The sequence below is a fragment of the Macaca thibetana genome, chromosome 3 (genome assembly GCF_024542745.1).
Source record: "Macaca thibetana thibetana isolate TM-01 chromosome 3, ASM2454274v1, whole genome shotgun sequence".
NCBI classification, from domain to species: domain Eukaryota; kingdom Metazoa; phylum Chordata; class Mammalia; order Primates; family Cercopithecidae; genus Macaca; species Macaca thibetana.
In genome coordinates, this window is record NC_065580.1 from 154743722 (window position 1) to 154887174 (window position 143453).

General features: G+C 50.1%; 2 protein-coding genes across 5 annotated transcripts; one reads left to right on the top strand and one right to left on the bottom strand.

Moving 5' to 3' along the window:
• The first annotated feature begins 2466 nt into the window (after positions 1-2466).
• Positions 2467-6102, top strand: TFF3 (trefoil factor 3). Its single transcript, XM_050784879.1, has 3 exons — positions 2467-2695; positions 4512-4661; positions 5884-6102. The coding sequence occupies exons 1-3, from the start codon at positions 2467-2469 to the stop codon at positions 5895-5897; spliced, it is 393 nt and encodes a 130-aa protein (XP_050640836.1). The 3' UTR covers positions 5898-6102.
• Positions 6103-20722: 14620 nt separating this feature from the next.
• ABCG1 (ATP binding cassette subfamily G member 1) lies at positions 20723-97550 on the bottom strand. Of its 4 annotated transcripts, none has more exons than XM_050785681.1 (15): positions 97378-97550; positions 90799-91042; positions 46228-46345; positions 43936-44068; positions 40394-40444; positions 34776-34921; positions 32788-32911; positions 31386-31500; positions 29334-29482; positions 29060-29161; positions 27138-27306; positions 26162-26262; positions 25720-25878; positions 23432-23550; positions 20723-21803 (listed from the first exon to the last, which is right to left on the bottom strand). In XM_050785681.1, exons 1-15 carry the CDS (start codon positions 97417-97419, stop codon positions 21575-21577), a joined length of 2001 nt encoding a protein of 666 aa, XP_050641638.1. In that variant the 5' UTR covers positions 97420-97550; the 3' UTR covers positions 20723-21574. The 4 variants fall into 4 exon arrangements, with proteins under 4 accessions (XP_050641638.1, XP_050641636.1, XP_050641639.1 ...); XM_050785679.1 differs by having other exon boundaries at positions 29298-29482; XM_050785682.1 differs by lacking the exon at positions 97378-97550 and adding an exon at positions 96640-96859.
• Between the last annotated feature and the right edge of the window lie 45903 nt (positions 97551-143453).

A 143453-nucleotide genomic window follows, 5' to 3' on the forward strand; every position in this document is an offset into this window, starting at 1 on the left:
CCCTCTCCAGAGGCCCAGCCAAAATTCCCCGTCTCTGAGAAACCTGTGCATCTCCACTTGCCAGGACCCAGCTCTGGCCCCCTCGCCATAGCCATTGCTCCTACCAGGAATTCGCTCCTCTGACGTCGTGGCTGATCCAGCACACCCGGCAGGTGGTCAGTGTGTGTCCCAGGCACCTGGCTGGGCTGTGCAGCACCACTTCATGCTGTCCTGTGGGGTGAGCACCCTGCGACAGGTAGGGAAACTGAGGTATAGATGGGAAGTGGCTTGCCCGAGGTCAGGCAGTGCAGGACTTGGGACCCAGTCTCGGCTTCACCATCTTAACTCTGACATGATCCCGTCTCCCTTTGCGGGGAAGACTTTTCGAAGACAAGAATGTGTCACCTTTGTTATTCCTTCCCGAGCCCTAAACCCTGGGTGTGGGCAGTAGGGGCTCAGTCAACATTTACAGAGTTAATCCAAAGCAAATCCCAGAACGGTTCTCGGTGCTGGCCGCAGAGAAGAATCACAGGCGGCAGAACCACCCTTTGGGGCAGGGCCCAGGCATTGATATTCTCCCCACTCCTGGCAATTTTGAGTGCAGCAGGTGGAGACCACAGCACCTGCCAGATCATGGCCCGGAGGGACAGCAGTCTGCTCCTGGGGTGTTTGCACCCTCCTGGAACTCAGCCCTGCACCACGACCTGGCCTGGCCTCTGGGTATTATGAGCAGTGGGAAGGCAGAGAGCTCTCACCAGATCCCCCAGGATTTCCCCTACAATGACCTTTATAATAACATGAAAATCCTGCTGTCCATGGATGAACCTGGGTTCACTGTCTCCCAGAAAAAGTGAGTGCCCTGAAAACAAGGCAGACAATGCTCTTTCCTTCTTCCTCCTTCACTGGCCTCAGCAGGGGCGGCACACAAGAGGTGAGGGGCCCTCAAATCCATCCACAAAGGGCTTGCGGAACACAAGGCGGGGCCCGGGAGTCACACGGCGGGACACATCCTGGTGCCCAGCACATGCGCCTTCGGGCTCCCATGGGTCACTCAGGGAAGGGTAGTTTGTGGACGCACCCTTGGCAGTGCAGAGCCGCCCTGCACACACCACCAGGGACCCCAGTTGGAGGCTAAATCTGAGCGGCCAGGCGCTCCCATTTCTCGGGGTAATAAACCAAGTCCACCCTTCAGACAGAGGCTCCTGGAAGGGTCAGTGGGGGTCATCAAAATGCCTCCCTGGAAAAGAAACACGGAGAACACAAAATCTAGGAACCCGTTTTCCTGGAATGAGATTAGTCTCTTGCCCACAACCAGCCAGTGCACTGCAGGAGGTTAGGGGGTTAGGGGGTGCTGTGGATGCCAAGGGCGGAGGCTTAGGGTCCTGGGTTAAATGGACCTGCGTTAAATACTGGCTATACCAGGGATACTGGAATAACCTCCGACAGGCACCAGAAATGTTGAGTCTTAGTTTCTTCCTCTGGAAAATGGATATAATCATCGCTGTCTCATCTGATATGTTGTTATAAAACAATTCTTCAGATGTAGTCTTTAGTTTCTAAAAGAGCACACCGGGCAAAGGTGGAGAGTCAGTTCCTGTTTGTGTTAAGAATGTGGCCGGGTGCAGTGGCTCACGCCTGTAACCCTGACACTTTGGGAGGCCAAGGAAGGCAGATCACTTCACTCCAGGAGTTTGAGACCAGCCTGGCCAACGTGGCGACAGCCGGTCTCTAAAAAAATACAAAAAATGAGCTGGACACATGCCTGTGGCCCAGCTACTTAGGAGGCTGAGGTGGGAGGATCACTTGAGCCCCGCGGGGGCGGGGGTCTCAGTGAGTTGAGATTGCACCACTGCACTCCAGCCTGGGTAACAGAGCAAGAGCCTGTCTCCCCCCGCACCCCCCTCAAAAAAAGTGCTTAGATCCAGAGAGAAAATCTCTGGAAGGATACCTAAGAAAGTTCACAATAGATGCCTCTGAATAGGAGAGGCTGTTTTGTATTATTTGATTTTAAAAATCAATTACGTGTGCCATGTTTTTATTAACATATTTTCAATCAATTCATTTCATCCACTTATTAAAATGTAGTTAATAATTTTTAGGGGAGAAAGCAAAAAAGAAAGACAAGAAATCTCTGTGTTTCAGGAGTTGTGAGAGAGCTGTAGGGTCCTGACTCACTCAGAGTGCCGTCTCCAAGGCTGATCTGGGATGGAGCAGGCTGGGGCTCTCTTGTCGTGGGACCAGGGGTGTTCTGAGGGCTCCTGGCTGGGAGGCTGAGATGGACACCGTGCGCTGGTTCTGCAGCCCCACGTGGCTCCCACACCCTGCACCAGGCCAGGCTAGGAGGGTGATTAACACACATCTGCTCCCCAGCAGAGGACCCGTAACCAGAACTGGAATCCGCCCTCACCGCTTGCTGCCAAAACAGTGGAGGCTGAACTGACCTCTCCCCTTTGAGAGAGAAGAACTGTCTGGGAGCTTGACAAAGGCATGCGGGAGAGTCCGGGAACAGCCAGAGCCAGGAGGGAGAGCCCTCCCCAAGCAAACAATCCAGAGCGGCTGTGCAAACACCGGGGCATAAATGAGGCCTCCTGGACCATGAAGTGTGTCCTGAGCTGCATCCCGGAGCCCACGGTAGTCATGGCGGCCAGAGCTCTCTGTGTGCTGGGGCTGGTCCTGGCCTTGGTATCTTCCAGCTCTGCTGAGTACGTGGGCCTGTGTGAGTACCGCTCTGACTGCCCCGGTAGCAGGGTGGGCGGGAAGGAGAGGGATCCAGGATAAGGGAGGATTCTGCATTCATGTAATAATGGCCACCTGTCACATATACACTTTTTCCTGCGCTATCCTATGAAGTGGGTGTTTATTGTCCCTATTTCACAGACAAGGAAACCGAGGCTCAGAGAAAGTTAACAACTTATCTAAGGCAGCTCTGCCCAGTCTGTTGAAATCAGGCTTTGAGCCTGAGCCCATCCCCTATGACCCCGTAGCCATCTTTGCCGGAGATTTCTAAATTACAGTATAGGTCTTTATGCATTGTTTTCACATTTACAAAGAAAAAGGAAAGATGCGGGAGAAAAACCCTGACTTCAGAATACTTTCAATACCTACCGGCACAAGGTTCATTTAGCCATTGCATAGCAACCCTGCGGCGGGGGCGTGGCTGCTCCATTAACCCAAGTTTGAAGGAATGAGGGTACGGCTTTTATCCGGGTGTCTTCTGAGCAGGGTCAAAGGCAGGGGTTCCTGAACTCACAGCCCATTAGAATCACCTGGAGAGCTTTAAAAATCCTAATGCCTGGGGCACACCAGTTACCTCAGGGCATCTGCGGGTGAGCGCCAGGCCTCAGTTGTTTTCTTTCGAGACAGCCTCGCTTTGTTACTCAGGCTGGAGTGCAGTGGCACAATCTCGGCTCACTGCAACCTCCACCTCCCAGGTTCAAGCAATTCTTATTCCTCGGCTTCAAGCAGCTGGGATTACAGGCGTGCACCACCAGGCCCAGCTAATTTTTTGTATCTTTAGTAGAGACGGAGTTTCGCTATGTTGGCCAAGCTGGTCTTAAACTCCTGGCCTCAAGTGATCCTCCTGCCTTGACCTCCCAAAGTGCTGGAATTAGAGGCATAAGCCACCATGCCCAGCCAACGTCAGTCATTTCTAAAGCTCTGCAGCTGATTCCAGTGTGAGTGAAATTTGGACGCGGTGAGGATAAGCAATTACAGACTGGGAGCAATAGAAGGGAATTTAAGAGACCACATGATTTCTATTTTCCTAAGGAAATACCCAGTTCATTAATGAAACGAGGTGAACTTCTGCTGCACACACAGACATAGAGGCTTGCCTGAAAAATGAAAATATTGGGGACTGAAGGATGTCCAGGGAGGGTGGGACATGCTCAACAATTCGGGGAAGGGAGATGCAGAAAAAAATGAAAAGCAGGCAGCATGCGTTGCAACGATCTCTATGGCATGTGTGTCTCCCATCGCGTTTTTCATTTAAAACAAAGGGGCAAGGTTTTGTTGGTCAAACAGTGAAGGGGAACTTTGTTTCCGAGTTCAGGGGACCCTGGATTCCCCAGGGGTTCCTGCCAGCTGGAAGGGACCCAGGTCCGTATGTGACTTCCTGAGAAGGTGATAAGAGCGTGCCAAGGAGAGAGACACTTAGGCAAATGGCCCGAGTCCCCAAGTTTAGCATTTAACAGACTGCTTCTCTTTAAATATTCACAGGGAAAGCCCATCTTCCTAAAGGCAAGGGTTTCAGCTGTGGTTGAACTCAGGAGGTGGGAGCGGGAGGATGCAAATTTGCACAAGGAAAGCCCGTCCTCCTAGGAGTGAGGGTTTCAGCAGTGGTTGAACTCAGGAGGGGGCAGCAGGAGGATGCAAATATTCACAGGGAAAGCCCGTCTTCATTGGAGTGAGGGTTTCAGCGGTGGTTGAACTCGAGGTGGGAGCGGGAGGATGCAAGCTTGCAAAGTGAAGCAAACATACTCACCGCAGCCCAGTAAGGGCTCTGGCAGCTGACAGGGCTTTGTTTGGGACAGCTGCAAACCAGTGTGCCGTGCCGGCCAAGGACAGGGTGGACTGCGGCTACCCCCAGGTCACCCCCGAGCAGTGCAACAACCGGGGCTGCTGCTTTGACTCCAGCATCGTTGGAGTGCCTTGGTGCTTCAAACCCCTGCAGGAACAAGGAGGTAAGGCCTGAGTGACAGCATCATGGTCTGGGCCTGGCCCCATAAGGCCGGGGGTCTCAGGGCCTCCCTGTCCTTTCTGGGCTGGAGATGGAGGCACGAGGTCCCCGGGAAGCCACACACACCTGCACCAAGGCCTCAGAGCAGAGGCTTTAAGCCCAGGGCAGCCATGGCCAGGGGCTGTCCTCTTTTGTCTCCTTTGTGTAAAACATAAAAGCAATCATTTCAAAAAGGTGTTCAAAATGATGGCGTTATGTAGAGGAAACTAATTTAATAACTATTCTTGAGAGAAGTGGAAACACATAGGTGTGGAAAGCCAGGCTGACTTTCAGGCTGTTTTTGCAAACCGGTCCCCCACCAGAGTCTTGTCATTTGTGGCATCCCCTCCACAGATGGCAGGCAGTGCCAGCCCTGGGCGTTGGGCCTCGGTGCCACACCCCACTTCCCCCACTCTGCCCCCCACAAGGGCCATCTCCTCTCCCTCTCTCTGCCATGGTGGAGGGCAGGTGCAGGGCAACCACCCTGGGGGTTCCCTCCCCAAAGGCGGAGAGCCTGTGTGCTGTACAGGTAACAGATGGCCCTGCACACGGGTTTGCTGCCCTGGCTCCACCAGGCTCGGCTGCCCCACGTCATGGGTGGGGCGATCGGCTATTAGCCATCTGCCGTGTCCAAGTGCCAGCTCAGCCCCCACGAAGGCCGCACCTGCGTGAGGTACCTTCCTGGAAGCAGCATCCAGAGGGGCCTCTCTTGCCCTTTGTCCCAGGGTGAAACACGGGAGGCTGAGTCCTGCTGGCACTGGCTGCCTGATCAATGATAGACCCCTGCCCTGCCCAGGGCCTCCCTCCACCCTCCCCAGCAAGTCCAGGGTGGGGGTGGGGGTCCAGAGAAGGCCAGGAGAGAGAGGGGTCTGTCGACTGTCCACTGCCGCTCCTGTTCCTTCGGCTCCTCATCCTGGAACTACACTCTCCTCTCTGAGTGCCAGCCACGGCCCTGCCAAGGCCCATCTCACTTGTTATCTGCCTGGCCCCTGGGTCCCACTATCTCGCTTAGCAACCCGAGGTGGGAATCTTGGCTATTCCCCCATGTGGTGGGGACTCAACACTCCCCGGTGACTCAGGGGAGGAGGCAGCACTAGGCACTGGACTCGGAACCTGCCTTGACCTTGGGAAGCTGGGCAGCATGGGTGGAGAGAGACTGCTCACACAGGCCTTTGCTCTGTTTGCAGAATGCTCGTTCTGAGGCACCTCCAGCTGCCCCCGGCCAGGGGATGCGAAGCTCCGAGCACCCTTGCCCGGCCGTGATTGCTGCCGGGCGCTGTTCATCCCAGCTTTTCTGTCCATTTGCTCCCGGCAAGCGCTTCTGCTGAAAGTTCATGTCTGGAGCCTGATGTCTTAACGAATAAAGGTCCCATGATCCGCCCCAGGACAGTTCTTGGTGCCTGAGACTTTCCTCGGTTGTGCTTTATTTCTGCTGCGTCGTGGGAGATGGTGGGAGGGTGTCAGGAGAGGGTCTGCCCAGGCCTCAAGGGCAGGAACAGACTCCCTAAGGAGACACAGTGCATGCAAGGATATTCTGAATCCCAGACTGGCACCCACGTCACAGGAAAGCCTAGGAACACGTAGTGCCGCTTCCTCGGGAAAGCAGAAAAAATACATTTCAAGTAGAAGTTTTCAAAAATCACAAATGTCTTTCTTGGTGAAGACAGCAAGCCAATAAAATGATCTTCCAAAGTGGTCCTTTATTTCACACCCACTCTTGCTGCTATTCGATACTCATACTGGTCCTAGGTTCTTGTTTCTTTGTCCAGTAAATTAAACTGGCACTATTTTGTATTTGTTTGCTAATTAAGTTGAAACATCTGTGACACATTGGGTGGCCTTTTCTCTTTTTTTAAAAAAATGGATGCAGCTATAGGAATGAATGAGCTGGTGGCAGTGGGGATTCCATCTCATGTCCTCATGAAACCTTATCCACCTCTGGACCTGAGTGTGGTTCTCTCCCCACCGCACTGACCTGGGACATGGCAGCTCTCCACTCCCACCTAGACGGTTTTGGATGCACAAAGGCCCGTGAGTGCCTCTGGCTGGGCCTCCCGTGCTGCTCCCACTGCTGGGGCTCTCTTAGGGGCCAGATCCACAATTCCACTGCAGTGCAGTCACAGTGATGGGGTTCTTGTTCTGAGTTATTTCTTCCCATTCGAAAAGAGACAACTGCTCCTTTAAAACAGCAGCCTTTGTTTTTCAGCTTGCACTTGGGGCCTGGTCCCTAGAGGTCACAATATCCCAATAAGTGAGGTAGTACTGCCCTTGTCTTACAGATATGGAAAGAGATTTTCTTGAAGTAGCTTGTCCAAAAGTCCCTACGGAGAGGGGACACTGTCAGGATATCCTGGTCTCTGATCTCTGAATCTGAAGCCCTGGGTGTCCCTTCCAATACCCCAAAGCATCAGCTGCCCTCCCTGGAGTGAAACTTCCAGGACTATCCCAGACCTCAGAACACACGCCAAGCATGGCCTCCCCACTCCGGGGCTCTGCTACTGAGAGCTGCTCTGGCCTGGACGTCCTTCTGGGCAGGGCTCTGCATCCCTCTCCCTCACAGACCATGCCCAGTCTTTGAGGGCTAGAGGGGATGGAAAGGCTGGCCCCAGGCCCCCTGGCCTCAGCCTCAGGCCACCTTGCTGCTGGCTGGATGACCAGCTCCATTTTCCTACTACCCTGCCTGGTGCCCTCTCCCCAGGGACAGGGCTCTGCTGCCTCCTTGCCCGGGACCTCACTCATGGGCACCACCCACCTGCATTTCCAAAGAATTTCTTGACTTGCCCCACCTCTCCGTTCCCGGCATTGCCTTCTGCAGTCAACACCTCCCACACGGCCGTACCCCCTCCCAGACTCCTTCCTGCTGTGCCCCTGAGAGGGAGGGTTCCCCAAAATCTGAGCCAGGTGGGACCCTTCCTTCACCCACCACAGAGCTGCTCCCTGTCTCCAGCCCGAGCCTGTGCCCTCCTCAGACAGGACAATGTTTCATGCACATTCTAGACGCTTCACCATTGACTCCTGCTGTCCTTGTGGGGGGGATCAAGGTCGCTTCCATCAAGTGAAACAGCATCAGATGGAGAGATCTGCTGGCAGGACAGAGAACCCCCATAATTCAGCTGTGCAGGGCAGGCTCCAGTGAGGAAAGGAAAGGGGCTGAGGAGGGCTGGGGTCCTGGAATGAGCTGGACTGGACCCCCGTCCTTCTCCGTCTCCGGGGTCCTGCCTCCGTCTGTCTCTGCCTCTCCCTCGCTTCGGCTTCGGTTGCTATGGGGACCTTGGAAGCTCCCTGCCTTCCTCGGGGGCCCCAGGCAGGGTCTGGGGGCTCTCAGAACCCTGGGTGGGGTTTGTGCCATGAGAAAGAGCGCACCGCCCCTGACAGCACCCACCTGGGGGCTGTGACATTCTCATAAGAGATCACAGACACCAATGAGGGAGCGAGACCCAAAGCAGCCCACCCGCCCCCCAGCCCGACGGCAGAACGGAAACCTGGTCCAAACACAAAGTGACTAAACAGCGCCCACTGCTGACGGCTGGAGTCACTGCGGCTCGCCACCAATCACAGCTGTGCCCTGCCACTTCCAGATACAAATTAAGATACCCAGCCCCAGAATTACCCTGGGCTTCCTGTTGGTGAGGAGGATCTGGGCCCCAGGACACATGATCGAAGCCGAGGGTTCCCAGTGGAGGCTGCTGCCACGGGGATGTTTCAGAATCTGTGGGCGTGTTCATGGATCATATGAATGGGGCGGGAGGAGGGGGGGTTGAGTGAACACAGGCCAGACGTGGCAGGACCCTGTGATGTCCCCAGGTGTCCTGAACAGACCACTGCCTCCACCCGATGGACGTCCTAGCGTCCTGTTGGACACTCATGGTGGCTGCAAACCTATTCATGACGATTGAAGCCCAGAGACTACTTCTGTGTTACATCTTAACACGGTTGTTTTGGTTGTTGGTTGTTGTTTCAAATGGCTTGAACATACCTGAATTTTCCAGGAGTGTATGTCATGTAAATCAAGAAAAGACTGCGTTTGTTTGGTTTGCAGCGTTAGCCGAGTCGTTCATTTCAAGCATGTCAGAGCTGGGGCTGCCTGTGTTCGTGGGTGGCCCATCCAGGGGAATTCAAGCCCTGGTCTCCTTCATCCTGTCCTCTGGTGTGGACATGGGGAGCACGATGCACTGAACAGGAGTGTACTGAACATTACTCTCCTTTTATTTCTTATATTTTCATAGGGCCTCATGCATATTTAATTTCCATCACTGGCCATCAGTTGACCACAGCTGTCCAGAGCCCTAGTGGCTCAGTGCCACCTGCTGGGCCTTCCCACCTCCTGGTCTGGGCACATCTGAAACCGACATCTGTCAGCGGCTCAGGGTGAATTCAAATAATGAATTGTGACCCATAGGACCCAGGAACCATTTTTATGTCAAATACCTTCATCACTGACTTGGAAATGGTCCATGTTTCCAGAACCTTCCAGAATGAACACTTTGATTGCCAGAAGAAGCCAGAACATGACTGGGCTCCTTTGCTGCTGGCGTGTGCTGCTGTGGAAAGGGGAGAGAAAAACTGGACTTCTCCCCACACTGCAGCCATTACACCCCATGATGGTTTTCTGTGGCATATGCACACCTTCCCCCTCCTCTTGAGGTGGTGGTGAAGGGTGTGGCTGTGGCACTTTTCCACAGTTCCTCCGGAGTCTGCTGGAAAGTTCTACATTGTTCCATAATACATTGGATATTCACTTGTATTTATCACTGTATTCCAAGGATTCCTAAATTTCCAATGGTGAGGATTTTGGCTTCAAGCGGAGACACCCATGCAAGCTTCCATAAGCAGCAGACCTACTGGGGAACCCCTTAGGGAGGAAGAACAGGCTGAGAAGTTGCAGGCCTTGATGTGGGTCTGATGCCTCTGAACTGAGTGGGGGAAGGAGGGGAGGAAGAGCCTCCAGCAGGCTGATGGGGAGTCCCCAAAGTAGAGTGCCCCTCAAGGGACCCTGTGTCTGGTGGGAATGCCCTGGTTGGGAGCAGCCCCAGGGAAGTTGGCCTGGCGTGGATGCCATGCCGGACGCGGGGCTCTCGGTGACCTGGGTCCCTGCAGCAGGTCCTCTCTGAGGGACAGCTGAGTGGTAGGCGCATCTCCAGGCGGCCAAGAAGCCTGCCTGCTCACTACGTTTTTGCTCTGAGGCCCTGCAGTACCCTGGGCTGTGACACAGCTGTGGAGGTTGGAAATTCTCCCCTCAGTCCTCCTTCGTGGGGGCTCGAGAGGCACGTCATGTATTGGAAAGAGTTAGAGACCCCCGGGGCCTCAAAGTTCCTATCAGCAAAATGGGACAATTGCAATGGCTGTATCGGAGGGTTGCCGATGGCTGCGGAAGGAAGGTGTAGGCTGAGAAAGCTCATTCCTGTGTGAGCTCAGAGCCGCACTACTCGGTTGGCCATTGTTTTCTAGTGCATTTAGAGTTCATGCTCCCTTTCTTCCTTAGGTTCTATTATTTTGTTTTCAGCAACACTGAAGTGTGTTTTATGCTAAGTGAAAGAAGCCGATCACAAAAAGCCACATGTTGTGTGATTCCGTTTATATGAAACGTGCAGAAGAGGGAAACCCACAGACACAGACAGTGTTTCATCGTTGCTGGGTAGGGGTAGGGATGGGGAGTGGCGGCTCACAGGGAAGGGGTTTCCTTTTGGGGTGATGGAAATGATCTGGAGTGGCATATGGTACTGGCTGCACAATTTTGTGCAATATTAGATACTAAAAACAACCAAATCATACTTTACTAAAACCCACTGAGATGTGTCCTTTACAAAAGTCAATTCTGTGGCAAGCGAATAATATCTTGATTAAGCGCACATCTATACATGTGCTGATACCTCTGCTGATTTGCCCATTTAGACAAGGCCTGACTTTTTGCCCTGAGAATTGAGTTTATTTCCAAGGCCATACCGAGCACCTAGGTGTGGCTGGCATGTCTGATCTTCAATGGGTCCTGCCAGGTGGCTGCCAGGCGGCCTTGTTCCCTTCCAGGTGGCTCCCAGGCTCAAGGGTTCTCTCCACCATTCCAAGATCGCACTCAGGCACAGGAATCATTCGCTGCTTCTCCCTGTGCAGCTGTCTTTGCCCCTGTTGGCCTGAGCACTGCAGCCTTTCCCTCTTGGGTTTTGTGGGGTGCAGCCGACTCCCTCTGCTCCCCCATCCCACCGACCTGTCTCCCTGGCCTCTGTCCTCCACAGGGGCAGGTGGGCAGGCCTCCTGGAGGAAGCCCCTGACACCCACATTCATTCATTCACTGCTCTGAGCCTCCCACCCTAGCCCCAGCCCTCACCAACCAGAGGAATTGTCTCAGTCCTGGGGTGTGGTGAGATCCCATTTCCCTCTGACACCTACTCTCAACTATGGCAATCTGGCTATTTACAGATGGGGACATTAGGGAAAATGAGGTCCCAGAGCTCCCAAGGTCACAGAACTTATAGATTGCCTGGCTGTGGTCCCTGCTGTGACCATCCGGCCCCCTGGTTGTGGCTTCATTAGTATCTGCAGAGGAGAGCAGCAGGAAGCACAGACCGACAGCTGCTTGCACTGGGGAAAGGGCAGAGAAGGGAAATACAATAGTGGGGCGGGCGCGAGGGGATCTGTTGGTTCTTCAGGAAGAGTGCCCTGCCACAGGTTTGCCCGCGTCTGACTTCACCATCTCTCTGTAAAATGAAGTTGTTAACAAGTGGCACCCACTGCAATGCCAGCCACAGTGGTGGTGGGGGAAGATCGGCCCCCTCATGCGGGGGTGCAGTCAATTTGGCTGGCAACAGTACTGTGGCCTCCTTGTCCAAGAGGCTGCAGCCTTGGGAGGGTTCATGGCATGCCACGCACCTGACGTCCCCAAGAGTCATCTCTTTTTGTAAAACCCGGAGGCCCCAGGACTGGAGGAAGAATGTCGGTGCTGAGTAGGACGACCTGGGCATGGTGAGAGCGGGGGGTGCTCTGTGGGATTGCAGGCCCCACCATTTTTACATTTTGGATATCCTTCTGCTTGGGTTTCCAAAAAGGCTTCTACAGCTTGAATGGTGGGTTGTAAGGATATAAATAGAAGGATGTTTTCCAAATTTTCAGATTTACGAAGGCATGGCCTTTTGCAGAAATAATCTCAGGGTCCTTTGGAGGACTCCGGCTGCATAGATTCTGCAGCGCTCTGATAACCATGGGCCAGGCACTGTGTGGATTCTGGAGTGCTCCCGGTGTGGGGTGCTGCTCGCTGCATGGATTCTAGAGCGCTCTGAGGAGGCAATGCCTTGTGCTGCATGGATTCTGGAGCACTCCGGGTGTGGGGTGCTGCTCCCTGCACAGGTTCTAGAGCACTCTGACTAAGGGGTACTGCACGCTTCATGGATTCTGGAGCCCTCCGATGAGGGAGTGCCGCGTGCTTCACGGAGTCTGGTGCGCTCTGGATGTGGGGTGATGCTCTCTGCATGGATTCTGGAGTGTTCCGATGACGGGGTGCCGCGAGGCTGCATGGATGCTGGAGCGCTCTGACAAGGGGATGCGGCACAGTCGATAAGGAGTGGGGAACAGTGCGCCTCTGGTCTGCAGTGTCTGCAGTGATTCCGAGCCAGGGAAGGAGAGCTGTATGGAGTGTGGGCAGTGCCCAGTCCTTTCCCAGCAGTGGAGGGGATGGGTCAACAAATTGTTATCGGGCAGGGTGGCTCACGCCTGTAATCCCTGCACTTTGAGAGGCTGAGGCAGGCGGATCACGAGGTCAGGAGTTCGAGACCAGCCTGGCCAATATAATGAAACCCTGTCTCTACTGAAAATACAAAAGTTAGCTGAGAATGGTGGCATGTGCCTGTGGTCCCAGCTACTCAGGACGCCGAGGCAGAAGAGTCTCTTGAACCCGGGAGGTGGAGGTTGTGGTAAGCCAAGATAACGCCACTGCACTCCAGCCTGGGCAACAGAGCGAGACTCTGTCTCAAAAACAAAACAAAACAAAAACTGTTATCTGGTTGTCAACTTGAGTGACCTCATGGGGTGGGTGGGGGCGAGGTTATTGTGCTTGGTGGATGGGTTTGGGGCATGGGATGGCATCTAGGGATGGAGAAACCAGGGCAGGAAGGAGGGGAGTGTGGGGGACCGTGAGTACAGAGGCAGCTGTTGTGTTCAGTGGATCACCATGCAGGTGGGAGGGCAGAGTCTCCATGCCAGGTCACCAGGCAGCGACTTTTCGCACTGTCCTGTTCCTACCCACACATGTACACTTTCCTCCTTGCCTTCAAGTGGGGCCCAGTAGGGCCATGTCCCAGGTGATGGTCCCCGATGACACCTGGACTCAGGCCCCAACCCTGACTCACAGGGGCCTTGACAGCATATGGACCTCAAGGCCGAGCCCTGGAGATGCTGGCACATCATCTGGATCGATGTGTCTGGGAGGAGAAGTTTCCACTGGTCATGAGGGTCAGACCTGCCACATCACTTCCTGTACCATGTAGATCCTCCTGTGCAGTCTTAATTCCTAAATGCCTCTCCCTGAGGAAGGGAGAGCCATGGAGTGGCCAGGACCCCTGGCTCCCTAGCAGGATGGCCAGGGTCTCACTTCTGCGTGCCACTGTTCTTCATCTGTAACAGTGCAAACCTCTCACAGCCACCGACCAGCTCTGTGGCTTTGGGAAGTTGTGTAATCTCCCTGAGCCTTGGTGTTTTTAACCTGAAAAATGGGGCCAGTTGTGGCTCTCCAGCACTGATGATGACGGTTTGATGAGATTGCACATGGAAAGGTAGGGTACAGTGCCACTACGTGGTGCTCCATGGAATCTGGAGCTGCAGGCATCCTTACCGTCACTCTTATTTATCTTCCTCACTGGAATCCATCATGACACTGAAGAGAGAACTGCTCCATTGAGAGCAAGGGCGGGTAGGGGGAAAATGCTAGATGCTCTACCAGAACCGACTCCCCCAGCAGGTCTGAGAGCTGGGGCTGTTGAAAGCAAAAGGAAAGAGAACCAGAAATCTGAAAATAATGATGCTTTATTTGACTGACATCACATCATCATAAATGGCATCTAATTTCAGAAAACAAAGTTTAAGTCTGCAAAAAACGCATGTACAAATCTCAGGAGATAGGTCTACAGAAATAGACACGTGGCTCTTTGGTCTGTAAGGTGGAGTCAGGAAACTGACATTCTAGGGTCTGTCCAGGTTCAATGTTCCAGTGGTGTGAAACAACCAAGGAAACAGACACCCCAAAGAGCCGATGTTATTTTTGAATATATATATATATGTATACACATGTACATATGTAAATATGTTGCCTTCATCTGTAACAGTGCAAACCTCTCACAGCGTGCAAAGCAACAGTGTTTCCTACAGTCAAGTAACTAAATCAGTGTAAAGTTATCCACACAGCATTATAAAAACATTATATAATTACATAGCAGATATACAGATATATGCAGGCGTTTGCACGCTGATTAGAGTTACTTGCATTGACTTTTGCTTTAGAAGAAAAAACAAAGGAAAATCTTTAAATAGTTCTTCATCAAATAAAAGGTAACAATTCGTAACAGATTCAACTATGAACAGGTATTGCATCAATATGTCTACAAAGGGAAAATATACATATATAAAAACAAAGGCAAAGGGGTCAGCTACACGTATTAACTTACCAAACATACATGTTCTATTGAAAAACTGATCCCCATTCACACCCTGCAGGTGGGAGGACAAGACTATAAAAATGGGAAGCCCCCAATGTGTGGGTGTGGTGGTCTATTTTATTATCAATTTGGATGATAGGAGGTTTTGCTACTGTTTTTAGTTGGCCAATGACATAATAGTGAGATATTGATGATTAAGCTTGGGAAGCTGGTAGGTCACGGAAAAGAGACTCCAAGATGCACAGTGACAGACATGTAAAAATGCAAAGGTGTAAAAATGAAATCGCTGCCATGGTTACTATTACATTTTCAGACAAACCAAATTGTGTTACCACTCAGATTAGGTGGCACTCAGGGATCGCCAGGAGTCCATGAATATGGGGCTGTCAACCCTAAACCCACGTACTTCTTAACTTCCTAGCCTTCCCTTTCAAGGCCAGATGCATTTCAACCCACAGGAGGGGGCACATTAGGGCCCCCTAAGAGGGGAGATTTTTTGGGTAACTTCCCCAGAAACGGACACGTGTGCTTCTGCCTCAGCTGCAGCACTCTCATTGGGCAAACTGTTTTCTAGAGGCTCGTAGGCAAGTGCAGTGAGCAGTGAGGAGTCAGCTTAATTCTGAGTGCCGGCACTCAGAGCTTCAGAAGCCTCCTTAAAGGGAGATTTGTCTGGGGGACTAGAGGACTGGCTCCCCACACAGGCCACCAGGGAGGGTCCTGCCTCACTGCACGGGGGCTCGTCAGCTAGGCCTCAGCATCTCTGCCCCACTCACCGGCCCTCAAGGTAATGGACCACATGAGTCAGAGGTAACAGTAGGTGGCTTACACGTTTCCAGAGATCGGATCTCGGAACCTTAAGGACCGTAAAATAAAAAGCATTTCTTACTGTGTGCAGTGTCAGGGCCATGTTTAAAGTCATGTGCAAAGTTTAGGCCAAAGGCACCCAAAGTGATCATCCAGATTCTCTCGTATGTTTGTTCAGTGCAGACACACAGAGGATGGTGGTGCTTTATTGGCAGAAAACAGCTGAATGTAATAATTTTGAGTTTTGCTACTTTTTAGGCTTGTGACTTGAGCTCATGCCTTTCCCGAGATCTCGGGGGCTAGAAGACTGTCCCCAAAACCATGAACCCCAGTGAAACAAACACATATGTGCCCGTGGCTGTGTCCTCATCCTGGACCTGAAAGGCCGGTGGCCATGGGAATGGCTTTCTGGAAAAGGGGAGGGGCTTGGGCAAGCTTAGCCCACAGCTGTAGAGGAGACCTCAGCGCGTCCAGCACGCCCTCAAAATGCAGATTCTCCTCCAGCCGGCAGCCCCTGCCTGTTTGCGATGAATCAAGGTGCTTTTGTGCTTCTGTTCCTTTCTCTTCAGCTTTACAATGGTCATTCTACATGGAAAAGGCCTCAAATGGTGCCTCTATAAACAGTAACCCTTGCCAGGCTGGAATGTGGTAGCCAGTGGCATGGACCGTTTACTCCTTTTGATGCCAGGAGACTATTTCTGAGAACAGGGAAGCCTCAGGGTCCTAACCCCAGCCTCCGCTCACATGTGTGACATTCACATAAACCCCAGGCAAAGCAGGGTGGGCCTCGGGCACACTGGGGCAGGCCACACGTGTCTGTGTGAGGGGTGATTCCAGGTTGGTCTGTTCAGAGATAACACAAAAAACTGGGCTAAGGCTAAACCCTTCTGTTTCCTCAAGTATGGAAAAAGGAAACAGGCAGGATGTAGGATAGTTATTAGGAACTTTAGGCCAGCACAGCAGAAGGATGTGTGTGTGTGCCCGTCCCCACATTTCCTTCCTTGCCCAGGACACGTGGATTTTAAGGACAGCCTGAATTGAGCTTGTAAGTGAAAATTAGACTGTGCCATGGGGATGCAGGGTCTCCTATTTCTTCCCTGCTTCTGGTCCCAGGGAGGTTCCCCAAAAAGATCAGCCCCACACGTGGACATCAGAAGCCCCTGTCTTTGCAGGGGGCGGCGATTATCTTGGAGGAATCTTCCCGATGGGACAGGCCAAGCACAGTGGCTCGGAAAGGACCGTGACTTTAATGTTACTGGGATCCAGGGCAGCTGGGCAGTCCAGAGAGGCAGGGGTTACCGAAGGGGAAGCAAAGTGTGCATTGTGAGCTTATGTGCACGCCTGGGGCAGCCTCCGATTGTGCTTGGCCGCCATGAGAGGAGTGCAGGGGCCACTGTGGGTCGATTCTGCGACCTCACCCAGCCCAGCTCTCCACTCTGCATCCCAGAGGTGGGAGGGAAGCTGGATCTGAAAGCCCAGTTCTAAGCCACCGCTGTCCCAGGAAGTCCTCACTCTGAGGGTCACTGCCTGGCCGGAGCTCGGGGAGCCATGGGCTAATGCAGCACATGACACCGAGCAACTTGTAGGCCCTGCTCACCTCAGCTTCGGGACCAAAACCTCCAGAGGGGCTGCTTTTCCCACTAGCAGCCGGCTCTACAGAGCTAAGCCTGGGAAATGGGTTTCCAGCAAAGCGGAGTAAGGAAGACGTGATGTCGCCCTGCCCGAGCTACCACCCCAGAGCCCGGGTTGAGGGAGCCCCTGCAAGGGTGGAGAGGACCAAAGGGAAGGTGTGGCCCAGAGCCCTCCTGCTAGCCCTGCCACGAGCCTCCTCCAGCCATATTTCGAGGTCATGGCCAGTATCACGAGGCAGGAGGATATGGGTGAGGATTCTGGGAGAACAGGAAACACAAAACTTCAAGACAATTCAACATAAAATATGAACATCATTGAGAACAGGCTTATCTACAGCCAGGTCTTGGACCAGAACATAAGTGACAAATCGGTGCTCTTCCCAGAGGAACAACAAGTGCATTCCAGACACAGCCTAAGAATCCATCGACTTAGAAAAATGCAAGCCAATCACTTAAAGCATTTACCGAACACAGGTAAAAAGTTTTATATAAAATATTTTATTAGAGTCTTTATTCCTGAAAAGTATCTAACTTTGTATTTATACACTCTGCGCCTGCCCCCGCCCGCCCGGTCGGGTTGTCTTGTCTAACGTTCGTCACGTTCTAATTCAGCTGGCATTTGACTAAAGCCTTAATGGGTATTGACCACACTTTTCCCATCTGCACCACAGACCTGGAAGGAGAGAGATTTTCTTTTCTTCTTGAAGTAAAGGCTGATTGAGGATTCAGAAGCTGGTATTCTATGGAGATGAGGGAAATACCGTAGAATAATACTATCAGACACACGCCTGGAGCCAAGTCTGCACACCTGCATGTATGTGTGCATGTGCGTGTGTGTGCATGTATGTGTGTGTGCATGTGTGCACATGTGCTTGCATGTAGACACACACACACCATACACACACACGCACACATACACACCAGCCCCTCTGGAGCCTGAGCTAGTCCACAGGACTGTTGCAATAGGAGGAGCAGGCAAAGGCGAAGGACAGCCCCCTCTCCATGGAGAGGTACCTGTCACGGGCGCTCCGATGCAAGGCCACTGAAGGGCGTTAGGCTTGGGTTTCCCTCTCATCTCAGCCGTCTGTTTGGTGACAGAAGGAATCACTGAACAATCAGCCACTAAGCTAGTATTGCACTTTATGCCTTACAAAGCATCTCGGTATACATTCATACGCCGTGAACAGGAGGCAGTAAACAAAACGGGGACTTTGGGGTCCAAACGGGCTGGAATCCCAACTCTGCTCCTTCCGCGTTCTGGGGCCTCGGGGACGTCACGGAGCCTCTCCCCGCCTCCGTGTTCCATGTCTGCACCATGAGCAGGGCTAAGCCAAGTGGCCACGCGGGTCCCTCCCACCGCACTGGAGGGCAAAGCCACGTTGGAATCCCCTCCATCTCACTCCCAGGGCCTGGGACAGGACCAGGCGAGAGGGGTGGGTCAGTAAGGGTTTGAGGAGTGGGCAGGGGACGGGGGATTCTGAGGGCATTCAGCCCAATGCCTGGAAACAGCCACGAGGAAAGGTGCTCGGTGCACCAGGGTCGTGCCTTCTCTTCTCACTGCAACAACCAAGCCCAGTTTCTGCCCCATGGGTGTGGTCTGTCCCTGATGTCGGGCTGGGGAAATTACTTTTTGTGGGTTTCTAAGATAAGTTTTCACCTCAAAGCTCCATGTCCTATTTTCTGGTCCTGAAGGAGCCTCCCCCAGGTGATGTAATCCAATTCTAGCATCGACTGTGTAAAACTTTGCACAGTCACTCCCCTTCCTGGAGACAGCTTCCCACTTCACCCAAGCAGGGAGTTTCAGAGAATTCAATCTCCAGTGGATATTCAGCCAGAGGAGAAGAAAGAGAGGCACAAAATGACAAAACTTTTTGGATGGGGACAAAGGCAAAAGGCCTCAGCAGTTTCACTGAAACTTCCATTTTCACCTCTATTAACCACTGGGGCAGCTGCGAATCTTTTATCCAAGGTTTAATCCTTCCTTCTAATGGAAGAAACTCAATCAGAGATGAAAGGAATATCTGGGTCATTGCATTCAGGAATTACTGAAACAAATTAGACTTGGGGAGTTGGTCTGGGTTTAACGTTCACCATGTGAAAGACAGCACGTTGCCGTGCGCCTCTGAACCACAGCTAGTTAGAAAAGTAAATCAGTGAGTTGCTTGATGTTATCTTAGGTCATTGGAATAAGGCATTTTACCAAACTACCTTAACACAAAAAGCAGCGGGGAAATATCTGGAAAGCTAAACAATGCCATTTGAGTCAATGCTGCCAAAGGTTACGAGGAAAATGCCCAACCAGGGGCCCTTGCTGAACCTGGAAGAGGGAGGCTGGCTGCGCCCAGGACAGACGCATCCTCTCCTTCTTGGCGGTAGGCTTTCCTCCAGTCTACAGGGGAGGGCTGAGCAAAGCCATCCTGGAGCATCAACGGCAGAATCCTCACCTACTCCAGTTCACCCTTCAAAAAATAAACCCACGTGATCTCACATATCCATTCCCTTCTTGTAGCCTAACAGCCCTCACGGTTCCCAAGCCCTTCCCCCTAGAAGTATCTCCATCAAACTCCTACGGGAGTCATTCCCTCAGAGGGCTTAGGTGCTCTCCGAAACCAGATTTTAAATCTAGAGGCATCTCACTGTTTCCTCCTGAAACTGATGAGGTACAGCAAGCAGTCTCAGCAAAAGAGACCAAGCTGCTTCTGGGGCAGGGCTGTGGGTCCACGCAGCACAGACACACCTGTATTAGGGCCATGAACCCCCGACACTAATCCACAATGGGAAAGGCTCACCTGGAGGGAATGGGCGTTTTCAACACCGACCTCACTCAATGTAGTTCTGAGTCATGAGCAAGGACTTTTGCCTTTTTCCAATTCTGCATTTCACCCAGCTATTCCTAGGTGGGTCTTCCCTATGTGCGATGTCTTACAAGAAGATCTATTTTGAAATTAAATGAGGACTTTTTATAAAGGCTAAGTTTGACTCTGGTTAAAAACTTAATCTGGAAGGCAATGCCGTATTTGTATAGAACAAGCACACTTAAAATTACACTTTAATATCTATCTCAATTGTGTTTTACTAAAAAAGATCTAGCAGTAAAAAAGGAATCTCTAAGAATTTGCAAACTAAATCCATGTGTAAATAAAATTCAGACCCTTTTCGTTCTTTCAAAGTGGGAAATAAGAGCTTCGGGGACATCACCAAGGAATCCCACGCCCTTTGACCCCTTTGAGCTGGCATGGCCTTGGGCATGATGTACTGTAACTATTTACAGATGAGGAAAAATGTAGCTCAGAAAGGTTCACTGATTTGCCCACAAAAACACAGCCTTTCCATCGGAAGCCCGGATTCTTGGAGAATGATATTCTAGAAGGAGGAAACAACAGCATTTTCCTAAAGATGGACTTCTTTGGCCAGAATCACCTTCTCCGCGTGTAGTCAAACTGCCTCTGAGAGCTGACAAGCACACGGGCAGCCTTGTTATGAATTCAAAGGCCACTTGACCTCCAGATAGGCACCAGTTCCTGCCCTAGTGGGATTTGACCTATGTGATTCAGTCGTAAGAAAGAAGCGGTTTCCAATATGCAAAGTTTACACAAGCCTAACACTGAGGCGGTGATGTGGCTGTGAGATCACAAAAACCAGAGATGAAATCCCCCACCACTCGAAATGCGTTGTTTGATCAAGTTTCAAATGCCTCCACACACTGAAGTCTACTGACTTTGCCCTAAGCCCTTGGATTCTGATGCCATCTTGTTGGCCTCCTCCCCTCTTGCACAGTTAGCCCATCTTTCTCTGCTGGCTGCTCCTGCAGAGACAACCCTCAAAGGTCATGCCTGAATTTCCCTAAGCCCTGCTCTTTCAGGTTCAGTGGAGGTAGCTGAGATGATATAGAAGGAAAGGGATGCTGTTTGTTTGTTTAAATCAACCTAGGCAAAATTAAGGTAGTCAGAAAGTTAGGAAGAAACAAACAATATATTTTGCTTAAAATAAGAAGCACGTGGAAAATAAAAGACTTTGAAAGAGTTGGCCAATGTCTTCTTACAATGTTTTGTATAGCTTTTAAAAATTTCTGCATGGTTCGGTGGAGAGGGTGTCCACGTCTTCCCTCCACCTGGAACCTGCATTCAATACTTCACCAGTGCTGTCTGCGTATGAGACCAGCTACGTGATTCGGTTAAACCCCTTGCCTCTCTAAACAAAGTACGTGATTTACCCCGAATCATTCTTCAGCAAGTACTAAAAAGGTACAGTTTCTTCAAATGAATGCAATTGATCAACTTTTGGCTTGCAAAAATGAGTTCTCATTGGAAAAGAGACACACCTTAGAAAGATGAAACTATGAAAAACAACAGTCAAAAAATGGAATCGCTCCGTGCTCGGCCCCTCTGCCCCGAGACATCTGACTGTGCAGCCATCAGCCGAGAGGTTGCTTGCGGTTCCCCATCCAGGACCCACGGTGCCTGGTACTAAGGAGCAACTGGACTGAGGAAGCCTCTCGTCACCAGCTGTGTTGCAGTTTTAAATTCTGCCCCAGTTGTGGTATTTAAAATTCTGTATGTAAAAAAAAAAAAAAAACCACCGACCTTCCTACATCTTCCTAGTTAAAGCTAGAAAGGGGAATGGAGAGAACCCAACCCAGCTGGGCGGAGCGGCTGCACATGAGACACCCACAAACCCAACGCGGTTCTAGGGGTTGGATCAGAAGAGTCTCTGCATCATCGGTCGGGCACAGGCTTGCCTCCTCGATTCTAGACGTGCCCTCGGCCACAGTGTCTAATCTTCCTCTTTCCTGGCATTCGGGTGTTTTACCTCTCTGCCCGGATTTTGTACCTGAGGACAAAATAGGCAATGAGGCGCAGGGAGATGAAGAAAATCCCGAGTACGATGAAGTCCAGGTACAGCTTGGCGTTTTCCACGTCCAGCTCCCGCAGGATGGCCTCCGACTTCTGGAAGTGGCACGTCTCGTCAATGTCACAGTGCAGATCTTCTCGGTCTAAGCCATAGATGGAGAGGATGACCCCTTCGAACCCATACCTAAGAGGAAAGGCCGGGCATGAGGGAGGACGCTCTCCCAGCCAACCACGCCGTTGGCTGAAGGTCGATGTTGTTCACCCTCCCTGCGATTCCCAGCCTGGCTGTCCTCCCTTCCCAAAGGGCTGCCTTCCCCAGAATACTTCCTCACCGCCCACCATCTTCTTAAGATAAACACGGGCAACAGCTCCACTGTTTTTCTTCCAGTTTTGTTTCTTCCAGGGCCCCGAGCAAAAAACCAAGTTGAATGAACAGTACATATTCATTCACTGGTGAAATGTGCTGAGAAATCTTTTGTTCACTTCCGAGGTTACGTGCTTTCTATCGGTTGGAGGGAATCATGGGCTGGCCAACTTGCAAGGACTTGAGAACATTTATATGAAACATTCCTGCCCCCTCTCTCCCTCTGCTCCAGCCCCGCCCTGTCAGGACAAAAGCACTCATTTTCAGAAGAAAGACGTCGGTTTCTGATTTCGTGGTGTTGGAGCACACACAGATTGTTGAAACTCTGTACAAGGGCTTTGTTTTCATTCTGTTTTCTTGAACAATATACCTGAGTCTGAACTGACATTCTAGAAAAGAAGAGCTTGTTCCAAACTTTGGATCTTTGTGTCACGTGGAACTTCTGCAGCTCGGAAGATGGGTGCTGCCCCTGGTGGGGCCAGTGTGCCAACACCCCGCTCTGCAGAGGGCACGAAACCCTGTAGCTAAGGACCCGAGGCACTGGGCATTCTTGTTCCAAGATATTAGGATGTTTAAAAAGTTGTTTAAAAATGACTTGTTTCCCACCAGATTTCCTTCCTTCCTTCCTTGCTTGCTTCCTTCCTTCCTTCTTTCCTTCCTTCCTTCCTTCCTTTCTTCCCTCCCTCCCTCCCTCCCTCCTTCCTTCCTCCCTCCTTTTCTTTCTTTTCTTTTCTCTCTTTCTTTTCTCTTTCTTTCTTTCTCTTTCTTTGTCTTGCTCTGTCACCTAGGTGCAATGGCACAATGCCAGCTCACTGAAATCTCTGCCTCCCAGGTTCAAGAGATTCTCCCGCCTCAGCCTCCGGAGTAGCTGGAATTACAGTTGCGTGCCACCATGCCTAGTTAATTGTTTTGGGTTTTTAGTGGAGACAGGGTTTTGCCATGTTGGCCAGGCTGGTCTCGAACTCCTGACCTCAAGCTATCTGACTGCCTCGGCCTCCACTTTGGGAGGCCGAGACGGGCGGATCACGAGGTCAAAGTGCTGGGATTACAGACATGAGCCACCACACCCAGCCCCCACCAGATTTCTTATAAAGGTTTTACAATCAGCACTTGTTAGGAGCACTGTTCACTTCGGGGAGGAAGAACGTTTCTAAAAAATGGAAGCGCTTCCACCAAAGGCAGCTCTTGGAAACATCCAGAACACTTGGGCCTGCCATGGCCCTTGGGGTGCGAAGCGCTGGTTTGTGTGGCCTCCTTGTTTAGTGTGTGTGTGTGTTGGCGAGGAGCAGGTGGAACTAGCAGGAAGATGGAAGGAATGGATCCTCAGATGTGTGATCTGTACTCGGCCAGCAGCCCAGAGTGGCTTTTGTGAGCCCCTCACGCCTTTGGAGGAAGTTCTTCCCTCGTCACCCTCGGTCCCCACGCCATGTGTGCCCTGCGCCCGCTACCTGACATAGGAGATGTAGGACATCCACTGCAGGTATGTGGGGATGGTGTCGAAGCTGACGAAGAACCCCGAGAACAGGAGCACTGGGATGGCTGTCACCGGGCCCACGAAGGTGGCCACCTGGAGTTGGGAGCACATGGGACAGATGTAGCAGAACCTGTAGCATGGCCCCCTGCAGAGGAGGCTCGCCCACCCCAGCTTCCCCCGGGGCAGGGCCAGGGCACCTTCTGGGCATGGTAATGAGGGTCCTTAATGGGGCAGAAGGTGCAGCATCCCCGAGGTGTGGGGTCACCATCTCTGAGGATCCCCCAGCTGCCCTGCTGTGACGTGGCAGCCCCAGAGCCTCCTACAGCCCAGGATGAGCTGGGACCCAGTGGATGTGCCCAGGCCAGACAGATGGGGACACACCCTCCTCAACTGGCTGCTGCCTGCTCCTCCACAGCTGTTCCTGGGGGGCTAAGGCCAGTGCCTGGCCCGTGGCAGATGTGTGGTGGGCACCCCCGCAGTCGGGGCCCAGTGGAAGGACTGCAGCCTCCATAGGCAGGATGGATGCCTGCCTGTCGGCCCCTCTGGGAGAGCAGCCCAGAGATGGAACAAACCGCCGTGACTCAGGGTTCACAGTGAGCACAGGTCCAGCCAGGGCGCTGTGAGTGTATGGGGGGTAGGAGGTTGTGTGGAGTGTGTGTGGTGTGTGCAGTGTCTGCTGTGTGGTGTGTGGTGTCTGTAGTGTGTGGTGTGGTGTGTAGTGTGTAGTGTGTGTGTGTGGTGTGGTACGTGGTATGGACTCTGTGATGTGTGTATGTAGCATTTGTGTGTAGTGCGTAGTGTGGTGTGTCTGCAGTGTGCAGTGTGATGTGTGTGTAGTGTGTGGTGTGTAGTATGTAGTATGTAGTGTGTAGTGTGGTGTGTAGTGTGTGGTGTGTGTGTGGGGTGTGGTATGTGGTATGTACTCTGTGGTGTGTGTATGTAGTATTTGTGTGTAGTGCGTAGTGTGGTGTGTCTGCAGTGTGCAGTGTGATGTGTGTGTAGTGTGTGGTGTGTAGTATGTAGTATGTAGTGTGTAGTGTGGTGTGTCTGCAGTATGTAATGTGGTGTGTGTGTATTGTGTGGTGTGTACTGTGTGTGTAGTGTGTGGTGTGGTGTGTGTAGTGTGGTGTGTCTGCAGTGTGCAGTGTGATGTGTGTGTAGTGCGTGGTGTGTAGTATGTAGTATGGAGTGTGTAGTGTGGTGTGTCTGCAGTGTGCAGTGTGATGTGTGTGTAGTGCGTGGTGTGTAGTAGGTAGTATGTAGTGTGTAGTGTGGTGTGTCTGCAGTATGTAATGTGGTGTGTTTGTATTGTGTGGTGTGTACTGTGTGTGTAGTGTGTGGTGTGGTGTGTAGCGTGTCATGTCTGTGTGCATGTGTGCCATGTGTAACCGTGCAGACAGGGGCATCCCAGTCCTGCCCTGATTAGTGACCCCTGCAGAACCTGAGCGCCCTAGGCAGGAGGCCTGGGGGTGGCTGAGCAGGTGCGCTGGGGCTGGCCTTGGGGGACATGGGTTGCTGCAGCTGGTGTGGGCCCAGCACTTTCCTGCCGTGTCATCTTTGGTCCATGGCAACCTTGTGAGCCGGGCTCCGTGGCTATCCTCATCTAGGGTGAGGGCACCCGGGCCCTGGGGGCCAGGCAGCCAGCTCGTGGTGGACTGGAGGTGACCCGGGAATACACTGCACCCAGCATGGGACCTTGGGGGCCTCGAGAGCAGTGCTTTTGTCCAGAAGGACAGGCTCAGGCCGAGTGTCCCGAAGCCACAGAGGTAGAGAACCTGCAGGTGCACATGGGTGGCAGGTCGGGGGACAGGGTGGGCGATGGGAGAAGGAAGGGGCCCATGGAGAGGCCGAGGGTCCCTGCAGAGGCAGCGATGTGTAGGTGTTGAGAGCTTGCCTCCTGAGACAGCTGTGTGACCCCCTGACAAATCACTTTGCCTTCTGGGCCTCAGGGCCCCCCTGTGTAAAATGGGGCCAGCACAGCACCTAAGCGTGGCTGTGCTTGGGGCTACAGCTCAGATTTGGGAAAGGCTGGGAAGGGCGCCCAGCACACAGTCAGCACACGTGAGGCTGCCCGCTCTGTGCACTGTGGAAGCCAGCTGATCCTGACCCCCGACAATGCGGGCCCTTCCTGTGGAAACGACCCCATCTAGGAGGGTCAGGGCAGAAGTAGGGGGAGGGGTGGCAAAGCCCCCTAGCTCAGGCCAAGATGGTGCAGGGAAGCCCAGCCCTCATGGCCTCACTCAGCGCCTCCTGGGCTGGCACCTGCAGGGACGTGGAGGCGGCTCCGATCAGCAGGCCCAGGGACTGTGCCACCAGCGAGGTCATGGTGCCCAGCGCGGCAAACAGCACGAAGCGCACGGCGTCGGATGGCTGCGATGTCATCCAGTACACGATGCTGCAGTAGGCCACTGGGAACATGATCTGGAAACAAGTGCCCATCAGCCTCGGGCTCAGCCGCTTCTCACTACCGCAGGCCAACAGCAAAGCTCCTGGGCAGCCCGCCCTTCCCTGTAGCTCCCACCAGAGCTCCCGACGTCAGGTCCTTCCCCACTCCCCACAGCTCCTGCCAGAGCCCCCACCAGAGCTCCCGATGTCGGGCCACGCCACCCTGCATCCCTGGCAGGCCCTCTTACTCAATATAAAGGGTGTACAGGAGAACTCTTGCCCCCGTTTCCTATTCCAGCCCCTGCCCTGGCTAACACACCTGAAAGGGCACGTCCGCCATGGTCTTGGCTAGGTAGTAGGCCTTCAGGCTGTACCAGTAGTTCAGGTGTTCCCGAAGAAAGACTCCCATCTCCAGGGGAACTAGGAGATAGAAAAGCAAAAAAGAAGGGTCAGCGACCATGCACAGCGAGTCTGTTTAACATCCCAACCGGCGATCTTGAGCTGAGCGGCTCGTAACCCAGCTCTGGCCTAGGGCACTGAGAGACTGAACAAGCAGAGGACGTGTTTTGCTAGCCTGGAAAGCTCGCCACCCATGTGGATAACCTGAAGAGTCATCGGGTGGAGAATCAGGGTGGGGAGCGTGTCTGTGAACACAAAGCATCATCTTAGTGATGAATGCAAGGATTCGTGCCTGGCCTTACTCTTCCTGAGTCGGCCTCTTCTGAAACTCTGCATCAGCGTGGTCCCTTCCCGTGAGCAAGGCTGCAAGCTGCTCTTGGAAATCAGGGGCGGCTTGGGGAGGAGGTACCTAGGGAGGGGCTGTTTATGCTGAAGTTCAGGAGAAGCAGCAGCTGTGTTCACTGTCGCCCAAAGTGACCAAGGGCAGCCTCCTTGTGAACAAACTGGAATTGTGTGGAGATCCATCTAAGAGAGCTTCTCTGCTCCTGAAGTGGGCTGTGCAGAGCTATCTTAACAATTGAACTAGGTAACGCTTAAGTAGTAGACTTGGGGGGCTCCTAATCAGTGAATCTTTGAGAAATCCCCCTCCCATCAGCCTTCCCCCATGCTTAAAAGTCTTCCATTCGGGATTCACTCCTTTGGCTTAAGTATTGTATTTTCTTATCTAACAGCAAATACAATACAACTTGCATCTGTCAACAAAGAAGATGATATTTTAAAAAACAAAAACATTGTGTTTAGAAAACTCATCCGTTGGTCAAGGCATGACCTCAGGCCCCCCATGCTTGGGTAGGAATTGAAAATAAGGAAGAAAGGGTCTGTGGTCTGTCACTCACATGTCAGAACAGTGGGCATGAGGGCCGCGAACATGAGGAACAGCATGGAGAAGAAGAGGAAGCCGGAGTTGCTCAAGACCTTCTTGGCTTCGTTCCCGATCCCCAAGTACAGCAGGCCGATGAGGAGGCCGATCCCAATGTGCGAGGTGATGCGCAGGTGCGTCAGGACCTGGGGGCAGACCCGCGTCTTACCCGGTGCATGTGCAAAGCTGTCCTCAGCCCAGAGAACAACCCAGCTGCGGCCTTTGGAAGCATGGGACCCCGAACTCTGTGACAGCAGTTCTTAGACTTTATCCTCTCTTCTCCTCCAGAAAAACAAGCCAAACCCTAAAGCAACTCACATACACACACACACACACACATATGCACACATGTCAGGCTTTTGTTGTGTTAAAACAGACATAATTACTATCCTTTGTTAAAGATTTTAAAATGGAGAACAAACGGTCTACCCTCAGAAGAGAGGAAAGGTAAAAACAATGGTGAGGGAAAAGTGGCCATATCAGAGGCTCCAAGAACTCTGGCGTGGGCTGCGGTGAGCCCCTCTGTCTTTCAAATTGGGTCCCAGAAGCCATGCCAGGCATTCAGCCGCTCCTAAGCAGGTGGCCAGATTGTCCACTTCTCTGGTGGAACTATGGTTCCCGCGTATTCATCACCTCCTTCCCTATAAGGAATTGTCCAGCCCCCCACCCCAATCCTCATAATTCACAGTGCTTTCCTGAAGGAGAAATGGACTTGCCTACAGCCCTGGTTTCAGGCTTGGCCATGTGACTTGTTTAGGCCAATGGCATGTGAGTGCAAGTGACAATTTGCCACTTCCAACTGGAAGTTTTAAGGGCTGTCATTTGGTTTCTCTCTTGCACTTTTCCTTTGACATGTTGCAGAAAGGCATGTCCAGACAGGAGCTGTCGCAGGATGAGAAGACTTATGGGATAGAGCCATGACACAACCCACTGTTGCCACCCCTAACACAAGCAGGACACAAATATCAGTGGAGGGAGACACGTACATTATGGGAGTGTTTGTTACTGCAGCATTACAGTAAACGCTGACTATTGCAAATGGAAGAAAAGTAATTTGAAAGTTTAGTGGTATGGTTTGGGTCTGTGTCCCCACCCAAATCTCATGTCAAATTGTAATCCCCAATGTTGGAGATGGGGCCTGATTGGATCACGGGGGTGGAATTCTTTGGTTCTGTGCTTGTGACAGTGGGTGAATTATTGTGAGATCTGGATGTTTAAAAGTGTGTAGTGCTCCATTCCCCTTCCCAGGGGAATGCCTGCCCCTCCCCTGCCTTCCACCATGATTGAAAGTTTCCTGAGGCCTCCCGGGCTATGCTTCCTATACAGCCTGCAGAACAATGAGCCAATTAAACCTCTTTTCTTTATAAATTCCCGAGGCTCAGACCTGCCTGCGTTCCTTCCTTCCTGCCTGCCTGCCTTCCTTTCTCCCTCCCTTCCTCCCTTCCTCCCTTCCTCCCTCCTTCCCTCCCTCCCTCCCTTCCTTTCAGATGAGAGTCTGGCTCTGTCACCCAGGCTGGAGTGCAGTGGCGCGTTCTTGGTTCACTGCAACCTTTGCTCCCTGGGTTCAAGCAGTTCTTCTGCTTCAGCCTCCTGAGTAGCAGGGATTACAGGCATGCGCTACCAGGCCCAGCTAATTTTTGTATTTTTAGTAGAGATGGGGTTTCCCCACGTTGGCCAGGCTGGTCTGAACTCCTGGCCCCAAGTGATCCGCCTGCCTTGACCTTCCAAAGTGCTGGGGCTACAGCGTAAGCACTTTGTACAGGCGTAAGCCAGTACACCCGGCCTCAGACATTTCTTTACAGCAATGTGAGAATGAACAAACACATTCCGTCAGGATGAGTCTATGAGAAAATGACACACGACTTCCCTAGCCCTGGGAGAAGATTGGGGCAGCCTTACCGAGTCCCTCATGATGCTGAGGAAGGTCCTCTTGAAGAGGATGCAGAACTGCGTGAGGCAGCTGGCAGAGAAGCTATGGCAGCCTTCCATGGACGAGGAGTCCTGAGGACACACGCAAGAGGGCAACGGGTGAAAGCCAGTCAGAGCCGCTGCTCCTTCTTGCTCGGAAAGAGCTCTCATGCAGCGGTGCACAGTGCCACATGCAGCCTTCCCCAGGGGGCTTCAGGATTTGCATTACCTTTCTCAACCCCTTTAATCGTTTTGTCTGCTTTACCTCTTCAGAGGGCCGGTGCCAAAGAAAAGGGTTCACCTCGGCATCACCCCCGAGGTCTCTCTTGTGGTCGGAGTCACACATGCCCTCCCGAACCGCTCTCACCAGGCGACTGTTCTGATCGCCGTACTCGCCGGATGCAACCTCCATGACTGCAGGAGACACAGACGCCGGGTCAGCCCAGGTTCCAGGAAGGACGGCCCAATCACCCAGATGCGAAAGTCGTTATTCGAGTGGGAATGTTTTAAAGTGATTCCATAGATGCTGCCTGGTGGTGCTAATGGCATGATGTCAAAGTCATTTATCAACAAGCGTGCGGCTCTCAAACCCCCCAGCAAGGCCCTTTATCACGTCAGGAGACTGGAAACGCAAACACACACTGTGCTGTCGGTGGTCTGAGAAGTAATGAGCTCCTGCATCTACCGACTGCTCATCCAGCCGGTACTTACTGAATGCCTGCTCTGGGCCAGCCTCCAAGGTGGAGCTGGGGAGGGGAGCAGAACGAAGGGCTCCTCCTTGAGGGACACCTCCTTGAGGAGCCTGTGGTTTGGCAGGGTGTGATGAGAGCCACAGCAGTTCTACAAGATGGCAGAGAAGGACATGCCCATCGCCGTACGAGTGGCTGGCACCCTGGGGACTTGGAGGTCCTAGGACTCTCCACCTGCACCTCTCAGATCCCGGTGAGTGTCTCCTGCACAGGCTCTCCCCACCTGCTCCTTCCTCCCACATCCCAATCGTCACCTCCCCGCTCTGCCTGCGGACTTGCTCCCCTAAGGTCTGCCTCCACCTCGACTTCCTCTGCAGCCTGCAACTCCTTCCACACTCCCGCGGAGACTGGCCTCCTGCCCTCTGCCTACCTCTGCTTTCTCCCAACCCCTCTGCCCTCTCCTGCCTCCGTGTCCTCCTGTGCGACTCCTCGCCTCCCACTCCAGTAACGTTCTTGCTAAGGCCCAAAGCTCCTCAACGCCCTTCCGTTTTCCGCACTTCCCTCTGGCAGAGCCAGCTACTTGCTTCCTCCCAGCTGGTACGGGGGCCACCACACCCCCTAGATCAAGCCACAGACCAGGACACATTGGCCCTACCAGAAAGTCATCCTCAAGGGTTCTAAATGAGCCCACAGCACTGCCAGGCAACGTTTCCAGACCCCTCTGGTCACCCACACCCGCTACAGTGGGCCACACTCCCCCGCATCTCCCACTCTCTGGTCAGACGACACTGAGGAAATGGAATCCCCAGAACACCTTCATCTCTCCAGGATCTCTCTGCATCCCCATGTGCTGTGTTTCCTCTCCTTCCTGCCCGCCCTTCCCTCCGGGTTCTCACCTCCATGCAGGCTTCACACCTCTCCTCCCTGCCCCACTCAGCAGCATCCGTTACTGACCCGTTCCTGATCTGTTCCTCTCCCTTGTGAGCAAGCGTGAAGCCAGAACCACAGCCCTCCCAGGTCCTGTCCCCCCTTAAACCACACCCCCTGCACCTCTCTCCCTCTCTCCTCTCCATCACAGCCTACTCCTTGTGAGGGAGAGGCGCTTCCCGTGAACAGTGTCTCATGCAACACAATTTGGGAAATAGTGTGGTAGAAAATACGAGTCCTGGGAATTGCACGAATCAAGTATTTTAAAGAAAAATGACAGATTAAGGCTGATGGCTGGAAGGCGAAGGAGGAGGGAAGTCCGCCTGGACCGTCACCATGCAACCTTATTTGAAAAAGGGTCTTTGCAGAGGTAATTAGGATCTTGAGATGAATCATCCTGGACTTAGGGCGGGCCCTGAATCCAATGACTGCTGTCCTCAGGAGAGGAGGCGATTAGGACACAGAGAGAGGAGAGAGGCAGAGATGGGCTGGCCAGATGGTTTTACCTAGAGTCTAGAGGAAAGGGCACCTTTTTTTTTATTTGTTCTTTAACAGTTTTATCACTGGATGACACTTGAGCCATTTGTGGAATAGTCAAGTGGTTTCTGAGTTGGGGGCATCTGCACTTTTTACTAAAAGTGAAACCTACAGAGGAGGAAAATCCCCTTTCTGTCCCCCAAGCTGCTCAGGGCTCCGCTTACCAAAATCTGCTGGGTTGTGGTAGGTTGGGCAGTTCAGACCCAAATCCCTCAAATATGGCACAAGATTGCAGACTTTTCCCCGGTACACACATTGTCCTTGACTCAGGACGTAAAGCTGGAAAAAAGGAAGGAGAGAAAGGGATCAAGCCCTGCCTTCCACAGAAAGCAACCGGAGCTCTCCATCAGTCAATCAGCCACTCAATCAGTCAGCCCAACGCTCAGCCACTTCCTCTCCTGAGAGCTTTGCATCACCCCCAAGGGTCCTATTAACATGTGAAGGGAAAGCCGTGAAAAGCCAGGGAAGAATATCGACGGCCAGGGATGATCTGATTATATTGCTTGCTTTTTATTTTTCATGCTAACCCCCTGCTCAGAAAAAATTTTGGAGCTATACACATTTTATCCCTTTGTGACTATTTTTGCTCAGACTAATATCAAAACTTAAGTTGTTTTTTTGTTGATGTTGTTTTATTTTGTTTTGTTTTGATACAGGGTCTTGCTCTGTTGCCCAGGCTGGAGTGCAGTGGCACGATCTTGGCTCAGTGCAACCTCCACCTCCTGGGCTCGGGTGATCCTCCCACATCAGCCTCCCGAGTAGCTGGGACTGTAGGAATATGCCACCACACCTGGATAATTTTTGTACTTTTTTTTTCTTTTGTAGAGACAGGGTTTTACCATGTTGCTCAGGCTGTTCTTCAACTCCTGAGCTCAAGTGATCCGCCTACCTCAGCCTCCCAAAGTGCGGGGACTACAGGGAAGAGCCACCATGCCTGGCCAAAACCTGAGATTTATAAACCCAATGATACTGTGCAAATGCTGTAACCCGTTATTAATTCTGGAAAACAAGTGTCCCCCCCACCCTTTTTTTTTTTTTTTTTTTTTTTTTTTTTTTGAGACGGAGTCTCGCTCTGTCTCCCAGGCTGGAGTGCGGTGGCTGGATCTCAGCTCACTGCAAGCTCCGCCTCCCAGGTTTACACCATCTCCTGCCTCAGCCTCCTGAGTAGCTGGGACTACAGGCGCCCGCCACCTTGCCCGGCTAGTTTTTTTGTATTTTTTAGTAGAGACGGGGTTTCACCGTGTTAGCCAGGATGATCTCGATCTCCCCCCCCCGCTTTTTAACAGGGGAGGTGATGAAGTTCTACAATGCCGGTGACACGGTGACACCCAGGATCCCATGACCGACCACCAGGACCGAGAGAGGACCCTGCTCAGCAACTTCCACTCCCCACGCCCTTCGCTGCATGTGGTTCCACAAGTCTCACAAAACCTGGCACTTAAACGCTCTCAAAAATGAAGACGCCCCACGAGCTAACAGAAGGCCGAGGGTACCCAGGGTTTGCTGTCATTCGGGCTGACCTGAGTGCAGCGGTGATCTGGTGGGGAGGGCCCGGGGCCCGCGTACCTGGTCGAACAGCTCAAAGAGTTTGGCGCTGGGCTGGTGGATGGTGCAGATGATGGAGCGCCCCCCTTGAGCGAGCCCTTTCATCAGCGAGACCACCTGGAAGCAGGAGGCGCTGTCCAGGCCGCTGCAAGGCAAGGGGCATCGTGAGATGTCCATGGGCGGCAGGAACAAGCACTGCTCCAGGTCCCAGGGGCCCAGGGAGCTCCTGTCCCAGAGGACTTGGCATCAGGGGCCTGTAGCTGCTGCTGCCCTGTCCCAGGCCGGGGCAGCTCTTGCTGTTTGTTTTTTGCTGCTTAGTGTCGGGGCACCCAGTGGGGCTTTGCATGTCATATTTTATTCCTGGCAAGAATGGAGGGACCCCAGCGAGCCTTCCTGCCAGAGTTTAGGACTGGGGGGGTCCCCACTCATCTGGGTGGGGGTGGGGACTTCACAACTGTCCAGGCAGAAGAGAGGTGGGGGTCCCCACTCATCTAGACGGTGGGGGGACTTCACAACTGTCCAAGCAGGACAGAGGTTTGGGGGGTCCCCACTCATCTGGGCAGGGGGGGACTTCACAACTGTCCAGGCAGGACAGAGGTGGGGGGGCCCACTCATCTGGGGATCAGGAGAATTTCACAACTGTCCAGGCACGACAGAGGTGGGGGGGGTCCCCAATCATCTGGGCAGAGGGGACTTCACAACTGTCCAGGCACGACAGAGGTGGGGGGATCCCCAATCATCTGGGCAGAGGGGACTTCACAACTGTCCAGGAAGGCAGCTGTGCCTCAGGTGGTCTAGTGCTCCACAGTCACCACCCCCCCACTCCCCACCTCCCATCTATGGGGCTGGCGATGGGGGTGTCACCCCATAGAAGGCAGCCTTGGTGCAGCCCAGGTGGGCTTTACTCCGGCAGGTAATTCACTGTATAGAAGGGTCCTTGGGGGGACCTCTCTTCTCTCTTCTCTTTTCCTGGCTGCTCACATCTACTCCTGCTCCCATCCCCTCAACTCTGAAGTGACAGGCCCAGGGGACAGTGTGTGCTGGGCAGTCCCCGAGCCCGCCCGTCTCGGAGCATTCAGGGCATTCAGCTTGCAAGATGCTATTCAGGGGTTCACTGTGGTCTGTTTTCCTGAAGTATCTGACAGACACCGTGGGCTGCTGCTGTGCAGGCCCAAGAGAAGAAACAGGTGAGCCTCCCCTCCCGACCCCCAGAAGGTCACTGTCACGTTGCTGTCAAATCTAGCCGGACTTTGGAGAGGTGAGTGAGTGGCAGAAATGAGACAATGGAAAGTCTGGCTTAAGTCATTTCAGGAGCAGCCTCATTCCTGGCCGCCCATCCTCCCCGGGACAACTGAACAGGACACATGCAGGAGTCAGGCGAGCTCAGCCTATGGCCGGGGGCACCAGAGCCAGAACTCCAGAGCAGCAATTCCACAGCGGAGCCCCAAACGTAAAGGGCATCACCCAGGACAGGGGTCAGAGCGCCCGTGGGTATAGAGAGCTGGCGAGCAACCGAGGCAGGATTCTGTCCTGCAGGCATCTCTGAGCCTCTGATGTGCTAAACTGCAGGGCATTTCCAGAACACTCCTGAGGACAGACCGTTTCCCAGGGCGTCCCATGACCTTGGCCTTCACAGTGGCTGAGCCATGAGGAACTTGGTGTCATGGAAAAGACATGCATCGTGAAAGGATGTTCCCCGCTGCCCCGATGACGGGGGACCCCCCCGACCTCTGTCCTGCCTGGACAGTTGTGAAGTTCCTCCCAAAGCCATACCCCCAGGGTCAACACATGCCGTGCAGGCCCGAGCACAGGGGGGTCTCTGAGGGAGGGAGGGAGGGAGGGGGCGTAAGTCAGCTCTTCTACCCGGTGTTCCCAGATGGAAGGAGGAACCGCTGGGTGAGCTCACCCCCTCTGAGGCTACATCAGGATGTCAGGGTCACCTGGAAGAACTGCTGAATAGAGGGGATTGTTCCTGCCCCTGGACATCAGCCCAGATGCTCCTGACTTACCTGGTGGGCTCATCGAAGAACATGACTGGAGGGTTGTTCACCAGCTCCAGCGCAATGGCCAAGCGCTTGCGCTGACCACCTGACAGGCTCCCGGTCCGCGTGTTGGCACAAGACAGCAAGCCCAGCGCTGTCAGTATTTCCTTGACCTGGGGCAACAGAACCAGAGACATTGGGAGCTGCCCGCCAAAGCTCACCACCTCCACGGCCCACGCGGGAAGACCTGACGGCCGCCCTCAGCCTGCTGGACACACGGTGCCCGGTCCACATGGAGGCCGCGGAAGTCGAGCCCACCCCAGGCTGCCCAGTGCCAAGTGGGGCAGGTGCCATTTCCACATCAGCAGTCCTGATGAGGGACAGAGACTGCCCAGAGGCTCTGCACTGCCCAGAGGCTGTGCAACAGTGCTGGGGTCAGACACAAGAGCCTGCGTCCTCATCAGTCATATGGCCTCTGGCACTCTGGCAGGTGCCCAGGGCACGTTCCTCACTGCTAAGCCTAGCCCAGTGCCCCATACGGAGGAGGTGTCCAGTCAGTGGCTGATGAATGGACACATGAGAGGACGCACAATTTCTGGTGGTTTCTGCCCAGAACGAAGGGGAGGGTTGCTGTGACGGTTACTTGAAAGAGTGAATGCAGAGTGCGGGGGTCAGCATGGAGTCCGTTGGGGGGCCAACGTGGAGTGCGCGGGGGGGGGGCAGCGTGGAGTCCACAGTGGGGCAGGGTGGAGTCCACGGGGGGCAGCGTGAAGTCCGCAGGGGCTGTTCCCAGCTCTCCCGTCATCGCTGAGGTAGGCGTTAAGGGCAGGAACACAGTCACACATGCCAGGGCTCTCGGGAAGGGGGACAGAGTCACTTTTGTTCTTGTAAATAGGTTTGACTTGAAAACAAGGTCTCTGAGGTGCCGGGAAGGCAACAACACAGATCTGCAATGCCCCTCAAAGCAGTTATGACCTACGGTAGCCACACCACGGCGTGGGCTCCGGGAAGCAGGCTGCACGCCAAGACATAAGCAGGGCACTGTGCACGGAGCCCTCCCTGTCTGCTCCAGATTATTGATCCTGTATCGACCCAGGGAACACAAAGGTCAGCAGATTTCTGTGCCGGTTTGGTGTTGCTTTCAGCCCCGGCATCGTCTCAGAAGCAGGCCCTGGGTCAGCCACTGCCATCCCTGCCTCTCTACCCTGGGGACAGCCTGCCTGCAGCTCCCTCCAGCATTCACCCAGCCATTGTCCGCACCCCGCCAGGGCAGCCCTATGGTGGCCAGCCCCTGGCGGCCATAGCAAGCGGACCCTACTCCGGCAGCTCCTCTAGGGAGATGAAGTCATCCGAAGGGAGGAAGAACTCACAAGGAAGAAAATTTCCACTCTGAGCTTTTGAATTATTTATGCACGGTCAGTACAAAGTGCAGCTTTGGTGACAGAAAGAACCAGGGCACGGCTGCTGGACAGGCCGGGGCAGGTGGCAGTACAGGGTCAGCTGACCTGGGCTCCAGTCCTGTCCTGAACGTCCTTGCTGATGCCCTCACCCCAGCCCTGGTGCCTACCCTGGATGCCTGGCTCTGAGGGCCGCCAACCCAGAAACGGCTTCTGGGAGGCTGTCTGGAAAAGGCTGGTGTGTGGGGGGCATGCAAGGTGGGCAGGGCCCTCTTCCCGGCCGGCATCGACGGCTGGTCTTCCCGGATGAGGTCTCCAGGTCTTCTGGAACCATTGGGCGACGCTGCCGGCTGACTGAATGGCTCTGGTGCTTCCAGGCTCACTGTGGGGGCCCCACACATGCGGCACGTCTTCTCTCTCTCCACCCTCACGGAGGGGATGCTGGAAGCGGCGGCTGCCATGGGTGCCTTTCCCTCCGCACCCCTGCCCATGAGCTGGGCCCGCCCCACTTTCTCCAGTGTCCTCTCAGGAGTGATGCCACCCAGATGGGCTCTGTTTTAAAGACTAGTCAGAAAGAACTAACAATGATCTCAGTCATTTATACGTTTTTCCGTAACAAACCGACAAAAAAATTGCAAGGCTGCTTGTAGCTCCAGCCCTGCTGGGGTTTCCCAGTGGGCGCTCCAGGGAGGGTCTCGGCAGCCCAGGCTGCTCCTGGAGACCTCACTCCTGAGGAAGTGGCCTTGCTGGAGGGCTCTGGGGGATTGAGGCTGCTTTGCTGAGGATCAAGGAAGGCCGTGAACAACACAGCAAAATTCCACGACCTTCTAGAACATTCCCTTCCATTTTGTTTCCATGAGACACAGAGAACGTCGACCTAGGTGCACACTGGGGGTTGGAGGGAAGTGAGTGAAGCATGAAGTTGCTGCCGTGTTCTGAAGCAATCCTGATGGTGGGCCCGTCAGGGAGGTGTGTACCTGCACCATGGTGGGCCCGTCAGGGAGGCACCTGAACCATGGCTGAGGAACAGCTGGGTCTGCTGGTGAGAAGCATGTGCAGGATGCAGTGTGGCCTCCAGGTCCTGTGGGGAGGGCTCTCTGTGTTGTTCTATCCAGCCGAAGAGGAATCTGAGAACGGCACCAGGGGCTCACTCCTCAGGGATGATTCAGCCATGTGAGTTGATATTTTTGCCCTTATAAACCCAGTTGAAAATAGCTGGAGGCTCTTGTCCGGGCCGTGTCTTAGGCAGGGCCCAGGCACCACGAGGACACACGCCTATGGGTGCCATCTGCCTTTGGGCCTCGTGTAGCTACTCCTGGGAGGCGCCTCCATTCTCCACCGAGATGCCAGCTTGTTCTGGGTCTTCCGGCTCTGGCAGTCCAAGGGCCTGGCTTGCTGTGTCCTTGGCATGGAGCCTGCTGAGCAGCACTCACTGTGCACCCAGCCCTCGGGGAGGGCGACTTTTGCCAGCTATGCCAGAAGAGGCTGGTGGCTGTCACCTTATGCTGCAGGGAAGCAATCCCACAGCTCCTCCCATATGGATCACATGGGCTCCATCGAGCTCATTGACCTTAAAGAATCCATTCAATTCAGGTTGCACTGCCCCAAAAGGCAGGTGGGGCCTGGTTTCCTGTCCCTACGTTATAGGCGAAGATCGGCTCGGGGCACGGCAGGCAGCGGCCCAAGGCCATCCGGTGGGTTCCAGGAGGCCAGGGTGGAGGGCTCCCCTGTGTGCTCAGCTCTGCTTCACCCCAGGGCCTCTCCGTGTTAGCAAGTCTCCCCACCCTCTGCCTCCTGCGTCTGCTCCCCCTGCCTCCGGTGATCCCAGAGACCCTCTCCACCGTCTGCTCTGGCCTTGGGCCTTTGGTTTGGGTCAGCGAGACAGAATTCCCTCTCTCCAGCACCTCCCCCTCCAGAGCTCTTGGCTCCTCCTCCACACTGAGCATCAGTGACCACTTTCGCCGTCACTCCTTGGAGCCCCCACAGCCGCCCCTCAGCTTGCAGGCCAGCGTCTGGAAGGGCCTTCGGGACCGTGATGGAGGGCTATCCGAGGCAAAGAGATTGGATTGTGCTTCCGACACCCTGTGAAAGCAGGGAGGCCGGGGGGTGGGAAGGAGGGCCCCGAGAGGTGGTCCCAGGGGCACTGCTGTCCTCCAGGCTTCGGGAGGAGCAGCTTCCTGAGTCTCCGGATGGAAAAGCCTCTGCTTCGTGGGGCGCTGCACACTCTTGCCGGCCTCTCCTCTTGTCCTGCAGCTGATGGCAAGGAGGGCCCAGGACTGGGGGGTGGCAAAGCTGACCTCAGACAGGGAGAGTGGAGGTGGCCCTGGCTCAAGCCCAGGGCCCTGTTCTGTTGATTTGGGTTCATCTCCCATGGGAGACCGCCAAGACTCAACTGTGACACCTGCTTTTCTCCGTGTTCTTCTGTGTGCCTGGAACTAAGGCTTTCATTTGTTAACGTTCACTGCCGTCTCAGTCAGCATGAGCTGCTGTAACGAAATCTCCCACACCGGGCAGCTTCCACAACAGAAATTCCTGTCTCAATTCTGGAGGCCAAAGTCTGAGATTGAGGGCAGCAGGGCTGGTTCCTGAGGCCCCTCTCCTGGGCTGGCAGATGCCACCTCCTCCCTGTGTCCTCATGGGGTCATCCCTTGGTGTGTGTCTGGGTTCTCTTCTCCTCTTCTTACAAGGACACAGTCAGACTGGACTGAGGCCCACCCATATGACCCCATTTTAACTTCATTACCTCTGTAAAGACCCGATCTTCAAATACAGCCAATTCTGGGTTTCTGGGGTGTAGGCTTTAATGTATCATCTTTTTGGGGGGATTCAGGCCATAACACTCATCTTCCATAACTTGGTATAAGTAACACTCAGGCGTGGGAGGTGGTGTGTGTGTGGGGGGGTGTGTCTATGTTACACTGTTTAGAAAACACTGTCCAGAGAGGGCTCTCGCTTTTCAGCCTAGAAAATAAACTCACAAGGCTGGGTCTTCTGCCCCCATGAAGGGCCAGGAACACCTGTAATTTCCACATTTTCTCTCTTTTGGGCTCTGTTCATCCATTTTCTTCTCAATAGCAGAATAAAAGAATTCCACACAAAATGTTTTCTGTAGCAACAAAGAATTGTTTTCCTTCTCTCAGACACTGGGCTCTTTCTACCTGCACCGGGCATCTCACCCCCAAGCCCTGATGACATGGGCTGAATCCTGAGTTTCGAAGGGCACAGTTGCTGGGGGAGGAGGAGCATTAAGGTTATCCAGCTCTTTTTTCCATACCAAAGTGGTTTACATTTACTTAATATTAGCTATTACAGATGACAGGAGACAGGGAAAGGCTGGAAATAGAATTGCTGTGACTGTTTCTCAGCATGTTTGATTCTATCCCATCAATCACTGCATTTTATACCAGAACACAAAGGGCCATGTCGAGCCATTGGCACTAACCCAGCAAACCCCACTCTCAGCTGCCGGACTGTGGTCCTTTAAGGGTGTTAGGAGAGAAAGATAATCTTATAGAAGGGGGGTTTCCCCAAATTCCATCTCACGCTGAAAATCCCACCAGCACTCGCCACAGTGGAGAGCAGGACAGTGGCTTTCCTGTGGAGGGTGTGTGAGTCTAGGCTGCTCCTTCCTCCGTGTAGCTTTCTACTGCTCCCCCTGGCTCTGCCCACCTGCACCTATCCCTGCTCCCTGGGTTTAGGAAGCCAAAAAAAAAAAAAAAAAAATGGCTAAAGGGATTAGAAAGCCTTCACCATCCTGGAAACATATTTATTTTCTTTTTTAAGAGGCTGGTTAATAACACGTAAGAACTAAATTTCTTCTTGCAAGTGTAGGTGGGTGGAGAGTGGTTATTTTTAAACGAATGACTAACCATCTTCATTGTTACTGTCTTATAAAAAAATCTAATATCGATCATATTAAACACTAAAAGGGGCAGCACTCTTAGTCTAACCCTGAAGCTGGCATCTTCTGGCCCCATGAGTGCCAAGGTTGTTGTCCCTCACGTTACATTCTGACTCCTGCATCTGAGAATCAAAGCCATGAACGTGTGCACCAGATGTGCCTCTTTTGGCCTCTGGCTGCCACAGGCCATAGCATTCCCTGAAATGTCACCTGTCCCACATATGGAAGGCAAGGCAAAAACAAATCAACAAAGAAAAGCCAGTGCCAAAATGCCCCGGCAGGCACACTGTCCACATGCACTTCTTGCACTTTCTGGACCACTTGTGGGCCCCGAACAACCCACTTACCATCTCCCTTCTGCCTTCATCCTTCTCCTGAAGCTTCAGATGTGCCGACACCTGCAGGGGACACGGACAACAGTGTAAAAGCAGAACAGATGGCCACCGGCAGTGTGAGCCTCATGCCCACACTGCAGGCCACGGTACAGCTAGCCAAGATGCAGCTAGCCACAGTGCCACTAGCCACGGTGCAGCTACCCACAGTGCAGCTAGCCACAGTGCAGCTAGTCACAATGCCGCTAGCCACAGTGCAGCTAGTCACAATGCCGCTAGCCACAGTGCAGCTAGACACGGTGCTGCTAGCCACAGTGCCACTAGCCACGGTGCAACTAGCCACAGTGCAGCTAGCTGATCACCATGGAAAACCCAGGAGTTCTTGGCTTCCAATGCCCCCTGCTTTAATAATGGTAGGATCGCAGGAGAGCAGTCCATGTGCTATGCTTCCTGCTGTCTCAGTTGAATTCTCTGCTGTACCCAGGAGAGAAGTCAGATGTGGGCCATTCAGAGGTAAGACAGCCCCAGGCATCAGGGGCTTGGCGACCAGCCTGGGCAGAACCAGTGCTGCGAATTAGGAATTCCACAAACCGCCTGTTAAACTGCTGAGGCTTGAACTTATCCACAGGGAGAGTCTTTACAACACAGGAATTTACGAGGGCGACACACCAGGATGCCGCGTTTTGTTGTGTTTTTTGAGATCCCGTTTGCTAACACAGCACTGGGCTCCTGGCCCCGCTTGGGAAAACCTAGAGTAGATCGTCATTGTGCAGGACTGGCCTTGCTTCCACCCTCCTGCCTCCTGTGGTCATGGGCAAACATGCAGCCTCCGTTTCCTCACAGGCACAATAGTGAGGTGAAGCTCTGTCCACCCCATTAGCTAGCAAAGTTGCTGTGAGGATCAGAGGAGAGGGTGAGATGCAGCGTGGTGGAGGGGGCGGCGGGTGGCAAAGAGGTCTCAGGCCCCAGAGTTGGACCAGGTCAGGCCCACGGTCCTGGGCAGGGCCAGCTGCCTGCCATGTGCCACTGTCTGCCATTTCTCAGTCTGCCTGGTGGTGAGGGTGAAAAGCATAAAAATGCACAACTGTGTCTGATGTGGGATTGGGACTCCGCAACAGGTGGCCAACGTCTCCTCCGTGTGAGACAGGACCTTGAGTGGTAACACGTACCATAGCCTCAAAGTATTTCTCCAGGGCCTCATGAAATTCTCAGAATCAAAATCAAATTGAATTTGATTCTGAAAATAGATCATTTCACAGCAGGTTCAGTGGCGAAGTTGGGAGAAGACAGCGGGAGTCCCTAGTCGCATGTGCGGAGAATACAGCCATTGAGCTGGGGTCCCAGCGAAGAGTCTCGAGCACATGGCCATGGGGTTCACTCAAGAACTCACTGAGAAGCCAAACTCGGGCTACGCAAGATGCAGGAGCTGCTCAGGAATCAATAGAGTGTGCATGGAGCTTGCACTTAAGGCATACATGGAACAGTGAACATTAGGGTCAAGAAAAACTTCAAGGTTGCTTTGCAGCTGTTTGCCAACTCCTCAGAGATCCTCTGTGCCCCACCTGAACGTCCATTTGGAGGCCAGATCAACAGTCAGGGCTCCACGGGGCATACACCACCCAGGGAGGCTGGGCCCAGGGGAATGGCGTCCGCTTACCCACAGAACACACAAGACCAGGGAACGTGATTGGGAACAGTCCCACAGGTTCTCCTCTTCCTGTTTCCCCACAAAGAAGCTTAGGGAGCAGATCATGTGTCTGCAAATGTAACCTGCTTCTCTTTGCTGAGTTAAGAACCCCTTGGTATTGCCCTTCACATGACACGCTGGGCCGCTGCCACCCTCAGACACCATGGGGAGAAAGCTTTGCCCAACCCACGTCAGGGTCTCTCCAGGTGGAAAACGAAGGCGAACCCCCATCTACTGACCAAAGTACAGAGCAGACCAAGCTGAGGATGTCCCCCTAGGGTAGCAGGAGAGACATGAAGGCTGAGGACTCTTTTTTTGCAGCGAACAAGGAGGAAGCAGAAATGTAAACAGTCCCCCACACAAAGCCAGCCACGACTGGCAACTGGAGCTGCACGCTGATTTTCAATCTCCTCTTAATGGGACGATTCTTATGGCTGCCTCTGCTCACAATTAGGTCCATGCAGTATCAGTACAATGAGTTAGGCCTTAAAAAAAAAAAAAATGGTCCCCGCCGGGAGCGGTGGCTCATACCTGTAATCCCAGCACTATGGGAGGCCGAGGTGGGCAGATCACGAGGTCAGGAGTTTAAGACCAGCCTGGCCAACGTAGTGAAACCCCATCTCTACTAAAAATACAAAAATTAGCCGGGCATCGTGGTGGACGCCTGTAGTCCCAGCTACGTGGGAGGCTGAGGCAGGAGAATCACTTGAACCTGGGAGGTGGAGATTGCAGTGAGCCGAGATCGTGCTACTGCATTCCAGCCTGGGTGACAGAGTGAGACTCTGTCTCAAAAAAAAAGGGCCCTGGAAGCCCAGAGGCATGGCACTTGGCTGGGTCATGGTCTGTCCAAGGAGCACAACCAGCTATTCCAGAAACCCAGGCAGAGGATATCCACTGGACACTTCTGTGGCCCCAAGAGGGAAAAGTATTTTTAAACTTCCCCAGATAATGGACTTATCCACAGAAGACATAAGTGAAGACACTATGGGGAGGCTTACTAGGAGTGAAAAGAAACAGTGACCAAGTTGAACTGCTTAGGCACCAACTGTATGCCAGAATTCTACTCCACCTTCCCTGTATTTTTCCTTTCAATATTTACACCAACCCCTTACGGTCTTGCAGATGAGGACACTGAGGCTGTGAGGGTAAAGCAGGTGTACGGCAAGGAAGCCGAGTTGGCAATTAAAGGTGCGCCTTTGGAGGCAGACAGCTCTGGCCACGTGTGGCCATCAGCAGCCGTGTGACCCTGGGCTCCTGGCTTGACTGGGGGAAGCTCCATTTCCCATCCACTTTCTTGGGATGACCTATCTGGTGTGTGTAGAGCTATGCGCTCGGGGCCTGGGACCCAGGAGATGCTTGGCCATTGCTGGTTTCATTTTCCCACCTGGGAGGCAGGTGAGTCAGAGGAATAGACCCTTGGGGTCCTGAGCAAGGCATCAGGTGAGTGGGTGCTTGGGCCAAAGACACAGAACTCAAGGATGGCTGACAGGAAGGAGAATCCCAAGCTCTGGACTGCAGGGGAAATAGGATGGTGGCTGCCCTGGATAGGATCACCCAAGCCAGCCGGGTTAATAACCTTCTGAGAAACTTGACCCCAACCCTGCCAAACAAGGTCCAATGAACTCACAGTCTTGAGGGGTTTTGGGACGACGCTACCTGTCCCAGTAGCAAGTCTGGTGTTAGAACTCCACTAGAGGGAGGGTGCTGATCCCATGCAGGCTGTGTGGCAGAGCCCTTGGGTCCCTCGCAGCTGGGCACTTGGCCAGTGCTGTGTCTAATGTGGGGACTGGGGGCAGGTGGCAGGGGCGGAGCGGGGCGGGGCGGAGCGGGGCGGGCGGGGCGGGGCGGGGCGGGGCGGGGTGGAGCTCACCATCATGGCTTCCTGCACAGTGAGGTGTGGCAGCAGCATGTCATCCTGCATGATGTAGCAGGACACCTTCCGGAAGCAGCGCAGGTCCCGGGGCAGGCCATTGATGAGGACGGCCCCCTTCATGCCCGTCTCCCTGCAGAGCCAAGGACAGGAGAAGCCGTCAGCCGGGCTCCTGCTCCTCCTCCACCTCCCGGGGCAGGAGAGGGCAGCCAGAGAGCGGGGTTGCCTCCCAGCATCTTCCCAGCTGAACCACTGGCCACAGGGACCCCGAGCGGCAGAAAGGGACCGGACCTCGCTAGCACTGCAGCAATCAGGAGGAAGAAATTCCACAGAGAAAGCGCCCAGTGGGAAGAGAAAGCTGCACACAGGCCTCTGTGGGATGGCATGTTTATACTAGGGTTAACGGCAGCACTTTCTTGACCTACCAAACAAAGATACGCAGGGATGGTCCTATACACAGCCGTGAGGTCGGGATGTACAGGCCCCGGATTTGTGGGGGTTTGTACCATTGGCTTCTGAACAATTCTGTGTGTAGCTCAGGCTGCACCCAACTGACCAAAGGCCAGACCTCTGCAGACTTCAGGCCTGGGAAGGAGCACCAGCAGAGAGGGGCCTGGACTGGTTCAGCCGAGTGCATGGCCCTTCTTCACCAGGGAGAATTCTCTCTGCTGAGCAAGCTGAGCACCTCCCGGATGCTCCTGTGAGGCGGGCAGTGCCTCACCAGGCACACTCATTCACTAGCTGGTTCATCGGCTCACTGCAGACCTACTGTGCGCCTCTGCCACCTGCCGTCGTGGGAGCATCAGTGCAGCCTGGGAGCTGGTGCATGCCACAGGCAGGCTATACACTATGCTTCTGAGGATCCAGTCGTTCCAGCCCTACCTCCTAGATGTTATGGAGAATAAAACAGACGCAAATCTATGGAGACTAATGAAAGCGTGTCTAGCTTCCAACTTTACTCAGTTTGTTACTATGACTGTGGGTCTGCAGCTGGGTCCCCTCTCTCCTCCGGGCACAGGCTGGGGTCAACTTGCTTCCCCTGGATCCCCAGGTCTGAAGGCCCTGTCCTGAGTGTTCTCCACAGGTCCGGGATGCCAAGCACCCACACAGGCTGCAAAGAGCTGTGAGTGTATTGAGGAACTGAGAAACCGCCACGCCTGCAGGAATACTCACTCCCCTCTAGCCCTGCGTCACTCTGAGAATTCAGCTTTAATCTTTAGATGTGACTGTCACAGGCAGGAATTTGCCATAAGTGAGATTTTTTCGAATCCCAATTTCCGGCATTAAGGTGTAATTCAGAAGCTCTAAGGAAAAGGGTGATATTTGCCATTTTTCCAGTAAATGAAATTGTTACTATTATTACTATTTGCCAAAGTTAGTAAATAAAACCAATCAGACATGAAAACAACTGACTTTAATAGAGCATTTTCTAAACACTTCTAAAGATTCTAATCTAAGTTTTCTAATCATTCCCAAATGGATGACATTGGACACAATGGTCGCCGACCTTCTTTGTTGTTGTTGTTGTTGTTTGTGTGTTTTTGAGATGGAGTCTCGCTCTTGTCACCCAGGCTGGAGGGCAGTGGCACGATCTCGGCTCACTGCAACCTCTGCCTCCTGGGTTCAAGTGATTCTCCTGCCTCAGCCTCCTAAATAGCTGGCACCTGCCACCACGCCCAGCTACTTTTTCTGTATTTTTAGTAGAGATGGGATTTCATCATGTTGGCCAGGCTGGTCTTGAACTCCTGACCTCAGGTGATCCACCCACTTCGGCCTCCCAGAGTGCTGCCATTACAGGTGCGAGCCACCACACCCAGCTCAAACTTCTAAACAACTAAGACCACCACAAGCCTCAGCCAAACAGTTCTCATCCTCTTCCGAAAATGCCTTGTCTCTCTTCAACTTGCGTTCACTCCTGTTCTCTCTAAGTTCTCTGACCACCCTGACCTTGACCTTCCTACCTCTTCCTGTCCCTTTGGCTGGGCTGAGCTCATCCAGGGTGCTGCTGTGGCCACTGTGCCCAGGGACCCCTCTCTGAGTGTGGGTCTCCACCCATCACGTGGCCCTTGGCGAGTGCAACCTCTCAAGGTCACTCTCTCCCCTGGACCCAGTTTCCTTCACAGATTCCAGAGCTTTCTGATCCTAAATCCACCTTGTGCTCCGCTGGAGCCTGTGTGTACAGAGCGTTCAGAGGTCACTGCCATAGACCACAGCCTGCTCCAGGTGACGGAGCTGACGGAAGGAGCTCCACTATCCCCATTGCTGGCCTGACACCCGGGCAGGGCTGCTCACCTGTATCCAGCCAGGATGTTCATTAGCGTGGACTTCCCGGCCCCGGAAGGGCCCATAATGGCCACCAGCTCACCACTATTGAACTTCCCGGAAATTCCTTTCAGAAGGGTCTTGTATCCTGCAAAAAGCAGATCATATTCATATTCGTTTCATTTTGTTTTATCTCTAATGCAGTAAATATGCAGATGTTCAAGTACACACGACTGAGGCCGAAGGCAACCTTTGACATGCACGGTAGAAAAGGCTGCATTCCAGGGAAGAACATGAACTTCATGTCTTTTGAATTCCCTGGTCTATGTCTTCAGTTGCATTTCACGGGTTATAATAATGATGATAACCAGCACGTGTGTAATGCTTTAGCGCTTACAAAGCACTTTCCCACTCATCGTCTAGTCTGTAAGGAATCCACCATTCCTGTCTCAGAGTGAGGAAGCGATGTCCAGTGGGCCCAGGTGACTTGCCCAGGCCCTCGGCCAGTGTGAGCGGAAGCCAGCTCTGGGCTGCAGCGCTACCGGCTTGCTCCTCCCCCGATATGCTATGCACGTGTCTGCACTAATTAATAATTCACTGACTGCATCTACAAGTTATTTATGCTTTATATATTTATATAAGTATAAATTATGTATGTATGATTTATTTAGAAATAATCAACATATGATTAAATAATCAATATATTATTAATCCCTTAATTAATAATTAAGAAAGTTTGTCATTTTGCAGCCACACCAAACTGCTTTGGAATTTCTGCCAAGTCTCCATCTCAGAGCTTTATAAAAGGAGAAAAGCTACACATCCCAAGCAGAGCCACGTTAATTTTTTTCAGCTAGACTGTTTAAAAGTGCTGTAAATAATAAAACAAAAGCAACTGGAGGCACAGATAATGACTCCCAATCCAGGGGCACGTCTCAGTGTAGTACCAGATCAGAATCCACCGTTAAATGATCAAGAATCATGTGAATGCAACTTCAGCTCCCACGCATTTCAGGGCACCTAATGAGACGTGGGGTCCTTGACCCAATCCCATGTTTTCGACTTTCTCCCGGTCCCCAGCTGGGCACACAAGCCTGTATGTTTCCATGAGTCTGGCCCAGGGGAGTTTGCTTCCTGCTGTCTTCCTGTCTTTCGTAGATAGGACACCGGAAAATGCCAACCTGTCACCAGGTGCCGCCTTAATTTGGATGTGGAGTCCCTGAGGCCTTGTTTAGGGGAGTCGGAGAGCTGCGGAAGCCAGTCAGGAAGCTCGGGACTGCCACTCATTACAGAGAGGGCGGTTGTCGCCCCAGGGAGGGCCAGAGAGTCATCCCAGCGGGGGTAGGGGCACAGGAAGAAAGGGCGGGGGCTGGAGAGCAGCTCAGAACTGCAGGTGAACCAGCTTGTACAACAGGACCGTGAATAACAATGCTTACAAACACACAGCACTTGAGGCCTAAACAGATGAGCAGGGCTGGAGGAGGACCAGGAACCCAAAGAACAGCCCTTATGCTGAGCTACGGGTACCCCTCAGTGGACAGGCAGACGGAAGAGCTGGGGACCACAGAGATCCTTCCTCCATAGGAGCAAGCTCCCTGCACCACGGAGTACCCAGGCCCCTGGGGACTCACATGATATCACCGAGAAAGCACTATATGCTGGGTACCTGCTAATTACTGCCTCTTGTCTATTCAGGGTGGAAGTGAGGCTGCTCCCCAGCAAACCTCCCTTAGGCTGTGTCCTCTCAAAGTTACGAGCTGCCTGAAGACGCCCGGTCACTGAGCTCACCAGCAGCCATCGTCTGACCATGGCCATGCCTCAGGTTCTCAGAAGCCTCTCTCCCTCCGTCCAGGACAGGCAGGGCCCACGTCTCCTGCTGGGCACAGCCTCTGAGCTCTCACCTGTGACAGTGCCTGGGGCTGACCCGCAGGGCTGGAGTACTGGATGGTCACCCCGGCTGGAGGAAGCACACACAGGCTGCGATGACCCCCAGGACCCCAGGAACAGGACAGGGTGTGGAGGCGGGAGCATTCGACCCTCGCATGGGAAAAGCAGGACAGGTGGTCTCAGGCTGGTCTTGCTATTGAGAACCACCAGACTGGAATTGCAAGAATATACACCAAACAGAGAGTGCACACAACTGGGGCTGCAGGCGTCCTCTCCACCTGGTCCTCATGGGGTCCAGCAGTGGACCCAAGGCCCAATTCGGGGCTGTACTTCTCTAATATTAGAAACCTGTTTTTCTTTCTTTCTTTTTTTTTTAAAAGTCATGCATTTGGGATTGAAGAATCTTAAAAGTGGCTCTGGAAGCAAAGTCCAGTAAACATTAGTCTGCCCTGCTGTGGGACAGCCCGGGCGCAACAGCGACCCTGTGCAGGTCTAAAAGTGAGTCCCAAGCTGAGGGGCCCAAGAAACACCAGTTAGAGGCTTCCTGTCGTAGTTGGGTTTCCTGAGTATCCAGCACACACATACCCCTCTCTATTTATGTAAGGAAATCATCCTCCCCGCAGAGCCCTGCATTTGGTTCCTCTTATAGAAATATAAAGCAAAGATGGGACCATCCTGCCCCGCCTGCCCTACTTACCCACCCTGAGCTCTGCTCAGCCCACTTCTTGGCATAATGGACATGCGCCTGCCTCCCTGTCCCTGTGGGCTCTGGTTCACGGGGCGTGCGGTCTTCCACTGTTTTTCTGGCTGGGATAAACGCCCAGGATGACAAGTGTGGAGACTGCCAGAGCCAGGCCCACTGAAGGCCCATCAGCCCCGTGCAGGATGCCCAGGTTCAGTATTTGAAACAGCCAGATGCTAGCCCAGACCAGAGTTTAGACACAACCCAGACCAGACCAGAGCCGCAGACCAGAACAGCCAGACCAGAACTTAGAACCCAGACCAGACTCAGACAGAACTCAAATCAGACCCAGAGAGAATCCAGAGAGAACCCAGACCAGACCCAGACAGAACCCAGACCAGACCAGATAGAACCCAGACCAGATAGAACCTAGACCAGACCCAGACAGAACCCAGACCAGACCCAGACAGAACCCAGACCAGACCCAGACAGAACCCAGACAGAACCCAGACCAGACCCAGACAGAACCCAGACCAGACCCAGAGAGAACCCAGACCAGACCCAGACAGAACCCAGACCAGACCCAGATAGAACCCAGACCAGACCCAGACAGAACCCAGACAGAACCCAGACCAGACCCAGACAGAACCCAGACCAGACCCAGACAGAACCCAGACCAGACCCAGATAGAACCCAGACCAGACCCAGATAGAACCCAGACCAGACCAGATAGAACCCAGACCAGGTCTAGAGAGAACCCAGATTAGACCTAGACAGAACCCAGACAGAACCTAGGCCAGACTAGAGCCTCAGACCAGAAACTAAATGGAACTCAGATAAAAACCGCAGACCAGAACCCATGAGAGCGCTAGGCAGGGCAGGGCTGGCCTCTGTGAGCCTGGGTGGGAGGAGGGCTCCGCTCCCCATTTATTCCACTTTAATCAGTACCTGTTTCCTCCGCTTCCCTAGACTAACCCTAAAGTCTTTATCAATTGCTGGATTGTCTCTGAGCATTGCACGCTAAGAAGAAGTGATGCAGCTTAATCTCTTTTTTAAGGGAGATAAATTCATAGTTAATTAAGGCAAAAACAAGCCATAAGTTCAACCAGACTTCTCTGGGAAATGGAAAGAAATGGGAGGCGAGGGCCATCGAGAACCAGAGGAGAGAATGGGGTCTGAGCAGGGCCCCAGGCACCAGACACCTGCTCAGGAATTAATTCCCTAAGTGACACTGGCAGTCTACGTTTCTTCTTGGGACCCTAACATCAACGTCTTTGAAAACAGGGAACTGGACAAGATGGTTTCTAGTGTCTTAACTATCCTAGAAAGGAAGCAAATGCTCTATGAGCCTGTGAAAATCCTTGCTCCATAACACAAAATGTGGGAGCTTAGCAAGGGGCACAATTAGCAGTGCCCGGGGCTGTGGTCATCGCCCGAGGACAGAGATGGGAGGATGACAGAAGAGTGCTCCAGATAACGTGGTGACGGACTGTCCTTGGAGCCGCAGACCTACATGATCAGAGAGGAGCAAATCCCTTGGGATATTCCGAAGACAACCCACAGAGTCTATCTCTGCCGCTTTTACGGTTTGTTCGCTAAGATGATGCATACTTGGGAGAGACGGGGACAGAGCACGCTGGTCCTTCGGAGCTACTCACTATAAAAGGAGCAGTGGAAGCCCCGTGATCCCAGACCCTCCTAATCAGACTCACCATGGCTGAATTTCATATTGCAATTATTTTATTTTATTTTATTTTATTTACTATGTATTTATTTTAGTTTTTAGTTTTTTTGAGACAGAGTCTCACTCTGTCACCCAGGCTGGACTGTAGTGGTGCGATCTGAGCTCACTGCAAACTCCACCTCCTGGGTTCAAGCGATTCTCCTGCCTCAGCCTCCCAAGTAGCTGGGACTACAGAGTCTCACTCTGTGGAGTGTAGTGGTGCGATCTCAGCTCACTGCAAACTCCACCTCCTGGGTTCAAGCGATTCTCCTGCCTCAGCCTCCCAAGTAGCTGGGACCACAGGTGTCCGCCACCACGCCAGGCTAATTTTTTTTGTATTTTTAGTAGAGACAAGGTTTCACTGTGTTAGCCAGGATGGTCTCGATCTCCTGACCTTATGATCCGCCCACCTCGGCCTCCCAAAGTGCTAGGATTACAGACGTGAGCCACCGCACCCAAACTCATATTGCAATTCACAAGTCCACTGTCAAAGCAAAACCAAGAGCAAGCCCACTTACCCAGGCTGAAGAGAGAAGAACCCTGTCTAGGAAGGGGAGGCCTGCAGATGAATCTCTCAAGCCACGAGGGGCAAGCTATGGCAGCACGCTAAGGGGCTGCCTTGCTAAGGGGGTGGCCAGGGCTGGCAGGACACCACTGACTGAAGAGGTGGAGAAAAATGTCTCCAGGCCATCCCAGCCTGTGGTCCTGAGCCAGCTCACAGTCCGGTGTAGTGGACCAGAGGTGCACATCTGGAAAGCCTGAGAAGGCAACAGTGGTCAGGCCGCCCTGCGGTGTGTTAGAGCTGACCTCTTTCCAGGGCTCATCCTCTCACAGCCCTGGAAGTTGGAAGTCCTCACTGGAAGTGTCCTCAGGGCCGTGCTCCCACTGAAGGTGCTAGGGGAGGACCTCCCCTGCCTCTGCCAGCTGCTGGTGCTCCAGGTGTTCCTTGACGTGTGGCTGCCTCCCTTTGATCTCTCCTCTGTCTGCACGTGGGCCTCTCCCCTGTGTGTCTGTTACTCTGTGTCCAAATTCCCATCTTCTTATCCGGACAGCTGTCATATGGGATCAGGGATCCACCCTACTTCAGCATGACCTCATCTTAACTAATGCCATCTGCAGTGACTCTGTTTCAAGTAACGCCACATTCTTAGGGAGCAGAGGTTAGAACTTCAACATATCTATTGGGGGGACACAGCTCAACCCACAGCAGAGCACAATGCTAGAGAGAAAGCGCCACCCGGGGCTGTGGCACTGGATGCAGCCTCCAGGAGGAAACAGACCTGTGGGTGCCGGAATGAGGGCCGCGAGGGCCTGAGCACTCTGGACTCTGTTATCAGGGGTGCAACCCTGCCCAAGCACAGCTGCAGCTCCTAAGAACCCCTATGCGCACTTGGAAAGATGGTATGAAGCTGTCCCGTGTGGGGATGGGGGACCAGCACGAGCGAGCGTCAGCAAGCTGGCTCTGGTCCCAAGGAGCTCAGCCAAAGGGCCCAAGAGGTGGGCCCCCAAAGTCCCTCACACAGTGACTCCAGAAGACGGTGGCTCCATGGAGCTTGCTCAGACCTGACTGTACTCAAGGAGAGGGGTGTGAGCCCAGGCTGGCCGGGGAGCATGGCACCCTCCCACCTACTGTCTGCCACCTCAGGCAGAAACCATGAGAGCTAGTGGCCTCAAGGCCAGAGATGGAGTCCTGGTGTTGTCAAGGCTTCCCGAGACCCAACCCTCCCTGTGCACGTGCCCCCAGTCAAGACCCTGAGAGAGCTCCCCAGAGCACACCAACCAGCACCCCAAAGAGCGCTCCTCTATCCCACCTCTCCGGGTCTTCCCCCTTCCCCCATATGGCCTTCTGTCTCCCACCTCCTTCCCTCTCTCCTCTGTCTCCCTCTCTCTCCTCTCTGTCTCTCCCTCTCTCTCTCTTTCTCCCCACCTTCTCTCTCTCACCCTTCACCTTTCCTTTGCCAGCATCCTCTGAGAAGTAGAAACCTCACCTTCCCATCTCTAAACATTCAGCCCTAGCCCAGTGCAGATACTCAAGTGTCGCTGAATGGATGGATGAATGGATGAATGGATGAACAGTTGGATGGATGGATGGATGGATGAATGGATGAACAGTTGGATGGATGGATGGATGGATGGATGGATGGATGGATGGATGGATGGATGGATGGTTGGATGGTTGGATGGATGGATGGATGGATGGATGGATGGATGGATGGATGGGCAGATGAGTAGATGGATGGATGGATGGATGGATGAATGGATGGATAGATGGACAGACAGATGGATGAATAGATGAATGAATGGATAGCTGGATTGATAGATGGAAGGATGGAAGGATGGATGGATGGATAGATGGACAGACAGATGGATGAATAGATGAATGAATGGATAGCTGGATTGATAGATGGAAGGATGGAAGGATGGATGGATGGATGGATGGATGGATGGATGGATGGATGGATGAATGAATGGATAGATGGACAGACAGATGGATGAATAGATGAATGAATGGATAGATTGACAGATGGATGGATGGATGGATGGATGGACAGATGGATGGATAGATGAACAGATGTTTAAAAACCATGCAGATGAAGCATTTAGTAATGTTTAAAATTAAGTGGATACTAAAGAGTTTCCTGAGTTATCCCCTCCCTCAGAATGAGCCACTTTTAGCACATTAGAGATTCAGAGACAGCCTGTGCACACGTCCTGAATTCCAGTGATCATGAATATAAAGAGACAATGTTGGAATGAAGCTGCTCCTCCTAAAGGCCAGCTGGCCAACCCCAAACCAGGCACCCCAGATGAGCCGGGCATCCCACAGCCGCCATATGACGCACGTCGTCTTCTGCTTCTGGCTCTGTCACTGCCCTTGAGGCCCTGAGAATGTCAGTTCTGTGAGGATGTGAGCAAGACTAGCTTCTTGATTATCATGCCCCATGAGCCTAGAATGGAGCCTGCACAGTGGTTACTGGAAGGAAATGTTCATGGAGCTCACAAGACAGGAAGGGCTCTTGGCACAAGTGAACCTCGAGCAACATCCTGTCTCAGGCAACGCTGTGGCCTTGTTGTCTCTTCCTACACCTCCCTTCTGAGAGGACAGACCCCTTTGGGACCAGAGCCATCAGGCAATGTCCAGAGGCCACTGCAGGCCCAGCTGCCTGGCCCCTCCCCAGAGTGTAATGGCAGGATCAACCTACTTCAGGCATTTTTATGGGGTCACTGGCTCCCTCTGTCTTGTGTTACATAAGCACAAACCCCTCCCCAGTGGACAGGACAGAAATCATCAGGAAGCCCATAGACAATGGCCATGGAAACATGACTGCTGTGTTCACTTCTGAGTAATTATGTTTTGCTATAAACGTTGCTGAGGTGTAGAAAACACAGAGAAGTGTGCAGACCGTAAACACATAGCTTCATGTGCTTTTCCAGATCGAACACAACGGGGTCCCAGCCCCCAGATCAGAACCGGGACATGGCGGAGGGCTCCTAGGAGCTCCCTCACACCCCCTTCCTTTTGTTTCAGGGATAACTGCTTTTAAATCTAAAGTAAACCCCCAAAGGTGTTGATTTTTAAACAAAGAAATACAACTTTTCCAAAAGTAAACCCCCAAAGGTGTTGATTTTTAAACAAAGAAATACAACTTTTCCAAAACAAACAATAAAAAGGACTGTTTCCTCCCTTGGAAATGAAGGCAACATTCCTTTGCCCATGGAAAAATCAAGACACCTTTCTGAGATGGAGATTGCCCCCCAGTAATGCCATGAGCCCTGTTAGCTGCTGTGGCCGGCTTGACAGCCCGCCCCTGGGACAAGGTGATTCCGGCCTAGAAGGAATTTCAGGAAGGCACTGAATGTTTACATTTCCCACATTAGCTAACAGTGCTTCACAAAGATACCGATACCTGTCAACTGTGAAAACCTAGGAAGAGTCACGGGACACAGCAGCATCGCTGGGGGCTGGGAGACTTTTCCTCTGCAGAAATGTGCCCTTGAAGGAGGCACACGCAGGGCCAGCCCAGTCCCCGGGCAGAGGCCATGAGTCACAGAATGGGCCTTGCCAGGCCAAAGTTCACTGGGGTGGGCACGGTGCCAGCCTTGCTCCTGTCACTCTGCTTAGGCCTCACAGCAGCGAGTGCTGCATCCTTCTCCATCTTTTACAGGTGACATACAAGGGCTTGGAGAGGGTTAATGACCTGCCCAAGGCCATGCGGTAGGTCAGCAGAGGATCCAAGATTCCAACCCCTTCTGCCAAACCCGGAGGCGGCTCTTGCGCCTGGGGCCACGAGTGCCTTTGCCAGGCCCCGCAGAGCGGTTCCCGGCCCTTCCCCTCCTCTCTCCCTCCTCCTCCGAGTGGGCACGTTCCCATTGAATCAATAGGGTCAGCTCAATCCAGAATTGTGCATTTAGTCTGATATCGCAAGAAATATTGAACAGAGGATGAGAAGGAATTTCAGGCCTTTCCCCTCATAAAGAAGAAACCCCGTGGGTCACCTGAGGCTAAGAACACCGCTCAGGTGTGGGCAGGGTAGCTCGCAGCGCTGATGCAGTGAGACGCTCTGAAAGCTACGGCCATAAGAACTCCTATGCCCATTCAAAGAGATCTTCACTTGTGCAACTGACCTTTATCTTTCAATTTATGTTTCATTCCACAAAACATCCTCCGAAAAAAGGAAAATTCTTGCCAGGGCGTGGGAAAGTCTCCTGTCCTTCAGGGAGGACTCGAGCCCTGTTTACACGAAGGACTCCTTGCAGCCCCTGCTAGGAAGCATGCTTCCCCAAGCCAAATGCATGCTCCCCAGACCTTCGTGTGAGAAACACCTCTCCTGCCACCTGCCCAGCAACCAAGGGATCTGACCCCCTTGGGAACCATTAGGTCCCCAGTCCTGGTTACCTGCAGAAAATAATAAGCAAGTGACTGGCTCACTCAGGTTTCACTGAACGAGCTGCGGTTTGGAAAGGGGCCTGCTGCTTCTCGAGAGACCCTGGGGGAGATCGGTCATTGGGTTTTGTTTCCCAGCAGCACCGACAAAGGCGTGTTGTCCACCTGCCCTGGGCTGGGCTGGGAACAGGTGAAGTGGGCGCCCGCAGAGAATCAGGGCCTTGTTTTGTGGTTGTCCAAATGTCAAATGTCACTCTGATAGCTCAGCGTTCTGACCTCTCCGCGAGTTAAGTACGCCATAAACATAACTGTGGATAAACAGCAGGGACAAGAGGCCATCCTGTGTTTACGGAGCTCTGCAGCCGAGGTCGCAGCGTGTTTCGCCATCCTTGTCTTGTTCACTCACCCGCCAGCTTCCCGAGGGGACCGGGCCAGGGAGGACATTCTTCTTCCAAGCCAGGGTGAGGCAATGCGTCTCCTCACAAGCGGGCGGTCCCTGATATACAGAGGGACACTCGGGGTTTCAGTGGAGAGAGGGGGCGGGGAGCTGCCCAAGCTTCCCCCAGGCGCCCGTGGATTCTGTGCCCCTTCAGCCAGGCCAGGGAGTCTGCAATAGAGTTTCCTATCCTGCCCGTCTGTTTTCTCAGGAGTCATCCTCTCTCATGGGAGAAGACGCCATGCAGACAGTACTGTTCCCACCGGCCGCTCCTATCGCCCCACGTCCAGGAGGTCAGCTTTCCAACTGCAAACATCAAAACGCTGTCACCCTGGCCTGAGCACAGCAGGGGATCTGAAATCCCCTCACAAATGGCTCTGTTTAGTAAACATGCAGCCAGTGGGACTCCAGAGCTGCCTGGGTGGCAGGGCAGGGGGCAAGAGCACTCCTGTACTAGAAGAAGAAAGATGGCAGCAAACAGGAGAGAGGGAGGCGCACAGCTGTGGGGCTGTGGGGAAAAGTGGGTAGCTCATGGGGGAACAGAGGTGGGGTTTGCTTTCTGGGTCCTTGTTCAGTTTCTGGGATGCCTCTATTTTCTTTCCTTCCTGCTAAAGGATATTTTCCTCTCCTTGGCTCCTGGGCAGCAGCTGGGTGGGGCTGAGTGCAAAGACTGAGAGGGGAAGTGAGAAGTCCATCCTGCTCCACTGTGACCTCTAATGCCACCAGCTGGTGTGTGTTTGGTGGAGGGGGTCACTGGGGAGTTCGGGCCCTCTGACAGGGCTCCTCTCCTCCTTAAATAACATGGTTTCAGATACTCTGGTGAGCTCTTTTGAAAATCTTTTCAACTGCAAAAGAACCCAAACAAAATCCTGCAGAGGGAATGCTGGGAAGGAAGACTCAGCCACATTCAGGCTCCCCGTTTCCACAGGTGATGAGCCCCCGGCAGGAACAGCAGCGTCACAGTCTCAGCATCTCAGGACCCCTCCAGAGGGGCCCTGGCCCCAGCCTGGCCACCATTCAGCCCCGTGGTGGAAGCTGGGTCCTAGAAACACCCAGCGCCCAATGCCACCTGCTGGGTTGAAGTGAGCATCTACTCTGAATGCCTTTAGGGCCCTGTGGCCAGTTTCACTCGAGAAGCAACACAACGCATCCTCACCTTCCTCCGTGGGATCGCCAGGAAAACCCCAACCATAGGCCCTTCCTACCCCATGAGCCGCTGACAAGACTTTGCCACTGATAGAGACCACCCCCAGGTGATGGGGCCCTCCCTGGACTTGGGCTGACCACATGTAGGATGCTGCACTGCCCTGAAGAAGCCAGCAGGAAAGGGTAAGACCAGGCCAACACCACAGTCCAACCCACCACTGCTGAGCTTCAGGGCCGCTCAAGCCTGGGAGGAATATATGGGGGGTCTTCTTTCTCCTGCTGGGCCCCTTTGCCATAGGCCTCTCTCTCCCCTGCTGTCTTCCTTTCTTCCATCCAAAGGGAGGAGGCAATGGGCTAATGAGAAAACACCCCAACTCTGCCTCTTCCTAAACTATGAACTGCGGCAAGTGGCAAATCCGTGAGCTGCTTGCCCTCAGGTAAACACCCATCACCGAGTAACTGCATGGATTAAATGCACGTGCAAATGCCCACTGGGTTGCAAACACACGGCTCTAGCAATCCTGCCAGTTTTTATCAAATGAGTGGCACTTAGGAAATAAGGTAATGGCCAGCTCCTCAGAAGCAATGCCACTCGATTTGCCTCCGTAGTCTGAGGGCCCACGGGACGACTCCAGACAGGGAGCCTCAGTCAATGCACCTTGAGTGGACGGTTGGATGGGGGCATGATGACAAGGATTGAGCCCTCTAGGCCAGACATTGGACCCTTTTTCCCTAAAGAGCCGAATCGCAGATATTTTAGGTTTTGCAGGACACACCATCTGTCATAACCACTGAGCTCTCCAGTTTAGCAGACGCTAAAGCAGCCATGTGCATGTGCATGGCGGTGGCTACTGCAACGAAACTTCACTTACAAACTCAAGCAGAGCACAGATCTCGTCTCCAGGCTGTGTTTTGCTGACTCTGCCCCAGAACTCTGGAGCTGAGCCCAGCACCAGCGACATCTGGGAACGTGATGTCGTCTCTCTCACACCAAGTCATGTCTCCCAGGTAGGGGCATGTGCAAGGTGGAAGAAAACCCAGCTAAGGCTGGGGATGCACCCTGTGCTCTTGGGGGAAGACAGGGTATGAGAACAGGACAACTGAGGTGGGTCTGAGAGAAAGGCAAACTTGGATCACCACCAGGAACAAGGGAAAGGACTGATTATGCCCTCAAGGAGCTCTGAATCCTACGGTTCTCCAGAATTCTGGAGTGAACGATTCAAACTCCCCTCACATGAGAAGGTTGATTTGTCAGCTGATAAAGAAAGCTCTGGAGCAGCTCTCTCCCGGGTGCTCCTAGACACCCACTGTGCCCTCCTAATTAGGGAACAAAGCTGCTGCTGGGGTTACCACCCAGAGCTGCAGCCCTCAGAGCCACCTGCAGGGGGCAGCCCTCATCCCGAGTCTTAGAGCAGCTGCCAGCAGGCGCCCTGTTCCCCTGAGAGGCAGAAGAAGGCTGACCTTGGCTGTTCTCTAGTAGAATGCTCTAGAGGAGACTAATGGAGGGATGGATGGAGAGGGTGATGGAGTGGACGGATGGAGGGATGGATGGACGGATAGATGGAGGGATGGATGGAGAGGGTGATGGAGTGGACGGATGGAGGGATGGATGGACGGATAGATGGAGGGATGGATGGAGAGGCTGATGGAGTGGACGGATGGAGGGATGGATGGACGGATAGATGGAGGGATGGATGGAGAGGGTGATGGAGTGGACGGATGGAGGGATGGATGGACGGATAGATGGAGGGATGGATGGAGAGGCTGATGGAGTGGACGGATGGAGGGATGGATGGACGGATAGATGGAGGGATGGATGGAGAGGGTGATGGAGTGGACGGATGGAGGGATGGATGGACGGATAGATGGAGGGATGGATGGAGAGGCTGATGGAGTGGACGGATGGAGGGATGGATGGACGGATAGATGGAGGGATGGATGGAGAGGGTGATGGAATGGATGGATGGAGGGATGCAAGGAGGGATGGATGGAGTGGATGGAGATATGGGTGTTTCCAAACTTCAACCGGGTACACTAGGAACATGTTCAAGGCAACCACCAACTGCAAATCCCAGAGTGAGTTTCAGGAGTGCAGCACTGGGGACTCGGGGTGTGGTGAACTCTGAATGGAGAGAGGGATGCATTGAGGGATGGAGGGAGGGATGGAGGAAGATATGGAGGGAGGGATGGGGGGATATGGAAGGAGGGATGGAGGGAGGGGTGGAGGAAGGATAGAGGAAGATATGAAGGGAGGGATGGAGAGAGAAATAGATGGAGAGATAAAGGGAGGGATGGGGGATGGGTGGCGGGAAGAATTAATGGAGGAACAGATAGAGTGATGGTTGGAGAGGCTGATGGAGTAGATGGGGAAATGGGAGGAAGGATGGATGGAGTAAGTGGAGGGATGAGTGGAGGGATGGATGGAGAGGCTGATGGAGTGGATGGGGAAATAGGTGGAAGGATGGAGGGAGTGGATGAAGGGGTGAGTGGAGGGATGAGTGGAGGGGAGGATTAATGGAGGGATGGATGGAGGGAAGGATCTTCACGAAGCCTCGCTCTGTTCCTGAAGAACATCTTTTCTAGCACAGGCCTTACGGTGCAGGGAGATCTCCTGGGACTGTGCATGCAGTTCAGTGTCCAGTGTAAGCACATCTTCAAGTATGACATTCTTCTTTGCCACACATTTCAATACATACTGATTTCTGGAATATTTCATCCACTGTGGAAGGCGGTAAGCATCATGCAAATGTGTCCAAAGTAAGGAGGCTGGCTGGAGTCTGGAGCTCTCAGCATGGTCCTTCCCCAGGGTCACTGCCGTGCCCTACACAGCTGTCTCAGCAATATGCTTTAGGACAAGAACGCTTCAGGTGGAGGGGTGATGGCCCCCAGCATGTCCACTCCCACTGCCAAATGAGCTCCAAGTACATCCTGCTAACGCTGTTTGTATTCACCAGTCCTGTATCTTTATTATAGGACCAGGCAATGGGAAGAAAAACTCAGGCCAGATGCTGCAGAGGCTGCAGGTGCCATGGATATTCTACATAGACTCCAGCCCAGCTGGGTTCCCAAAAAGTTGTCTGCACATTGATTGACTGGAATCTCCTGGGGAGCTCTGAGAAACACTTCTGATGGAACGAGCCTGGGGCATGACCCAGGTGATTCCAATGGGCCCTGAAGTTTCCAAATGGGCTCTAGAGTTCTGCCTCTAATTAGCTGTGTGACCTTGGGCAAGTTCCTTGAGTTTTTAAAATGTGTTTTCTTCATCTGGTAATGGGCACGAATGAGTACTTAACCTTAAGGGCGTCTGTGAAGACCAAACAAGAGAATGTGTGTGAAATGTCTCATATTGAGCTCGGCCTATAGCAAGTGTTTAATAAACACTGGCTGCTGGAGTTGCAATTAGAGACAAAATATCACAACAAAAGGCATGCTGGAAAATGCAAGCAATGTGAGAATGATGGCAAGAGAGGTCTCTCTTCATTTCAAGGAGTGACAGCTGCGCGGACACAGCCACGTGAATTAAGAATCCTGACTGGGTCCTGGAGCCTGAGGAGGGCACGCACTCCCACCAAGGAGAGTGGACCTAAGGCTTAACATTGCAGACCCGGATCCTTAAGCTCGTGATCATTTCTGAAGAGCCAGAGCCTGTTCCTGTAATGCTCCCAGATCCCTCTGAATGCAAAGAAGCTGTCAGTCTCTGGGAGGAGCAGAAAGGGCTGCCTGGTGGGAACCCTGTCCCCAGCACGCTGAGAGCTGACCTGTGCCTGTAAAAACTGTGAAAACTGCTTTCTCTTCATGGGTCGGTGTCCCAGAGAATGCAGATGGGATATTTGTTGTGACATTATTTCTCATCACCCAGGCACACAGGTGACCTGGAGCCACAGCCATCTGTAGCCAGTACACCCAGTCAGGGTGTGGATACTCCGGGTACTCTGGATACTCTGGCAGGAAGGTGTGAGTAGGGACCAGGTGCAGACACCACAGTCTGGCCAAGAGAATGGTGGTACAGACCAGCCTCTCCTGACCATGCCCCGGAGCCCCATCAGAGAGGGCCCACCCTCTGTAGACTCGGCAGCCGCTGGAAGACCACTTCCTGGCGGGAGGGCAGGCAGGTAAGTGTTCTGCCTGTTACACTGCTAGCATCTTTCTTGTATGGGAAACCACTTTATGGGGCCTTTCAGGGTTAAGCCCTGTGCCTGTGTAATTAATCTGCCTAAATGATGGCAGCAGCCCTAAGAGGGAGGTTTATCACACGCAGGTTTCACAAGACGGGGAGGCTTGGGAAGGCTACAGGGCTCACCCAGAGACCCCTCGAAAGAAAGTGTGCACACCTGGATCCAAGTCAAGGCACCAGACTCCCAGTGGCTCCCCCCAATGGCTGCTACTGCTCTAGGGGCCCCCTGGCTCCAGCTGGATCACCCTGGGGACACAGAGATGGGCTAGAAAACAAAGTGGACATTTGTCTAATAACAAAAGTTCCCAAAGACTACACTATCAACCATAGCCCCATTCTCTGCAGAACTCACCAGTTAAGAAGGAGAAGGGCTCGGGGCGCTGTTCCCCGGGAGCCCGAGAGGCTTCAGCAGGAGAACTGGAGAGATGTTCATTGAAAGTAGGGCCACGTCCCCTCTAAACAGGTGGGGCGCTTGAGCATGGATTAAAGGGAAAGTCAACACACATAAAACCAGAAGAAACAATGAGTGTGGTCTCTGAGAGCTGCTCTGTGATTTCTGTAAAAACATCCCAGCCCCAAGTGGGGAAGAGAAGAGCTCACAGCTGAAATTCTCACTGGCATTTCCTCCTGCCTATTACAACTGAAGGGGCCCTCAGACAGTGCATCTGCCCCGTACACACAGTGTGCGCACACACACCATGATACACACCCACGCCATGCACACACCATGTGCACATAGGCACATGTGCATGCACACACACACACACATGGACACGTGTGCACTCACACTATGCACTCACACATACACATCCACCCATACACACACATGTACATCACGTGCACACACACCATGCATGCACAATCATATGCTGACACGGACACACCATGTACACACATCCTGTGTGCACGCACACACCCCCTGCACACCACACCCCACAGGCTGACTAGTTCATCAGATCACTAGCAACAGGGCCCTGCCCCTGCGCAGGTACTGAAATATAACTGGAAATCATTTACATCTGCCTGTCAGGCATGAAGCATTTTCCATCCCTGCGGTATTTTTATACTTCTAAAAGCAGAATTGGTCTTTTTCCAGGCTTCTAAACCTGGCTGGAACTATTAAGAATAAAATTCTTCCCATTATTTAAATTATGTCAATAGCATCAATAAGGTTGCCAAATGATCTCCAAGTCTCACATTAACCTCAATCTGAAAACTACAAAGGAGGACCCAGCTTCCCCACCCAAAGCCGTGATTTTTCTCTGGATGCCAACATTGATGGGATGAGCCCAGCTGCGCTGCACTCCCTCCCCTCCCCCTCACTCCCCATTCATCTCAGCCCTGAGCTGAAAGGGGCTCCTTCTCAAACGGACTGTCTTGTTCTCCCAGACCCCTCTTCCTCCCTCCCCAAGAGCAAGCCGAAGGCAGAAAGGACAGAAATCCACATTCTATGACATCCAGTGACATCTTTTTATCCTACTTGTTTCTTCCCCCTAACGCCCAAGGGCCTTCTCATCGACTGCCTCCATTTTCGTGATCATGTGGCAAAGCCATGCACTGATCAATCCTCTTCTTGCTTTTTGCACCTTCTGAAACAGCAAGGGGGCTTTTGTGCCAACCACAAGAACAGGAAGAAGGTCTGGGAAGTTGGGCTTAATAACATCAAAATGGATCTGAAAACACACATGAGGGATTCTAAGTCACAGGGAGCAAGAACTGCTCATAAAATGAAGACAGTATCATTTGCCCACTAGTGTGCCAAGAACAGGCCACCCCTCCCTACCACCCCTCAGTGAGTGTGGGGCAGGAAGCCCACTCTGGCGCCAGGAGAACAGCTGATTTAATTTGTCAGACTATGAAAATCTGCCGCTGGATTTCGAACAGATGCTGTGCTCTGAAGTTGACTGGATGATAGGCAAAGCTGCAAGCATCTATGTGGTTTCTCCAAGCATGACTTTAATGGCCTTAACATGGTCACCTGACCACAGCCAAGGATTGTTTTCTTGTGTCATCCTGGTTCTGGGGTCTCCCTCACATTCAGCATTCCTCATCCATCCTTCTGTCCATTTCTCCATCCCTCCACTGCCCCCAGTCCCTTTCCTTCACCAGCCTCCTCATCTCATGGGTTTCATCCCTGCCCCTAATTCTAAGCAACAGCAGCTGTCTCCTTCCTGTCTGCTCGGATCGGGTATTTTGAACTGTGCTATGCACAGGTCAGCATCCCACAGTGATGGGAGTAATCACATCAATAAATATCGCGCAAAGGGAGTAGTGACACCAATAAATATCACCAAAATGATGTTCAGTCTCCCTTAGGCACCCCAAGGAGGCACACACGACCTCCTCACTTCCCTATAATCCCAACAGTAACAGCTGGCAGGTCCATTGATCTCATCCCCAATCCTACAGAGGGTCCCCTGACGCTCCTTCAAAGCCAAGTTACCCTGCAGACAAGGGGTGCAGTGGCACGGTGACATCAGGGGTCCCTCAGGAACCTGGCAGGCAGAAAGGACAGAAATCCATATTCACCTGCCGTTTCCCTTTAGGGTTCCCTAGGAACCAGAGTGTCACGGGGGTCACAACAGGCCTTCCAAGACCCTCTCTCTCTAGGAGGGGCTGCTTGCCTGGGGGTCCAATGGCATCGTGACTGCCTCTGCCAGATGGATCTGGCCAATAAAGTCGTTTCTCCATACCAAGATCCAAAGCGGCTCTTGACAGAGGCTTCAGGAGAGAGGCAGAACCCACATGATGGAATGCACATTCTTCTGTGCCTTGCTGAACTGTACCAAGCAGGGTCCTAGCTTCCCCTCAAACCACATGATGGCTGGGATGATCCCCCCACCGACACCGGTGCTGGCTCATCTCTGGTCTTGTTCTCTGAGCTGCTCTGGGCATCCGCCTTAGCTGCGGCTGTTACCGACCAGGTCTTTATGTTTCTGCCCTTTACCCCAGCTCTGCCAACTTCCTGCATCTCCGGCTGAAAGGATCCTCTCTAGATGCAGGCCCAGGCAGGTGCCATCCCTGGGAACAGCCTTTGTCCCACCAGCTGCTCCAAGGCTGGCAATCTGGATCTTAGACACCTCGCCCACTGCATCCCGAAGCTCTGACCACGTCCGTCCCTGCGCACTAACGTGGCATCCGGGCGTGCCGGGGCTGGGAAGGTGAGTCTCCTGCCAGGTGCTCTGCGGAACACACAGGCGGCAGCTGCCGTCACGAAACTTCTTTCCACTGCTATCCTCAAGCAGCAGCTTCCCCAGCACCAGAACCTCACTCACCCCAACAGCACCTGGACTGATGACGTCAGGGAGGAGGGCTTCCCTCTCCTGGCTTTCCTAAACCTGCTGTCAACGGGGGTTAAAATCCAAGTGGGGAACCCTCAAAACGCCAAACCCCAGAGGTGGTTGCTCGGGAAGTAGGAGGGAAGGCCGGGCAACGGGAGGGTGACCCCTGACCTGCAGTCACCGGGCCAGGAAGGTGCCGCTTGTCCTTCCAAACACCTTTTCTGTGATTGAAGGTTTATTTGGGACACATCTCCAAACTGAATGACATCAGAGTCACCCCCACTAAAGAAAAATCATAGTCCAAAGCCAACCAGAAGCCAGAGACCCTCCAAAGCTGCCACGGCTGAGTCTCCAACAGGACAACGAAGGAAGAGTCCCTGACCAGCCCCAGCTGCCCAGCGGCCCTGGCTTTGTGTTTCTCGGTGCTCTCAGGCATCCCAGCCCCACACGCCGGCTCGCACGCGGCCCAGCCATACATAGACAGGAAGGAGCTGGGTTCTGCTTAACGACAGCCATTACTGCTGCTCTAATATATCAAATTACTCTCCTCCCAAACCCAAATTCAAACTCTGAAAGAAAAAGGAAAAACAAGCAGAGATCCAGCACAGGCACAATGGTAGGTGCAGGGAGATCTGGAAAGCTTCCAGAAGCAGGAGTTAGCTGACAACCGCGAGGTCTTATCGCTATCCCTGAACATTTACATTACTGAGATTTCTGGAGAGGATGGCGGCCAACAGCGCCTTCTCGTCCAGGCGATGGCACAGAGCTGGAGATGCTCTCATCAAACACTTGACCCCTTGCAACGCCACATCCAAGAAGCATTGTGGGGAGGACTTCAGAGGCAGCGGTTCCATTTCCACTACTGGGGTTTCCAGCAACCCAGTGGCATGGCCAAGGTGGCCACCAAGCAGAAGGATGACTCTGAACCCAGCTTCCTGAGCTTCCCTGGTCCTTTCCGATTCAACGGACACTGAGAGAATGCCACATGCAAGCCTTGGGCCTCGGCTCTGCACTTGTCTTGTAAAGCAAAGCAAGGACTCTGCACCCACGCATGACTTGGGAGGCCCTCCCATGCCCAAGGCCAGTGCTGGCGTGGCCTGCTTGGGAACAGTAGGGGCTCCAGTGGATTGTGACAGTCTGCCAGCTCTCTCTAGGTGGGCCCCCACTGTCTCCCTCCAGGACTGACTGTGCCTAGGCCTGGGCTTCAAGGCCGTCTTTCCACAACTGGGCCCTTTCAGACCCGTCTCCCATTCCCCCCGCCTCGCCTCCACTTCCCCACACCAGGCTGGTCTGGTCAGGGTCTCCCAAACATGCACTGGCCACTGCCATTGGTCCCATTGAGAAGGACTACCCTATTCTCATCCCAACCTTGTCCTGCCCGCTCATCAAGCCAGTTTTGTGGCCCCAAGAAGCAAGTAAACTTCACAGGGTGGCTGGCCACAGCTCAAATCCTACCTCAAGTCCTTAGTCATCTTTGGACTTAAGGCAACTTAGCATATCTCGCTGAGCCTCTGTTATCTCATTTGTAAACTGGGGTAACAATACATACCTCCTTCCACCCGGCATTGCTGGGGAGGCAAAATGAGATTAGGACTGTGAAGCATTTGCCACCTGGTTGGGCCTCCATGAACACAGGCCCTCCCTTTCCTGTCCAAACCTAAAGCAAACCTCCTTCCTCCAAGCACCAGGGCCACTCACATCTATTTGTTCAATTTGCAGACTCATCATTTTACCATCAGGAGAGTCAAAGCAGTAGGGCCTGGAGGCAAACTAGTCAGGTCCGAATCCTGCTTCCCTCTGGGTAGGTCACCGACGTGGGCCTCTGTTACCCAGAGGAGACAGTGACAGCCCGAGCTCCTCACAGGGCTACGGTCAGGCAAGTTCATGTCTGCTGGGCGCTGAGCTGCCCCTGTGTTCGTTTCTGTCGTTGCCCTTGTGTTGTGATCCCTTGTGTCGTTCCTGCCAGCAATGCCACTTAGTGCTGCTGTTGCTTCCCTTCATGTGTCTGGTGCATCTCTCCCAAGCTGATCCCTCCGGGGTCTGGGGACCACCTTACTATACCCTGCACACACCCCTTGTTAGGCTCCTGACCCAGCCTCCATCCCAGCAGCACAGCATGCCAGGGAGGAAAGGGGTAAGTGCAAGAGAGACAAAGCACGTTTGTGTTATGTTCCGATCAGTGAAAATGAGACTCAGGAATAGCCCACATGGAGGGTACCGCCTCCCAGGTTCACGTCATTCTCCTGCCTCAGCCTCCCGAGTAGCTGGGAATATAGGTGCCCACCACCACGCCCGGCTAATTTTTTTTTGTACTTTTAGTAGAGACAGGGTTTCACCCCGTTAGCCAGGATGGTCTCAATCTCCTGACCTCGTGATCTGCCCGCTTCGGCCTCCCAAAGTGCTGGGATTACAGGTGTGAGCCACCGCGCCTGGCCTTTTTTTTTCTTTTTTTTTTTTTTGAGATGGAGTCTCGCTCTGTCGCCCAGGCTAGAGTGCAGTGGCACCATCTCGGCTCACTGCAACCTCCACCTCCCAGGTTCAAGTGATTCTCCTGCCTCAGCCTCCCAAGTAGCTGGAACTACAGGTGCACACCACCATGCCTGGCTAATTTTTGTATTTTCACTAGAGACGGGGTTTCATCATGCTGGCCAGGCTGGTCTCAAACTCCTGACCTGGTGATCTGCCTGCCTCAGCCTCCCAAAGTGCCAGGATTACAGGCGTGAGCCACCGTGCCTGGCCCTCCCTCTCACTTCTTTACAGCTCCATACCGTCTTTTTACTGTTTAGATTTCAAACTGCCTTACATTTACAAAATGATGATGCTGATGATGACAATAGCTGATGCTTATATTGATCCACTATGCCTCAGGCACGATTCTAAGCTTTCACATACATTAACTCACTTAATTCTCAATACATAACTCAGTTAATTCTCACCAGAACCCTGCAAGGTCCATATTTCAATACACCCAGATGAGAAAATTGAGGCACCAGAAACCTAAAATAACCTTCCCCAAGAACCATAGCTAGTAAGCAAAATTGAAACTGACCAGAAACAACCTAAACTGAGTGGTCTGGCTCCAGAGTCCACACACAACATGACACTTACTCTCTGTGCAGATCACTTGCTTGTGAGATGCGAGGAAGAAAAACAAATGAATAAATCAATGAAAAATAAATGTGCCCACAAGCCAGCCAAGCGGTAATCTCAGCAAATCTCAGCAACGCTCCCCAGGCCTGGTGCCCCTCCCTCATCCCAGTCCCCGGCCTTCACCAGATGTCCCCACTCTCTTGAATGGTATTATATCCTTGTTTTTCTCTATCTTGCACCACATTCATATTTATCCTTTAACAATTTTGGTGACTTCTGAATGCTTTGAAGTTTTTAGAAATGGCATCACATGGCATGTGTTCTAGGAATTGCTTTTTCTCCCTCCACATTATCTTGTCCATTAGATCTGTTCTTGTTGATGCCTGTAATTGTGCTTCATTCATTTTCTGGGCTCTGTAATATTCCACTGTGGGACCCATCACAGTTTGTTTCTTTACTTTTCTTTTTTCCATTTTTTTATTTTTGAGACCGGCCTCGCTCTGTCACCCAGGCCAGAGTGCAGTGGTACAATCATGGCTCACTGCAACCTCAATCTCTGTGGCTCAAAAAATCCTCCCTCAGCCTCCCAAGTAGCTGGGACTACAGATTGCACCACCACGCCCAGGTGGTTCTTAAAAATTTTTTTAATGTTTTTTATTTTGTAGAGGCAGAGGGTTTCGCCATGTTGCCCAGGCTGCTCTCGAACTCCTGGGCTCAAACAATTCACCCGCTTCAGCCTCCTAAAGTTCTGGGATTACAGGCGTGAGCCACCGCACCTGCCCGGCTTACTCACTCTTCTTTCAATGAACATTTGGGCCGTATCCAGTCTTGTTATAAACAGTGCTGCTGAGAGCGCTGTATTCAGGTCGAAGTGAAAGTGCTGGGCCACGGAGGGTGCCCATCTTCAACTCAGCTTCATGAAGCCAAACGACATCTGTGGCAGCTGCCCCTGCACCCCCACAGGTGGTGTCTCACAGTCTTCCTTGCTCCAGGGTTATCTAGGTTAGGTAGAACTGCACTTCTCTTCACTTCTCTCCACCACCGCTGTCTGGACAGAGCCCCAGGAATCCTGCAACAGACACCTCTCCACTCTCACGCCCATCCTCTATTGCAGCCCCTCAGCAACTACTGTCTTTCAAGATTTTACAGAGGAACTGGCTGGGGGATAAATTAGATGATGATGGAGATCATGACAATCTTACTGCAGCTTAAACAGGTTTTACAAATAAGCAGAAAGAAACCTAATCTTCTTTATCCTCCTCTCTATGCTTCCTACCACTTTTCTTTTTCAAAATGTTGCTCTCTCATGCCCATCTTTGCTTCCTTTTCTTTTGTATAATATTAGTGGCCTCAGGTTGCCACAAGAAAATACCACAAAATGTGCTGTCTCACCATTCTGGGGGCAGAAGTTCGAAATCGAAGTGTCTGCAGGGCCACACACCCTCTGGAGGCTCCAGGAGAGGGTCCTTCCTTGCGTCTCCCAGCTCTTGCTGGCCCCAGGCATCCATGGACTGTGGCTGTGTCACTCCAACAGCTGCCTCCATCTTCATGGGGCTGTCTCCCCCACATGTCTCTGTCTCCTCTCTCCTGCATCCCTGTGACTTTTCCTCCTCTTCTTCTCTTGTAAGAACATGTCCTTGGATTTTGAATCCATCCTAATCCAGGGTGGCCCCATCTGGAGATCCTTAACTTGATCACCTCTATCTGATAAGATCCTTTTCCTGAATAAGGTCACACTTACAGGTTCTGAGAGTTGGGACATGTATGTACCATTTTGGAGGGTCACCATCAACCCACTACATCGTAGTCACCATTCTAGTCCAAGATCTGCACCCAAATGCTTCCCAGAAAGTCTATGTCCAACACGGCCCATCACCATACTCTCCCGTTACCTAAATTCTAAACACCACACCCACTCAGTTCTCCACCAACTGCATTTGTGCTCCCGGGTTCTGCCCCTCCTTGTGGCCTTTCCCAAAGCCGGTGATTTCTCCAGAGATTCTCAACTCTCCTCCAATTCCTATAACCCTTCTCTGGGCATTATTCACTGTCTTAGAGAACCCCTGCCGGATAGTGAGGGCTCCTTGTGTCCCTGTCAATTATAAACTCATTGAGGGACATGTTCTCTTTACCTTTTCCTCCCGAAGATGGAGCAAAAATACTTTGCTTATAACAGATAATAAAAGTTTGCTGAATGAAGAAAAGATGCTTTTTCCCCATAATGAAAATAGAAAAAAGAATTTCAAATATCTTTATCCTGAAAATTCCTCAGAGAAAGATACAAACTCACCAAGAAACAGAAAGAGGATCAGCTAGAAACTGTTTCTCGGAAGTCTATAATAGTTCGTATATCTTACTTTAGACAGTCACGTCTAACTTGAAGTAAAACAAAGTTTCTTTAGAAGAGTTTTAAAATCGCGGTCAAATTCTAGTCTTGTGGCTTCATTTTAATTGTGGGATTTTTTTTTTTTCCTTTTAAAAACTTATCCCAGTCTGGTTACCTGAGACTTTTTAATTGATGATGGAATCAAACCTTCTTGCTCAGAACAAAATAAAAACAGGCATATAATATTCAAATTTAGATGTGGCAGTACCAGAATTTAATCTCAAAAACTGGTTTATTTTAAACTAAAAAATCTCAGCCTGGGCCTTAGGTTTCTAATCTATAAAATGTGGAATGTGGACTATATGAATCTTTAAGGTCTTTTCCTGACTTAAAAAGTGCTCTTATTAAAATATAATCACACATGTATGCCTTTATGTATAGAAGCATAAATATATATATTCATATATATACACATACACCATTCTATCCTGAAATTATATTTGTTACTTTCTGAAAGGTAAAATGATGAAGAAACTTAAAAGCTCATGAAATGATATTCCATCCCTTTACGTCAGTGAGGAAAAACTGGAACTGAGAATCTCTTTCTCTTAGCCATCAGAGCAAAGCAGCATTATTTATTATTTTTGCACATGAACTGAGATTATTTTATGAAAATATTTAATAACAGGTAAATTATTAGAACAGCATTATTGTTTTGCCAGTATCTTAAAGAGTGACAAATATCTCCATCATCTTTCCTTTTCAAAGCTATCCTATATCCAATAACAACTATCATTCCTCCTGAGAAATGGCTTTATGTCTACAGCCTCTGTAAAAACTAGTGCATTTATTCTTCTAAATGTTTTGATGGCACATTCAGGCACTGCCCCGTTCTGCAAATCCAAAAGCTGGCATCTGTAGCTTAAATGAGTTCCCCAGATGTCAGTGTGGATGGGTGGAGAAGAGACCTCCCTCCCCGCACTCATCAGCTGGCTCTTGCCACCTGCCCGGAGTCACCACTCCCTCCCTCTCCGTGTCCCCTGCCTGCCCCCACCTCTCTAGGATGCTCCCGGGGCTGCTGTTCTTGATCGAATTCCAGGCCATTCCGAGGGAGAAAGGAAGCCGGCCATGTGGTCTTGTGCCGCTGAGTCAGCACTTTCTGCTGCCTGGTGCCCCACCCCTCCTCGTCGGAGTTGCACCAAGATGCTTAGCTGTGCAGATGATTTTCAGAAAGGGTGGCTCTCAGGAATAGATGGGGAAATACTGCCCCAATTCTCCTGGTCTCATCTCGGCCGTGAGCTGGGCTCTCTTCTCTGTTTCTGATGCCACTAATGTTTGCAGAGCCAGCCTTCTGGGCCATTCCCTGCCTCCCTTACACCACATGGGAACCCAGCTCAGTCCTGTCTCTCCTGTGCCCTCTGTCCTTCTTCTTCCTGTCCCCGTGGTTGGCCAGAGAGGCCATCATGTCTGCGCTGGATTGCAGGATGTGTGGCCGCACCCATCTTCCAAGAACGACGACAGCACCCACCCTCCAAGAACGCTTCACTGGGGTTAAGATGTTGTTTGGGGTTAAGCTGGGCTTAAGATGCTGCTTTTTTAAACTTCATAATCCTTGTATCTGGACTGAACGCCTAAACCAGTTGGAGAAGAATGTAATTTTCTGGTTCCTGAATAATTTTTGTAACTACAAAACCCACAACCCAACAGGTTCCTTATAGATTAGACCTATATGCGAGCCAGTGGAGAGGCTCGTCCTTCCAAGTAAATCCTGTTTTCTTTGGCTCTTCCATCTGTGGCTTTTCAGAAGTCCTCGGATTCAGAAGTTCACGTCACCCTATTCACTCCCTGGTACAAAGCGTGGGGTGTCTAGAGTCACTGGAGAAGCCCCCTGAGGCAGCTCAGGGAACACAAGTTCTGGCAAACACCACTCTTCACTCCAGACACTCAGCTCCCACTGCAGGCCCGAGCCCGTGGAACGTGTGGGGGCAGAGCTGGGACATGACTAGGGAAGGAGGTCCTCTTCCTGGGGGTCACTATCAGCAGGTGGTGGATTCCCACATCGAGTTATCACTTGTGGTTTCAACTCACCCCCTCCAGGGATGGCTCCAGCCACATCAACAGCCCTCTCTGAAGCTCAGGTTCCATCAGCAAGCTGGGGATTTCATCTGCCTACAGTCGTTCCCTTTGTGGGTATGCCTCTCCCACAGGGAAGGTCACTGTCAGCTCTAAGAGTTTCCCAAGCTTTTTGTGGCTAGGAAATGGATGTCATGAAACAGTCCTGTCCTTGAGTGTCAGTGACAAGGTTTCGCACCTCCCAGCTCATTCTCAGACCACCACCGTCATGTCCCTGTTCCAGGTATAATTTTTAAAATTCACGAATTGTGATCCTTGCAACTAAAATCTGCCATCATTTTAGATGAGGAAAAGCTCAATTTCTTCACCAAAAAAAGAGTGGGGATTGCAGAGTAAGACAAAACTCTAAATTAGACTGTAGGAAATGCAGTGCAGAAGAGAAGCAGCTTTTGAGGTCTTATAGCTTTATCAATTTATATTGGCAAGGCAATGGCTGTGTTAACTGCGTTTCTAATCTGGTCCTGAGAGCTGGCACAGAGGACGGTGGAAATGGACGACGTTCTTCTGTTAGGATCGAGTGTTACTAAATACTGAGAGACGGGCTCAGGCAGGCTCTTGTGAGAACCTTGCACTGGGAGTGGACAAGAGAAGTTTGGGGTCTGGATGCCCCTTCTGAATCCCTGTGAGCCCCCATGTCCACTCCTAGGATGCCCTCTCCACCCCCAACTAACCTCACGTTCCAGTCTCTGCAAATAATTCTGTCACTTACAGTGATGTTTTACCAAGAGGGAAGCAATTTAAAAGAATTTTTTTTTGTAAGCCAAAGATAAAGAGGGTTTACAGAAGAGGAAAGAAAATTGCTAGGTTAGATAGAACTGCACTTCTCTTTGCTTCTCTCCATCACCGCTGTCTGGACAGGGCCCCAGGAATCCTGCAACAGACACCTCTCCACTCTCACGCCCATCCTCTATTGCGGCCCCTCAGCAACTACTGTCTTTGCAGAATTTACAGAGGAACTGGCTGGGGGATAAATCAGATGATGATGGAGATCATGACAATCGTACTGCAGCTTAAACAGGTTTTACAAATAAGCAGAAAGAAACCTAATCTTCTTTATCCCACCCAGGTGATATTGCAAACCAACACACACACACACACACACACACACACACACACGCGCGCGCGGTATTAAAATTCGGTTCTGTGAAACAGATAAAGATAAAAATAAAATCTGCACCTCTTAAATAATAATATAAATTGCTGAATCCAGGCACTTCTGCCCTGTTCCCTGGTGTGCAACAGTCCACCGTCCCCGAGGAGGTACCCTGGAGGACATGAGCTTTTACTCCCATCCCTGCAGAGGAAAGGGGCCGACGGGCTCCCCAAATTCATAGTGTGACTCGTGAGACTCCACCTGGCCCTGCTGTCTGCATCTCTGTCTGACCACCCAGGTTCACAGGGAAAGCTGACTTTGAAGGCCTGGGAGTGGTGAGATGCTGAGGCCGCCTGACTGTGGGAGAGCAGGCCCCTCACTCCTGCCTGCAGTGCAAATGTGGATGATGCCACCTCTTGCTCCAGCTTTCCCAGGGCTCAGGGTGGCTGCCACGTGGCCATCAACTCCTCTTTACTCTAATTCAGCAGTTCTCAAAGTGGGATCCCTGGACCAGCAACAGCAGCATCACCCCGTACTTATTAGACACGGAACCCTGCCTGCCCCAAACCTGCTCACTCAGACCCCCGGGGGTGTGGCCCAGCCACTGGCATTTTCACAAGCCCTCAGGGCCACGGTGGAGCTCGCTTGATTGCCTCATTGCACTTCAGCCTCTGAAGGCACAAAAACTAAAAATCACAACAAAGAACTCTGGGTCACTGCGCCGGTTCATGGTCTGCTCTAAAGGCCTGGGATGTGGAAAGCGTGAAATAACACAAGAGCCAGAGCAGAATGAATGTCCCCTAACAGCCAGCGTTCTCCAGCAGCCAAGTCACCCGGCCACCTCTCATCATGCTCCTTCCGCCCTCCTCAGCGTCACCGCTTGGTTCCAGATACCACACACCTATAATACAGCTCCCTCCTCCTCCTCTCTCATTGTACAGTTTGAGTTTTTGTTTGTTTTGTTTTGTTTTTAGGGACAGGGTCTCTGCTGTCACCCAGACTGGAGTATGCAGCAGTGCTATCATAGATCACTGTAGCCTTGAACTCCTAGGCTCAAGCAATCCTCCCTGCTCAGCCTCCTCAGTGCCTGGAACTATAGGTGCACACTGCTATGCTCTGCTAATCTTATTTTCTGTAGAGACAGCATCTCGCTATGTTGCTGAGGCTGGTCTTGGACTCCTGGGCTCAAGCAGTCCTCCTGCCTTGGCCTCCCAAAGCACTGGGATTATAGGCCCAAGCCACTGTGCCAGGCCCATTGCACAGTCTTTTTAAAAAGCCAATATTTCCTAAAGGAAACTCAGAAAATCAAAATACAGTAGTAAGAATTGCACGTGCTTTGTAACTTTGCTTAAAATAAAATGTACTGGAGTCTACTTTGTGGCTGGCCCCACGTGCTTTAGAAAGGGATTTCATTATTTTGTGCTTTCAGTGGCAAGCATGTCTGTAAAACAAGTAACCAAAAACATCACAGGGAGTTTTTTTTTTTTTTTTTTTTTTTTTTTTTTTTTTTTGAGACAGGGTCTTGCCCTGTTGTCCAGGCTGGAGTGCAGTCACGTGATAATGACGCACTGCAGCCTCAACCTCCTGGCCTCAAGTGATCCTCCCACGTCAGCCTCCCAAGTAACTGGGGCCACAGGCATGCACCATGCCTGGCTATTTTTTTTTTTTTAAATAGAGATAGGGTCTCTGATGCCCAGGCTGGTCTCAACCTCCTGTCCTCAAGAAATCCTCCTGCCTCAGCCCCACAAAGTGCTGGGATTACAGGTGTGAGCTACTGCACCCAGCAGGGCATTTTTAATACAAGAGAATCTCTTAGGAAACAGTATGAAATTATAAACACCCTATGGATTGTTTTTTTTTTTTTTTTTTTTTTTTTTTTTTTTTAGACAGGGTCTCACTCTGTTGCCCAGGCTGTGAGTGCAGGGGTGCGATCTCAGCTCACTGCAACCTCTGCCTCTCGGGTTCAAGTGATTCTCGTGCCTCGGCCTCCTGAGTAGCTGGGATTACAGGCGTGCACCATCACGCCCAGCTAATTTTTGTATTTTTAGTAGAGATGGGGTTTCACCATGTTGGCCAGGCTAGTCTCGAACTCCCAACCTCAAGTAATTCACCCGCTTCAGCCTCCCAAACTGCTGGGATGACTGCCCTGTGGATTTTTAAACTCCCCACAGAAATACACTCTGATGCATTTCCCCCTTTCCGTTTACGGTGAGCTCACAGATGTCACCAGGAAAAAAGCATCTCCGCTGTGCACTTGGTTTTTATGATAAATGGATGCTGAAAGCTGGCGGCCCAGCCAGGGTCATCTCCATCAGAATCCCATGAGGCAGTCACGTCTGGACGTGGCCAGTGCTCTCACTACGTGTCTGTGACAGTCAGAAGGATAAGACTCCCGGAGACCAACATGCTATTCACCAGGACTGCTGACCATCAGGCTAGAGTGTCCATTCCAGATCCCAAGCCTCCTGAAGTCCTTCAGAGGGTCTGCCCACGCCCTGAATCCCCTCCTAAGTCCCCACCTGAGTGCCCTCGGTCCCCTGGGTGGTGCGGGAACGCACATCTGGTGAGTGTGACCAAGCGTGGCCTGTGCTGGTCATGCCATTTACTCTCCCAGAAGACAGACAATAGAGCTTAATCTGGTCCAGGCCATGAGAACTGGCTGGTAGTCTCCACCGTTAGACAACCTCCCAAGCTCATCAGACTTTTCAACAGCGCGGCTTCATTCTCATTAAAATTAACTTTTTGGGCCGGGCGCGGTGGCTCAAGCCTGTAATCCCAGCACTTTGGGAGGCCGAGACGGGCGGATCACGAGGTCAGGAGTTCGAGACCATCCTGGCTAACACGGTGAAACCCCGTCTCTACTAAAAAATACAAAAAACTAGCCGGGCGAGGTGGCGGGCGCCTGTAGTCCCGGCTACTCGGGAGGCTGAGGCAGGAGAATGGCGTAAAAACCCGGGAGGCAGAGCTTGCAGTGAGCTGAGATCCGGCCACTGCACTCCAGCCTGGGCGACACAGCGAGACTCCGTCTCAAAAAAAAAAAAAAAATTAACTTTTTGGCTGGGCGTGGTGGCTCATGCCTGTAATCCCAGCTTTTGAGGAGGCCAAAGTGGGTGGATAACCTGAGGTCAGGAGTTTGAGACCGGCCTGGCCAACATGATAAAACCCCGTCTCTACTAAAAACACAAAAATTAGCCGGGCGTGATGGGTGCCTCTATTCCCAGCTATGTGGGAGGCTGAGGCAGGAGAATCACTTGAATCCATGAGGTGGAGGTTGCAGTGACTGAGACCGCGCCACTGCACTCCAGACTGGGTGACAAAGCGAGACTCCGTCTCAAAGAAAACACAAATGACTTTTTAAGCCATAAGTGTGAAGGCAGTAAACATTTTAATGTTTCAAGTTCATGGAAAAGGACTATGGCCTTAGGCAGTCACTGGCTGTTTCATATGATCTCAAAGAGCAAACAGGAGAAGCCAGGTGTCAGTTGGGCTAGGCTTGGTCCTGGGGTCCACCTGTTGGCAGCAGGAACTTGAACTCATCGTCCACCTGTCTCCAGGCCACGGTTTCCTCGCTGATAACACGGAAGCAGCACCTCGTGTGGCTGTTGGAGACCCAGCATGGCAGGCACCATGGCCTGGCATAACACTGGAGGCCTGGAGGCCACAGGCGCCCTCATCCTGCCACCTGCCCTCCTCTCCTGCCTGTCCCAAGATGAGCACACACAGCGTTCTCCAGGGCCCTGCAGAAGGCACCATGGGCTCCCACAACCATGGCCCAGGGGATGAAATGACATCATGATCCTTTTCTGGGGCTCCAATTTGAGTGGTGAGATACTGGAAGCCTGGCAATCACCAGACACCCAAAAATGACCAAAGGGGAACCTTCTGGAGCTTCGGCCCCTTGCCCAGCTCGCTGATTCTGAAGAGGCCACATGACAAAGGCTCATCACCCAAGTGGTGTGAGCTTCTGTGACACAGAGTAGATGAGCAGTAGCCATTGTATGAGTCAGAGGCCAGGCCCCGGAAGGTCTTCTGCCCCAACCGGAAGCTGGCTCTAGGAGCATGGGTCACCCAAAGACACACAAAGGCAAGATGTAGCCCAGCCAGGGGACCAGTGTGGGGCTCTGGAAGCAGCTACCTGGGTCACCTCTTAGCTCTGCTACTTGTAGCCCTGTGACCCCGGACAAGGCCCCTCCACCTGCCCTCACCCCTCCCCTCTTAAAGGGCAGCAGTGAGGCTTGTGGGAGCATGTAGGTGTGAGGCCCAAGCACACTGCCCGGCGCCTAGGAAATGCTAAGTCAACAGTGGCCACCAGTCAACAGTGGCCACCAACTAAATCCTTGCTCTTTCCCTTTCATTTCTAAAGCCTAAGGTATCAAGCCACACTTAACATTTAGAATGAGAACTAAAAGGCTTTGATCCATCTTAGTGATTCTAAGATATTATGATTTTATTACATCACATATAAGAAGGGTAGCCATGGTTTGTTAAGTGCCACATGCTGGTCACAGTGCTTCATAGGTATCAAGCTATTTGATCTAATAAGATGGATATTTTTATTATTAATATTTCCTTTTTACAGGAGGGATAAGTCACCAGTTGCCCTGCTAGTGGGTGGTGGAGCCAGTTCTGAACCCAGACTCTCTTACCGTGGAGCCCACATTCCCAAGCTCTGTCCTATACTGCCTCCTCCTTTACCGAGGGCATTTTGCTAAAAAGTGCTACACCTGGAATCATTTTATTGAAATAAATAGGGGGAGAAAGAAAATTTTAACTAAGCTCCACATATAGTTCAATTCATCTTAACCTCCTTGTTACATATTAATTTAGTATTACCGCAAAGGAGAGTAAGTGCATTTTCTATAAAGCTACAACATTAATGGATTTACATTAAATATTTGCAAATCCAAGAACAATGTTCACACCCTGCCAATGGGTGTGAGACAGTGGCTCCCACCAATCCCAGCGCTGCTGCCACCTCTCCCTGCCATGAGCTGAAAACCAGAGCAGTGGGCACGACATCCTCAATTTTCAGTCATGACCATCTAGCCACAAGACTAAAACACACAGGAGCTGATAACATCTCACATCCTCCTAAGATAACCTGCATCAACCTTGCCAATGAGCCAAATTCTGAAGTGTAACGTTGCTTGCCAAGCTTTGTTTCAATGGTGGAAATTTCCATCCAGTAACTCACAAATGTAGAAACTGAAATATAAATAGTTCAAAGATGCAAAGCTTGTCATCCAGCGATCTGAAAGTACTTGAGAGAGCTCTCAGAAATAAGAAGACTGTTACCTGTCTTGTACACGCAAGTACACAAGTCTCAAGATAGAGGGATTTAACATCTCTGAACTTAGTCATAATATGAGCCATGAGTAAGAAACCAGGAGAAGTCTCAGAAAAGGAACCATACAAAAATTCTCTAGGAGGACAACTCCAGGGAGCATGTAGCCCATCTTGGGAAAAAGCAGAGAGCTCAGGGTGTTGAGACTTGAAATCCCCATTTTGTGTAAGAGACGGCACTTTCCGTGCTGCCCGGGCAAAGGCCCTCACTGCTCCTGGCCACAGCATCTTCCTCCCTCAAAGGGTATGGGGAGAAAACCTGACTGCAGGGTTGCTGCAAAGACAGAGTAAGTTACTGCCACAGACTAATAAATACCAAGCTAATACTATTATTATTAGAAGGAGAAGTATTTGGCTTCATGAAACCAAGAACACAAAAAAACAGTTTTTAGCAAAATTTGACCTGTAACATTAAAATACCTTGAGCACTATTGTGTGCCAGCCCTGGCTGTAGTGATGACCTCTGCTAGTCCTCGCTTCGATCCTCTGAGTTTGGCACTCGGAACAGCCCTGTTCTGTAGATGAAAAAACTGAGGCCCAGGGTCACATGGTTAAGAAGAGGCGGACCTGGTATTCAAGAGCAGGCTGCTTGACCCAGAATCCAGGCTCTTACCATTCCCCAACCGCCCCTCCGCCCATCCACGGTGCTGTAAGTGAGGCCAAAGAAACAGCCCTCAGAAACCAACTGCATGAAGCTTAGTCAGAGGTGGCTCATGGGTTTGACATAGTAAGGGAAGATCAAAACAGCCCAGCATCTCAAGGCTCTTGTTTTTCCTCTCTACTTCTCTCTACCAAGCTGTCTTTAAGGGTAAAAGTATATGCTCTTCTACTGTGATTTAGCTTTTTGTGATTCCATTCATTCATTTGCACGCCAGCTCTCAGCCAGGTGCTGGCTGGGCAGCTGAGATGCAGGGGTAACTTTGGAAGCTCAGAAGAGAAGCACAAAATCCCATGGTGAGCGCCATAGAGCCATGATCATAGGGGCAGAGGAGCACGATCATAACCAGGAAAGACTCTCCTGGCCACGGGGGTAAGGGTGAATGAAGGAAGGCTTCCCCTAGCCTGGGGAGATGAGGTGGGTTCTTGGTAGAGGGTGTGTCCCAAAGAAAGCACAAATGCTAGAATGACAGGCAGTTCAGCCTGGCTAGCCCATGGGGAGTGGCTGCAGAGACACAAAGCTGGGAGAGAAAAAGGGCTCCAAGGGAGCCCTGCTGGCCAGGCTGTTCTTTGAAATTCATATTCTAGAGACTTAGCCAACTCAGAGATTGAGGGATAGTTCTCAAGAAGCACAGAACGCCCCTGGGAAGAGAGAAGGTGACAAATTGGCGCTGCCCATTTTCCTCTCTAAACCAGAAAATTCAGAGAAAGGCTGCTGGGTTTGGGCCAGGGCACGTAGCACATTTATGACAACTGAAGGGGAGGAGGCCTAGAGGCACAAGGCTGGATGGTCTCCTGCTCACACCATTCAGGACACAGCCATTTTCTGGACAAACTCATTTGCAGATCTTCAGAAACAGGAAACCTGCAGCTTCTGCTGTAACTCCTAAAGTGAGCGCTGATAAATATGAAACTTAGTGAAAGGGCTCTTCCCTTTTTCAACAGACTTTTGTGTAGAGTCCATTCTCATGTTAGTGACACACATCCTTACTGTAACACCATAGTTATTGTAGATGTACCCTTCCTTCTTGTTGCAAAGATTTTCATCCACCATCATCTCTGGTTTCCTGTGTCCACCCATTGGCTTAGTGGGTTTTGGCTTGGAAACTGTCATTTCTATATGGGCTTACAGAAATGCGAGCTCCACAGCCACAAAATCCAATAAGCAAGCAGGCAACGAAAACCCAAGACTGCAAGGAAAAGCAAGCCCTTGGGTCTCTTTGCATTTGGTCAGGAGCCCATAAAGGTTGAGCAAAGCATCTGAAAGACGATGTTTAACATTTCACAAAACACCTAAATTATGCCCGAGGGAACTAGTCCCGCTGGGTGTCTAGAGAACGCCCTGGTCTCCAGAGACAGCAAAGCAAAGCGTGGCACCTCCGAATCCACCCAGGTGGCCCCAGGCCTTCCAGTTACCCAAACAGAGTACAGCTGGTGGAAATGATGTCTGTTATCACACTTACGGGTTCACACACAAAAAACTGTAATAGATGCCCTGGAAAACACGCCGTAAAGTTCAGCTGTGATCTGTCCTTGCCTCTAACCTGCCCAGGGTGGAAGTGACTCGTCAGGCAGCCGGGAAGCGTGACCTTGCAGCATGATCTCCAGATTCCAGCCGGCTTAGCGGAGCCAACGCTGCAGATTCCCAAGGGCAATTCCAAGGTTCCAAACCCCATCCTGGCCATTTTTCAGTGCTGACCCCAGAGAAGCCTCAGACATGCTTGGACCCACCCCAGGAGGCCCTGGCTCCCTTACAGCTCCACCCTACACTGTCAGCTGAAACCAAAACCAGCACGTTTTATAAGGAATCAAAAATCACCTGTCTCCTAGGAAAATTGTGCCACCTGAAGACCTGTAAATCAAAAATAAAATTCAAAGGCAACCATCCCCTGCAACCACGGGGACAGACTCCCTCCTTGGCCATGGCACTCTAAAATTTCACCTGAAAGACTGCTTCAGGACATGACAGGAAGTGGGGGTCCGTCCGACATGCCTTATCATACCCTATAACATTAACAACACACACCTTAAGTCTGATATGAAGCATTTACGGTCTGTTCTCTCTCAAGCCTGCTGCCTGAAGGCCTCATCCGCATGATACAACCTAGGTCCCCACAGCCCCGTATGGTAATCCAGACATCCCTTTCTATCGATAATAACCAATTAGAAAAAATTTTAAATTTACCTATAACCTGGAAGGCCCCCTTTGGGCTGTCCCACCTTTCTGGACGGAACCAATGTACATCTTAAAGTACTGATCACTGCCTCACCTCTCCCTAAAAGCATGAAACCAAGCTGTTCCCGACCCCTCTGGGCACGTGTTCTCAGGATCTCCTGAGGCTGTGTCACGGGTCATGATCATTCAGGATAAATCTCTTTAAATGTTTTAGTTTGACTCTTTTCGTGGACAGACCTCTCTGATTTAAACAAGAGTCTGGAAGATTCCCGCAGTTCCCCGACGCTGCTGAAGCCACAGAGGCGCAGACCCCACACACCGGCGGGCCGTTCCACTGCGGACGCCACACCAGCATTTGCGCGTCATTTCCATTCCCGGGGTCTCCCAGTCACTGCTCAAGCCTGAAGGGACCGCAGGCCGCCCCGGGTGGCAACACCTCACCCTCAGGTCCACACTGGCAACTCTTCGTACTACCAGGGCTCTCGGGCTTCCTGGCCCGGTGTTCCTGAACCCAGGCAGGGGAACACGAGGACGTGCGGGGCGCTGGGATTTGCACTGCCCGGGTGATTCCCTAGGCATGGGGCCGCCCCTGTCCCAGGGAGGCTGCGACCCCTGCTCAGGGCTGCAGCTGCCTCCTCCTGCTTGGCAACAGCCCCCGGCGCCGGCAGCCAATCGCGCGGAGAGCTGCCGCTCAGCCGCAGAGGTTACTAGCGAGCGTTGACCGGGAGTAACCCCGGCGCGGGCGGCGGCGGCGGCGGACGGGCGGACACTGCGCACGCGCGGCGGCGGGCACCCTCCCCGCCCGCACCTGCGCGAACGAGGGGGCTCCGGCAGCGCTGTTTTCTCCCGGGCGTTGAGCTCCGGCAAGGGCGCGAACGTCGCCCTGCGTCCACAGGCCTGCAGAGTCAGCATCTGCACCAGCCAGAGAAAGGACGGGCTTTTACTCAGTCTGGAGAGCCTGCGTTAGAGCTGCCACTCAGTGGGCAGAACATCACCATGGGCCAGGATGAATCCCGCCCTGGGAGGGAACGTCTGGGTGGAGGCCAGGTGGCCTGATAACCCCAGGGCCAGGGTGGGCAGAGGTGTCCAGTGCAGCCCCCAGCCAGGTGCGGGGAGCTCGGGACAGAGGCCAAATATGCCCCCATACCTCTATCTATGAAAGAATTCCCGAAACACGTCCCCCAGGAGGCCTTTTGTAGCCCCTCATTGTCAGCAGGCTTTGGGGTTTATGTCCTGGGTAAGGAAAACTCAACACAGCTCATTTTATTACCTGGGTCTGAGCGATTGCGAGAGATGAGTTCTCAGTGGCGCTTACAGAGGCAGGGAGTTGGGACCCCAGGTGTTAAGTCCAGTGCTGGACCTGCCGCCTACCTGCCAGCGGTCCTGGGCAGGCCCTTGTCCCCGTACCACCCTCCTTCCCTTCTGGAGAAGATGCTCATACTGATGTGTGTCCCATGCCGCTCCCCTAAGGCTTAATGAGGCAAATCGCCAAATAAAGCAAACACGATTTGCTCAGTAAACACCAGTTATCTAAAAAGAAATTAAAAATAAAAACAAACAAAAACTTTCTCCCAAAACTGTGGGAGGAGAGAAATAACAACTGAGAAATCCCATAAAACTCCTGCCAAAAGGTTCACTTTCAAGATAGGCAGTTGAGATATCAGAGAGGGGGACTTTTTTGGTTGGAAGGCACCAAGTTGCCTTATAACAGTAAAAGAAACAGAAAGAACGTGACTCAGGTTCTGCCCTTCCAGCAAGTTCCATCCCTATCAGTTTATAGACAGCAAGAACCTTCCAGCAGGGACACCTACCCGCTGCCCTGCCCCCTGCGGATGCTGCTGTGATGCCCACCTCCCGAAGCAGGACTCTGATCTCATTTCCTGCAAGGGCCATGTACTTCTTATTTCCTCCTCTTGAGGTAGCCCTGGATTGTAATGTATTTGGTTATTGTTCTGTACTTGGCTGGGCTTTTCCCCTTCATTTGTGAGCTCACTTCAAGACCAAGATTAACTTGGTCTGCAGAGTTTCAGAAAACAGAACCTGGATCCACAAATGAACATTGCCCAGATACAGATTTCAGCTCAACAGACAGAAGCATTTTCTAAGAATGAGAGTTGTGCAAACATAGCCCGGCTGCCTGGGAGGTGTCAGTTCCTGGTTGCTGGAAGTGCTCAGACAGAAGCTGGCTGTCCCTTGTCAGGAATGGTGCGAGAAGACTCCCTTCACAGGGCAGGAGGGCGGGCTACGGCAGCACAACTCCTTTTGGCTCCAAGATTCGGACTCTAAATATAGGTCTCAGCTGGATGTAATCACAGCCCTGAAGTCACCCTGGTGTGTCTTACTTTTGACACCAAGTGCCATTTACCCCACAGAGCACGGAGGTGACAAAACAGCACACAGCTGACAAAGTGGGAAGTAAAACTCTTGGCTGCAGGTCAGACTGGATCCCTGCAGGCCCACTCGCCACCGCTCATGACGGAAAACCCATCTTGTTGCCTTTTCTCACAACGTGAGCAAAAACAGTCGGCACTGGGGACATTTTATTTGAGAGTAAGCCTTCCCATGCAGGTGTCAGAACTTCATCCACATGAGTTTGATGGAGAATGCACCTCCATGACAAATCCCTAGTTTTACCGTTTAGTCCTTCAAGATATATTTAATCTGACCTACATGGTTTTCTTTGTTCATCGCTAATCTGTTGATTCTAGAACTGAACTCAGAAAGAGCAGGTGTATGGTTCTAAACATTTCTTTCCTGCCAATTTATAAACAAAAGAAACGGTGTCGTGTTCAGCAAAATGTCACCTTTGGTTATTTCTTGAACTGGTGGATTAGGTTCTGGTTTATAGGGAGGGCCTCCATTTGAGAATGTGAACTTTTCAAGATACAAGCCTATTCAAGGCAGTAGAGGAAGGCAGGGGGGCACCCACCATGCAGGTGAAAATGATTGTGGTAAGAACATCCTTCAACAGTTAAACAGTGACACCAACCCCCACGGAGCAGAGCACAGTCCTACAGAGTCGCACTGAAGGGGCCAGATGGTTCAAGAATACGAGCACTCTCTGGGAAAATGACAAAGTATTAACATGTCCAAATAAAGAACCTGCCAATCCAAAGGTGGCAAAGAGAAAAGGAGACCCCAAGGCCAATGTTGGCAGAGCCATCCGAGCCTTGTCCAGGGAGGCTGCCACAGCTAACAATGCCACACTAAGGAGTCACACACCCAGATCCCGGCTCCCAGCTGGTGAAGGTTTGGTTTCCCATGCAACATGCTCATAGGGAGAGAATGTGTGGGCTGGAGGAGAGCATCTAGGCCCCTTGGATGTGAAACCTGTTCAAGAAAGTAGCAAACCCCTTTGGTCTTGCACATAGTGGCTAAACATTCATCTCATATGAATCTGCTGTGAGAGCTGGTCCATTCTCAACATTTTTTCAAAGCCTCTTTGGGACCCTGTAAGGCAGAGGGGTCAGAACTCTGCCGGAAGACCTCATCACCAAAGGAATGCTACCCCTCAGGGCCTGAGTGGCAGCCCGCCTACCCACCCCGGGCACCACTAAGAACCTAGGAACTGGCCGCAGCAGGGAAAAGAAGGGTTTTTCCAGTCCTCTGAATTCCCCAAGGCAGACTCAGGCATTCGGCTCCTCTTTGTCAATGCCCCAGCCTCAAGCAAGCCATCCCTGCAAGTGGCCTGGGGCCACCACACTGCACCAGGAATCAGCTGTAGCCTCCAATAAAGGTGAAGGACTGAAAGAAATGTCCTGTGGACCCACAAGAAAGCCCACCTTAGCATAACAGCCTCGAAGAAGCACCAAAGTAACTCACTCATGCTAGGGAACTATCAATCCCCCTTCAGCCTGAGCACCTGCCCCTCTGAAACCCCCTAGCGACAGGATCTCCACACTCTGCCTTTCACTGGGCTGCCTCCCCTCCCTGTTCTAGCAGGTTGGATCAAGTCACCAGCACTTGGTCAGAATCCAGTCTTCCCTTAATGGAATTCCTGAAAGGATTTATTAATGGTGCCTTCCATGCACTTTAGATGGTCCGTCATTACAGGCCTTGTGAAATGGCTATGGAAATTATGAGAAAGCAACCCTGAATTTGAGAAAGGTGTCCAAATGCTCAGGAGCAAACCAATACAGATAATCTGACTTGGCGCTGCCCGGAATATTTAACCCCTTCTGGTTTTTGGCAAGGATGAGGCTGGAGGGTTGGGTTTCAAAGCATGAGGTGACATGGCGTTCCATCAGAGCATCACCATGTGGAGGCCACGGCCTGACTGCAGATAGGAAAGAAAATGCTCTAAAGCCCCAGGTATGGCTACGTTTGTTCTCAACCTGAACTTCGCCTCCAGGTAATCTTAGGAGGTGAATTTGATTTCTGAGAATCGCTTCACCTGTTGGAGAGAAAGCACGCCATGCACATCAACCTCCCTTTCCTGGTGAGGAGAGGGAAGCTGGAGCCTCTCCAGAGGGACAGGAAATCCCTGTAAAGGGCCAATGGCCACTGACATCCAAACAGGCCAATTAAAAGGAAAATACATCAGTTTACAGCCAAGACAAGCCCAAACCATTTCATAACATGGGGCTGGGCACAGCTGTGCCTTGGTTGTCCAGTCTTGTGCCCACGTCAGGGCTAAGCACTCGCTATGCTCCTTTTTGGCCTGAAATCACACAGACCTCGTTCTGAGTTCCTTCCTCCCCAGTCCTATGATGTTGGTTACATCTCTGAGCCTCATGTCACAGCTTTCCACAGGGAGAATACGCAGATCCTTCCTGAATCGGCCCCGTGAGCCAAGTGGATTGAAGAACGGCTCTCATTCAGTCAACTATGCCTGGAAACCGCCGGGATCTCCTGGGAGATGGGCAGTGTATGAGTACCCAAGCATTCCATTTGTTCGTTGTGGCCAGTCACACCCTAATAAAATGAGACCCTTGTGTGAATGGGCTCTGAAAGCAGCTTACAATAAGATCTGTTCATCCCCATCATCTTTACCTAAGAAGAATTTTATTCTGTGAATTTGCTCTTAACCACATTCCTAAATATTCTCAGCATAGTGTCTACTCTGTAGGAAGCAAAGGCCGCTAAGGGTGAGGAGGAACAGCTAAACCAGATCACTCTGATCTGTCCCCAACACAGTTTGTGTGACAACACCAAAGATGGTATTGTTCCGAGCCATTTGTCCCATTGGCACAAGCTACGTGAGCGAATTCCTTGAGGGAGAGTAATTACTGTATCCGAAGCCGGGGAAATTATCCTTGGGGTGTACTCCTCTCTCCTGAGAATAGTTCCTCTCACAATTACGTTCTTTGCTAGGAATCTATTATATGATCTAGTTTTCCCTCCAAAGACATCATTAATCATATGGTGAAAATGTAACTACAATTGAAAATACAAGATGTTTTGTTAAAATGCCATATTCAATGCTTAGTAATCGTCAAGCTCAAAAATTTTAAAGAATCAGTGCCTGGCATCTCCTTCTTAAAAATACCGCTACTGTTTCCCGCATGGCCTTTCTTGTAAGAATTGTAAAGTTCACCTTCTTTAAAATAATTACCTAGGACTTCATGAAGTTATTCTGGTTACAATGCCCAACTTTGCTATGGCATTCTATGTTGAGTTTATATCGCAGCACCATGTTTTGGGTGAAATCACGTGAGAAAAAGTCTTTCCTGGAAACAACTGGAGTGGTCCAGTGTCTTTGTAATGGGAAGGAACTTGGACTGTGAGTCAGAACAGCTGGGTCCCAGCCCTGGCTCTGCCTTTGAGCGAATCAGCTCTGTGCCTGAGATCCTGTTTCCTTTGCCCTACTGTGAAGCATGGGACCAGGCACTTTCTTTCTTTTTTTTTTGAGATGGAGTCTTACTCTGTCCCCCAGGCTGGAGTGCAATGGCACGATCCCAGCTCACTGCAACCTCCACCTCCCGTGTTCAAACAATTCTCTTGCCTCAGCCTCCCGAGTAGCTGGGATTACAGGTGCCTGCCACCACGCCTGGCTAATTTTTTTGTATTTTTACTAGAGACAGGGTTTCACCATGTTGGCCAGGCTGGTCTCGAACTCCTGACCTTGTGGTCCACCCACCTAGGCCTCCCAAAGTGCTGGGATTACAGGCGTGAGCCACCGCACCCGGCCAGAACCAGGTGCTTTCAAAACTCCTTCACTTCTTATCTTCGGAGACACCTCTCCAGCGATGCCAGGACATCCAGACTCAGCGTGATCATTACAATTCGCTCAATGCATCAAACTGAATTTTTAAAAGGTGAAAACAATGGACTTGATACAGACAGCAAAATGAATACACTGAGAGCAGTCAGAGAAGTAGCCCCTGACCCAGCGTCACACTTGGGGTTGCACAGAGATGATGCCAAATACAAACTCCGCCACCGTGAGTAGAAAGAAACGCAGAGCAAGGCTGGGCTCTGACTTCTCGGCCTAACCTAAGTGTGGCTGGGACTGAGACCACCGCCAGCAATCAGAGGGACAAAAACACGAGAGGGAGGAACCCATCTATGGGAGGAGCAAAAGAGGCCGACTTGGAGGACCAACAGGCGCAGAGGCCGACCAGGAGAGTGGCGACCCGTGTGGGTGAGGTCCAGTGGGATGCAGCTCCTCCTGCAGCCCCAACACAAGATCCACATTGAATGCGCATTGTTATTGATTGTCCTGGCTTTTAGTTGGGGAAATACGGTACCCAAGTTGGAGCCAACTGGATGCAGCACCCAAGAGCAGGCTGGTGTTGGGAGAACAGTGGGCACAGAGAGGGCCTTTGCAGCTAGCACCCTTTGGCAGGAAAAACTCTTCAGCAATGGCAATCGAACCACCAACAGCAGGAAACCCTATGGGCACCAGAGTCTCCAGGAAGAGCTCTGCTTCCTTTCTGGCTGCATGGACCCTGGCACCCCATAAGGCCCTGTGCTAGGCAAGGCGTGGCCACCGTGTCGGAGTGCACAGAGCTGGAAATTGCTGCCTTCATCCCAGGCCTGCCCCTCTCGAGCCCAGGAGCATGGGCAAGTCCCTTAACCACCGTTGCCTCAGTTTCCTTTCTATTCTGTGTGCTGGAGTGATAAGCCATCTGACTCTGAATTGCAGGCACCAGGAACAAAGGAAAGGATGGGGCATGCAGGGGAGGAGGAGCAGGGAGAGGGAAGACAGACACAGGTGCTGCTGTGGCTGGGGAGGGCAGTGGGGAGGAAGCCAGACAGCAAAACTACCCTTGGCCCCCCCTCCCCCCGCGAAGAAATCAGCAGCTGGAACACACCAGATACATCCTGTCTGTCAACCCCTCTGGCTCCACCCATTTCTGACTCATGGGCAGGTCCCTTGGGAGCCCATTTTGGGCTCTTCCCCTGCCTGAGCCCACAAGGTTACTGTAGGGCAAGTCTTTATCTGGTGGCCACCCCACCCAGGCTGCGCTTCTAAGAATGGACAGTTGGGGCTCCTCCCTCACTAAGAGCCATTACCAGCTGGCTAACTGTGATGATTCATGTGATCAGTTTAAACACTTAGAGAATATAGGGGTGACGAGTCACATACTGGGTGATGTGGTTTGGCTCTGTGTCCCCACCCAAATCTCATCTTGAATTGTAATCCCCACGTGTCAAGGGAGGAACTGGGTGAGAGGTGATTGGATCATGGGGGCGGTTTCCCCCATGCTGTTCTCATGATAGTGAGGGAGTTCTCATGGGATCTAATGATCTAAATGTGTGTGAGTTCTTTTGCTCTCTCTCTCTCTCTCTCTCATGCCACCATGTAAGACATGCCTTACTTCCCCTTCACCTTCTACCATGATTGTAAGTTTCCTGAGCCCTCCCCAGCCATGCAGAACTGTGAGTCAATTAAACCTCCTTTCTTTAAAAATGACCCAGTCTCAGGTAGTTCTTTATAGCAGTGTGAAAACGGACAAACACATTGGGTAGGGGAGCGATACTCTTCACTTGCAAACACTGGCTACAGCTGTGTGCCAGGCTTATGCCAAGACATTTCAAGCCCAGATGCCACCAGGTTTCAGACATCTACATTTCTGCATTACAGCCCATCTTCACTTTACAAGACACCATTCCCAGCATTTTCAACCATCATGACAACACTTCCAAGGCCACACATAACAGACGAACAGGAATCACTCTATGTTGCTCACTGCTTTGCCACAATTTGTCTATATGGACAAATGAGGCCAAAACATGACATGGTGTCCTGGTTTCTTGATACATTTTCCTATAAAAAGGAAGAAGGAGAAGGCTAGAATCCTATGTTGAAATTTCGACAGGATCAAAGGAGTGGGCCTACATCTGAGCCTGCCACAGAGCTGCTTTCTTAACAGAACAGGCTGGCATGCTCTGAAAATGCAAGTATCGCATCACAATGCTATACCGTTGTCTGTTGAGAAGGTACTGAATCTGTTTCTGGTTGTGCAAACATAGACATACAGTTACCCAGCCACCAACTGGGCTTGCAGGTCCCAGGGACCAGTCTGTCAAAGCTCTAAAATTGTGATTGCAATGAAGACAGGACTGCCAGTGCCAAGGGTCTCAAAGACTTAGCTTCAAGAGGGTAGAAAAACAAAAAGAAGATAATAAGGAAAAGAAGAAAGACAACTAAAAATTTAAACTGTGAGTCTTGGTTGGTCTTCTTCAAAATGAAAGAAGGGCTGAATCCAGTTTTAAGTTCAAAGTCCTAAAATATTAGAATTTTCCAGGGGTACCTGAGTCATTTGTATTGTTCCAAAGTCCTCCCAGATTTTCAAGTTGCTTTCCATGATTCGGTAGAAACTAGGGACCACGGTTTCTTGATGAAGTCTGACACGTCCTCTGCCTGTCAGCTCCCCCAACCCACCTGTCTGATCCACTTAGGAGCAGACAAGGGGTGCATGGAGCAGAAGGAGATAAAGGATAAATTCCACAAGAAGAAACAGATCAGGCTGGAAAAAAACACACCAACCCAGGGTGGCATTAACTCCACAGACCCTGAAACTCTAAAGCCAGGAAAGATTGCTGAGAAAACGCAAACTACCACTCATCAATTCCCTGTAACATGCAACAAGCTGGTGGCGAACTCCTGCATTGTGTGGCGTTCCAGACACCTCCTGAGCTGAGCTCCATCCTCTCTGTTTTTTCTATTTTTATGTATACAGCTCATTTCAACAGTTTAGTTTTCTTTCTAGCCCACCATGACCACCCACAAAAGAATCCTTTCAAGATGGGTCTCTGGAGAGGTCAGTCTAGGTCGCTGGCCACTTTTTAACACTTCACACTTGGGAGGGGGCGCCTGTCTCCCATTTTCCTCTGGGTGGTTCAAAAACAGTTCCACCATCAATCTTTGTGAAATTCTCCATAATGACATCGCAGAATTTCAGAGCAACCACGAACTTTGAGATCACCAAATCCAACCCGTTCATTTTATAGGTGAGGAAAATTCAGGCAGAAAGCAATAGAATAAATTGACCACTGCAGTGACAGCGTCGGGAAGAGAAACTCAGCCTTCCAACTTCCAGACCCCAGTTTTGCCCAAACAACGTGTTGCCTCCTTCAGAGGCTCCTCCCAGCTTGATACACAAAACAGCCGCCCTCCCTACCTTTCTTCCTCCACCAGGGTCCTTCAGGAACCGAGTAGGAAAGGTCCCTGAATTCAATGTTCACAGCTGCCCTCCGAGGCAAGGAGGAGAAGCGCTGGGCTTCCGTGAGGCTGTTATCTACTTTTTTCAGATGCCCATTCAGCAGGTCCGTCTCAGCGGTCTCCATGCTGCTGGACACCACCTCATCCACCGAGACACACACCGACTTGGGCTCCGTCATCTCTGCAGAGTAACTGCTGGCATTCTAGAAAAACCAGAGGAAGCAACAAGACCTGTTATAAGCTGCATCAAGAGAAAGAACATGAAGAGATTCACCATGAGGCTCAGGGTCATTGATTATTAATAGCAACACTTTTTCCACTGCAGGAGCGCCTTTGGCCCCAGGAGAAACGTGCCTACCTACAGGAATTTGTCATCTCTGTCACATTTTCTTCTATTAAAAAATGCTTAAGGTAAAGTGTTACGCTGATCTACAAGTCTTACTTTGGAATCATAAAATCGAATCATAAAACTATACTCGATGAATCATCCATTACCTCAAAGAAGAAAACACTGGCCACCATAAGCAATGATCTGTTTACAGTCCCCTCATTTTAAAAACCTCCATAAAGACACACCAGGCGCCTGAGACATAAATAACCGAGAAAGTTTTATTTACACTGAGCTGTTTTGTGTCTCTCTCGCGTAATCTCATAAAAATGTCTCAGGAGCAATGACATCACCTGAGCTGCTGAGTTTTGTGGGGACTGGCCTTTGTATTTTGCATTTAAAATTTCCAAGTCACTTACAACTCTACTGTCTTGCTACCTCTTCATAAAAGCGCTGAAAAGTCGGAATGGTTAATATTTTTTAATCTGTTAGACAAACAAGGAAACTGAGACGTAGACAATGTAAGGACCGTGTTCCAGGTCCCACAATCAAGTGAGTAGCAGAAGTTATCCCAGAATCTGAGTCATAAAAAAATATATAGGTATTCATTTCATTGCATCATAAGAGTACCTAATCGTTTGTAGCTACCATTGGCTTTTAAAGCTTCCTCTGGGAGTCAAATGGAGTATCACCGATTGCCAAGAACCCGGAAGTATCCATGCAAAGAAAGGAATATCCTTTTTTAATGGCCTGGCAACCGAGAGCAGATCAATAAGCTTCAGGTACCTTCAAAACACGGGAGAACCTTGGGGGAGCAAATTGCTGTGCTTTTTCTTGCTGTCTTCCAAGTCGAGAGAGAACATCTCACAGTGCCAAAAGCACACACACACCCCTTCCGGGCATCTTCTACCTCTGAAGGCCTTCACGAAATCAAAACTTAGCTCCTGGGCTATAATACTGTGTGGCTAAAACTAAAGGTGCTGAGCGAAACTCTGACAAAGCTGAGCTTGGTCTGCTGGTCCCGGGCATGCGGGATGTCTTGGATGCCCGCGTAAGTGGGTTCCCGCATCCCCAAGCAGAGCTGGGAGGGTGTATGTGTGTCTGACAAGCGATCCGCACTCCTCAGGGGTCTGGTGTGATGATAAGATGCAGACCCCAAGGGAGCGACCGCGAAGCCTCCTCCCAGCTGGTCCTGATGCCCCTGTGGCAGGGCCTCTTGGAGGAGCTGCTGCCCCATGCCCCTCAGCCTGCCTTCTGGGCTCCTATGCTGCTGCCCCAAGTGTTTAGAGCTCACTTTGATTCCAAAAGGGCCCCCAAAGCCCCAGATCTGGGCCTTGGAGGGGGCATGTCGACAAAGCTGTGGAGAAAGACAAAGGGCTCTAGGCCTGGTTCCCCATGTCCGTTTCCATCCCCACCTTGCTGCCCAAGTCAAGACAGAACGTGCTGGGTTCTGCCCGATCCTGCTGGCAGACATGGGCTCTGCCCCGCGACCCCCGATGGCTGTGTGTGCAGTTGAGGGTAAGGCCTAGGGGGCTCGAGCAACTCCTCTCCTATTGTGGGCCCCTCCACCTTCACCCCAGGAGGCCAGCTGCCACACACCATCTGCTCCCTCTCCCCAGGCACCCATTGCATGTATGAGCCCCTGCTGAAGCCCAGGGACAGGTGCTTCTTTCCTGTGGCTGAAGCCCACACTGATACAGGGTGAATGGCCACCACACCAGCCATCTACATTATCATAAGGGCCTGACTTTCTCTGCTAGACTCACTCTCGGCTCACTCACTCACTCTCTCACTCCCTCATTCACTGGACAAACTGAGCACCAGATAAAGCCCTAAGGTCAGCAATCAGACAGACAGACATGGCCCCTGACCTGGCAAGCTCAAGTTCAAGATCCGGCCCAGGCAAGAAAACAGGCAACTAATTACCATAGGTCAAGGCAAGAGCCAGGCGGAAAGCAAAAGTGCCTCCGGATTGTTGAGAAGCTCAGCTGTGCTTCTTGATGCCTTGGTTATTTTCCTCTGGGCAGTCGCCTTGAGGACTCTTGGTCAGTGCATTTTCCCCATGTGTGCCTATGATCTGCTTCTTTCATTTTGAAGAAGACCAACTAATTACAATAGGTCAAGGCAAGAGCCAGACAAAGAGCATACCATGGGTAACTCAGAAGGGATATCTAACGCAACGCAGACCCTGAGATGGGGAGATGCAGGACAAAGTCTTTCTGCAGAAATAGAATCTTAGCTGAATTTAGCAAGGTGAGATGGAGGGGTGCTGGCTCCTGGTGGCCTCTGCTAGGGAACAGCGTAGACAAAGTCCCACCAGCACAAGACAGTGAAGCGTCCAGAGACCTGTAAGAAACGCAGGGGCTGGAGCGTAGATTTGGGCTGGTAGGGTGGGGGCAGGAAAGCAGGGGGCTTTAGAACAAGATGAGACTGGAGGGGTAAACAAGGTGCCCGTGGGGTAGGGCTTGCCAACTTGGTTAAGGGCTTTGCATTTTATCTAGAGATCTTTGGGGAGCCCTGAGGGAATAACAGGACCAGAACTGCGGAAGAGTCTCCTGCTGTGAGCCAGGTGGGGTGACAGTGGCCTGGATCCGCTGGTGGTAGTGGGGCTGAAGGCAAGGGGACAGGCTAGGAGGATAAAACTGGGTGACTAAACTGATTTGGGAGTAAGAAAGAGAGAAGCCAGAATCAAGTACTTGCAATGTAAAGTATTAAATAATAATGACTCGTGCATGCTAGGTAAGTGATTATAAACAATAGTGTTTATTGATCCAGCAATTACCATGTGCCTGTTAAACTCTAGCCTACATAGTTTATGCCTCTTATTACCTCCACAACTCTAACAGGGACAGGGGCCCTGGGAGCTGGGATGACCATCTCTAGTTCGGAGGAAGTATTGGAAGCGCAGAGACATTGTCTGACTTGCTTAAGACCCTGTGATTAGGGCGTGGCTGAGCGGCTTCCAAGTCTGAGACCACAAGCCTCTGTAATGGCCCTTGACTGTTGCTTGGCCTTCCACGGGTAAGTTGTGGGTGTTTTGGCATCTTTCAGGCCTTGTCCATTATAGGAAAACCCACACCAGGGAAATCATGCAGCCCCACCCCCAAATAAACCAACAGCAAAGCAATGCATACAGTTGACCACCTTCCCTCCATGGCATCTAACAGCCTCACCCAATTAATAAAATCTTGAAAACTGTGTGATGCGAGGCAGTGGCCTGTCAGTCTGAAATAGACCAGCTCTCTGGAAACACATCCTCCGATGAGAGCTGCCGGCAATGTAGGTTACAGCGAGTTTCTCCTTAGCCTCCTGAGCTCATTAAAATTAAAACAAATGCATCTTCTCTCTTCATTTTTTCCTTTCACTCTTCTGTTTCCCTATCCTACTGAAGCATTGTCTTTGACCTTCCCCCACCCCCGCACCGGGCCACATATGATTTGTGCCGCACAATACATTGTAAGTCATAGTAAGTTCATTCATAGATGTGGAATGCCAAAGAGACCCTGTTAGGATTGTTCCTGGCTGCTGTTCATGGGAAATTTTCCGGGGCGCTGAGCAGAGTGGCCCGTGATTACAGTTTGAACCTTGGGCAGATAGAGATGCCTATTTAGCTGGGGAGCGTCTTTAGCAGTCAGTAAGCCACCCACAGTGAATGGTGAGCCACATTCACCCCATTTCCACCAAGAACACAGAGATAGAAACTTTTTCTCCCAGCATTAGGAGGAAGTCGGGAAACAGGAAGAGGAGCCAGTCAGCAGCACAGTTAGCATGCAGCTGTCTGTCTTCTCTCTTTGGTTCACTGCTGCCAGCCTTGGTACCCACCTAAGCATCCTAAGCATGTAAGAGGAAAATGCGCTGACCAAGAGTCCTCAAGGCGACTGCCCAGAAGAAAACACCCAAGGCTTCATACCCTTAACTGAGCCAGAGACCAGATCACACTTGAGGGGGTCACTCACAAGCCCAGAACAGCTCCAAATACCACCCTCCCACTAGAAACATTTGCCACCCCTTGCCTGCCCACTGAACTCAGGGACTCCAGCATGTTCTCCCGAGTGCCTGGCTCACCCCTAGGCACCTCCTTTGACTCACAGCTCAGAGGATCCACACCAGGATGGACCCCAGAGCAGGGAGGTGAAGGAAAAGCAAAATTTAAGATCCCAGGTATCTCTGAAGGGCTCTTTGTTCGTGACTTGGCCAGAATTTATTTTCTTTTTAATTTATTTTTTTTTTAACCCTACAGCCCCCAGAATTCCCAGGTGATCTTTCATTCAAGGACTAGCTGGGGCCTAACTCTGCTTAGCTTCTACCATCAGACTAGTGCTTTCAGGGTGGGACAGCTGTGCGTGAATAGAAACGTTTAAACTTTTTTTTAAAGTACCAAGTTTTCAGGGAGGAAAATAATTTTCAAAACAAAATAATGTTCTCCAAAACAATGAGCCCAGCTGTGACTGTCTCCACGTGATAACAAAACAGTTGAGCTCTGGAGGCTGTATCAAATCATAATATAACACTTAAAAAAAATCTTGGTATTAAAAATCTGTACCTTAAAACATCGGATTCATTATTTTTCTACATGTCCATTATAGCAAAACCCACACCAAGCCACCTTTGCAGCTCTAAAAGGAATTCAGGAGTTACCTAGCATCTAATGTAAGATCAATAACTTTCTCTACCTGCAACTAACGTCAATAATCTCCTTCATTTTCCATGGTCAACCCCATTTAGGTTTCCTAATAGATGAATAAGTGCAAAAGGCAGAATTTCCAAGTGTTGCCCAAAGATCCAACCAGAGAAAAAGCAAGTGTCACCGGGAGGGAAACGGCTTTTCCGTTTTGTTCAATGCCTCTTCTACGTAGAAGCCACGCAGGGAAGACAGGGCAGCCCAGAGAGGGGAGTCAGACTGCAGGTCTCCGGCCCGGGCTCTCCCCTCCTCCACCCACCGCCTGGCCGTGTCTGCGGCCCCATTCTATCGTTTACACAAAATCATTATATAATGAGCTGGCGAGGCTCCGTATGTTCTACAGTAACCTGTTTGGAATCATAGGATGCAGTTGTCACAGCAGAGCATGCGCAGAAACCTGGCTACTTTTTTTTTTTTCTCTTGAGCTGAAGGCAAGAGGTAACTGTCGGTCAAATCCTGCTCAGCCCTGCTGACTTCAAATACAGGATGCTAAAAATGAAATACAGGGGAGGGGCGGGGTGAGCCCCGGAGCGTGCCATGCACTGTGGGCTTACAGCCTCGGGGAAGTAATATTAGGGTAGTAACTACACAGATACACGGCGTGGAATACGGAAGACTTTCCATTTGTACTTTAGCTACCTATAGATGCTAGTGTGCGGGGCGTAGACATGAAGGGCCCTAGGATAAGGTGAGGTGGGTGGCTGGGGGCCTGATGATTGGTTCGTTGTTTGTTCCTAATGCCAGAAAACCGGAAAGGGATATTCCTGACCACCCCTGGGAACAGCACTTACAGTAACTGTCCAGCAGTGAACTCGCCGACACCCCGCCATCCCTCTCCGGAGCTGGGGGGAAGTGAGATGCGCGTCCCTGTCACCACCGCGTCTCTCTCGCCGGCGCGCGCAGAAAGGCTGCCCGCAAGAATCCGGGCTTGCCCCTCGCGGGTCTCCCCGGGCCTTAGCCGCCCCCTCCCCGAGTGGGTCCGGGAGAGGCTGTCCCCTGGAGTGCAGTCGCAGGCTCCAGCTCTCTGGGGGCAGCTTCCTCTTTGGTTCCCCAGACCTTGCCTAGCGTTCCTGGGGATGGCGCGAGAAGTCCCCAGTCCCCAAGCCCACAGCCGCGCGCGCAGGGCTCCCCCTCTTCAAGCTCCTCTTCCCTCCAGCCCAAGCTGCGGCCCTTCCCCAGTCCCTAGTGCACTCCAGGTCCCAAGAGCCCCACGCCCCCCGCCCGGAGGCCATCAGGTCAAGGCCATCGGTCCACTTGTAGGGCTGCTCGCTGCCCCCGCCCCACTCCCGGCCCCTTCGCCTTGTCAGTGCTCTCGGCCAGTGCAAGGGGCATCCCGAGGCTCCAGGTGGCCCAGGCGGAGGGGCGGGGATAGCGATCGGAGCCGGGCGCCTCTGTAGGGTGCCCTGGGTCAGCGCCCAGAGGACGCGCTCCAGGGAGGGGTGTCAGGTCGAGTGTGCGAGTCTTTGTGTGTTTCCTGCTCTCCTTGAAAATAAAACCGATCCCGGCGGGCGAAGGATGCGCTCACTCACCATGGCGGTGCCGACCGAGAAAGCGGCCATCAGACAGGCCATGCCCCGGGGGCGGCGGCGGCGGCGGGGACGAGGCTTGAGCTGCGGGGCCGAGCCTGCGCTGGCTCCGGGATTGGCCGCTGCGCGGGGTGCGGGCTGCGCTCGGGCTCCGGCTGGGATCCGGCTCGGGCTCTGGCTCCAGCGCGCCCGGCCCCGCCCCGCGCGCGCGATTGGCTGGCTCCGAGGGGGCGGGCAGGCCGGCAGGTGCGCGTGCTCTTGTTTTGCTCCTGCGGGGGGCGGTGGATCAGGCCCCCCGAAGCACAGGTTCCGGGAGCCGCCCGAGCAGAGGCCTCGCAGGCGCCATGGGACCCCCCCTGCCACCCCAGAAACCCCGGGTCCCGAACTCGCGGGGGCTGGGCCTGCACGGCCCGAGTGAGGCTGCCGGGACACCCGACAGACCCTGGGATTCCCAGGCTAGGAAATCCACAGCCTCCAAGCCTCAAGCGGCTGTGTGATGGGGCCAGAGAGGGAGCGTCCAGAGAGGGAGCGTCCAGAGAGGGAGGGCGAGGGCAAGGGGGCTTCCTTCTTGCTGCTGCTTCTTCCCCTACCCCCACCCCCGCGGTGTTGGGCAGCTCTCTGCCAGGCAGGAGCTTGAGGAGTAAAGAAAAGATGACCACTCCAACACCCCCAACAGCACTGGTATGGGGTGACCCCTGGCAGTGAGGCAGCGTGTGCACTAACACATGTGACATTGCTGTGCGTCAGCCATGGTGCTAAGTGCTGGGTTACAAAGGGTGAAGACAGCCAGGCCTCTGCCCTCTGCTCACCCCCAAATAAAAAGAAGGCTCATTTTCTGCAGACAGAGGTGTTTCCAGAGCCGGGTTCAGAACCTGGCCATAGCCGTGTTCATGGAACTGTATAAGGAATGACACCAGGGCACCCTCCCATTTGGCCCCAGGCTGGAATATCAGATGGTCCAGCATCTCTAAAGCCTTTATTATATGTAAGTGGGGCCATTTCCTGGTAGCCATGGTGACAAGGCATTCTTTACTCCCAGTCTCAGGCCCTAATGCTTTTGTTAAGTTGTTTGCCTGTTGGGACGAAAAACAGGAATGCATTTCTTTTCATTTCCAGCACACCTGGGTCCCCCCCTCCCAACCATACCTCAGATGAGCCAGGTCTGTCTTTCTCCTCACCTAGAAAGGAGGCACAGCTTTTTATGCCAGGCAGGTAGGTGGACTTCACACCCACAGGTCAGATGACCATAACCAAATTCTGCCCCTCAAATCGGAGGAGAGAAAGGAGACGCGGTTATGAGTTTAAGGGGAGGTTCTGCCTGTGTCTGAATGGTGTTTTCTCAAGAATCGATCCGCCAAGCACAGTGGCTCACGTCTGTAATCTCAGCACTTTGGGAGGCCGAGGCGGGAGGATTACCAGGTCAGGAGATCAAGACCATCCTGGCTAATACGGTGAAACCCCGTCTCTAATAAAAATACAAAAAACTGGCCGGGCGCGGTGGCTCAAGCCTGTAATCCCAGCACTTTGGGAGGCCGAGACGGGCGGATCACGAGGTCAGGAGTTCGAGACCATCCTGGCTAACACGGTGAAACCCCGTCTCTACTTAAAAAAATACAAAAAACTAGCCGGGCGAGGTGGCGGGCGCCTGTAGTCCCGGCTACTCGGGAGGCTGAGGCAGGAGAATGGCGTAAAAACCCGGGAGGCAGAGCTTGCAGTGAGCTGAGATCCGGCCACTGCACTCCAGCCTGGGCGACACAGCGAGACTCCGTCTCAAAAAAAAAAAAAAAAAAAAAAAAAAAAAAATACAAAAAACTAGCCGGGCGTGGTGGCGGGCGCCTGTAGTCCCAGCTGCTGGGATGTTGAGGCAGGAGAATGGCATGCACCCGGGAGGCGGAGCTTGCAGTGAGTGGAGATGGTGCCACGGCACTCCAGCCTGGGCGACAGAGCGAGACTCCATCTCAAAAAAAAAAAAAAAAAAAAAAAAAAGAAAGAAAAGTTGATCTGTTACCTTGATTTTACACTTGGCTGAGATGAAGAAATCTGTTTACCAGGTGCTACTGCCCGGGTGCCAGGCCTAGGAGGCTGTGTGGTGCCTTAAACATACACCACAGGGAGGCCAGTAAAGCCTGAGTGTGCTGGGAAGGGGATTCAGATCCACAAACCTAGGGAGCGTTTACGCCAAAATGCAGAGAGGAAGGTGCCTCATGGCTGGAGATGGGAACCGGTGCCCAGCCCTGGGACCCACCTTGCCCCAGAAACAGACAGGCCCTGGAGCAGGAGAGGAAGCACGGAACACAGCCAGGGAGGAACTGCCCATGTGACCAGGGCAAGCGAGGGATGCCTGGGTGCCTGCAGCGACATAATTTCTGTCCAATATCCATCCTCCTCACTTCCAGGAATGTGCCCAGAATTTCCTTCTAGACATTCCCCCTCCTCTACCTCCTCCCAGTTCTCTGCCCTAAGATTTATGTGGGATTGATCGACCTTCAGCTCGAGAATAGGCAATTTGGCTTCAGCTGGTCGATGGCTCCCATCCAGCCTGGCCATCGTGGCTGGTCCGGAACTGGAAGTGTGAGGCAGTGCTTACTGGGCTGCTGGGAATGGCCAGGGAGACGGTGTGTGGAGCATGAGGATGAAGTCAGAGAGGGAAGACACTATGCCGGGCCCTTGTTGGCTTTGGCTGCTGGATTTTCTATTGCAGGATAAGTGAAAGGGTCCTCACTTATCCATCTGTACAGTGGGGTCAAAATCCCCACCACATGGGAAATAAGGCATGGCAAGTGCTTTCTACCGTGCCTAGCACCCAGCAAGCATTCCACTCTAGTCCTTGCTGTGTTCCCCTCCAACGCCTGATCAGGGAAGAAGCCAACAGTAGTGCAGCACAGATCTGTGCCGCTCCTATCAAGGCTCTTGGTTGTAAAGGACAGAAACTCCAACTGACTTAAGCTAAGTACAGAAAGGTTCAGAGTGCACTGGTTTCAGGCCTGCCGGGACCAAAGACCTGTACTACTCCGTCCTTGGCCCCTGGTCTCTTGCTTTCTCCATAGCTCTGGCCTTCCCAGGTGGTCTTCCCTCTGGCAGGCTGTCTCCGCATGGCCCCCCAGCAGCTACAGGCTTGCTCCTATAGCTGGCAGCAACCACTGCACCAGGGGGTTGCCAAACCCCGATGGGCCTGGCCTGGTTCACATGGGATGAAATGAGAAGGTTAGACTCAATGGGACCATGCAGAAAGACTGGGCGTGAGTGCCCAGCCAAGGCCATTCAAGGCATTCTAAGTAGAACCCTGAGGATCAAGGGGAGCTCTCAACAGGACCAGCTTAGTCCCAACCCCAACAGAAATTTATGCTAAGACATTGCTGACAGGCGAGTCCTACTGGGCCTGATAATTTCCAGTGGGGAGCCGCTTCCTGTCTGTATTAGTCTGTTTTCACACTGTTGATAAAGACATACCTGAGACTGGGCAATTTACAAAGGAAAGAGATTTAACAGACTCACAATTCCACATAGCTGGGGAAGCCTCATGATCATGGCAAAAAGTGAAAGGCATGTCTCACATGGCGGCAGACAAGAGACGGAGCATGTGCAGGGAAACTCCCCTTCATAAAGCCATCAGAGCTCATGAGACTTATTCACTATCATGAGAATAGCACAGAAAGACCTGCCCTTATGATTCAATGATCTCTGACCAGGTCCTTCCTACCACATGTGGGAATTATGGGAGCTACAATTCAAGATGAGATTTGGGTGGGGACACAGCCAAACCATGTCACTACCGCAGCAGGCAACCCACTCCATTATTAAGTGTTGTCACCACTAGCAAACTGAACCTGTGTCTGATCGGACTCTCTGTCACCCTGACTGCTCTGTGTGCCACAGCAACATGGTGTCACTCCCCAGAGTAGGCCCTGGCCAGCCAATGATGGCACCAACATTCTTTCCAGACCCTTGTTCTCTGGACCAGACGCCCCCAGTCTCTCCAGTGTGGCTTCCTAGAAGATGCCCTTTTGTCCCACTTTCCCCTTCTCGGAATGGGTGCCAGTTCCTCAGTGTCCCTTGTGAAATTCAGAGCCCACCAAAGAACACCTATTCAGTGTGATCAGGATGGAACAGGCCAGGGTGATGTGCTCCTTCCCTCTGGAGGGTCTGCATCTATTAGCACAGCCCATGTTGGCCTTGACTTGCAGCCAACAGCATCACCCAGTCGACTTTGAGTGGAGTCAACAGAAGTCTAGGTCTGTGGGAAGAGAACTCCTATTCCATCTGGCCTTCCCTGTGGTGTCCCATTTTAGGAGTGTCTGATTTATTTCTGTGGACTTCCAGTTGCTGAGGTCAAACATGATGGGGAGAAAGAGGACTTGGCCTCTGGCATGAGGATCCTGCACTTGGTGCTTGTGAGAGTGGGTACAGGGGAGTCACATGTCCAGGTGGGCCTGTGGTGGGGCGACCCCTTGTCCCTGGTGAGTTTCTGCAACCAGCCGGGCCACTGGGGTGAGACTGGCTTGGTGACTCAAATTGCCCCATCTTCTGCAGGACACCAACCACAGGTCTCTGAATCCCTGGTTCCCCTGCAGATCTCTCTGCGTCTCCACGAGGGCCGAGGCCAGCCTGCACGCAGCCTGCCATTGTGCACACAGACCTGATCTGCCTGCTGTGTCTTTGGCTACTTTGTGCTTCACTGTGTGGCCGGGCACATCTCGCTCACTTGATACCTCCCCATTACATGGAGGGAAACAAACAAAAAAAAAAAAAAAAAGGAGGCTGTCCCTCTGCCCCTTTGCCCTGCTCTTCTCTGCACCATGCCCACTGCTGCCTGTTGGCAATATGAAGCATGACAGTTTATGGGATTTTTTTTCCCCCAAAGTCTGGAAACTGGGTAGGAAAAAGGGGGAGGAGGATGCAGAGAGGTGTTTGTCTCCTTGCTTGCTTTTCACAACCCAAATCTGACTCTGAAGATAAAAGTTCCCAGCCAGTTAAGAATAGAAGATGCTGCCCCAAGTGTAAGCAGGAAAGAGGGGCTTGTGGCTATCCTGTCCAACACTGGTGAGCGACGTGAGGGAGGGAGAGACAGGGATGAACACCGTGCCCTTGGCATCCCAGGCTGAGATGACACAACAGGAGATCATGCTCGAGAGGCCTCCCTGTGGCGAACTTGCCCTGGGCTGGGCCTGGAGACCTCCCTTCTGGTCAGCCTGGTCCCGGCCCTGTTGGCTTCTCTGACCAAGGGAGGGAGAGAGTGTACGTGTGTCTTAGTCCATTCTGGCTGCTGTAACAAACATCTTAGACTGGGAAATCTGTAAACTACAGAAATGTATTGTTCACAGTACCGGAAGCTGGGAGGTCCAAGGTCAGAGCTCCAGCATCTCTGGTGTCGGGTGAGGGCCTGTTCCTCATAGATGGTGCCTCTGTGTCCTCACATGATGGAAGAGGAAGAGATGGTCCCTGCAACCTGTCTTATGAGAGTTCCACCCTATTCATGAGGCAAAGCCTTCATGACCTAATCACCTTCCAAAGGCTACACCTCAGTGCTATCAGAGTATTAATCACACTGGGCATTAGGTCCCAACAAATAAATTTAGGAGGAACCCGAACATTCAGACCATAGCATTCCACCCCTGGCTCTCCAAAATTCACAGTCTTCTCACATGCCAAATATGTTCATTCCATCTCAACAGTGCCCAAAGTCTTAAATTGTTCCTGGCACCAAATCAAAAGTCTAAAGCCCAGAGTCCCAGCTACACATCATTTAAATCAGATGTGAGTGGGACTCAAGGTAAACGTCCTCTTGGGGAAAATTCTTTCAGTGGTGAACTTGTGAAGGCAAACAAGTTATGTGCTTTCAAAATGCAAGGATGAGGCAGGGACAGGACAGACATTTCCATCCAAAAAGAGAAAAATAGGAAAGAAGGAAGGGATAACAGGTCTCAAGTAAGTACAAAACCCAACGGGGCAAAAAGCATCATATCTTCTTTGACTCCATGGTCCCATCTTCTGAACACTCTAAGGAGGGACTTGGGCCCCCAGGGCTCTGGGTGACACCTCCTACATGGCTTTGCTGAGCACAGCCCACACTGCAGCTCTCATGGGATGGAGTCCCCTGCCTGTGGCTCTCTCAGGCTGGCTCTGCTAGTCTGAGGTCTTCAGGTGGCCCTGCCCCAACAGCTCCACTGGGCATTGTCCTGGTGGGGGCTTTCTGCAGTGGCTCTGCCTCTGTGGCAGTTCTCTGCCTGGACCCCAAAGCTCTCCAAAGCGTCCTCTGAAATCCAGATGGAGTTAGCCATGCCTCCATAGCTCGTACCCTCTACACACCCAGGGAGATGGCCCTGCATAGATGCCCAGGGTTTATTGATTGTGCCCTCTGAGGGGAACACACTGCAGCAGGTGCCGAGGTCCTGCAGGCACTCCAGGTGCCTCTGTGGGCACAGTTCTTTCCCCCAGACCTCGGCACTCTGGGCCTGTGATGGGAGGGCAGCACTGGTAACCTCTGAAACACCTTCAGCGTTATGCCGTCACTGTCTTCATGCATAGCACCTGGCTTCTGCCTCTCTATGCTAATCTCTGCCTGAAACACTAGTTTGGCTACAGCCTCGATTTCAGACATGCTTTTTTTTTCTTTACAGTATGACCAGGCTGAGAATATTCTGTAAGTTCTACCTCCCCTTTTGGCTATAAATTCTGTCTTTAATTGATTTCTTGCCTTCTCACATTTTACCATAAGCAGTGGAGAGAAGCTATGCAGTGTCCTCAAGACATGGTTTAGAGTGTTTCTTCTACCAAATATTCAAGTTCATCCCCTACCACTCTGACTTTCACAGAACATGAGGACACAAACAGTTCAGCCAAGTCCTTTGCCATCTGTCACAAGGATGGCCTTTCCTCCCATTTCCAGTAACACGTTCCTCATTTCTGTCTGACACCTCAACAGAGTGGCCTTTACCATCCATACTTCTATCAGCATTCTGATCACAGCCACTTACGTAATCTCGGAGACTCTGTGTCCTCTTCTTCTGAGACCTCACCAGGATCACCCTTTATGTTCACTCTTGGCAGCCCAGGCCTTTTGAGCCTGCTCCTCCAAACTCTTCCAGCCTCTGCCCATTACCCAGTTCCAGAGCCTCTTCTACATCTGCAGGTCTTTGTTTCTGCAACACTCTGCTTCTTGGTACCAATTTCTGTCTCAATCCATTTGGACTCCTATAACAAAATACCTTAAACTAGGTAACTTAAAAACAACAAAAATTTATTGTTTGCAATTCTAGAAGCTGGGAAGTCCAAATTCAAGGTGCTAGAAAATTCAGTGTCTGGAGGCCTGTTCCTCACAGATGCGCCTTCTGTGTCCTCCCATGGTAGAAAGGAAAGGGGCTCTTTTCAACCTGTTTCAAACCATTTAATAAATTCGTCAATCCCATTCCTCATGGCCTAATCACTTCCCAAGGACCACATCTCTCTTTTTTTGTTGGTTTTTATTTACTTATTTTTTTAAGTCTTGCTCTGTCACCCAGGCTGGAGTGCAGTGGCACAATCTTGGCTCACTGCAGCTTCTGTTGCTCAGGTTCCAGTGATTCTCCTGCCTCAGCCTCCTGGGTAGCTGGGATTACAGGCGCATGCCACCACACCCAGTTAATTTTTTTTGTATGTTTCGTAGAGATGGGGCTTCGCCATCTTGGCCAGTCTGGTCTTGGACTCCTGACCTCAGGTGATCCACCCGCCTTGGCCTCCCAAAGTGCTGGGATTACAGACGTGAGCTACCGTGCCGGGCCCAGGACTGCATCTCTTAATGCTGTCATGATGGGTATTAGGTTCTAACATATGAATTTGGGGAGGATATCAATATTTGGGTCATAGCAGGGAGAAAGAAAGGAAGGAAAGAAGAGAGGTAGAGACAGAGAAAGGAAGGAAGGAGGAAGGGAAAAGTGAGTGGAGAAAGGAGGAAGAACAGGTGCAGAGGAAAACTGTATCTTAGACCTTCAAGGGGAAGCCTGGGAAAGTGGGTCAGACACAGAGACCACGCCATCAGGGAGGGCAGCGACGTAAGGCTGGTTGGATACACCAAATAGGAACTTTGTGTGTTGGTTCATTTGGAAGAAATGGGAATGCTAAGGCCGGTCGCGGTGCCTCACGCCTGTAATGCCAGCACTTTGGGAGGCCAAAGCGGGCGGATCACAAGGTCAAGAGATTGAGACTATCCTGGCCAACACAGTGAAACCCCGTCTCTACTAAAAATACAAAAGTTAGCTAGGTCTGGTGGCATGCACCTGTAGTCCCAGCTACTCCAGAGGCTGAGACAGGAGAATCGCTTGAACCTGGGAGGCAGAGTTTGCAGTGAGCCAAGATCGCGACACTGCACTCCAACCTGGGCAACAGAGGGAGACTTCGTCTCAAAAAAATCATAATAATAAAATAAATTTGAAAAAAACAAATGAGAATGCTTAATCTCCACTGTTTGTTTCCTATTTTGCTGGCGCTCTTGATTTCAATGGTGTTCTGTCTCCAGTGTCCAGGTATGTCCCTTCGCTTCCTCTGGGAGCCAGCCCAGCTCCAGAGAGGACCCCTTCTTTACCAAGCACACACAGCCTGTGGGAGGTCAGTGCAAAGGAGGGGCCATGAGATGAGAGAAGCCAAAGAGGTGAGAGAGGTGCAGGGTGGAGGGAGTGGGGGCAGCAGATGTCTGGAAGCTACGGTGGCAAGATAGATGATGAGAGATGGTTTCAGGGGAAAAACTGCAAGTAGATATTTCATAGATTAAGTTAAGACAAGACAAGTTAAGTATTACAGATAGATTCCTTTTGTTTTCTTCCATTAGCATGGAACCAAGAGCAGCTGGGAAAGACCTAGGAAACCATTTCTTCAAACGAAGAAAGAGTAAATAACATCTGGCCATAGGATGACCTTCAAAGTTGAAGATTAGGACAGAAGTCTCAGAGACAGACACCAGAAAATTACTGGAGGCCTCCTTCCCACAAATAATTTAAAGCTTTCCATCACTCCCATAACGGATCCCTTCTAGGAAGTAACTGGAACCACTGTGTACCCCACGTTTCCTCCAGGGAACCTCCCGTCCCTGACTCCGCGTAGTCAGCCGTAGAACACAACCCCCCTCCCCCGCCCCCCGGACCATCCAGAATGTTCCATCCCTCTGGCCACTACTGATGTTCTGGAAAAGACACACAAACCCAGCGGGGTCATCAGAGTTCTTCAGGGACTTCCTGGACCCTAAGAGGGAGAGGGTTTCTTTCCCTGTTCCCTGTCGGCATTGACAAGTCTTAAGGAGAGTGTTTGTCTGGCTAGGAATTAAGTAAACACCCCCAGGGAAGTAGAGCCGAGATGGAGGAAGTGACAAAGCCCTTTCAGCAGCCTTTTCATAGCTGGAGCCTCTACATCCTGCCCTCCTGAGTTCACACCCATCGTCCATCGTTGGCCCTTCCCAAGCGGCTGGGCAACCACTTTTAACTTTTGATAAGTGCTGGGCCCCAGAGCCAGATGGAGGCTCTTTAAACAAGCTCCTTCTTCTCAGTGCCCCTGTGACCTCAGCTATTAAGTGGGCTGATGATCGATCCTGTTCGCCTCAGAAGACTGTTTCAAGGATTAGAGGAGTCAGCATTTGAAAGCCATGGCCGGCACATAGTGTGCATCTTATAAAGGCTGGTGCTCATTATTCTTGTTTTTTGTCACGGGATCCTCTCCTCTCCCTTCTGACCCCGAACTAGTATGAATTAGATGTTAGTCACTTGCAGCTAAAATGTCTTGATTATGATCATCAGTTTAACAAGGAAGTTAAAAGTCAGAGGCCCAAAGCCACTCTATGAGAAAATCCTTACAGGTAGTTTCTAGATCGACCCTCTAACCCTTAGCTTCTTCTTCGCCCAATATATGCATTATCTCCCCAAAGAGATGATAAAGTCCAGCATCTCACTAATATTACTTTGCTCCAACATCATTCCCTGCATGGAGCCTAGCTGGAATAGGTGCTTAATAAAAATCACGAGTTATGTTTGGACAACCTCGAATGCTTTAGAAAATGTTGTAAGGTGCATGATTGCATTTTGCTTCAGAACACCCTGTGGGGTAGGAGGGCAGATGCCGTTGCTGGACCCTCATGGGTTTTACACTTTCACACCAGGCACCAGGCAGCCCACATTTTGTTATTTCTATCAGTCAGATGATCTGTGCCTGGTCCCTCAGAAGCAGCTCCTCCATGCCATGCCCAGGTCAGGCCCAGATCAACTCTCCATGGCTCCAAAGGCCACAGCTCAAGTGTTCAGTGGACTCAGCCCTCTGATCACCTGAGCAGAAGTCCTCTTGCCTCCCTGAGACCTCTGAGCTCTCCTGGTGGCTGCAGACTCCATAGCTCCCCTTTCCAGGCTCTGAGACATTTCTCCTGACCCTTCTGCCTCCCTCCCCCAGAATCCCAGCTCTGCATTCCTCCCTTCCAGGAGGGCCTGGGGCAGTCACCTTGTGGAGCCTAAGCTTTCAAAAGCAAAAGCTTGATTAGAGAGATTATCTTCTGCATGCCTGGAAACTTATGTCTCAGGTTCTGCAACTCTCTGAAGGCTTTAGGAGAAAAACAACTCATTTTTTAAAAGTAAAAAGAAAAAAAGACATGACTACTTTTTAAAGGGAGGGGAAAATTGCTAGAGCAGGGAAAATTAATAAATTGTCTCAGTAAATTATTCTGCCACATGAAAACAAGAAAATAGGGGCTCCATGAGGTTTGTAACCTGCTTAGGGCCATAAAGCCCGGACAAGGACCCAGGTCTCCTGGCACCTGGCTAAGTATCTTTCCACGTGTTCACTACTGTCAAGTATTTACTGGGTGAAAAGGGAAAACCTATTTCAAACGGGCAGATTTCTACAAGAAGCCCAAGTTCAATCTGTTGAAAGTCATAAGACAGGCTTGTGGGAAGATGGAATAGACATGTTTTTCCCTAGTCCTCCCTCTAATTACAATTAAAAACCTTGGATATTACACAAAACAAACATAAGGAGACTCTAGAAGATGGGGAAAGGAAGGCAAACCATCCAGGGATCTTGGGACCCAAGGAACCACACTGTGGTGAGGTCCCTGGATTTTTGTTTTGCATCATATATCCCAGATTTTGAGTTGAAGACGCTGAGAACCTGGAAATGCAAATAAGCACCAAAAAAAAAAAAAAGGTCCCAACAAAAGCCTGCTCTCTCTAGCCAAAAGAACAGGAAAGGGGCAACCTAGAGGACAGAAAGTTTTTAGACAATAACTTCTCTGCTTCAACCAAACATTCCAGAATACACTGTGGTCAAATGTCTACCCATGCCAGCAAAGAAAGAGTGGGGAGCTTAGATTTCCACCCTCCTCAGGCTGTAATTAGGCATGTCAACCAACTCCTACTCCTCTAGCCATAATATATGTGTCAGAGAAGGCCAATTAGGAAGTCTGGACTTCTGCTCCCGCTGGGCAATAATGAGAAGCTCCTCGTCCACCTTGCTGGGGTGACGATAGGAGACCCAGGAGAGTCAGGACTTTCACCACCACCCAGGGTAACAAGGATACTCATCACCCTGTGATGTCATGAAGACCATATGGGGAATAGAAGTAAGGTCTCCTACCTCCCCCAGCTAGGGAGGTATCAGTAGAGGCCAAATGGGAAGCCAGAACTTCAACACCCATCCAGTAGTAATGAGGAACCCCTCTTTAGGGTGTCAACAAAGGCTGAGCAGGGAACCTGGACTTGTACCCTTGCCTGGTAGTAAGGTGGCAGTGCTGTGCCCTCTTCCCCTGCCAGAGTGATGTCAGATAAGCCAATTAATGGATGGATGCCAATCAATGCATGCCAACGCAAAGATGACAGCAGTGTTAGAATTATCCAACAAGTGTTGACAGCCATCATAAAAATGCTTCAGTGAGCAATTACGAGCAGATTTGAAAAAATAAAATAGAAAGTAGAAAGTCTTAGCAAACAAATAGAAGGTAAAAAGAACAAAATAGAAAGTTTAGAATTGAAAAATTAAATAACCAAAATTAAAAACTCAGCAGACGGGCTTAATAGCAGAATGGAGGGGACAGAGGAAAGAATCAATAAACTGGAAAATGGAACAATAGAAATCATCGAATCTGAACAACAGAGAAAAACAAGCTGAACAAAAAATGAACACAGTTTGAGGGGCCTGTAGAACTGTCTATAAAGATCTAACAGAAACCCAGAAGTGGGACTGAGGGGTTAAAAAATAATCAAAGAAATAACAGCTGAAAACTTCTCAAACCTAGCAAAAGACATAAACCTACAGATTCAAGAACCTTAGCAAACTCCAAACAGAATAAACGCAAATAAAACTATACCAAGACATATTACAGTCAAATTTCTGAAAACTGAAGACAAAGAAGAGATCTTAAAGGGAATGAAAGAGAAACAATACCTTACCTATAGGGGAAAAAGCAATTCAAATGACAGCATATTTCTCATTGAACCATAGAAGAAGACAGAAAGAATTAGCAAAACATTTTTTAATGTCCTGAAAGAAAAAAAAAAAAAAAAAAAAAACACTGGCCGCCCAGAAATCAAGACATTCTCAGATAAAGAAAAACTAAGAAAATGTGTCTTTAGTAGACATAACCTAAAAGAATGATGAAATGAAATTATTTAAACATAAATAAAATGGTAAAAGAATGAAGCTTTGAACATCAAGAAGGACAGCACTTTGAGAGGCTGAGGCAGGAGGATTGCTTCAGCCCAGGAGTTTGAGATCAGCCTGGGCAACATAGTGAGGTCCCATGTCTACAAAAAATTTAAAAATTATCCAGATGTGGTGGCACATGCCTGTAGCACCAGGAGATAGAAGAACTCAATGATACTATTAATCAATAGGATCTAATCTATATATATATATAACACTCCACCTGACAACAGAAGAATGCACATTCAAGTATCCATAAAACAGATACCAAGTTAGACCATATTCTGGGCCACAAAGCAAACCTCAACAAACTCAAAAGAATTGAAATTGTACAGATTGCATTTATTTATTTATTTACTTACTTACTTATTTATTTTTGAGACAGAGTCTCCCTCTGTCACCCAGGCTGGAGTGCAGGGGCATGATCTCAGCTCACTGCAACCTCTACCTCCTGGGCTCAAGTGATTCTCATGTCTCAGCCTCCTGAGTAGCTGGGATTACAGGTGTGCCATCATTTCTGGCTAATTCTTGTACTTTTAGTAGAGATGGGGTTTTGTCATGCTGGTGTCTAACTCCTGGCCTCAAGTGATCCTCCCACCTCAGCCTCCCAAAGTGCTAGGATTACATGTATGAGCCACCATGCCTGGCACCAGACTGTGTTTTCTGATAAAAGTGGAATCAAATTAGAAATCAGTAACAGGAAGATATAAGAAAAACTTCTGAACAGTTAGAATCCAAACAACATACTGTAAAATAATTTATGAGGCAAAGAGGGCATCTGAAGGGCAATACAAATACATTTACCTGAATGAAATTGAAAATAAAAATACATGAAAGTAAAAATATCAAAATTTGTGGGACACAACTAAAACAGTAAGAAGAGGGAAATTTATATCACTGAATTCATATACGTTGGAAATGAGGAAAATTCTCAAAGTGATAACTGAAACTCTTACCTCAAGAATGTAGAAAAAAGAGAGAAAAGTCAGAAAGGAAAGTGAATAGTAAATATAATCACAGAAATCAGTGAAACTGAAAAGAGAAAGCCAGTAGAGAAAATCAATGAAACACAAAGCTGGTTCTTGAAGCAATCAATAAATTTTTTTCTTTCTTTCTTTTTCTTTCCTGAGACGGAGTCTTGCTCTGTCTCCCAGGGTGGAGTGCAGTGTCACGGTCTCGGTTCACTGCAACCTCCGCCTCCCAAGTTCAAGCGATTCTCCTGCTTCAGCCTCCCAAGTAGCTGGGATTATAGGTGCCCACCACCACACCCAGCTCATTTTTGTATTTTTAGTAGAGACGGGGTTTTACCATGTTGGCTAGGCTGGTCTCAAACTCCTGACCTCAGGTAATCTGCCCACCTTGGCCTCCCAAAGTGTTGGGATTACAGGCGTGAGCCACCTTGCCTGGCCACAATAAATAAAATTGACATACCTCTAGCAAGATGAGCAAAGGAAAAACAGAGAAGATACAAATTACTGATATTAGGGATGGAGCAAGGGACATCACTACAGATCCCACAGGCATCCAAAGGACAATGAGGGAACACTACAAACAACTCTGCAATCATGCATTTGACAACTTAGATGAAATCAGCCAGTTCCTCACATGACACAAACTGCAACTCACTGAATATAAACAGACTATTTTAATAGTCTCATAGCTATTAAGAACATTGAATTTAGTTTTGAAAACTCAAAAGCAAAAAAAACCCCACCTAATTCTCCAGGCCCAGATGATATCACTGGAGAATTCTAGCAAACATTTAAAAAAATTAACACCAATTCTAGGCAATCTCCTTCAGAAAACAGAGGAGGAAGAAACACTTCTCAATTCATTTTATTTAGTTAGTATACCCTGATATCAAAATCAGACAAATATAATATTTTTTAAAAATACTATAGTTGATCACGGGCTGAGGCAAGAGGGTTGCTTGAACCCAGGAGTTGGAGGCCTTAGTGCACCATTTTCGTGACTGTAAATAGCCACTGCACTCCAGCCTGGGCAACACAGCAAGACTACTGCACCGCAGACCAATGGCCCTCATGAGTATAAATACAGAAAACCCAAACAAAATGCTAGTAGATAGAGTTCAGAAATATATTTTTAAAATTATATACCACATTCAAGTGGGGTTTATTCCAGAGACGTTAAGGCTGGTTCGATATGTGAAAGTCAATCAATGTAATATACCATATTAACAGACTAAAGAGGAAAAAGTCACATGATCATGCCAACTGATACAGAAAAAGCACTTGACAAAATTCTATACCCATTCATGGTTAAAACATTCAGAAAAATAGGAATAGAGAAGTTCCACCTGATAAACGGCATCAACAAGAAATCTACAGTTAATAATATAATTAATGGTGAAAAACCAAATGCTTGCTCCTTAATATCAAAAATAATGCAAGGATATTTGCTTTCACCACTCTTATTCAACATGGTGCTGGAATTTCTAGCCAGTGTGGTAAAGCAAGAAAAGGAAATAAATGGCAGACAGGTTGGAAAGGGAAAAAAAAGCAAAACTGTTTCTATTTTCAAATGACGTGATTGTCTACCTAAGAAATCCCAATCTGTCTACAAAAGCACTCCTGAAACAATAAGTGAGTTCAAGCAAGGTTGCAGGATACAAGATAAACATACATAAATAAATTTTATTTCTATGCTCTGTCAATGCACATATGGACACTAGAATTAAAAACATGATACCATTCGCAACTGCTCAAACAAAATTCAGTACTTAGGTGTAAACCTAACAAAACAGGTACAGGACTTGTATGCTAAAACCTACAAAATCCTGATAAAAGAAGTAAAAAAAAAGAACTAAAGAAAAAAGGAGGGAAATACTGTTTATAGACTGGAAGATTTAACATCATAAAGATATCGATGATTACCAAAATATGCATGTTTAAGGTAATTGTTATTAAAATCTCAGCAAAATTTTCTGTAGATATAAACAAGAGTAGTCTAAAATTTAAGGAAAAGGCCAAGGAATTAGAAGAGTTAAAACGATTTTGAAAAAGAAGAATAAAGGAGGAGAAATCAGTCTACCTGATATCAAGACTTATTTTATAGCTACAACAATCCAGACTGTTTGTTATTGGGAAGAGGACAGACACAAAGATCAATGGAACAGAATGGAAAACCCAGAATTACATCCACTCAAAAGTACAAAGCAAATCAGTGGAGGATGGAGGGCTTTGCCAGCAACAGCTGCTGACGCATTTGGGTATCCATGGGCAGAAAAAAAGAACCTGGACTTAAATTTTCTTATATAAAAGTTAACTCAAAATGCATCATAGATGTGAAATAACCTTTCAGCGAAAAAAAATATTAGGAGGAAATCTTTAGGATCCGGAGCCAAAGAGTTCCAAAAGCATGATCCATAAAATGAAAAAATTGATAAATGGGACTTCATCAAAATGCAAAGTGCTGACTCAGAAAGATCCTGTTAAGATGAAAAGATAAGTATTAATAATAGACCAGGAGAAAATATTTGCAAATCTCATGTCCAACAAAGGATTAGGATTCATAATGCCTGAAGAACTCTCAAAATTCTCAAATATTCTACATCTATGATGCATTTTTGAGTTAACTTTTGTACAAGAAAATTTAAGTCCAAGTTCTTTTTTTCTGCGCATGGATACCCAAATGCGTCAGCAGCGCTTGCTGGAAAAGCCGTCCATCCTCCACTGATTTGCTTTGTACTTTTGAGTGGGTGTGATTCTGGGTTTTCTATCCTGTGCCATTGGTCTTTGTGTCTGTCCTTTTGCCAATAGCAAACAGCCTATACCAAGAGATAGCTGTGACTGTTGAAGTCTGGGCATTGTGGCTCACACCTGTAATCCCAGCATTTTGGGAGGCTGAGGCTGGAAGATTGCTTGAGCCCAGGAGTTCAAGACCAGCCTGAGCAACAGGGTGCAACCTCATCTCTATAAAAAATTTTAAAAATTAGCCAGGCATGGTGGTGCGCACCTGTAGTCTCAACCACTCAGGTGGCTGAGGTGGAAGGATCGCTTGAGCCTGGGAGGCAGAGGTTGCAGTGAGCTGTGATCGCACCACTGCACTTCAGCCTGGGTGACAGAGCGAGACCTTGTCTCAAACGAAAAAAATAAGGGAGAGAGACTGTTGTGGCTGTTGAGTGAAATTAAGATGTGGGTGGCTAAGTTACCTGGGAGCTGCCAAGAGAGGGATCGGAGGAGGAAGGTGTGCATGCATTCAGCAGCATTGCACCCTGAGATCACACCCCTCCTCTAACCTGCCGGCCCCCGGTTTTCACTGCTCATCTTTCCCCAGATGGCTTTACTCCTCCATGCTTCCTGTGCTGAGCTGTTGTGTAGAAAGTTCTGCAAGGAAAAGCAGGTGGATGCATGCACAAAGGCACTCCCACCAGCCTGAGATCTTCAACCCTAGGTTTGTAATATTTCAATATTCAGGTTTTCACTAACATGAAACCCATCTGAATTTACATATTGATTGTCAACTTCCCTCACAAGTCTCTGGGAACAGCCTGGTGAGGGAGTCAGAGGGGCCTGGAGTGGAACCCTGGCCCCTATGCTCAGTAATGGACCAACCTGAACAAAACCTGTCCCCAGGCACGGTCCGGGGGTGGGGATCCATCCGTGGGTAAACACTGCTGCCGCGTGGAGCTGACATCGCAGAGGGAAGGGACAGGCACCGGCACACTCAGCAGGACTCTGCGCCATGCATGGACCAGGAGAACCACAGCATCAGGATGAAGTGGTTTGGGGGACAAGGGCAGAGTTCAAGTCCCCAGGGTGGGGCACCTGGAGGGATGACCCTGAAGGGCAGATGTGCTGAAGGCTAGAGACGCAGGTCCCCTATTTGCCTGGGGCTGGCCCTTCCCCAGACTACACAGCAGGAGCTCCCGCAGCCCACGCCAAGGATCATCTCTAGACTACATCAGGCCCACGAAACGAGTTGAAACAAGCCCGGCCTAGATCTGAGCTTTAGCTTCCAAATCCTTCCATGTCTCTTCTGACCACACTCGAGGGCAGGGCTCTCTCTGTTTTGTCCACCCCTGCGTTGCCAGCATCAAGAACAGCTCCTGGCACACAGTAGGTGATCCCTGATGTCTGCTGAGCACGGGGCTGAATCTTAGGTCTCAGGAAGCGAAGTTCAGGTTGGTGTAGCGCTGTGGTGGAGGGGAAGAAAGTCGACAGAATGGAGTTCACTCAGATTAACTCAGGGTAGCTCACCCCGTCATGTAAGACAAGTCCCCAACCAGTCCGTGGCCTGTTAGCAGTGGGGCCGCACAGCAGGAGGCGAGCGGCAGGCGAGGAAGCTTTATGGCTTGAGCTCTGCCTCCTGTCGGATCTGTGGTGGCATTAGAGTCTCATAGGAGTGAAAACCCTCCTGTGAACTGAGCACTCAAGGGATCTAGGTTGCACGCTTCTTATGAGATTCTAACTAATGCCTAATGAGCCGAGGTGGTGGTGGTCATGCCGGGGAGCAGCTGCAAACACAGATTAACTTGGCAGAGAGGTTTGACTGCACAGAGACCATAATAAATCAACTGCTTGCAGACACATATCAAAACCCTATCAGTGAGTGGCAAGTGACAGTTAAGCTGCATCTGGTGGCAGGCTTTATAGTGGCAAGTGAGTTAAAAAAAAAAAAAAAAGCACAATATGCTGGGCTTAATGCCTAGGTGGTGGATTGATAGGTGCAGCAAACCACCATGGCACACGTTTACCTATGTCACAAACCTGCATATCCTGCACATGTACCTCGGGACTTAAGAAAAATGAAGAACGATAAAATAAAAATAAAATAAAATGCAATAAGCACAATAGGCAGGGCGTGGTGGCTCATGCCTGTAATCCTAGCACTTTGGGAGGTTGAGACAGGTGGATCACTTGAGGTCAGGAGTTCGACACCAGCCTGGCCAACATGGTGAAGCCCCATCTCTACTAAAACTACCGAAGATAGCCGGGCACCGTGGTGCATGCCTGTAGTCCCAGCTACTCAGGAGGCTGAGGAAGGAAAATCACTTGAACCCAGAAGGCGGAGGTTGCAGTGAGCGAGATCACGCCACTGCACTCCAGCGGGACAGAGGGAGACTCCGTCTTTAAAAAAAAAAGGGCAACATAAAAGTATTGCACTTGAATCACCCCCAAAGCATCCCTTCACCCCACCCGCAAATCACAGAAAAATTGTCTTCCATGAAACCAGTCCTTGGTGCCAAAAAGTTTGGGGGTCGTTGATCTACGAAGACTGCAGGTAAAATGGTTGAAAATTGAAGCTACTGTATTCATGCCCAACACTTGATCAGAATTCTTCTCCACTGGCTGAGAGGGGGAGGCTGGGAAGCCATGGGATGTACCCAGAGGCTTCTCTGGAGGGATATAGAAACCTGCTGGGACCCTGCAGAGGAGGAGGCAATCCAAGCCACCAAGCCGGCCTCACCCCCATGGCCCGGCTGGCTGCAAACGCTCACCAGGGACCATGGGCGGCCCTGCCGCAGGCTCACCTGAACTTGTGACTCCTCTGCACCCACCCTCACAGACACCGAGTGCAGGATCCTCACACCAGAGCCCAAGTCCTCAGGGTCCCCCTTTCTCCCTCTCATGTCCTGGGCCCTGACTCATTCTCACTGCATCTCCCAAATCCAGGGAGTTCACCAATATTTGCTGTCTGGTTAGGTCACAGATACTTTACATCACAGTTTAAGTCACAAATGATTGCTGCCTGAACTAGGAGATGTGGCTTACATTTTTCTTAATCGACATCTAGTTAATTACACTTTTCCCACACATTTATATTTAAAAATATTTTCTTACTAGACAGCATTTTGTCAGTGACTTACCCACAAACATAGGTCATCCTGCTGCTGCCCTCTGAAGGGATATACATTTATTTTGCAATTAATAAAGGGAAGAAGAAACTCCCTTAAGTGGGACAAAATTTCAGTTTTCACCACTGCAGGCATGTAAAAACCCCCAAAATACAAATGATGATTCAGTGTCTGTGTAATGCTACAGGGAGGATTGTTTTAAAATCACCATGATGCAATTCCATGTGTAATAATATTGCCTAATGTAATTGTTACTGCAGAAAACAGGAAGTGAGCGGGGTTACTAAAGGGCAGTTCTGTTTCCTCCCAAGTCACTGGGCATAAAACAGCACCTAGTACCTGTCTACAGAGGGACCCAAGTAGGAAAGTCTACCCATCTCTCACTTTTGGTCAGATCATGAGTTTTACATTTGTGAACATAGTGGAATTTATTTTTTATAACACACATTGAAAACAATTATGGCAAAAACTGAAATTCCTCTGGGTCTACAGTGTAATAGTTATAGGTAAATCAAATTTTTGTCTAGATTAACTTTAATGACATATCACAATACCTCTAGCCAATGATTATTGCAGCAACGTCGGGGAAAGTGGGCTGTTGAAGCCTCTGAGATCTCAGCCCTGGAAGGGAGCGTAGCAGAAACCTGGTAACAAGGACAAATAGGATGGAGGCTGTATTAGGTCTCTGTGCTGAGAACTCTATCCATTAACTCACTTAATCCCCATCACAGCTCCACGAGCCAGACACTGTTATTATTCACAATGGGGAAGTAAGGCACAGATGATTTTACTTGGCCAAGATCACAGCAAGAAAGTACCCAATTCCAGAGTCAAAACAGGTGGGTGTGGCTCCAGAAGCTGCCCTTTTTTTCCTTCCTATAGGGCCTTACTTTCTTTTTAAGGGCATAAATCTTTCTGTAAAGTCTGATGAATATTACATGTCTATACACCTGTATATTCACCATCCCCATCCTGATATAGACCATTTGCATTCTGTAAAAATGTTCCTGTTCCATTTCCTAACCAATTACTATCTCTAGAGGTAAACATTATTCTGGCTTCAATTACCATAGATTAGCTTTGTTTATTCTTGATCTTTATATAATTGGAATATAGTATTACTACTTTGTGTCTGGCTTCTTTCATTCATATGTTTCTATGATTTGTGCATGTTGGTGCTTGTGTCCATAGTTTACTCTTTTACGTCACAGAGTAGCTTTTCATTCTCCTTTTGGTGGACATTTGGTTTGTTCTCAGTTTGGGACTGTTATAAATAAAGTTACCACTAGCATTCTTGTATCTGTCTCTTGGTGGATACAAACATTCATTTTTGTTGAGTGAAATCTACCAGAGAAACTGCCAGGTTATGGAACAAGAATGTGCGTGATGCTAGTGGATACTATCAACCCGTTTTCCAAATTTTTACTGACTTATACTCTTACCTGCAATGGGAGAGTTCCAGTGGCTCCATGTGCTTGCCCTCACTTTGCACTGTCAGTTTCTTTAAAATGTAGCCACTCTGATTGGAGTGTGGTGATCATATCATCAAGGTTTTAATTTTCTGTTCTGTATTGATTAATGATATGCTGCTTCATTTTATTAAGTTGTATTGTTTTGATTTTAGCACTAGTTTGTAGAATTGCTTAATATTTCTAAATAGGTACCCTCTGTCACATAGATGGATTTTGAATACGTTTTCTCAGTTCATAGTTTGCCATTTAGGTTTTGTTTTGTTTTTGTTTTTTGTTTTTTGTTTTTTGTTTTTGTTTTTGTTTTTTTGAGATGGAGTCTCACTCTGTCACCCAGGCTGGAGTGCAGTGGTATGATCTCGGCTCACTGCAACATCTGCCTCCCAGGTTCAAGCAATTCTACTGCCTCAGCCTCCGAGTAGCTGGAATTACAGGTGCCCTCCACCATGCCCAGCTAATTTTTGTATTTTTAGTAGAGATGGGGTTTTGCCGTATTGGCCAGGCTGGTCTTGAACTCTTGACCTCAGGTGATCCACCTGCCTCGGCCTGCCAAAGTTTTGGGATTACAGGCGTGAGCCACTGTGCCTGACTGACCATTTAATAATGTCAGTGTTTGTTTTTTGATGACAGAAGTTCTTAGTTTTAATGAAATCTAATCACTTTTATTTTATAGTTAATGTGTGTATGTTTTCTTTAAGAAATCTCTGAAGAAATGAAGAATATGAAAATACATTTATTTGCTTTCTTCTAGAAGCAGCATTGTTTTCATTTTCAGATTTAAGTTTATGATGCATCTTGAATTAATTTCTATGTAGGCTGAAAGGTGCATTTTTTCCAAATGCCTTCTTAGCATCTCCAGCACTAGGGATTGAAAACGCCCTCCTGTCTTCATTGCACTGGCTCTTTGATATAACCAATGGCCGTATATGGGAGGAAGGTAAATCTCTGAACCATCTGTTCTTCTCCACTGCTCTGTTTATCTGTCCTTGTATCAACATCACACCGTCTTAATTACGATAGTTTTTAACTAAGTCTTGAAATACGATACTGTAAGTCCTCCAATTTTCTTCAAGGTTGTGTTGGCTGTTCTGGATGTTATTTCTGTATACATTTTAGAATCGCCTTGTCAATTGTCTTCAAAAAAGGGAGCAGGAGAGAAAGAAGAAAACAAGCCTATGGGGTTTTGACTGTGCCATATCCATAGATTAATTTGAGGAGAAATGATATCTTAACACATTAAACATCCTGATCCATAAATATAGAATAGCTCGCCATTTATTTGTCTTTTAAAATTTATCTCTGCAGTGTTTTGTTTTGTTTTGTTTTGTTTTGTTGAGACAGGGTCTCACTCCTGTTGCCCAGGCTGGAGTACAGTGATCACGGCTCACTGAAGCCTCAACCTCCTGGGCCCAGGTGATCCTCCCACCTCAGCCTCCCAAGTAGCTGGGACTACAGACTTGCACCACCACACCCAGCTAATTTTTTGTACTTTTAGTAGAGATGGGGTTTTGCCATGTTGCCCAGGTGGGTCTCAAACTCCTGAGCTCAAGTGATCTGCCCGCCTCCCAAAGTGCTGGGATTACAGGCATGAGCCACCGGGCCCAGCTCTCTGCAGTTTTTTAAAGTTTTCAGGGTTGAGTTCTTGTTCATCTTGAGTTATATTTATTCCTAAGCATTTAATATTTTTTATTTTATTACAAATGATATATTTTAGTCTTGCTGTCTAAATGTTTGGTGTGTATTGCCCTTTGTATATTGATTTATAGCCTGCAACCTTGCTAGGATCACTTGTTTCTGCTCTAATCTTTATTTCCTTCTTTCTGCTTGCTTCGGGTTTAGCTTGCTCTCCTTCTTCTAGGTTCTCAGGTGGAAGTTTAGATTATTTATCTGAGATCTTTTTTTAAATACAGGCATTGGCAGCCATAGATTTCCCTCTAAGTGCTGCTTTTGCCTTATCCCGGACCTTTTGGTATGTGGTGTTTCTATTTATTTTTGTTCATTTTAAAGTATTTTCCAATTTCCCTTGTGATTTCTTCTTTGAACTGTTGTTTATTTAAGAGAGTACTGTTTAATTTTCACATTTTAATGAATTTTCTAAGATCATTTATTAAAGATAACAGTTGATAGATTTGTTTAGAGATAGTTTTACTATGTTGTGCCTAAGTATAATCCTTTAAAAACTCATTCATCTGGCTTGGATCTAATTTCTTGAATCTGTGGGTTGCTGTCTTTCATAAGGTTTAGAAAATATTTATCTATTATTTCTTCAAATCCTGCATCTCCCTGTCTCTCTCCCTCCCTCTCCCTCCCTACTCTCTCCCTTTCTCTAGGACTCCAGTCACACCTGTGTTGGCGTTGACTATATCAACATATTGTTCTGTTTTTACCATTTTTTTCTCTCCATGATTTGTTTTGGATATTTTCTATTGATCCGTCTTGAAGCATATTAATCTTGTGTTCCGCTAAATGCAGCCTGCTGTTACAGCCATCTGCAATACTCTCATGTCAATATTTATTTGTGCTTCTGGAATGTTCATTGATGACTTTTGCAGATTCCAGTTCTCCACTGGGATGCTCTCTCTTTGCACCCCTCATGTCCATCTTTTCCTCTGTTTTTAGCACATTTACAAGCATTACTTTTCAGTCTTTGGCTGCTCACTTCCTTCTCTAGAGCATGACCCTTGAACACACAGCCGTTTCCAGAGGGGAGGAGGTGAGGCTGGCCTCCCACAGCTGCGCTGCCTCTCACCCACAGCCTGCTGCTGCTGGAGTCAGCTTTGTCTTCCCACGTGTGCATCATTTCTTAGAGTCCCCAGCATGCCATTTCCAGGAACCAGCCCAGGAGCTGAATGTTGCAACTCGTCTATAACAACAGCAATGCAATCACCCAGACTGCGGTGAGGTCACCGGCCTGTGATTGACAGCCAGGGGTTGTCTTTCCTTTTCCACAAACGACTTGGGAACCTGTCTTGGGCAACACCAGGTCTATACATAAAAACTGTTTTCACCATTTTCTTAAATCAGCCCATCCACATGCAGCAGCACACGCCCTTCAGCCTCTGCTCTCTGGCCACCTAGCTTTGGGTGCATTTGGATTCCTCAGTTCCCCCCATAAGAAGTTGTGACTGCCCCGCCCCCAGCTCTCCTGAGGGGCCTGAGCCCCCCAGAGGAGAGCAGGACCCACTTTTGAGACAGCACCTTTCCTGTAGCCTGAGATCAGCACGGCTCCCTTAGCTGCTGGCATTGTCTGCAGGCGTCTCCATGAAGCCCATCTTCTGTGTCGTCCGCCCACGCTCCTGCGGCACCTGCCCTTGGCCGGCTCCTGTGGCTTCTCCAGCCGGGGCAGCTGTGGGTGCCAGCACCTCTAAGGAGCACCTCGAGTGGGAAAGGCCCGAGTGTGGGGCTGCCCGGGGCTGACCTGCGCCTCTAGCCACATTAACTCGTTTTATGTGTGCTTGATTCACTCTCGAGAGGTGGAGGGTCAAACACTGAAGGTCCCTCTCTGTTCTCTGTTCAAGCCACTGTCCTTTCCTGTGTGGCAGCCAAGTGTGATGAAGGGGCATTCCCAGCATCTGTGAGCCCAGCCACAGCATCACAGGTGTGGAGAGCAGAGGGATGTCCTTTCCTTCCCTTTGCTCCATTGCCTCAGGCGTCGGGATGACGGCATGTGCCTCTCCAGCCCCGGGTATGCAGTGTCCTTCTGCTCAAACCCAACTCCCGTCCCCCTGCAGGGACCTGGCCCAGGGGGTCTCCAGCTCCCTGAATCCCTCCCCCCAGCCCTTTCCCGATGACCTAACTCCATGCCCCACCTCCTGCATGTGGCAAGGCTCACAGCCTGGGATCCCTCAGAGATTCTGATGGTGAGACTGGGCATCTCCCCAGGTGATTCGCGTCCTCCTCCCAGGCAGAGAACACCTGAGCTGAATGTGTGCAAGAATCGCCCGGAGCTTGCCCAATGCACTGGCCACATTCTGACTTGGTGGGTCTGAGACTGCACCTTCCCTTCTTTCTTTCTTCTTTCTTTCTTTCTTTCTTTCTTTCTTTCTTTCTTTCTTTCTTTCTTTCTTTCCTTTCTTTCCTTTCTTTCCTTTCTTTCCTTTCTTTTCTTTCTTTTCTTTCTTTTCTTTCTTTTTTCTTTCTTTCTTTCTTTCTTTCTTTCTTTCTTTCCTTTCTTTCCTTTCTTTCCTTTCTTTCTTTCCTTTCTCTCTTTTCTTCCTTTCCTTTCCTTTTTTCTTTCTTTCTTTCTTTCTTTCTTTCTTTCTTTCTTTCCTTCTTTCTTTTCTGTCTCACTCTCCCTCTCTCTCTTTCTTATTATTTTTTTTGAGATGGAGCCTTGCTCTGCTGCCCAGACTAGAGTGCAGTGGCGCGATCTCGACTCACTGCAACCTCCGCCTCCCGGGTTCACACCATTCTCCTGCCTCAGCCTCCCCAGCAGCTGAGTCTACAGGTGCCCGCCACTACATCCGGCTAATTTTTTGTATTTTTAGTACAGATGGGGTTTCACCATGTTAACCAGGATGGTCTCAATCTCCTGACCTCATGATCAGCCTGCCTCATCCTCCCAAAGGGCTGGGATTACAGGCATGAGCCACTGCACCCAGCTGAGGCTGCACGTTTTGAACCAGCTCCTTGGGTATAAGTGCCCACAGCACTTCTGTATTCCTTCTTGAAAATGGTATCAGCGTAATGTCGTCCCTGGCAGAGCATGCCAACTCCTTCCCTGTCTGTCATGAACACCTAACGCTCCAGCCCCACTCAGACTAGCCAGGCCTCCCTGCCCCTTGCACAGTGACTGAGTGTGATGCCATCACAGTTCTGAAGCCAGGCTGCCCTGTGGAATCACCTGGGGAGTGACTGTCACCCCTGACCCATAAGGCAAGAGCTCAGGGTGTGGGATCCAGGAACAGGGGACTCCAGTGAGCGACCAGGGTTGAGGGCCATGCCTCAGGCCAGTCCTGAGCCACTGGAGGTGGCAACGCTGATGGTCATTGTCCCCTGTCTCTTTCACAATACTTTGCCAGTCCCCCTGCACGCATACCTCAGTGGCTTTACACCCCTGCTGCAAGTGGCCATCTGCCTTCCTAACCTGGTCTGTTGGTCTAAGCCTGTCGGGCTGCCCTCGCTGCCGGCCTCACCTGCTGGTGCAGTCTGAGGTCACTGCAGGCGGGATTTGTGTATGAGGTCAGGCCACGAGGACATGAGGATGAGGGTTTTGCTTTGTTTTTTCCTGATGAACCACAGGATAAGAAATGATTCACTCTTTGAAAAATACGTCGCAGACTATTTTCTTGCTTTGCTAAAGGCTCAATAGGTCTGAGAAGAACCACAAAACAAGCAAGGAGACTGGTGTGGAGACTGTGGCGTGGTGGCTGGTTGGGATGATGACAGGCAGGGGAGCAGCTCGCCTGCGGGGGCTTCACACTGCTGGAGCACCCTGGGCCACGCTGGGAAGGGCAGGGGCTGTCTCTGAGGGGCCCCCCAGAGCCTCCTGTGAGGACCTCCGCTGGTCACCACCCCTCTGCATCTCTGGTGTCCTTGAGGTCAGTCATTCTCTCCTTAACTTTCAGAACCTGCTCTTGGCATCTGAGACCAGCTGTTTGGCCCTTGCTCCTCTCAGGGGTACTTGCATTCAAGCTGTGCGGCGTGTTGTGGAACTGTGTTCTGCCATTTAAAGCCATTCTGGCAGCAGTGAAGGAAGCTGTCTAATGGGGGTTGGGGTGGTGTCAGGTACAAGTCCTGGAGCAAACATGGTCCTTTCCATGTAAAGAGCTTGATGAATAAAGAATAATGAAGATTATGAAGTTAATGACAATCAGTGTTTTCAGCATTAAAAAGATGTCTTTTTCCAAAGCAGTCATTTTAAAACCACTAAGTTGTTTTCTGTAGTCCTCCTGGAGTCTATATTCTAGAATATTCTGGGCAGGTCCAGGGAGGAAACCCGGAAGAGAGCAGAGTAACTGCAAATGCCTTTGGTGGGCAGGGGAGGCTGAAGCTGGGAAAGAGAGAGCTTGAGATGTGGGAGATTTTTCTTCTTAATAAAAATAAGGAGAGGATTGAAGAAGGGCCCTGTGGGGAGTCTAGCAAATCTACACCAGCTTGACACACCTGTCCTTTTTGATTCACAGAAAGAGCTGCCCTGATCGCTGACTCTGGCCCACTTCCAGAAAGAGAAACTGGAAAGGTGTCAAAAAAAAAAAAAAAAAAAAAAAAAAAAGGAGAAGGGTTTGGGAATAGAAACACGAAGAAGGAGGCCAGGAGAATTGGATTTGACTGCAAGGAGGCAGAGGGGGTGGTGTGGGAACGGGGAAGGCTGGTCACAAATTGTCACACATAGTGGTTTCTGTACAATAGGTTTAAGGAGGCGGTGGGTAAGCGAGGGAAGAAGGGGACAGCCAGGTCCAAAGATGGCGAACACAGGGCCCAGTGGCTTCACTGCTTTGCCCTGAGGCCGGCTGCCCTGCCCTTCCATATTCTGATCTTTGGAGAACCTGCCCAGGCAGTGTGATTTAGTGAGCGAGCGTGGCTACGAACCAGATTGACACGTGGCTACGAACCACAGTGAGTGTGAAGGCATGCCTGGAATGGATGCCCCTCCGTTTTACTGGACATTGCGGACAAATTTGTCTGCAACAACAGTGACCATTTTAGATATAGCCTCTAGTGGGAACCCCGCTCCCGGGAGCTTCGACTTGGAGAGAACTGGGCTCCTTCATGATTTCGTTTGTAAGCCTAGGAGGGCTTGAGGCAAGTGCAGACCGGCCACACCTGCTTTCTCGAAGATTTTCACTTTCTGCACTGCTGTTGGCCCTGTCCTGGGATGTTAACAAATGTCTCAGGCTCCGGTGGCCGATGAGTTCTGGGATGTACGCTGCTGTTGGCAGCGGGATGTTTATTGTGTGTTTTCTACAGAGAAGCAGCTGCTAGGATGAGGCTTGTCCAGAGCAGGTCAGGTAAGCATGAGCTGGGACAGAAAATGAAATCGTGCCATCAAAGCCAAATGTAGAAAGTCATGTTGGGGCGGAGCATTTCGCTCCCCAACACGGGAAGAGGGCTCCTAAGAGGTTCCCAACTGACAGCAGCCACAACACCTATTAAATAATTGCAGGATGTGGAAAATGGAAAACCACATAAAAATATCTCATGTAGCTGGGGTTGAAAGCTGCCATTTGATATAAATCACAGACTGTTTTTGACCAAATCTCAAATCTACTCACCAAGACAGTCCAGGTGCTGCCCACGTGGTTGGAACAGTCCCAGCGGCTGCAGGAAAACCAAAAGGTCATTTGTGCATCATGGGAGCTGAGAGGACAGAAAAACAAACCCAGTCAGTGCCTCCCCAGGGCCCAGAGGGTTTTGAAGGCAGTAAGTCAGGCAGCTCAGGTTCTAGATGAATGCTCCTCCTTAATGTGCTGTGAACCTCCCACGGTCACCGCTGGATGTGAACGGCTGTTTCCTACCTTCAGGTCTCCAGCTGATGGCACGGGGTCGGGGGATAGAAAGGGGAGCTGAGTGGAGTGGGTTGCACAAGGTGGCATGGAACACCTGATGTTTGGGGCCACAGAAAGCTCACCTGCTGCCTGGAACCCATGAGATCCTGAGCTGCTCAGAGCAATGGGCAGGGCCCTTCCAGCAGAGCAGAGCCAGAGGCAGCCAGGGACTAACAGTGCGATTCCGTTTCAGCCTTCCCAGCTCCTGGCTGCACTCTTTAAAAGTCAGACTGGGGGCCCTGTGTACAAATGTGCCCTGATAACAAAGGTTTTGTCTTTAGAAACCATTGAAATCTTAACTTAAAAACTTTGAATATTCGGATCTCTTAGCAAAACCTGATGGAGCACTGGACACAGGATCTTTAAAGTTGCTGGGGCTAAAAGCCCACCTCCTCAGCCCCAGCTCTGCAGCAGAGGCCCCAGCGGCTTGCGGCAGGCGCCACTGTCCACTCCTCTGGTCTGTGGGCAGTGCAGGCCATCCCGTGTTGGCAGTCCCAGGCCAGCCAGTGCTTTCGTGGGCTTATTGTTCAGAAGTTAGAATGCATTTTCCCATCTGTGCAAGGGTGAGGTTCCCAGGCCAGTCCATAAAAGCCTGTTTTTGTTTCATTTGTAAATAGATTGCCTCACTGTAATTCCTCATGGTACCAAACTGTAGGACTCAGTATAGAGAGCTCTGCAACACTGTGGGTGTTGGAAAAATATTCCAAATTCGGCCCCTGGCCTCCAGGGCTATAGGCTTGGTCTTCCCTTCACACAAGATCTCCAGCAGCCCACACGCCACAGCCACACAGGTGCTGAGGAGTCCACTGGGGTCCAGGCGGGGTTTTGTGCAGGGGCAAGTGTGGCCCAGCATCACCTACAGGGTGGTTCTTGGCCAGGGGGGCAACCTCAGGGCCGAGGAGGTGAGATGGAGATGACAGGATATTGGTTAACACAGTCATTTCTGAAGGTTGAGACTTGAGAGTTCTGATGGCTTCTAAACTGTGCAGCAACGGCTGATGAAGCGAACACCGACAGAGCTCCTGTCAGCACAAAGGATCTCACCTGGGAGCAGGCCATTCAGGTTCATCTCACATGCCCAATCAGATCTGTCGGTAAGGCTGTCATTGCCTTAATTCCTGTGGAGCCAAGTCCATACTCAGCAGGGCCCGAGGCTCTGATCGATTAGTGATGTCTGCCACGGAATGGGGCAGGGACACCCTGCTGGGAATTTGCCAACCCTGGCCACATCTTCACTGGGAAAGTCAGTACCTGCCATACTTTTAGAATTCCCCATGGAAAAATGTGCTCTTAAATGCAAGCTGACACTGGGTCATTTTCAGAAGTCCATACTAGAAGCATTATTTGTCAAGGATTCTACAATTGGGCACATAAATCTAAAAATGTTCTATGCCAAATGGCATCTATGCAATGTCAGGGAAAAAGCAGGCAGTCATGTTCTGGGGAAAAGGTTTTGTTTTCTGTACCCAAAATTAAGTGTAGTCTAGAGAGCTGAAATCACTAGTTTTGAAAAGTTGAACACCTCCCACTTCCATGTCCAGAAAAACTTAGCTATAAAGTATATTTATAGCCACTGTGTACTGCACCTGAGTTGTTACTGTAATTTTATGTTGCTATACTTCATATCTCTTCAAAGTTGTATAGACACTAATATATTTTAGGACATTAAATAATATATTGTCAACTGATTTACAACATAATTTAAAAGATGTGTTATAACTGAAATGTTACAATTCAACCTTTTTGTTTGTTTGTTTGTTTGTTTGTTTTTGAGACGGAGTTTCACTCCTGTTGCCCAGACTGGAGTGCAGTGGCACAATCTCAGCTCACTGCAACCTCTGCTTCCTGAGTTCAAGCGATTCTCCTGCCTCAGCCTCCCAAGTAGCTGGGACTACAGGCGTGCACTGCCATGCCCGGCTGATTTTTTGTATTTTTAGTAGAGATGGGGTTCTGCTATGTTGGCCAGGCTGGTCTCGAACTTCTAACCTCAGGTGATCCGCCCGCCTCGGCCTCCCAAAGTACTGGGATTATAGGCATGAGCCACTGCGCCCGGTCCAATCATTATCAATTTAAAGTGTTTTTCATCTATAACTATCCCCTAAGATGTTAGGTGTCAGTGAGTCTGGGAACTTCTCCATAAGCAACTATTGAAGGGCAAACAAATGATTAAAGTTCTCAAGGGGAGTTTCCTGGGAATTCTAGGATAGCAGAGGATCCTTGGCTGACTGCAATATTCATGCCGTCCCATTGCAAGAGTGTGCACCATGGCACAGCTCAGCTCAGAGCTGAGACAGGGAACTGTTGACCTGGAAGCATTCACAGGGCTTGCGACCTGCTTCCCAGTGGATGCAGGTGTTGATCCTGGGGCTCATGTGGGAAGGACTGGCTTCTGACCCCACAAACATCAGCTTTCCACTGAAATCCACTGCAAAATGTTCATGCCTCTTAAAAAAAAAAATTTTAGCAACATAATTGAGCTCAACCAATATGAAGCAACCATATGTAGGACCTCTTTTTGAATGAAGGAAGGAATGAATCAATGATGAACAGATCGATAAAGAGATAGATAGATGATAGATACATAGATAGGTAGGCAGAGAGAGAAAGAGAGATGATAGATTTCTAAATGAGTAAATGCCTCGCCCAGCCCCCTTCTCCCTGGGCTATGTCTGACTTCCGCTCTTGTTTTCCATCTTAGCCCGCAGCCAAAGCTCTTCCTGGTTGCTCAGCCTTAGAGCCAACTTCTTAACTACTGGCTGTCTCGCTGTTGCAGCCAAGGCAGTGTGACTTGATCACAGGAAATACACTGGTTTCTCTTTCTGGCTGAGTTGTTGCTAACACTCCTACAGCCCTTCTCTAACTACAGAAGAGAAGGAGACAGTCGGCGAGGTCTCCACAAACTCTAAAAGCCTAGCGGTTCCAGACTGTGGGTGGTGGACTGTTTGCCCTCCTGGAGCACTGTCGCCACCTCACATGGCCTTCCTGAAGAACAGCTGCTATGTGTGAATTAGACTTAGAGGGGGCTTGGTCATGGGGAAGGAGTGTGCCTTTTGGCCAACACTGGCCTTACATAGTTAAGTAAAATAAAAACATGAACTTCCGACCAGCCACTTAGATTGGCTTCTTTATCATCACTGATCTCTTCTGTAAACCAGATTTTAATGTTTCATACTTTTTCCCAAGCAGATGTCTGTAAACTGCTTCCATTATGAAAGCAGTAACTACCTGTTACCAAGTGCCTCTCCCGTGCTCAGCACTTTACTCTCAGGACAGCCTAGGACTGTGGGGATTATTTAGGGTGGCTTTGCCAGGACTGGGAAGGAGGGGAGAGGAGTTCCTGGAAAGCGGGAATTTCAGTGCTAAAACCAGGACAAGTTGGTCACTCCAAAGTGATTCCCATTTTCCAGGTGAGGTAACTGAAGCACAGAGGAGCCCGTGGCTTGTCCAGGGCACACAGTCAGGGGGGCAGCTGAGTTCTGACCTCATTTACTCTGATTCTAGGGCCTGTGCTGAGAAGCATGGGTTTCCTCCTTCATGTTTGTATCCACACAGAACTGTCCAGTTGTCTTTCTCAGCGGTCTGGACACAAGCTTTCAGGCCCTGGGTGAACCCTGAAAGATATAAGGAACAGACACGAACTGCAGCTTTCAGCCCTCCTGTGGGGCACCCGCCTGTCCCTGCTAGGTACCCACACCCTGAGTCAGCTGCCTCCACCAAAGAATGCCTCCCAACCTCCCCTGGCTCTCATCTCTACACCAGACCTCCCCTCCGTGAGCATGACCCTCACCCTGCTCAAACACCTGCGCCTCCTCTGACCCAGGGCACTGCCCCACTCATACCAGAAGAGACCCCTACCCTGCTCAGCCCACCTCATGACTTAGGACCAAAAAGTCCTAAAGTCTTTTTAGGAAACAAAAAGGTGTGGAAAATCTCTTTCAAAAAAATAGGATAAATCATAACAAAATAAAGATATATGAAACATTGCTTCTAGGCTTTTCACTCCCAATGCACGTATCAGATACCAATGTTAAAAATTGGGTGTATTTCTGCTATGGACTCCCAAAATCCACGTGCTGAACCCCTGATCTCCAATGTGGTGGTATTTGGAGGTGCTGCTTTGGGAAGGAGATAAGGTCACGAGGGTGGGGCTCTCATGTTTGGATTGGTGCCCTTATACAAAGAGAGATACACCTGCACGTTTGTGCTCTCTCAACCCTAACCATGGAAGGACATAGCAAGAATCTTCTGTTGGCCAATCACGAAGAGGGCCCCCACCAGAACCTGACCCTGCCACCACCCTGATCTCACACTTCCCAGGCTCTGGAACTGGGAGCCTGTTGCTTACGAGCCACCCAGTCCCCATGGCGGTCTAAGCTGACTGAGATGGAAAGTGGGCCTGAGGAGTGGGATGCTGCTGTAACCAAGACCCACAAATACGGATGCAGCTTTGGAGCTTGGTGATGAGTGGAGGAAGAGTTTGGGGGTCCATGCTAGAGAAAGGTGAGATGGCTGTGAAGGAACCACTGAAGTCAATTTGCTAAGGGCTCAGAAAGGGGAGAGGAGAGCTGGAGGGAAAGCATTCAACTTCTCAGAGGACACACAGACAACCATGAGCAGAATGCTAGTAGGAATACGATGGCAAAGGCCATTTGGGTGAGGTCTCCGGGGGAAATGAGAAACATGGCATAGGACAGCAGAGGAAAGGTGATCTTTGTTATAAAGCACCAAAAAACTCAGCTGACTTGTGTTCTTGTTCTAGTGTTTTGTGGAAGGCAGAACTTGCAAAAGATGAAACGGGATCTTTAGCTGGGAATATTTCCAAGCAAAGTCGTGAAGGAGTGGCTTGGTTCCTCCTGACTGCTTATAGTGAAATGTGAGAAAAGATAATAGATTGAAGAAAGAATCACTAAGCAAAACAGAACTAGAACTTAAAGATTTGGAAAAATCTCAGCCTATCCATATTGTAAAATAAATGAGAAGACATGTTCAGAAGAGAACACTAAGGGTGCGGCCTCCAGAACTGTAAGAAATAAATTTCTGTTGTTTAAGTCACTCACTGTATGTTGTTGTATTTTAGCATCCTGTATTAATCCATTTTCATGCTGCTGATAAAGAGATATGTGAGACTAGGCAATTTACAAAAGAAAGAGGTTTAATGAACTTATACATGGCTGGGAAGGCCTCACAATCACGGTGGAAGGTGAAAGGCACATCTCACATGGCGGCAGACAAGAGAAGAGCGCTTGTGCAGGGAAACTCCCCTTTTAAAAACCATCAGATCTCATGAAACTTGTTCACTATCATGAGAACAACATGGGAAAGACCTGTCCCCATGATTCAACTACCTCCCACTGGGTCCCTCCCACAACACGTGGGAATTCAAGATGAGATTTGGGTGGGGACACAGCCCAACCATATCACACCCCAAGTAGACCAAAACAACATCCTTCCATAACTTTCCCTTTAGTCATAACACATCAGTAATTGTGACTCTGTGTGTGTATGTGTGTGTGTGTGTGTGATTTATGTGAGGTAGTTTCTCTTTTAAATCACTATGGAATTGTACTAGCCATGTTACCTTCTCCATATCACAAAAGCATTCCATGGCCATATGTGCAGATCCCATGATTTTGTTAGCCACAACTTCATTGAATTGTAAGTGCCACAATTTATTCAGCTACTCTCTGATGTAGGAACATGAAATTTGCTGTCTTTTTTTTTCTGCTAATACTGTTACTGGCGTAATTTTCCTGCTAATACTAATACTGGCAACTCTAGCTTTTTCTTTTGTGTGCATGTTCTAGAAATGGTCAATAATATATTCTTCTCTATTAGTCATGGTTTTCCCTTAACTAGGAGTTTGTTTTTAAGAAATTGACAATTTTACAGTATTTTTTCCTCTTATATTTGAAACAGATTGGGCTTATTTGTCTTTGAATGACCATGTTGTTTATCCCCGCCTGACCTAAGATACTGAGACACTCACATCTTTTATTATTATTATTATCATCATTATTATTTTGAAATGGAGCCTCACTGTGTCACCCAGGCTGGAGTGCAGTGGTGCCATCTCGGCTTACTGCAAGCTTCGCCTCCTGGGTTCACGCCCTTCTCCTGACTCAGCCTCCTGAGTAGCTGGGACTACAGATGCCCGCCACCACACCCAGCTAATATTTTTGTATTTTTAGTAGAGATGGAGTTTCACTGTGTTAGCCAGGATGGTCTCGATCTCCTGACCTTGTGATCCACCCATCTGGGCCTCCCAAAGTCCTGGGATTACAGGTGTGAGCCAGCACGCCCAGCCATACTCACATCTTAACAAGAGAGTAGCTTCCCGTATTGCCAAGGAACTATTCTGATTGATATAAGGGGAGAATGAGGCCTCATCCACCTGGAAAGCCAAAAATTCACGGCTTTAAGCAGTGGTATGCTGATCCATGCTGAACAATCCGATTTGGGGGTTTAAAAAAACTCCCTGGCGTGTAGAGTTTGCCAGATTCCATGGTGTAAATACTCCTACCACTGACCAATTAAAAGTGCCCAACATGACTTCCCCAGACACATCAGGAAGAGAGGTGCAGCTGCACCCCATCATGGAGTATTTCCACCATCAACAACCTCCAGAACCGACAGAATAAAATGGGATAACACAACTAGGAATTGATAAGGTTTGAGGATTTAATACTCTTGGTTTTAAAATAATCCAGTTTTGGACCAAGAGTGGATTTAACGATTGGTCCCTCCTGGTCAATGGAGGCCACTGCCAGCTCCACTGGCTCCAAGTCCCCACAGTTTCACTGTAGCCTTCACCTCTTCCTCCTCTTCTTCCCCCACCGCCAAACGCACATCAATGACACTGTGAGGCTTATCAGAGCAACGAAATATTCTACCCAAGGAATTCCTCACTTCTGGGCACAGAAATTGCTTATGGTTTAAAAAAAACTATTTCCCCATCTTCTAACCATTAAGGTTTAAAAAAACATGAGGCCCAATTGTCCAGTGGGTCCCAGCTATGTTAACTCAGGGAGCTCCTCTTCACTTTTCTATACACACACACACACCCCCCGACACCATGCACACAAACTACACACACACCATACACATGCCCTATATATACACCACATGCACACCACACACAAGGGTGCGCACACACACACCCCACACATATACACCACACACACAAACCACACACACACCCCACACATACCCATACATTCACCACATGCACACCACACACACATGCACACACACACACCCCACATATACACCACACAACACACACACGACACACACACCACACATACACACCACACACCACTCACTCCATACACACACACCACACACATACCCAACCACACATTCACTACACGCACACCACACAGACGTGTGTACATACACCACACATGTATCACACATACAAACAACACACACCACACCACACACCTCACACACATCACACACACCACACAAGCAAACCACACACACCACACACCTCACACACATACCATACCATACCACATCATACACCACACACACAACACATACAACACACAACACACACCTCACACACTATAAACACACACCACAAACCTCACACACACAAACCACACACACCACACACCACGCACAAACACACCACACACACCACACACCACATGCACACCACACATACACCACACCACACACCTCATACACGTACCACATGCCACATGTACACCACACACACACACCACACCACACACCACACACATACACCGCACCACACAGGCACACTACCCCACACTGTACACCTCACACACAAACACACACATCTCACACACACGTAACATATACGACACACACCACACCCTTCAGACACACACACCATAAACACACACCATACACCTCAGACACACCACACACCTCACACACACACCACCACGCACATGCCATACAACATACACACTACACACACCACACCACACATCTCACACACACACACACCACATCACACTACATCACACACCTCAAACACCACTACACACCTCATACACACACCACACACATATCACACATACACATACATATACCACATACCACACAGACACACACATACCACACCATACATCACATACACCATACCACACATACATACACACACACAATGCACCACACACCATACATCACACACACCACGTCACACACCACACCCACATACCACACCACACACCACACACACACCACACCCACATACCACACCACACACCACACACACACCACACCCACATACCACACCACACACCACACACACACCACACCACACACCACACAGACACTACATACACACACCACATACACACCACACAGACACTACATACACACCACATGCACACCACACATCACACACCACACACCTCACACCACACACCTCACATACATACACCACACTGCACACCACACACAAACACACCACACGAACACACCCCACCACATACACACACTACACACACACCCCACAGACACTCACACCACACACACACATACATTTTTCCCTCTTCTAATAAACCATTGGCTTTGAATAGCTTATCTACTAAGTAGTTTCAGAATAGTTTGTATGTTTTTACACTTGTCTGCCTAATTTGTTTAATGTCATGAAGTCCCACGCCAGAGTGATGAGTGCCCTGAGAGTGCGGCCAGCAGTCCTGGATTCCAGCCCTTGTCCCTCAGCTGACCTGTCCGTGATGCTGTGCAGGCACACCACCTCTCCAGACCTCTTCATGAATAGGCAGGATGGTGTGTGGACATGGTGTTTCCCAAACATAAAACCCAGAAGAACAAATCCATAGCCAAAGCCAGGTTTGGGAAGGTCATGGCTGAGGATGGCACGGGAGTACAGAGCCACGGCTGGCTGGGCTCTGGGGCTGCAGGCAGGTGCTGGAGGGTCTGGAGTGAGATGGGGAGGGAGGCAGCATTCCTGCTTAAAGCAGGGCAGGGGTCAGGCCAGCCCTGCTGGCGAAAGTGACTGAGAAAAAACTGCTGCTGCTGCTGCTGCTGGCTGGGCTGGGCTAGGGTGCCTCAACCGAGGCCACTGTGGGCAAGGGAGGGGATGCGTGTCATAGATGGGGATGGGTGTCACAGTGTTGAGAACTCTGCTAGACAAGCCCCAGCCCCTGGGGAGAAGGAGCCTGGCCCAGGTGAGCCTTGGGATGCGGGGGAGCTGGCAGAGAGAGGGCCCAGAGCTGCTCCTTGGTCGGGGGACAAAAAAACAGAAATCCAAGTTCTCATGCGACATGAGCTTGCAAACCACAATTCTAAAACACATGGAGACATCTAACAATCCACTGGCTTTGAATACCTTACTAAGTCGTTTCATAATAGTTTATATAAGTTTTTACAGTTGTCTGCCTAATTTGTGATGCTTTCAAAGCCACCCCCAGCCTTTTATTTATTTATTTATTTTTGAGATGGAGTCACTCTGTCACTCAGCTTGGAGTGCAGTGGAGCGATCTCAGCTCACTGCAACCTCCACCTCCCGGGTTCAGGCCATTCTCCTGTCTCAGCCTCCTGAGTAGCTGGGACTACAGGTGTGCATCACCATGCCCAGCTAATTTTTTGTATTTTTAGTAGAGGCGGGATTTCGCCACGTTAGCCAGGCTGGTCTCAAACTCCTGACCTCAAGTGATCTGCCCGCCTCAGCCTCCCAAAGTGCTGGGATTACAGGGGTGAGCCACTGCACCTGGTCTTTTAAAGCCTTTTTTAATGCCATGGAGTCACATAACTGAGTGAAGAACATTCTGAAAACCAGGGCCAGCAGACCTGGATTCCAGCCCAAATGAGCAACCCCCAAAACCAGCATTGGAAACGTTAGAAACATGCATTCACATAAAATAAAATTAATTTTGTAGGACATTCTGGTAGAAGTACTGAAGAAATTATTCAGTATAAGAGAAGCAGAAGAAATTATTAAACAAAGAAAAAAGATATAAAAAGAGAATCACTTTAAAAATTTGAAAATGAAGAGTAGAATAATTGAAATTTTTAAAAAACCTTACACCTGGCAAAAAAGTAAAAAGAAGGAATTAATATCAATAAAAGTAGAAGTTACTGAGTTAGAAATCAGACATAGGTAGAATGAATGAATGGTCTGGTTCTTTGAAAAACATCTCTAGGAGAGAAAATTCGGAAGTCAACTTCGTTCTTTAAAAACAGGTTTAAAATACAAAAGTTGGTTTTCTGCTGATTCTTGAAGCTGCATCATTGTAGTTTGTTACACGATTCTCTCTACTTTTATGTTTAGACATTTTTATATAAAAAACTAAAAAGAGAGAAGAGAAATAGCAAAAAAAAAACAGTAACCAAAGAATACATGTAAGTATCAGAAAAATAAATGTAAGGCAAAACCATGAGCAATAAATAGAGTATCAGTATTCAATGACAAAGCTTCAGTTCACCAGGACAATAAAACAAACATGTCTGCAGACAGGAGGGGGCCTTTCCCCAGCTCTCATCCTCACTGTCTCTTGGCTTTTCTTGGGAGTGTCAATTCCCAAGCACTTCTGGCCTGCCCTGCCTTCTGTAGTTCCAGAAAAGCCCTCTGACACAGAGATGCAGGCATTGCTAGTTACAAGTAATACAGAACATCCCAAAATGACAGGGCCCCAGAGACATAGGTGACACCAGCCACATTTGTGACATGAGAGAACACAGGCATGTTTCAGGCACAAGCAGAACATTTACAAAAATTTACCTAATTCCAGGACACAAAGCAAAACTCAAAAAATGTTAAAAGTTTGGTTTCATTAACATCTTGTTATTTATCCACAATTAATAATTGAACACAAAAGATACCTGGGGAGAGGGAGCGCATGTTTAGGAATTAATAAACACACTAACTCACTTACGGGTCAAAAGAGAAACTATGTTGAAATTAGAAAATAATACAAAAATTACCTCAAGATGGATTAAAGACTTAAAAGTAAAACCTAAAACCATAAAAACCCTAGAAGAAAACCTAGTCAATACCATTCAGGACATAGGTATGGGCAAAGACTTCATGACTAAAACACCAAAAGCAATGGCAACAAAAGCCAAAATTGACAAATGGAATCTAATTAAACTAAAGAGCTTCTGCACAGCAAAAGAAACTACCATCAGAGTGAACAGGCAACCTACAGAATGGGAGAAAATTTTTACAGTCTACCCATCTGACAAAGGGCTAATATCCAAAATCTACAAATAACTTAAACAAATTTACAAGAAAAAAACAAACAACCCCATCAAAAAGAGGGCAAAGAATATGAGCAGACGCTTCTCAAAAGAAGACATTTGTGCAGACAATGAACATATGAAAAAAAGCTCATCATCACTGGTCATTGGAGAAAAGCAAATCAAAACCACAATGAGATACCATCTCACACCAGTCAGAATGGCAATTATTAAAAAGTCAGGAAATGGTAGATGCTGGCGAGGTTGTGGAGAAATAGGAACGCTTTTACACTGTTGGTGGGAGCGTAAATTAGTTCAACCATTGTGGAAGACAGTGTGGCGATTCCTCAAGGATCTAGAACCAGCAATACCATTTGACCCAGTAATCCCATTACTGGGTATATACTCAAAGGATTATAAATCATTCTAGTATAAAGACACAGGCACACGTATGTTTATTTCGGCACTATTTACAATAGCAAAGACTTGGAACCAACCCAAATGCCCATCAATGATAAACTGGATAAAGAAAATGTGGTACATATACACTATGGAATACTATGCAGCCATAAAAAATAATGAGTTCATGTCCTTTGCAGGGACATGGATGAAGCTGGAAGCCATCATTCTCAGCAAACTAACACAGGAACAGAAAACCAAACACTGCATGTTCTCACTCATAAGTGGGAGGTGAACAATGAGAACACATGGATACAGGGAGGGGAACGTCACTCACCAGGGCCTGTCGGGGTGTGGGAGGCAATGGGAGGGAGAACATTAGGACAAATATCTAAGCATGCAGGGCTTAAAACCTAAATGACGGGTTGATAGATGCAATAAACCACCATGTCACATGTATACCTACATAATAAACCTGCACATTCTGCACATGTATCCCAGAACTTAGAGTAAAATTTTTAAAAAAGAAATCAGAAAATAATAGTTTAGCCATAATAAATGATCTTAAATCTTAAAGACTGCAGATTAAATGTTTCTTAAAGTGATATTTGGAAACCTAAAAGCTTACATTAGAAAACAGGAGAGGCCAAAAAAAAAAAAAAAGAAAAAAAAAAAAAAAAAAAAATTAAGCTTCCAGCATAAGAAATTAGAAAAAGACCAAGCAAATAAGCACAAAAATATCACAAGGGAGAAAATAATAAATACCAAATTGACATTGATAAATCAGAAAGCAAACTGCACCAGACCCCTGTGCACAGCTCAGATCTATGTAGTTTCTGTCTCGTTCCAGCTGTGGCCTCAGCCAACAGCTGCATGGGGGCTCCATTCTCTGCCAGCTGACAGCCCTCTCTTGTTACCTGGACAAAGAAGTCTGAGGGAATTCCATGCCCTGCTCAGTAGGTCCCAGCAGGGTCAAGAAAAAAAAATTCAACAATTGCTCAGAGCAGTGGCCAACATTTTAGCATCCAAGAAATAAAATAATTCTTTCAAGCACATGGAACCAGACTAAATAACTGTAAATGAAGTTTTTTAAAAAAAAATTTCAGCAAATTTTAAAAATTACCACCATTCAGAGCACTTTCTCAAACTTCAGTGCAATTAAGTTAGAAATCAACTATACAAGCACTTCAAAAGTATGTTTAGAAATTAAGGGCCGGGTGCAGTGGCTCACGCCTGTAATCCTAGCACTTTGGGAGGTAGAGGCGGGTGGATCACCTGAGGTCAGGAGTTTGAGACCAGCCTGACCAATATGGAGAAACCTCGTCTCTACTAAAAATACAAAATTAGCCAGGCGTGGTGGTATATGCCTGTAATCCCAGCTATTCGGGAGACTGAGGCAGGAGAATTGCTTGAACCTGGGAGGCGGAGGATGTGGTGAGCCAAGATCGCTCTCCATTGCACTCCAGCCTGACTCTGTCTCAATAAAAAAAAAAAGAAAGAAATTAAAATGTCCTCTTAAATGACTCTGGGGTTAGGACTCTGGGGTTAGGAAATGGCAATGCCAGCTCCACCTGAATGGATGGATGACAAGAACACGTCATATTGTCATAGATGAATATTACCCCTCGAAGCAACTTTAAAAATCAACAAACTCAAAAGTGGGTTCTCTGTAAAAACTAATAAAATAGACAAGCATCCAGCCAGAATGACATAGAAAGGGAGGGAAGGGACAGAGAAGACAGAGGGAGAAGAAGAGGGAGTAAAGAGAACAAATTATGACTTAAAACACATCTCTGAGACACTATGAATTACTTTGTCCAATGAACCTGAAAGCAGCAATGGAATGGATAATCTTCAGAAAAGTAAACATCACCAAAATCAAATCAAGAAGAAATCAAACTCCTGGAAAAACCTATAACCATTAACACACATTGATTTGATAATCAAAACTCTCCCACCCTTCTAGAGATCCTAGACAGAATTTCAGATGAGTTTTTATCAAATCCTCAAGAAATAGATTATCTTTATCATACACAAATTGTGCTATACATACACACATTAGCATTTATAAAAATGTTAAATCCCTCAGAATCCCTGAAATCAAATTTGAAGAGTATTGGCAGAACACTATTCTTCATAGCAACGCTTTTAAGATGCTAGTTGAAGGGAATATACATGTACAATTCAACCAAAAAGATTTAATATCTATATAAGAAATTCAGGCCAGGCATGGTGGTTTACACCTGTAATATCAGCACTTTGGGAGGCCAAGGCTGGAGGATTGCTTGAGCCTAGGAGTTCAAGACCATCCTGGGCAATAAAGTGAGACCAAGTCTCTACAAAAAATACAAAAATTACCTAGGTGAGGTGGCTTGCACCTGTAGTCCCCGCTACCCTGGAGGCTGAGGTGGGAGGATTGCTTAAGCCCAGGAGGTTGAGGCTATAGTGAGCCAAGTTTGCACCACTGCACTCCAGCATAAGCAACAGAGACCCTGTCTCAAAACAAAACAAAACAAAACAAAAAACTGATATTTGAAACATGCAATGGATATGAACAGAAAATTCACAGAAGAAACTCAGATATCTACCAAACACATAAAAAGATGTTCAAATTTGTCAGTAAACACGGAGCTGTAACTTAAAACAATGACAGACCATGTCACACTTGTTCATATGCTTAGACGTTTTGAGCCTGTCAACAACAAGTGTACCCAAGCATGCAGATAACAGGATTTCTAGTACATTCTCAGCGGAGAACAGCATGGTACAACCACCTTGGAGGGCAGGTTCATGACATTTGGTGAATTTGACGATGTGTATCCTCTATAACCTGGTCCTTTTAAGGGTAAAGGAAAAGACACAGGTGGTCAAGATTACAAAATCAGTGCATGGCAGTGCCCCGCTCCATCCAGGGCTCTGCTCTGCCCATTAGGCACCCTGCCTCTCAAAACAAGAAGATTAATTATGTGAGATGATCAATCTCTAATGGCATTTGGACATTCTTAAAAGTCCATGTTTTGTTCACTCTCATGATCTCATGGTTTATTTTCTCATAATTTATAAAAAAGAAATTTCAAAAGCATTTAATCCAAATGGAAAATCTAATCATCAAATGTTAACTCCTTGAGTGTGTCGATACAAGGGATGTCAATATTACAAGCGGAGAAGAAAAAAAAAAAAAAAACAGTGGGTGTATTTTGAGCTTTAATGCTAACACAAAGCATTCAGTGCAATCATGTGAGAATGTTTCCAAGAACATTTCAACCACTTAAAAATGGCCTGTTTTCTAAAAAGAAACCAAATGTATTTTGCTGGAGGAAATCCATGCTTCTACGAAGTCAAATTGGATTGCTGCATCCTATAAGGGCTGAATCATGTAAGGAGTTGCTTTTAAATGATTCCTCACCAATCCTGCCCACGTGTTTGTCTCCCTAAGATTTTTAGCTGAAGAAATGTGGGGGCCAGGTGCAGTGGCTCATGCCTGTAATTCCAACACTTTGGGAGGCTGAGGCGGGCATATCACCTGAGGTCAGGAGTTTGAGACCAGCCTGGCCAACATAGCGAAACCCTGTCTCTACTAAAAGTACAAAAATTAGCTGGGCATGGTGGCAGGCGCCTGTAATCCCAGACGACAAGAGAGACTCCGTCTCAAAAAAAAAAAAAAAAAAAAAAAAAAAAAAGAAGGAACATGGGAATCCTCAAGCCCAACCCCTTTCTGCAGACAAGGAAAATCCTCTGTCTTTCCCCCTATTTCACTGTGAGTCTGAGGTTAGGCTTTGGCGATCGTGTGTCCCCAGTCACCTTGTGATCCTTCTCCGCTCTGGGAAGCGCACTGGCAGCCTGGCAGGAAGGCTCCGGTGAGCCTCAGCTCTTCCAGGGAATGCACTGATACCTCAGTGTTGGGTTTTGCATGTTCAGATCTTGAATCTTAAAGCATGCACCATTTTGAGGTTCCAGAAAGAAACACCGAAGCAGCTGCACTGTCTCCCCCTGTGACTGTGTGGCCATCAAAAACCCCCACAAGTCTCTGGCAGCTGAGCGGGTGTGAGAGCAGGCTGGTGCTGGGGGTACTGTGGCTTCAGATCTGTGAGGGCAAGGTGCAGACCCGGGAGTAGAATAGAAGGAAAACACCTTTGTAAATCTTGAAGTAGGTCTTGAGTTCATTTAAAAGTGTCTATTGAGTGCTGGCTAGGAAGGAACTGTGCAGAATCCAAAGTTCTGGAAAACTTGGTACTCAACCTTGAGTTGACAGGCTAAGTAATGGAGCTAAGTTTTGTGCACTTGCACACACACGCTCAGACACACGAATGCGCATGCCCACTCGAGCATCCAACACATGGCAAACATTTAAGCAGCGTTTGATCAAACGTCCATATTTTGCAGAAGCCCAAAGGAGACAGAACTTGCTGTGAGATGGAGCAGGATCCCTTCTAGATGGAAGAGGGAAGTGTGTCATGTCTATATTGGGGTTAAATCCCCAAGCATCACACACCCACTGTATGCAGGGAAGAAACCACTCAGCAGATGGCCAAGTGAGCAAAGGAGCAAGGTTAGGTTCCCTGACTAAAGATCTAAAGCGGTGTGTTAGTGCTTCATAAAGCCAGCTTCAAAACTGTGGTTTGAGGTCTTTTCTTACTAAAATAATCAGATTTTAAAAATCCACATGGTAGCCAAGAGAAAGCACGTGGAGCCAAGAAGCTGAGAAGCTTCGATGGGAAGTTGGAGTGATCGGGAGGCTTCTGCGCAGGCAAGTGGCTTGGGTGAAGGGGTGCAGACAAGTGCTTGCAGGCCACTGGGGAAATGGATTTACATTTTTAAGGCCATTGCTGGGAAGAGTAAGGACATCCATGGAGCTCCTCTGCAGGAGGCATTCCTGGCAGGTTGAAGGTCAGTCTGTTAAGGAATTCAAATAGCCAAGGACAGTACGTAGAACAGTAGAAATTGCCAGGACGTTCCAGTGTTAAAAAACTCACTACTTAGAGGCATTGAGGGATGACTTTGCTAAATCTCTCGGAACTCTTTTTTCTTCCTTCCTTCCTTCTTTCCTTACTTCCTTCCTTCCTTTCTCTCTCTTTTCTTTTTTTTTTTTTTTTTTTGACAGAGTCTCGCTCTGTCACCCAGGCTAGAGTGCAATGGTGCGATCTCGGCTCACTGCAACCTCCGCCTCCTGGGTTCAAGCAATTCTCTTGCCTCAGACTCTCAAGTAGCTGCGATTACAAACACTTGCCACCACGCCCAGCTAATTTTTGTATTTTTAGTAGAGATGGGATTTCACTATGTTGGCGAGGCTGGTCTTGAACTCCCGACCTTGGGTGATCCATCCACCTCAGCCTCCTAAAGTGCTGGGATTACAGACGTAAGCCACTATGGCCTCTCAGAACTCTTGAAATTGAGTTTGAAGTATATATCGCTAGAACAAATGACCTATATATGAAGAAATAAAGCCAGACTAAAAGCTAAACACAATCAAGGCAGTAACAACAGAGACAGCAGGCAACGAGGTTTTAAAATAAAACAGTGTATAGTTATACATTTATGTATTGAGACCCAGCCTTGTTCCAGGAAGGATTAGGAGGGTATCATCCACACTACTCGTAGGACTGTCAAGATTAAGGTCATTTAAGACATGAACTAAGGGCCAGAAAAACAGGGTCTGGTGACTTTTGTGTGTATAGTACCCTTTTGCGTCTTTCTGATGTCAACCAACCCCTTTTCCCAAGGGGTATCCTTTCCACCTGGCCCAGACGGGGCTGACATCTTGCCAACCATACGGTCCAGACCTGACCAATCAGAGCACCCCACCTCCTGGCTATGGTATTGGTTTAAACCCACTCACGTGACTCAGGCTGGGCCAATCAGACTCTCTCCTGGCCAGCACTGGAACCAATGGGAAAAGCTCTCTCCCTTCATGGATGTGTTGCACCAAGAGGAATGTGAAACCCGAGGGTCCACCTGCCGCCTCTCCAGCCTGGCCCAGAAAGTGCCTTTGAAAGGGAAGAGGCTCGGAAGGGGCTGGGGGAGACTAATGACATCATTAGAGCCTGGCCAAGGGCCACTTGGGTGCACCTGGACTTTCCG

Coding starts and splice junctions, on each gene's coding strand:
- TFF3 (XM_050784879.1), top strand. CDS start 2,467: ATGCGGGAGAGTCCGGGAACAGCCAGAGCCAGGAGGGAGAGCCCTCCC. Junction 2,696..4,511: donor TGCTGAGTACGTGGGCCTGT/GTGAGTACCGCT, acceptor TGTTTGGGACAG/CTGCAAACCAGTGTGCCGTG.
- ABCG1 (XM_050785679.1), bottom strand. CDS start 97,419: ATGGCCTGTCTGATGGCCGCTTTCTCGGTCGGCACCGCCATG. Junction 32,912..34,775: donor TTCTTCGATGAGCCCACCAG/GTAAGTCAGGAG, acceptor CTTGCCTTGCAG/CGGCCTGGACAGCGCCTCCT. Junction 21,804..23,431: donor TCCTACATCTCCTATGTCAG/GTAGCGGGCGCA, acceptor CTTTCCTCTTAG/GTATGGGTTCGAAGGGGTCA.